General features: G+C 40.4%; 4 protein-coding genes across 5 annotated transcripts; 2 read left to right on the top strand and 2 right to left on the bottom strand.

Moving 5' to 3' along the window:
• Window positions 1-1,535: 1,535 nt before the first annotated feature.
• rftn2 (raftlin family member 2) lies at window positions 1,536-51,380 on the top strand. The gene is made up of 10 exons (XM_048535308.1): window positions 1,536-1,633; window positions 2,055-2,204; window positions 14,798-14,981; window positions 19,401-19,512; window positions 20,352-20,703; window positions 22,601-22,804; window positions 30,136-30,254; window positions 34,173-34,276; window positions 37,103-37,187; window positions 46,498-51,380. Exons 2-10 carry the CDS (start codon window positions 2,063-2,065, stop codon window positions 46,744-46,746), a joined length of 1,551 nt encoding a protein of 516 aa, XP_048391265.1. The 5' UTR covers window positions 1,536-1,633; window positions 2,055-2,062; the 3' UTR covers window positions 46,747-51,380.
• Window positions 51,381-64,703: 13,323 nt separating this feature from the next.
• On the bottom strand, window positions 64,704-66,506 carry hspe1 (heat shock 10 protein 1). Its single transcript, XM_048534765.2, has 4 exons — window positions 66,373-66,506; window positions 65,378-65,542; window positions 64,964-65,053; window positions 64,704-64,878 (listed from the first exon to the last, which is right to left on the bottom strand). Exons 1-4 carry the CDS (start codon window positions 66,373-66,375, stop codon window positions 64,828-64,830), a joined length of 309 nt encoding a protein of 102 aa, XP_048390722.1. The 5' UTR covers window positions 66,376-66,506; the 3' UTR covers window positions 64,704-64,827.
• Window positions 66,507-66,914: 408 nt separating this feature from the next.
• Window positions 66,915-85,632, top strand: hspd1 (heat shock 60 protein 1). Its single transcript, XM_048533963.1, has 12 exons — window positions 66,915-67,038; window positions 67,425-67,601; window positions 73,024-73,276; window positions 77,343-77,425; window positions 78,284-78,379; window positions 78,477-78,570; window positions 80,108-80,276; window positions 80,752-80,851; window positions 82,244-82,489; window positions 82,994-83,168; window positions 84,007-84,185; window positions 85,037-85,632. The coding sequence occupies exons 2-12, from the start codon at window positions 67,428-67,430 to the stop codon at window positions 85,190-85,192; spliced, it is 1,725 nt and encodes a 574-aa protein (XP_048389920.1). The 5' UTR covers window positions 66,915-67,038; window positions 67,425-67,427; the 3' UTR covers window positions 85,193-85,632.
• Window positions 85,633-86,500: 868 nt separating this feature from the next.
• coq10b (coenzyme Q10B) lies at window positions 86,501-102,962 on the bottom strand. 2 transcript variants are annotated; one of them, XM_048533965.1, is made up of 5 exons: window positions 102,872-102,962; window positions 94,786-94,932; window positions 94,507-94,699; window positions 91,563-91,664; window positions 86,501-87,802 (listed from the first exon to the last, which is right to left on the bottom strand). In XM_048533965.1, the coding sequence occupies exons 2-5, from the start codon at window positions 94,905-94,907 to the stop codon at window positions 87,635-87,637; spliced, it is 585 nt and encodes a 194-aa protein (XP_048389922.1). In that variant the 5' UTR covers window positions 94,908-94,932; window positions 102,872-102,962; the 3' UTR covers window positions 86,501-87,634. The 2 variants fall into 2 exon arrangements, with proteins under 2 accessions (XP_048389922.1, XP_048389921.1); XM_048533964.2 differs by having other exon boundaries at window positions 102,787-102,939.
• Between the last annotated feature and the right edge of the window lie 16,180 nt (window positions 102,963-119,142).

Here is a 119,142-nt window from a genome sequence, read left to right on the forward strand (position 1 = left end):
CACAAAGGTTGCAGCTCTTGGATTCCTTGCAGTCCTTAGTCAGATGGCCCTCCTATTTGCAGTTCCTGCAGGGGTCAATTTGCAGACCATTGCCATACGCCCTGCCCTCCCATACGTTCGGCACATTCTAGGCTGCTTCGCATACCCTCAGCTGCCTCCCATTGCAAAGCTGGAGTGCGAGTGGAAGATGTTCGTGCTGCCATCTACCTTCAGGGTCACCTTGACCTGCCACTTGCTGATTCAGATTCCAAGGAGGTCCACTACTTCAGTGCTGCCCCCTTCTAGCTGTACGTACCTTCCTAGGAAGATCAGGTCATCTGGGCTACTGCGACATGGGGGTTATCCAAGTGGATTGTCACAACCCTGCTCCTCCATACAGGGTGAATAATGGTGCTGCAAACAGGATGGATAAGGGTCTCTCTCCTCCTCCTTGAAAACTTTCTGGAAACACTCACATGGCTTCACACTCCTGAAGGTCATACAGAAGTAGCAATCCTGCAGACAGAAGACTTCTGCTGCTTGTAACCCACAGCAATCCAAGAGTGTGTCCGGTCAACTGGTAATCCTTCCTCCACCTTCTTCATAGTCTCCCTGACTATATTCTGGACTCCCTGGCCTAGGTCACAGGTGGTTTCTGAGGCCATAGTTCTAGTTTGGTTTTTCCCTGAATTGGTGTTCGGCCGAAGCCAGCATAAAGAGCCACCCATAGCAGGTTGGTTCAAACAATGGTCCACCAACGTCCACAGAGGTCCTAGTCTACTTAATACAGCCACGCACAGAAATTTCTTCCTAAGCTGCTTTGCTACAGTACTGACCACCAGCCAATCTTCCCAGACTGCATCACTGTGATGCTGACTTTGGAAAAATTCTTTCCAACTGCTTTACTGCAGTGATGCTTCAGGATACTTCCTGCAATAATAAATACTGATACTGACTGATTCCACATCTATGACAAATATTTTAAAAATGATGTGTTACACATAATGTTATTATAATTATTTGCATACACTGCTGATCATTTTAATTCCAGAGCTATTTTCAAAATCTTAACACTGATTGCAATGAATGACGCTAATAACTGATGAACTGCATCGACATGCAATTTTATTCACACTGTAATTTTCTAATTGATGAAAAGTGCAAAGATGAAATAAGTATTGTAAATTTCCAAGGTTATTTAAAAATTTTTCACCTCAACATCATCTCAGTATGTTTTATGAATGTTTACTTTAATCTGTCAAATTGACTTCTTAAGTTTAACCAGTGAGGTCTTTATGTGAAACCAGAATAAAATTCTTATAAATTATTTTTATGTTTTGATTGAGTTTTATTAGTTTATTCTTATCGTATACGTTAAATTTGTTTCCTGAAACAAACTCTTGGTTTGATGTAGTTTCCCAAGTATCAGGAACTGTGCTTCAAACATGCAAATGAATGGCTTCAGCATAATCTAAATCTCCCAGTGTGTTAACCATTCCTCTCAGATGCCAGCAACAGTTTCCTCTCAGGGATTTTACTTCCTTTCTGGAAATGATTTTAGTCTACAACCATTTTGGAACTTTCTACTTCAGAGTTTCCATCTGCTGTTTGGACAGCCATCTGACTGCGCCCAGAGCATTTCTTCACATCGCAGGTAATTTCATCCAAGTTTCATTCTTGCCTTTTGTTTACTTGCTAATTACCCAGTTTAAGTCTGGAGAGGGACAGAAAGCTTGTGTCCATTATTATATTAGTAAGGGCCTTAGTGTAGACTGACGTGGCATTAACGGCTGTGATAAATTGGAACTCTGTATGTGCAACATTAGTGGTTGTTGCTGACTTCTAACTCCATGCTGCATGCAGGCTTTATGTTTCAAATGCAGGAGAAAAGCAAATGAATGGCATATGGTTTTAAAACCATATGTAAAATAACAGCTCTCCTGTTTTTGTGAGTTTAGGGGCCCAGTTTGACTTTTAACTGACTTCAGGATTTATGGAGGCCAGAAGGCATAACAGAAATTATAACTGCCTTTTGTTGAAATCAGTCACAGACTCATGAATAGCTCTATTTGCAGATTCTGCCATGGGTTGTGGGCTACGAAAGCTGGAAGAACCTGATGATAGTAGCCCTGGCAAAATATTTTCTACCCTAAAGAGACCACAAGTGGAAACAAAGATTGATATTTCATATGAATACCTTTTGCTGGATTTTACTTTAGATATTGGTGAGTTTCATTTGCCTCCTTGTTGTTTCAACAAAATCGTCTTGTTGTTTAGTAGCACAGTTAAAAGGTCTGGTCATACTCACTTTGATTAAAAAGCAGTGAATTGTTTAACCAGTTGTTTATACACATCACAGACAGTAGTCTTCAAATTAGCCAACTGAATAGTTGTGCACCAGTAACACTTCCAGAAGTGTGAGAAAAGCAGTTGGGATTGAAATTGTTTTGATTACACAAAGTAACTTCAGAAGTGGTTCCAACAGCAACCATGTAGTGCATTTTTAAAAGTGAGATTTCACACATGTCATAAATTTAACGTTTGTGCTGTGTATGCCATTACTTTTCTGTTCACTTTACTGCAGACCTTTCTCCGGCAAGCAAACTTTAAAGTTAGCATTCTCAGCTTAAGTTGGCTGTTTGCTGTCCCCAAAGCAAATAAACAACCCCAGCTGGCAGTATTCTGGAAACAGAGCTTCCAGTGTTCATTTTGTTCAAATTCTGATAAGAAGTTGAAATAGTAAACTCATAATTCTTTGAAAACTTTACAGTCAGTCAACAATAAAACCACTTAGATGTATGTGATCAGACTCTTGTTATTTTGGTTAAAGTAATATATTGTTTTATTCGCCAGCTCTTCTGTATTAAATTCTAGAATGAGAGTTGAGTTTTTGGGCATTTTTGACAACTTTAAATATATTCCCAATCTCCTCCCCTCCCCTACTACCCCTTTCTAAACATGTTCCTTCTGTGCTGATCTGTTGTTTCATAGAGGCCAGGTGTCATATTGACTATATTTTACCAGTGAACTTATGCAGTGACTGACAGCATTCCTTTAACCCTTAACATCAAACTAATTTTACAGGGCATCCATATATAAAAGCAGTTTGTGGCACAGGGCCACCATAAATAGGAGCAAAACTCCTGAATTGATTTCCCTCTAAAGAACACTGTAAGCAATTATTCCATCCCACTGAATTCCTGGCTGTTGAAATTGGGACCAGTAAATGAGAAAAGCCAGAAACTGTACTTAGAGCCAAAATGACTCAGAGATGAATGTTTTACTGCTGTACACTTAATGGAACAAAGTTTATGCAGCAGAGGAGTCAAGCTTCTCATCCCAACATCCGTGTTCAGTGCAGGCTGTTCACAGCTTTCTTACGGATTAATCCCCTTCGCTGTTGAGGTTTCTGTGGCAGTGAGGAAGAGTTGTGTTGTAGGGTGGCCATGCCAAAAGCCCTGAACATGGGCTGATGAGTGGGCAGAGCTGGAAGCCCTGAGTGTAGTCAAAAGAGATATGGAGCCAGAAACCATGAGGAACAGCACAGCAACAGAGAGAAGGAACAAGACCCCAAAAAGGCCAGCCTGAAGCCATCAGTTGGGGCATTCTGAACAGCCCTCGACCAACCTGAGTCGACGAAATCCCAAAGTGCAGCAGATACACTTTGTAGGCTAGATGACAAGCTAACCAGTCTTGTACATTTGAGAAAACTAGCAGGGAAAGTGCTACAAGTCCATCAGCTTTCAACTTTTTTCCTTCGCTGCATCTCAAATTCAAATGTACCCTAAAACCTTGTTGTGAAGAGCAGGAACTGTAAAAAAAAGAGAAAGGTTTGAGATAACTAACCGTTGCCCCAGCTGAAAGCATGGCATTTCTGTTCCCATGGCTCAATAGCCATGTCTGTTCTATGATTTATTTGAGACCAGGAGTTGACTTCTCGACAGTTTCCTCTTGTATGTCTGGAATGTTAGATCACTGTTGTTCATTGTGAAACGTTTATTTCTGCAACTAAGACTTGAAAATACTGAAAGGTTAGAAGCCAGTGAAATAAAGGAGTGCAGGAGCTTTCAGGTGTTCTGTACATTTTAATCTTGTGGTACATTTTGGTGTTTGGGAGTGAAATTCCACAGCACAGGTACCAAGAAATTTTCTTGAATTTGGCTGGTCAGATCCAGGCCATTACAGACATTGCTCAGCCTCCTATATATCGCTTAGTGTTTGAATTACCGTGGATGGGTTAAAGAAGTGTTTGATGGAGCAGACCTTGAAGGAGCTGAACCTGGCTATCTCCATGAGGGGTGCCAAGGTATTGCCAATCTCCAGGAGCTCAGGTAACAGAGAAGGAAATCTGGATAGATTTGGAGGGAATATAGAAATATTAAATGACCCCTTTGGCCAAAGACTGGATCAAGGATGTACAGGTGGTCATGGCAGAGAGGGAGCTGGTAATGTTGTTAATGGAGCATACATTCAGTAAAGCATATGGAGAAGTCTGGGAGGAGATGTTGATGCCTGAAGGAGGCCCTGACAAGGGATTTGAGTCAGCAGTAGTTTGTCACAGCTGCAGCAGAAGTCCTATGGGAATAAACATTCTAAAGGTAAGGATGTGGTCTCTGTCCTTTGAGTTGGTGAATCTGTTTGACTAATTCTCATTCTCGTAGATCTCTTTCAGACAATTAGGAACACACAGTTTAAAAGTCTCCGATCTGAATCAGTGAGGGATGAAAACATCCTGATAGATTTGAATTCACCTAATACTGATCAGCCCTGACTGTTTCTTCACGTGAATGATCAGATTACAAGGATCATGGTAGACCAGGAGGAAGAACGCTATCAGGGAGATGTCTGTCAGTGTTGATGGGGCAATTTGCACACCGTGCTGAAGAGACAGGTAGAAGCAAATTGCAGCACAATAAGATCCAGTCTTATCAGCAAAGCAGGCCTCAAGTTGATTACATCTAAGGCACACTTCCAGGTGGTGCTGGTATTTAAGAAGTGTTGATCATTTGTGTGAGGCTGCGTCCAACAATCTCAGAACCCACACCCAGCAGGAATTGATACTCCCATCAAAGCCCTCCCACATGAAATAAGAGACAGACCCAATAAAAGTCATGGAAATACTGATACATCAGCTAAAAGACTGAAGATGAAAGGGATTACCTCGTGGTATTCCAGGCAGCAGAGGCTACATCTGCCACTTGCAAAATCACAGCTGATGTGAGAAGCAGCCCCTAATTGACTGCATATGTAGCTTAGTTGCATTCTCGGCAGACCATCCATGACTCTCCCACTGCTGGTAGCGTAGTGTGGTAGCAAGATCTCGCTCCTTCCCACACCATTTTACCAATCTTTCCATTTCCAGTTCATTCTCAAAGGTCCCATAAATCTCTAAGCAAAGTCAGTGTTCAGTTACACATTCCAGTAGTACATTCCGCACTCTAACATTCTCTGTGCAAAATAGTTTCTCTTGGACTGAATCCTGTCTCTCATATTTAATCTGATGTCTACGGACAGAATCTTGTATTTTCATCAGCTGTCTCACTCACTTGCCCAAGAGGTGACAAGACGTCCCCACTGATTCTTCTGATGAAAGCCGACTGTATCTTCTCCCAGTCAAGCAATTTAGACAGTGTCTGCACCCATCTGAAACCAAGACCTTGAAGCTGAAGTCCAGCATGACAAGGGTTGCTGGCCATTGAAAGATCAGCAGCTGTCCCGCTTGGCAATGCCATGGAGATATCTGCTGCAGGAAGGGCAATCAAGTTTGCAAAGACAAATGCTTTGTGGGAGGGAGAGGCTTATGGATTTGGGGGTTGCAAAGAGAGGAGGCCAAGGGAGTCAGAAGTAAGGACAGAGCCTGGTAGTCAACAAGCAGCCAACAGCATGATGTCCATGCACTTAATCAAACTGTTTACGTGCTTTTGAAAAGGCCCTGATCATCTCGCCCCCACCCCATCCCAAGTGATTATTAATTGACCACAGGGTCTCAAACGGCATTAGAGTGGGAAGTTCAAGTTGGAACTTCCCATGCACAATTTAATTACAATGGAGGCAGGCAGATGGCGGCCTTTTGATAAGGTTCTACCCTGGCTAATTAAATTGCATTCCCGTCGCTTGGAACAAAAGGTTCTTCCCTATGTATCTCATTCTAAACCTTATAATCACTGACAAGTTGGTGTCAAATTACTCATGTCTATTTCTTCATAAATTTGAATAATCTGTTAATCTCTATGTTATCAAAAGAAACTCCAACTTTTTATCTCACTTCGTATTTTTATCTTTTCACACCAGGCTGTATTTGCAGAGATGTCCTGGAAGTATTGTATGGAGGTTAATAAATGATAAGAGAACATAGACAGGTTTGTGGAATATTCAGACAAATTGCAGATTAAGTTTAATTCAGACAAGTGTGAAATGATTCAGTTTCATAGGGAAAATATTAAGGCACAAACAGTATAATTCTAAACGGGCTTGAGCAGAGCGAGCTAGAGTTATATGTGACAAATCAATGAAGGTGGGATGTCAGATTGAGAGAACAATCGATAACACATATGAAGTCCTTGGCTTTATAAAAAGAAGCAGAGAGTACAAAGGCGAGGAAACTACAATGAACCTGTATTACACATTGGCTCAATAGGGTACTCTGCCCAGTTTCTGGCGCCATGCTTTAGAAAGGATATGGAGTTATCAGAGAGCATTACAAGGGATTCACAATATGATTCCAAGAATGACTAATTTCAGATGCATGGTGAAGCTGGATCTGATTTTTTTACGCAGGAAAAGGTTACCAGGAGATCTAATAGCATTGCTCAAAATTATGAGAAGTCTGGAAGAAGATAAGGAAAAACTTTTGGAAGAATCCAGATTTAGAGGACACCAGTCTAAGGTGATTGATAAAAGAAGCCACAGCAAAATAAGGATAAACATCCTGATGCAATGAAGGTCTAGAATGCACTGCTTGAGAGTGTATTGGAGAGAGACTCAAACAAGGCTTTCAGGATCTAATTGGGTAGTTACCTGAAAAGAAAGAAATGTAACACTTCGGAGAAAAGGGAGGGGAATGCAATGAGCTGAGTTGCTTTTGCAGAAAGCTAGTGTGAATGTAACAGACTGAATGGCCTCTTTCTGTCCTCAACCATTTTATTATTCAATGTTTATTGGGTATTTTATCCTGAGTAAATAATCTCATAATTCTTGAATCTTCTTGACATGAGACTGGCCAAGTTTGAATGTGAATTAGGAGGAACCAATATGTATTTCCATAAGACCATAAGACATAGGAGTGGAGGTAAGGCCATTCGGCCCATCAAATTCACTCCGCCATTTAAATCATGGCTGATGGGCATTTCAACTCCACTTCCCTGCACTCTCCCCGTAGCCCTTGATTCCTCGTGAGATCAAGAATTTGTTGATCTCTGCCTTGAAGGCATCTAAAGTGAATCTACCAAACTAGAAGCTTTTAAATACAAGTTAATCTTTAAGAACAAACTATTCTTTAAGTACAATTTAAAAGCATTCTTTCCTGAACCTTGATGTTTCAGTGAGACAAATTCAGTTTAAAACTGCTTCAGTTGACAGTGGTTAACACTTGCCATTTATTTGCTTTTAACTGTCTTTTCTAATCTTCTCTAGTTCCTTTCCTTTTTTGGTCCCTTGAAATGTTCCTGAGCCTTAATCAGTTCTAAAGAGGTATTTGGAAGGAAGAAAGAGGAGAACCAATATAACTAAATAGTTTAGTTTTAACAAATAATCCTGTTGGTTTACATACATAAATCTTAATGGTGTATGGATAAGCCAATCAATTTATTAAAAATGCATGCAAGGTAGAGTTTTAAAATATAGGAAAAAAATATAAGACAAGGACAAGGATGTAATATAAAGCTTGCCATGGGGTCAGTGCTGTAGCTTAATCTCTTAATAATTTATATAAATGACTTTGATAAAAGAGGTGAAAGTATTATTAAATTTACTGATGGTACAATGATAGGTAGGAAACTAAATTGTGACAAGGACATTAGGAAGGTACAAAGGGATATAAAGAGGTTAAGTGAATCAGCAAAAATCTGATGAGTGGAGTAGAATGTGGAAAATATGAAATTTTCTATGAAAAATAAGTATATGATCTAAATATTAGGAGACTCCAAAGCTCTGAGATACAGAGCGATCTGGATGTCCTAGTGCATGAATCACATAATGTTAGTTTACAGATTCAACAAGTAATCAGGAAAATGTTATGATACTAGCTGATGGTAATGCTAATCAAAGCAGAGCCCAGAATGAAGCCTGGCTTGCTAGACCATAAGCTTTATTTAATTCAATTTAGTCAAGTAGTGTTCAGATACTGAACAGATTCACAAGAATCTGCCAATGTACTTTTAATAAAAGAACATCAAAGTTTATCGCTCACGAAAAGAAAATAATGTCATAAACATCAGACAATAAAGCTTGACCTTATTGTTAACTATAAATAGAAATGTTCAACCCTTTTCCCCAGCAATATTCTTTACAGATATTCAGCACCCATGAAGTATCACAACTGTTCTTCACACTAAAATCTACAAAGGGTATGAAGGTTAGTTTGATCCTAGAGTAGGATAATAGGTCAGCACAACATTGTGGGCCGAAGGGCCTTTACTGTGCTATACTGTTCTATGTTCTATTACTCAGTTGACGAAATGTCGAATATTTCCTTTCAGCATGTTTTTGTGCATTCGCCAGATGTTATTCTCTCCATCCGTCCTTGAAACGCATAGACTGGTAACAGCACATCTGTTAATATGGATCTTTTCTAAACTGAGCCTGCTTCTGGCTTCTCCATTTGTATTTTTCTGAGTTGTAAATTTTAATTTAGCTAATAATTCATTCTTTATCTCACCAGGTAGCTGGACTACTTCTTTAGCTTAGATCTCGTGATTTGTTGGAAATACTGTTTCTTCCAACTACTAAAAAAAGCTATCTGACCTTCACACAACTGAAAACCAAAAATTCATTCACATCTACTTTAGAATTCAGGTTCCTCATTCATAATGATATATTATAAACCTTTATAAAATCTCCCTGCAGAAAAGAAATGAAAGGTCTATTTAAGAAGCACATTCAATATAACATTGTTTCTCCCTGACACATCAATAAAGAGTTATTGGATTACAAAATTCAAAATGTTGTAGAGCCAACACCAGGCTCCGTGTCTCTTTCCTCACTGTTGAATATTTCTGTTGAGAAAAGTTAAGAGTGACAGTTAACTGTCTTGCTGTATCTCCATGCCAACATTAGCCCAATCAACCAGCACCCTCTTCTCATGCTATATATTTTGATGTCTCTTTTTTCAAGTCTGCTTCTTGTGTCCCAGTCTGAGTCCCAGAAGTACTCATTACCAGCTATCTACTGAAAGTCCAGCATCTCTTGCCTCCACACTATCTTTAATAGGCAGTTGCGCACTTGGATAAGCACTGGCTTTCTGATGTTGCCCTGCTTGGTCAAGGGTGTTTCCAGAAGATGCCAGAGAAGTGGAAGATGATGCTGCAAATCTCTGACAGGAACCTGGAGGACCTTATCAAGGGGATGAGGCAAAGGAGAGGAGTCCTCTTCCTAGTGGACTGACAGAAAAGGTCATGCAACCTTCATGCAGACCCTGACAGTCTGGTTCAGCCGTCACCCAAGTCAGTGCCTTCTTTACAGTGTGGTGGAACAGCTAACGATGCCATAAGAAAGTCAGTGACCTTCTCCACTCTGCAAGCGTAAGTCCTACACTCTTCTCTTTGTTATCTTGTGCTTACTGTATCTTTCCTGCTGTACCCACCTCCCACCAAGGTTCATGCTTTGCCACTCTCACTATTGTATTCAATATCATTCCCACATCTGTTGTCATGCATTTGCCCATCTCTTGCCCTCCCAGAGTTGCCATACCACTAATCCTGCATGGCCTCAGCACAGCCTATTTTGTCACTCAGGACACCTCACCACCTTTCCACCACCTATGCCTACCAGCTGTGCAACCCACTTTCATCTCACTTAGTTCCTCCCTTTCTCTCATTATAGGAAATAACAGTCCATAACAGAGTCGAAAAAGCCTGGACAGTAGAGGGTTAACAACATTAGGATCCTCACCCCATACAAGAAGAGAATCCTAGCCTTTGCTGGAGCAGACTGGAACCGCTCCTGGCGGGAAGCCGAAACATGCATGTCTTGCCAACTAAGTTAAGTACCATTGTTTATTCCACTGGAAATGGCACAGCAACCCTGCTGTCAGTGTCATTCATTGCACACCATTGGCCAGAACACCCTCTCTTTTGTCTTGCAGGTATAACCAGCATATCCACCACCTCCAGCTGGCTATATAAGTTGCCTCCTTCATCTTTGACAACAAGAATACCATGGCCTCAGAAAAAGCATCTGCAAGGCTGCCTCCTGCACCCCACCAGCTCAGATACAGATTCTTTTATAGGAATGTTTTGCTGGAATGGATAAGTACGCTGCCAAAATCTAGTGAGCAAGTCTCTGCGACAGCTCCACAGCTGGCCAAGGAAGAAATGCTCCATTCTGCTGGCACTCAGTGGACTGCCAGAGACCAGGCACCTGCTTACACCAAGGGTGGGAGGAGCATGTGATGTCATCAATCAAGGATTTTGTGGCAGACAAAAATGTGGAATGCATTGAACCTTATTGGACAGAAGCTGCAGCAATGTGATGAGGCACACAAATATCTGGATACCACTGTGGACTGGCTGGCAGCTGCCATGAACAGCCTCAGGGACTACTGAAGAGGCACACACACACCTGAACTCCATTGTCCCACTGTTTGTTCCTCAGAACAAAAGACATATCAAAGAATGATGAGGAATCTAGTGAGCTCTCCAGGTGGCTCTTATTCATCAAGAGACGGGTCAGTGCCAGATGCCATCCGGCCAGAGAAGGAACCACACACACAATCTCCTCAGAAGTCTCCTCTCTGGACATTACAGAAGTTGCTGGTTCCTCCAACTCCACCCTGCTTGCCCTTCTCTTGACCTTTGGAGGTTCAATTCGAAGAGAAACCATTTGTATCTGGAAAAAAGACCCTCAGCATGTCCAGCTCATTCAGGCACGAGTGCCCAGCAAGTTGCCGAAACAAAACTTCAGTTCTAAGGGTCTCCACTGTCGACCAGGCTCTCTCTTCCCCAGATTGAATTAGGAAGTACACTAAGATGTAGTGGGAGGGGAAGGAAGAAGAAAACTTAATGAGAGCACTGAGTTTTAACACACTGTACATTATTTGGCACTTCTTTGTAAATGGCATTGCTTGGCTCTGCTTGGACCCAAATGCTGTTGTTCCAGCACAAGACAGAACTTCATAGCCTCACAGGATGTAACACAGATAGGACATGTCCCAGCTCCTTGAATAACTTAACAAAACAGCCTCAGCTGAGAAATGCCCAGATTCCTGTTTGGTGGCTTGACATCTCAGCAACTGCATTAGCTCTACTCCCCCAGTTGGCTGCGGTGGAAGCACAGGACTGATTGTGATCCATTCCCCCAGCTGCAAAGACATGGATCCTGTCTGGAGGCCTAACTGTGGCCAATCCATTCAAGGTGTTTCAGAGGCTGCCCTTGACTTATTGTGCTGGAGCCCCTGGCTATTGGGTGTCTCTGTGGACCAGGGAGAACCAGTCTGTAAAGGCTGAGATATGTTTGCTTGCATGCTGCAGATGCAATGTGTTTACCTTGTAAGCTGCTGACACATTGTGCAGATGTGAGATTGACATAACACACTGGTGTAAAGCAAGATGAATGCTACCTTGACTGAAGACTGCCGACTAGCAAAGCAAGCTGCCCGGTTGTTTGCATTATTTAGTATGGCAAGGCAAGGATGGTGTGATCATCCATATAGGTTTTAAGTGAGAGAGAGAAAGAATAGCTCTGAGATGCAGCCTTATCTAGTCTGTCACCTGGGTCCCTGCCTGTGCACATAATGTGTCTCCGGTGCAGTCTTCAGTGTTAGTTGCTGATGTGCCCTACAATGGAGGTCTATACTTCATGCGAGGAACAGAGATATGCCATGATAGTCATGAACAATTGGCAAATGCCCAATGCCATTGCCTGTGGACAGAGAGTATGTACAATTGGTATAGGTGGATCATGCTCTGAGGTGCTGTTTGGTCCCACACATCATGAGGCCCTTCAGAACAGGAAATGAGCTGAATTTGCCAGATACCCAAACTGATTTCCATATTGAGTTTTCTTGACATTTAGCTTGTTTGGCATGTTTCTTAAGACATGAAGCTGAATATTAGAAAGACAAGTTGGGCTGTTAACAAGGTGTTTAACAAGAAATAATCCCCAATATGTTGCTGCATAGCAAGAATCTCACTACACTACTTATCAGAAGCATAAAAGGTGGAGTGAGATGCTGCCAACATCGAGATCAGCGTCACATCTGATTCTGCCACAAATCTTGGCAGACCCACATTGCTCAGTACCCTAGAAGATTCCATCTAGTGTTTTTGGTCCCTTCTGAAATGATTTCAGTCCATGAATATCCCAGATATTAAATCAGCTAAAAGAATTCAAAGATCAGTAATCCATATTTTATATCATCATGACAAGTGCTACCCTTATCATTGTTGTAGGAACAGGGGTAGGCTGTTTAGCCCCTTAAGCCTGTTCCACCATTCAGTGAGATCATGGCTGATCTGTGGCCTAACTCATGTATGTGCCTTTGGCCCATACCCCTCAATACCTTTGTTTAACAAAAACTATCTATCTCAGACTTAAAATTAGCAACTGATCCAGCATCAGCTGCAACTTGTGGAAGAGAGTTCCAAATCTTTGCCATCCTTTTTGTGTAGAAATACTTCTGGCATCTTCCCTGAATGATCTGGACCTATGTTTTAGACTTTCTGCCCTCGTTCTCAAACCTCCAACCAGTTGAAATCATTTATCTACCCTGTTTATTCATGTTAATATCTTGAAGACTTCAATCAGACCATTGCTTAATCTTCTAAACTCTCCAGCTGCAGTTTACACAATCTACAAGATACACTGTAATGCCTCCTCAACAGCACTTTGCAAATCTACAGCACTTTCTATAGCAAATCTATAGAAGGCAGACAGCGGACAGATTGGAATGCCACCATCGGCAAGATTCCTTTCAAGTAACGCACTGTCCTACCTTGGAACTATATCACCATTCCTTTATTGTTGTTGGATCAAAATCCCAGAGGTCCTTCCCTAAGTTAACAGTGGGTATGTCTACATCACTAGTCTGTAGCAGTTCAAGGAAACAACTCACCACTACCATCTCAAGGGCAATTAGGAATGGCAATAACATTCCACAAAGGAACTGCCACTGCCACTCAGTAGGAATTTCTATTACTGAATCATTAGATCTGAACACCCCCATAGCAGAAAACATTTCTATAGAGTAAAGTAACACCTTGCTGTAAACAGTAAGGCCCAATGGAAATCTCATTATCCGCTTGAATTGGTTACCTATCAACACTAGAAAGATATGGGCAGCCAACCAATGAAATTCAGAGACCCAACCCACCAAACAGTTTAAGCTTCTTGCTGTGGTGACACCAAATGAGTGTATTCATTGCCAAATCAATCCTTGACCTCAATGAGATTTTTCTCCAGAATATCAATTGTTTGACATGAATACTCATGAATAGCGTATCGGTCAACCTGTAAAAATGTTCTCAATATCAGTGTCTATTCATCGCACTCACTAACCACTTCTTTTATGTTTATGAATTTGTTTTGAATGGTTTGTCACATGCATCCCATCTGGTGATCAACCAAAGTAACTGAATTTACTGAATAAGAAAACTCTTTTAACTTTTACTAAACAATAAAAACCAAAAGCAACATAAATCTGAACTAACAAACAAATTCACGTCAATATAAACTATAAATTACACATCAAATAGCAAATGCAGTATGAGTAGATCTCAAGGATTCACAAGGCAGCCTGTTCAGAATTGTGACACCAATTTTAGCCAAAAAATCCTTCAAGCCTCTCACCTTCCTCTCACCAGTTTCTTCAAAGATTTAGCCACCAAATTTCATCCGACAATAGCTCCCAATTAAACCTTATTCTACTTGCACTGACTTCACCAAAATGGTTCAGTTCTACAGAACCACCTCAACTTTGCTCATGACAGGAACAAAAACAAAGTTGCCGGAACAGCTCAGCAGGTCTGGCAGCATCTGTGGAGGAGAAAACAGAGTTAACATTTCGGGTCCGGTGACCTTCTCTCAGAACTTTGTTCACGACAGTCTTGACGTGAATTCACCACTATTACCGATAACCCAGCCCTCTTGTGCAATGTCAGGCCAAGTCTAGTCAGTCAATAGCTTTAAGTAATAAAACCAACTGCGGGAGCTTTGTAGTTTCTTGTTACTAGACCCTGGATCCATAACCTTCATTTTCTGAAGTCCACTGTACTGTACTGCACAGTGATGCAAATTCGGTTATCTTCCTGTCTTTTATCTGATTTCAGCCAGTTTCAGTTTCGTCAGAAACCTGTAGTTTCCCTTTTGGTTCGGATACAAACTTTGAAACAAGTGTCAATGTACTTAGGAGAATATACAATAATTTTTTTGTTCAGAAAACTCTTGCGCATATTCCCCCAAAGGTACTGCAGATGACTGGTTCCATCACAACTGCAACAGTAACTTTGTGGTGATATAATTGTCATATTTTAAATAAATATAATGGCATATTTTTACCATATGGAAAATCATGGAGCATATAGAAATTAGGATGCAAACCAAAACCAGACTTTGTTCATCGTTGATGAGTGTTCATTTTCTGATTTTTTTGTTTTTAATATTATAGGTTCATCAAACCCAGATGTTATTAAGATCTCCTCTCTTCTGGATCTTAATTCCAAATTGGAAGCATACTACAAGAGAGGATACGTTGTTGCCACTATCCACCCTACAATTCTTTCTATTGGTCAAAGAAAACGATCTCCACTGAGTTATATTTATAGAGTTATATTAACTAAAGTAAGATCAGGGTGAGTTAAATTCATAGCATTTAATATTTTACTTCCTATCATGAAGTCTGAAGTGCAAGTATAAGTTATAGATCAGAAAATGTAGCAGCTTCATGTTAGAAAGTACTAATTAGTGCCACATTTTGTTTGAAGTAGCTAGTAATATCAAATTCTAAGTTCGTTTAACGGAAGACATTTAACAATGTGACTGCATGAGAATAATAGAATTCAATTACAATTGACAATTTCTTTTAAAGCATGAGATTGCCAGGTACACGTTTTAAGTGTAAGTTTTAAGTATTTTTTACAGTGCGGTCTTCTCAATCATTAAGTTGGAAGAAGGTGGTTTTATAATTCCTTTATTTCACAACAAATGTGTTCGAAAATCATTTGACCAAAACATTTTTATGCTATCTGCATTTCTTTTGTAATACAACAACCCTCACTTTTAATTATGCTTAATAGTGTTGTATGTACTATGCGTATACAATGTTGTAATTCTACATACAGCCAATAAGTGGGACTGGTATGGTGACGCAATGATTGCCATTGCTGCCTCACAGCACCAGGGATCCAGGTCACAATCCAAAGATGTGCAGGTTAGGTGGATTGGCCGTGCAAAATTGCCCATAGTGTCTAGGTGGATTAGCTGTATGGGAACTGCAGGGTTGCAGGGATAGTGTAGGGTTGGGTATGGGTGGAATCCTCTTCTGAGGGTATGTGTGGACTTGATGGGCTGAATGGCCTGCTTCTACACAATAGGGATTTTATGATTCAGTCTGGCTGGAGTATGCAGGCTGCATACACACAAACAGGTGCTCTATGTAATGTTGTTTTATAGCTTACAATGTGTTTTGCTGTCTTGAATAAACAAAAGCCACGAATGATTGATTATCAAGACCAATATCATTAACCTGACAAGGTGCCAGAAATTGATACTGTCAGCTGTTTCAAAGCTTTAAATAATATTGTGACGAGTGCTTGAAATTTCTGAAGAGAAATAGCAAAACAAAATTATGTGGAGCCATCAGTATAACGTTTATTGAATATGTCTTTAAGAAAACAGGACCAGAAAAAAAATGTTTAAACTGAAGACTGGAAGTAATAGCTGCAGAATTAGAGCTGTAAGAAGGCTATTCCAAAAGTTAATACAAACCAGACAGACCAGTTTTGAGGCCTGAAAATTTTGAAAAATTAGGAATCTTTTTGTTAATTGGAAAGCTCGTGGCTGCCATTTTAAAAGTAGAAAAGGCATACATGTTTATTTTGCACCAATTAAAGAGAAACTACAAAGGATGTTCCCCTACTGTCTTAAGAACACTACGAAAATCTAAAATCTTTGAAACGGTTACGACGGGTTCAAGACCATTGTTAATTGGAACAGTATTGCTACAAACAAATAAAAAACGCAGCAGCTTTGCCAAGAAGAAAGCTATAAAAAGGCAACAGCAGGTGAAATCAGTGCAGCGTCAAGTTAAAATACAAATTGAGGATCGAGCTAGAAGGAGCAGTTGGAATCATTAAAAGACTGCAAGCACATAGACTGATGTAGCTAAATAACATGCATCATAAAGAGGACAGATCTTTGAGAATATGCCTTGATCCGCAATGTCTATTTGCTGCCTTGGAGTGGTGCCGTAACAAAATACCCACTTTAGAAGAGCTAAATCCATATTTTACAGTGAAAAAATTTTTTTTGGAGCTTGATACCGAACATGCTGACTGGTCAGTACATCTTGCAGAGCAATCCAAAGAGCGCACTCTCTTCCATACTCTATTTCAACTGTACTATTTCTTATAATGTCTCTTTGGGCTCAATAATAAACAAGATTTTTTTTCAAGCTCACATTTGGACTGCTTACACCCACAAGAGCCATTCTGATTCTAAACGTTAATTCTCTCTCTGTCCACAGATGCTGCTAGACCTGCTGAGTTTCTAGAGCATTCTCTGCTTCAGATTTCCAGCATCAGCAGTAATTTGCCTTTATGGATAACTCTTCTCTCTTTAAGACAATCTTCATTCAACAAAGGCTGACACAGTGGAAAGGCTGAGAATGGTCCTCGCTCATATGAAAAAACTGTTGAAAAGAAAAAAGATTTCTGTAATAAAGGGGGTTGACAGAAAGTTACCAATTGTCATACAGGTTTACCAAGAGATATTATGTGCTCCCAGAACTTCTACAGCAGTCATATGTTTTAACATGGGTCTCAGTTGCAAATGGTCATAACTGACATCAGGTCTAATCATAACTAGTTTAACGGACCAGTCAAACATCTAATAAGAAATATAAGATGTCCTTGAAGTGGGACGTCTTGTGTTTTGAAAAAATCATGGAACATTGAAATAAGATCATGAAATATTGTGTTTCAACAACGTGGTTAACAATTATTTCTACATGTCGAAAAAATAATTTTAAAGAAAATGTTCATGTGATAAGTTAATGTTGACTATTATAATGTGGACATAAGTAAAAAGGTACATTTTATTTTGAGATAATAAAATGTGAGGCTGGATGAACACAGCAGGCCAAACAGCATCTCAAGAGCACAAAATTAGTTTTGGAAAGATTGTTACCAAAAGTTCAAATTTAAAGAGGAATCTGTTAATACCTAGTTAGTCACTGATGTCAGGATTTGTTAATTCTTTATTTAAAACTAAGAGAAACAACTGGTAGCTATTAATTGTTACAGAGATTGTAGGAACTGCTGATGCTGGAGAATCTGAGGTGACACGGTGTGAAGCTGGATGAACACAGCAGGCCAAGCAGCATCAGAGGAGCAGGAAAGTTGATGTTTCGGGTTGAGACACTTCTTCAGAAATATGGTAGCTATTAATTAACTGACACAATACAAGGGCTCTTGTAACACAATGGTGGTGTCCCTACCCTGGACCGAGAGGTCTGGGTTCAAGTCCCACTGCTTCCAGAGGTGTTCAGTTATCCATAGGAGGAATTCTGGATATAAAGAAACAAAAGGGCTCTTAGGCGGTTGTGATGCAGTGGTGGTCTGTACTACCTCTGAGCCAGGAATTCCGGTTTGGGGTCCCATCTGCTCCGAAAGGGAGTTATAAATCCCTGGACAGATTGATTTTAAAAAAAGAAAATACAGTTAAAGGAGTACTGACCCTTGTGGTGAAGTGGTAGCATCCCGACATTTGGACCATGGTTCAAGTCCAACCTGCCCTAGAGGTGTGCAACAACATCTCTGAACAGGTTGTTTGGGAAAATACCTAAATGTGAATGCAAGATGGTTTGGTGGCAGAGTCGTAGGGACAAATCCCACCTTTACCAGAGTGTGTGTGATAACATCTCTGAACAGGCTAATTAGAAAATACTTTAATGTGAACCCCAACATTCCTTTACAAAATTTTAAGAAACAGTAAAAGGGCCGTTGTGGCACAGTGGGAGCATCCCTATTTCTAGACCACAATTCAAGTCCCACATGCTCCAAAGATGTTTTATAACTTCTCTGAACAAGTTGATTAAAAAATATCTCTGTGATCTGTAAGTAGGAAAAAGCTTTGACATCGGTTGGGGTGAGGGATATGATTAACAAAGTTTGTATGAGAGAAAATGCAAATTTGTCTCAGTTCAAATCTCAGTAACTGGCTTGGGTTCTATTAACATAGGAGTGTCATTTTCTTGTAATATCATTTTCAAATTGCATCAAGTTTAAAATCAAGTTTTAAGATTAGTTTATGATATTTCAGCTTCAATCTTAACCACCATGTACATGTCCAAACTTTTATTTTGCTGTTTGGAAAATGGTTGAAAAAATGAAATATAATGTGCAAGTTAGGTGGATTGGCATGCTAAAATTGCCCATAGTGTTCAGGGATGTGTAGATTAAGAGGATGGGTTCTGGGTGGGATGCTCTGAGGGTTGGTGTGGCCTTGTTCAGCTGAAGACCCTGTTTCCACACTTTGGGGATTCTATATAAAAAAAAACTACTTGCTTTTCTGTGAATTCTTCATTTTGACTGCCTAATCAATTTCCTTGATTGCATCACTATTGTTGGATGGCATTAGATCTCCAGTAGATGGCACCAGATTTAAAGACCTGTTGGAATAGAGGTAATCAGACTCCAGAGTCTGCTGAATCTTTGCCGGTAACATTTTCAGAGTCAGCTGAAAACACTATCTCTCCATCACCATTATTTGATTCACATATTTGTCTAATCTCATGTTAAAACATGTCCACCAACAAAGGCTGAAATTCTGCAGTGCTTCCCCCAGCCCAATACTAGAGTTATGGCTAGAGACTGTTAAAATTTCATCCCTCTAACTTTACTTTGCTTTTATTCCTCTTGAATATTTGTATATATTAACACTGAAGCTTTAAGGCTGACAAGTATGAGTTTATTGTAGGTGAACTAGGTGAAAGGAAATGATGCCTTTCTTATTCATTTCTCACATGTTCTGTTTATTTTACTTGAATACAGTATAAAGACATCAGAACAAGGAGAACCAAGACACTTAAAGCTAGTTGTTGAAGAATGGTCTGTGAGCAATCAAACACTTACCATTGATGTTGTAAAAGGACTGTTAGAAAAGGTACTCTTTCTTGATGCCTACTGAGTTGATCTTTTTGAATCACTGTTAGATTTCAGAAAAGGCAAAAAATTGTTGTTTCAATGAATGAGGCCTTCTGACAGCACTTACACGTATGTTGTGCCTGCTTGTACAGAATAGTTAATCTTTGGTGTGTGCAGTGGACTATGTGGCTCATATTGTGGTCGTAAATGTATGTGCTGCATACATATCAGTAACCAATACTGTTAAGGAGAAATAATTTTCAAAGTTGTGACCAGAGTGGATCTGTTTCACGTGTGTTAATTGAATTCGACATTTCCTCATTTGTTTAGGAGTAAGTAGGATGTATGGTTGAGAGATTGTAAAGTTTACTAGAATCAAGCTCCAAGATATACACTCAATTCCAATGCACGTAGAGTCTGGCAAAGGATATGTCCATCTTTAATCTCTCCAACACCAATTCCCACCACCTTGCTTCTGTGTCATATGTCCTTTAGGAAATGAAAGAGCCAAAGAAAATACCAAGGAAGAAATCAATCAAAATGTAGCTTTTGCTATATTTCTACAAATAATGCTGTTACTTTAGGGATGTATCAGAAGAGGGCTCCTTAAGGCAGGAGTGAATCATTAAGGTACTATTGAAGGTCCGCTTCCTGGAAAAGGCAGCACATTAGGAAAATGAAGCCCTTGCCAGAAATTCCATAACGGTGACCTGTCATTGCCCTCCTCCCACAACAATAACCTTTTGCATATGCCCCCAAACAACTTCGTGTCTAACAGTTTTTCTTTCAAATGAGAATGTTTACTTGTTTTTACATAGACAGCAGTACAGTTTTTACTTCTGTGTTCTTGACTTTTAGGTGAATGACTTCACTAAGAAAGGAATGAAGTTTGTCGGATTTTTAAATCCACTCAGTACCCATTCAAAGGCCTGCAATGGTATAAAATTATCAAGAGAACTAGATGCAGATGTGGGACAGGATGTTGACTTTAAATTGCCAGATCAACAAAAGCAAAACCTCGATAACCATGTAAGGTGCGGTGAGGAGACTTTTATGAAAAAGCCAATGGAATTTGCAACAGAAAGAGAACACTGTTGCAATAAAATCACTGATGTTTTAGAGAATAGACCAGATCCAGAGGAGAATCTTTTGCATGGAAGAGAGAACAGGATTGGAAACGAAACCTGTCCTTGCAGTGAACCAAAGGAAGGTTAGTCTTATTCATATTTTTCTGAAAACCATTACTCTTGTACTTACCTATTCTTGGTTATGTTGTTTATTTGCAAGATTACATACTCATGTGTTGAAATTTCTATGTTTAGCCCAGTTTCACAATGATGAAATATCTTTTATAGTGCATGTCACTGAACAAAGTGAAATAATAAAAAAGCTGCTCTTAATCTAGATTTTTATATCAGTTCTTGTCTTGTTAAATTGAAGAAGATCATTTTCTTTTGATTTTAGGTGCACGGTACCTGTGATACAGGCAAGATTATAGCACATTATGGTTTAATCTGATCGTGTGGGAACCCTTTTAGAATCACAGAAGTGTTACAATGCAGAAGGAGGCCGTTCAGTCCATCATGCCTGAACTAGCTCATTAAATGGGCAACATTACTTAGTGTTGATCGCTTGATTTTTTTCCATTGAGTTGCACATTATTTTTATCCAAAAAGCATTTAATGCTTTCTTGAATGCCTCAGTAGAACCTGCCTCCACTACACTTCTAGGCAGTGTATTCCATTCCTACACTGGTTGCTGAGTGAAAACGTTTTTACTCATTTCTCTCTCACTTCTTTGTGGTTCACTTAAATCTAGCATTTGTATGGTGCCAAATCTACTTGTCACTTGCAGCCCGAATCTTCCAGATCTTGTTACATTTGAACGTGGATAGCTTCAGTATCTGAGAAGTTGCAAATGGTGCTGAACATTGTGCAATTATCAGTGATCATCCCCACTTCTAACTTTATGCTGGAGGGAAGGTCATTAACAAAGCAACTGATGATGGTTGGGCCTATGGCACCACCCTGAGGAACTCCCATAGAGATGTACTAGAGCTGAGATGACTGAGCTCCAATAACCACAACCATCTTTGTATGTGCCAGATTTGACTCCAACCAGCAGAGCAATCAAATTGCATCTGGAACACAATGCCTTATACTTAACCTTTAACTTCAGAAAATTTAGGGTCTAGGAAGTCTTTTTAATATATTTTGCGGGGGTTTGGTCCATAATGTTCACTTCAACATTAAAACTTTCTAAAGTTTGGCTGTACCATTAATGCACATGAGTTTGCTTGTTTATCAAACAGGTTTCCAAATGAAGCACAATATAGATGAGGAAACTCTCTCCAGGGTTAGTTACATTTCAGCTGTTACTTAGCCAACTGACTTTTTTTTTGAACTAGCCAGAGTAGGACAGTGACATGCTTTGGAGCACCAATATCTTTGAATCTGGGTTCCACTAATTGAGTAATCCATGTAAGCGAATTAATGTAGTGTGAAGCAATGTTGATCAGAGACCACTGGAAGAAAATGGGGAGTGATTCCTCGTTCTGTCTTAAATGTTGCATTTTGTTTCAGCTTAGGTCAAATGCAAGTAATCTGGATGTCTTCTGATGCTTTAGAACATACACAGCATGGCAACTAATTTTATTTTTAGCATAATAAAAGTTGCAAAAAGAAATGAGAAGGTTGGGAAAATAATTCATCATTCTGTACGCATCCGTTTTCTGGGAAAAAGCGTTTTTAAATTGAGTTATTTTGGCCTGATTCAACCAGTGGAAAACTTAAATCAGCTAGTCATTGTATCCCTCCCAAAGCAGGGATGAAGTTTGCTGTTTTCGCTGGCACCCCATTGTTGGGAGTTTATCAGTTTGCCAATCCAAACTTCAGTTACTATCAGGCAATTGAGTTGCAGAGCAAATGTTGGTGTAATGCTGTCAACTTCTCAGAAGCAAGTTAAATCAAAGTTATCTACTCTACACTGCTGAATTGCCTTTCACATTTATACCTGTGCATGGAGAATGTACTTGATCTGCTACTTTGCTATGTTTATTTTTTGTGAGCCTTTTATAGAAGTCTGACAGCATATTAATTTCATCCTAGATTTCAAACTGTTTGCTGTGTTCAATGTGTCGGATGAAGACTTCAGTGAACGGTCCTACCATGAAGGCAATATATCACTCAGAGTAACAAGGAAGGGCCAAACCATTTGCACCCTGGAAGCAGATTGGTTGGAAATCACAACATCTTATTATAAAAATGGGATGTCGTTGGTTGATTCATTCATAGTTTGGGAAACAATGAAAGGTGAATATCATTTTCCATTGTATTATATGATGATTTATTGCCAGTACTGTGTGGAGTGGTGACAATTGACTTTGGTGCAATAAGTAGCAAACTGCTGAATAAATTTAATACATTCCAAACAATGGACTAAGGTTATAAAGTGGCTGAGTGTGATCTGTGATAACAAAGTGTGGAACTGGATGAACACAGCAGGCCAAGCAAAATCTTAGGAGCACTAAAGCTGGCGTTTTGGGCCTAGATCCAGGGGGTAGGTCAGACCAGGGAGGATGGACAGGTTGAGGGGGCGGGATGAGGCTAGGGGGTAGGAAATGGAGGTGCAGCTTGAAGTGGGAGGAGGGGATAGGTGAGAGGAAGAACAGGTTAGGGAGGCGGCGACGAGCTGGGCTGGTTTTGGGATGCAGTGGGGGGAGGGGAGATTTTGAAGCTTGTGAAATCCACATTGTTACCATTGGGCTGCAGGGTTCCTAAGCGGAATGTTCCTGCAACCTTCAGGTGGCATCGTTGTGGCACTGCAGGAGACCCAGGATGGACGTCGCCTAAGGAATACGAGGGGGTTTGAAATGGTTCGCGACTGGAAAGTGCAGTTGTTTATTGGAAACTGAGCATAGGTGTTCTGCAAAGCGGTACCCAAGCCTCCGCTTGGTTTCCCCAATGTAGAGGAAGCCACAACAGGAACAGCGGATGCAGTATACCACATCGTCAGATGTGCAGGTGAACATCTGCTTGATGTGGAAAGTCATCTTGGGGCCTAGGATGTGGGTGAGGGGGGAGTTGTGGGGGCAAGTGTAGCACTTCCTGCGGTTGCAGGGGAAAGTGCTGGGTGTGGTGAGGTTGGAGGGGAGTGAGGAGCAGACAAGGGAGTCCCAGAGAGGGTGGTCTTTTCAGAAGGCAGACAAGGGTGGGGATGGAAAAATGTCTTTGGTAGTGGGATCGGATTACAGATGGCGGAAGTGCAGGAGGATGATGCGTTGTATCCGGAGATTGGTGGGGTGGTATGTGAGGACGAGGGGGATTCTCTTTTGGCTGTTATTGCGGGGTGTGAGGGATGAGTTGCGGGAAATGTGGGTGACACGGTCGAGGGCATTCTCGACCACTGTGAGGGGGATGTTGCAGACCTTGAAGAATGAGGACATCTGGGATGTACGGGAGTAGAATGCCTTATCCTGGGAGCAGATGCCGAGGAGGTGAAGGAATTAGGAATAGGGGATGGAATTTTTGCAGGAACGTGGGTGGGAGGAGGTTTATTCTAGGTAGCTGTGCGAATCGGTGGGCTTGAAATGGATATCGGTTTCTTGGTAGTTGCCTGAGATGGAGACAGAGAGGTCCAGGAACGTGAGGGATGTGTTGGAGATGGTACAGGTGAACTTGAGGTTGGGGTGGAAAGTGTTGGTGAAGTGAATGAACTGTTCGAGCTCCTCTTGGGAGCAAGAGGCGGCGCCGATACAGTCATCAATGTAACGGAGGAAGAGGTGGGGTTTAAGGCCAGTGTAGATACGGAAGAGGGACTGTTCCATGTAACCTACAAAGAGGCAGGCATTTCAAATTATTCTAATTGAATGCCAAATGCAGCGATTGTTGGGGATTCCTGCGGGATTGTCCAAGCACCGTGGTGGACCCAAACTGACTACTGAACCTAGTTTACAGACAACAGCCAAAGAGGCCATCGGAGCTTCAGATTTCTCGCCCATAAGAAAGGGATGAAAAGCCACACCTTAAGATATGATCAATATTTAGGAAGTTGTTTCCATTAGGTGGGGAGACTAGGACCTGTGGCACAGCCTTAGAATTAGTGGGGATAAATTTAAAACAGAAATGAGGAGAGTGGTGGGCTAGTGGAATTCATTGCCCCAGAGTGCAGTGGAGGCCAGGATGTTAGATGCCTTCAAGGCAGAGATCGATAAATTCTTGATCTCACAAGGAATCGAGGGCTATGGGGAGAGTGCAGGGAAGTGGAGTTGAAATGCCCATCAGCCATGATTTAAATGGCGGAGTGGACTCGATGGGCCAAATGGCCTTACTTCCACTCCTTTGTCTTCTGATCTTATGATCTTATTTACCCTCAATTTTAATGGTCCTACCAGCTTTGGGCCTCATTTTTAGTCTTAGCATTTCATGCACATTTTCTCCATTTTGAGGCACATTCGCAGTTACTTTAACCCTTCTTCCCCAGTGAAGTTCCAGCTGTCCACAGCTGCAGACCTTCTGATTGGTCCTGAGTCTACAGAAACCTGCTCACTTAATTGGACAGCAAACATGGAGGTAGCCAGTTAACCAAGCTTAAACTGCTATTTTTTCTGTGACCAGGTTTACTTCAGAAATTTTAACATGTGTGCTTTTCCGTGACAGTAACAAGTGTAGCTTTGAACAGGGCACTAGCAGTTGGGTAAGTAGGAAATTTAGGGAGGAGAGGAAGAAGATTCTCTTTTGCACAGTTCTCATTAGTCCCTGTATAATTGTGACAAAACTTCCCTAATTTTAAATTCCATCTCACATAATAAAGATCAAAATTCCATTTGCTGTCTTACTTGCTGTACCTTCATGCTAACTCTTTTTTTGTTTCATGCTGAAGAACACCCAGGTCCCTGCATTCTGCACTTTTTTGAGTCTTTATTTATGTAATATTCTAACTTTTGGATTCTTCGTACCAATGTGCTTGACCTCTCATTTTCTGACGTTGAACTCCATCTACCAAGTTTTTACCCCCTTACACAACCTGTTTCAATCACCTTGCAGATTCCTTTTGTCTTCATCACAACATTCACTCTACTAGTTTTTGTAGGTAAACAAATTACTGCCCCTTCCACTCCAAGTTATTAATGCATATAGTAAATAATTAACGTGCTTAAACTGATCCTTGTGGCACTAATTACACCTTTCTGATCTCAAAAAGGATGATTAATTTTGACACAATGGAGGAGCAAATTACTGCAAATGCTGGAATCTGTACTGAAAACAACAAATACTGGAGTTCACAATATTTAACGTTTTCATTAATCTTGACTGTTTTCTGTGTTGACCAAACCTCAGTCCATGCTCAGGCATTACTCTCAATACCATGGACTCCTATCTTGCACAATAACCTTTTTCTATGACAACTTATCAAATGCTTTCTAGAAATCCAAACGTACCTTGTCTACAGGTTTCCCTTTATGAACTCTCATGATTATATCCTCAACGAATTCTGGAAAAGTTATCAAACTTAATTTCCCTTTCACAAAACTACATTGACTGTGGCTGTGTTTTGGAATACAAGGTTCAAATACTATCGTGAATAAGTGGGATCTGGTTCATGGGGCACAGGTACTTATTCTGGGGAAAGTGCAATCTGTACCATTGGGACTATGCAAACCTGAATCATTCTGGAATTGAAGTTCTAGCAAGCCAAATAATGAGGGAAGTAGAGCAGAGGAAGAATGAAAACAAAATAGGGTAAGGGATCAAATTTAGAATGATATGGATGTAAAGTGGCATGGAAATCAAAGAGTAAAGACACAACAAGAAAAAAGATTTCAAGGAAAAATTGGCAATTTTTCACCACTTTTTGTAAAAATACATGTGACAATAAATTACTATTCTATTCTAAATGATAAACGATGCAGGGAGGAGTAGAGACCACACATCTAGAAGTACATAACTGATAAGGATAGAGTTTACAAAAATAACACAAGGATTAAACTAATGATTGTATCTGAATACATATTGCTCTTGAATCAAAAATAAACAAAAAACACTAAAATCTGAGCCACGGCTGCAGGATGACATGGTTAAGCATCTGAATATTAAATTTCCCGTACCTTTTGTAAAAGACAAGAAACTGGGAAAAGGAGGAGGGATAACTCTGTTAATTAATGGTATATATTGCACCGAGAAGGTTGACCTAAGTTTTAGAAACCAGGATCTACAGTTTGTTTAGGGAGAAATGAGAAATGATGATGGTAAGAAGTCATTTGTGGTAGTAATGTTACACATGATATGGCAGAGCATGAAGGGAGAAATAGTGGGAGCTTGTCAGAAGGTACAGTGATAATTATTGGGGATTTCAATTTGTGCATGGATTAGAAAAATCAGATGGTCAAAGGTAGCCTCGATGAAAAGTTAATAGAATATTTTCAAGATCATTTTTTAAAACATCATATTCTGGAGTTCACCAAAGAGCAAGCCATATCAGACATGATATTGTACAACAATGTAGGATTAAATAATGGTCAAATAGTGAAGGTGATTCAAAGTAGCAGTAACCATATGGTTAAATTTTGCATTCCATTTCAGGAACAGAAGAGTATTCTGCTACTAAATGAAGTCAGAAAATAGGATATGAACGCAAAGCCATCTAAAGCAAGTAGGCAAATTGGGTTAAGGAATACATCAATTGAGAAGCAGTTGTGGACATTCAAGTGGATATTTCATGGTACACAGAACTGATACATTACAACCAGGAAGAAGATTTTCAATGGGAGGACCCACTTTTAGTAATTAAAATGTTAAAGATAGTATTAAACATAAAAGAAAAACAAAAATGGGTGACAGTTCTGAAGAATGGACCAAAAGTAGAAAACAGCAAAGAGTGACTAAAACAGCAAAAAATTTAAGAGTATGAGAGAAAGCTAGCTATAAATATAAAAGCAGTTTCTATAGATGTTTTAAAGAAAATAGTTAAACTCCTGACAAATAGTCTTAGAGAATGAGTCTGGGGAATTAACAATAGAAAATAATAAGATGGCAGATGAATTCAACAAGTACTTTACATCAGTCTTCACTTTAGAGGGTCCAGATCATATTTCAGATATAGCTGTAAATAGAAAGGAGGGAGGAAAGTGCAAACAACAGGGAAATTGCATTGAATAAGTTGTTGGAGCTACAGGTTGAAAGGTTTTGGGTCCTGATGGACTTCTTCCTAGGTTCTTAAATATCTCTATAGCCACTTCTTTTGAGGCTCATTTTTAGTGTTCCAAAATTTCCTAGATTTAGGGATAGTACTATTAGATTAGAAAATAGCAAATTCATTTATTAAAAAGGGAGGGAGATAGAAAGCTGGAAATTTCAAGTCGGTTAACTTAATGTCTGTCATTGAGAAAATGTTTAAAGTTATATTTTAAAATATTTTAGAGGGGCACTTACAAAAATTGAGGGCAATCTGGAAAAGTCAACATGTCTTTTGTTTAACCAATTTATTTTACCTTCTTTGAACAAGTAATGCATGCTGCAGATAAAAGGGAACAGGTGGATGTGCTGAGATTTCCAGAGACATGTGATTAGGTGCCATATGAACATTTTTGTGGAAAACAAGAAGGCATAATTTGCGATAATATTGATATGCATAAACAATTAGCTAGCTGACAGGAAATAACAAGCAGACGTAAATGGGTCATTTTCTTTTGATAAGATGTATTGAGTCATGTGCCACAAGAAATTGCACTGGGCCTTTACTTTCTACATGTTATAAGCTACATGGATGAAATCACTGAAGATATGGTTCTTCAATCTGCTGACCACACATGCAGAAAAGTAAGTTGTGACGAGGACTTAAGGAGGCTACAAAGGTATATAGATAGATTAAATGAGATGTCAAACTGATTATGAAGTAGGAACATGTGAAACTGTCCATATTGGCAGGAAAAATAGGAACGATGTTCTCACCTATTTAGATAATATGCTTCTATCTGACATGTGGGAAAATCTGGATGTCCTAGGGCATGAATTTCAAAATATTCATTTGCAAATCACAAGGGAACTAGGGAATCTAATTGATTGTTATTGTTTACTATTTTAAGACGACTTGAATACGAAAGTAGGGAGATTATGCCATAGTTATGCAGAATAGTGGCGAGATTGCATCTGGAATACTGTGAATTGGTCTGTTTTTTTAATTCAAGGAAAACTATAAAGTCAATGGATAACGGTTCAGTTAAGGTTTACTAGACCAAATTCAGAATTGGTGAGTTATTCATGAGAGTTTGAACAGGCCATATTGCTATAAACTGGAGTTTAGAAGGATAAGAAGAAACGCGATGGTAACACTAGATCCTGAGAGGTCTTTGGCAGTGGGTGTGTTCAAAGTTTTCTTCAAAGAAGTGTGTAGAACTAGGGGACCATTGTTTAAAAATAAGGAGACTGTTTAAGACTGTGATCAGGCAAACATTTTTCAAAGTCCTGAGTTTTTGGAACCCCCTTTCTGAAAAGTTAGAGAAGTGGAGTCTTTGAATATTTTTAAAGCAGATCTACCTAGGAATAGGATTAGGCCATTCAGCCCATTGAGCCACCTCCACAATTCAATTTAATTATGACTGATTATTTACCTCAATTCCACTTTCCTGCACTTTTTCTATATCCATTGATATTATTAGTCTTCAGCAATCTAATTCTGTGTTAAGCACGCTCAATGATTGAGAGAGTTCACTGGGGTAGAGAGTTTCAAAGATCCAACACCTTGCCTACTCATCTAACTTATCTATATACCTCAGATCTTGATCTCAGTGCTTATGCAGCATTTGCCATCCCAATTGCTTGCTGCACCCGAACCATTAATGGCTTTGGACTCTTATATCAATAAAGAGATATTCAGCCCTTGCTTTTTTTTATTCCCACTAAAGTGAATAATTTCAAACTTATTCACATTATAAGGCATCTGCCATTTTCTAGTCCATTCACTTACCCTGTCCAAGTACTCTTAACACCACCTTGTGGCATGTGTTCCCATCCACTTTGGTGTTGGACACAGATTTAGAACTAATACAGTTCTCCATTCTTCATCTTCCCCAGTTCCTCCTTTCTTAAATGGTGGGGTTAAAGTTACTACTTTCCAGTCTGCAGAAACATTTCCTGAATCCATAGAATTCTTAAAGATAACCACCAATGCATCCACTGCCTCTCTAGTCACCTGCTTCAAAGCCCTGGTTCAGGAAATTAATCATCCTTCAGTACGGTTAGGATTTGGAATGCAGTTCCAGAAAATGTAGTGGAGGTATGTTCAAAAATTGAGGCATTCGAGGGTCACTGGCTAATTTTTTGCATAGCAACATTGTGCAGGGATGTAGGAAAAGGGCAGAAGATGAGCAGTAATAGAACCAACATAGGTATGAATGGCTGAATGACCTTCTGCACTGTAACAATTCCCTGACCGTTCACTATCTTCCACACTCTGTCCACCGTTCTGACCTGCACTAATCTTTGTTCAACATTTTGTTTTTCTTTAAGTTTTACACTACCTTTAACGTTTTTGTTAACTTTCCTGGTAGGAATGCCATCTCAGCTCTGGTATCATTCTAGCAAGACTTTTCTGCACCATCTCCAATGCTTCTATATCCTGCTTATACAATATTTTTCAATTCTAGGAGACTACTTGTCCAAGTCTGTGGATGGAATATTTATATATGAGGAACATCCGGGTGCTTTTGAGTCAAGCAAGATACCAAATGATGCAATTGTTGTTGAACAGTGGACTGTCATTGAGGTAAGTGGTCTCCTATTCTGTTCAGAGTTTAACATTTCAAAATATTTTTACAAGATATTTCGGATGCAAAAAGTTATATTTGGTCATTTGTTTGTTGAGCTTGTGTTGGAAGTGCATCTCATTTGGTTACTTTATACAGCAGTATTATTCTTTATAAATGGAAAAGTGTCTATTACCTGAAGTACATCACTCTGCTCTTGCCCATTTCCTAAATAATCATGTGGAAAGCAAAATGTCAGCTTCGTAATCAGGTTGAAGTAATGAATTAAGGTGGCCAACACATTTGAGAGCAGATTAAATTTTCCTAGCAGCATGTAGTGGGAACCTATTTATAATGCTTTACTTTGCATGTCATTGCCTAACCATTTGCAATTAACTCGTCAAAGAACAAGAAACAGGTCTTCAGATTTATGATTGGTTAAAGCTGACATATGACAGGACATGTAGTTTTCCTTATGAATTTTGACTGAGTAGGATCTATTTATCTTGTAGGGAACTATGTTGAACTATGGAGAGGAGACATTGATGTATTGGGATAGTGTGATGGTTGTTAAGGGAGATTGGGCATGATTTATGAAGGATAGCCAATGGTAGGTATGCAAGGAGATTAGACTGTGACTAACCAAGGAAAAAAAGAGGTGGTTTTGGCAGTTCTACTAGGGCTTAAAAAGGACAGGACGGAAGCTGCAAAGGAGGTCACTATATACTGATAGTAAGTCAGGCTAAATTGTTGCGAATTCAAAGGTCTTTTATCAAGTTTAAATCATCCTTAAATTCCTGGGAGGTAAGAGAATAGATGCTATGTCAAGGTTGGGGGTGGAGGGAAGTTTGACTAAGAAGTTTGGTCTATCAAGAATAACAAGAGCTGTTGCCAAAGCAATTGAGCAAGGATGATAGTGGGTGGCTCAGTGGTCACCTAGCAGAGTGAGGGTCAAGAATGATCAAATCACTTCAAACACAGGCCAGTACCAAAGCAAAACATTCCCACTTGGTTAGGAATGGGATTCCAATACTTTTTAATACTACACATGCTATCCCTAATTCGGTTTGGCCACTTATGGTTGCAATACCTCTTGGGTCTGTTGTACATTGGCATAGTCGCCAATGCTCTCTCTTTTTGGCTCCTCCTCTGGGCCTTCGCTCGCTCGCCCGCCCACTCACTCGCTCGCTCGCTCGCCCACCCACCTCTGGCCCCTACCTTAGACGATGCCAAGGGAGCAGTCTGCAGGTGAACTCTGTTTCTATACAGTTTAGATGGTTTTCTGGAACTTTCCGTAGTTCTGACCAATCAGGGAGATACACTTAATGGTTTGAAACAAGAGTCAATCATTTAGATGGCATGTGACTGTCAAGTTTCTTTGTGGAGTATGACCTGGTGCCTTTCTGTCTGGGCTGCCCTTTATGTATTGGATAAGTTGTTGGGAGTATCTGCGCAGACTAACCGTTGCCTTCTACTTTATGTGTTTGCATATGGACAAACAGGAGGCTGGAACAACACAACAAGCCAGGCAGCATCTGGAAGAAAGGGGCAGTCAACGTTTTGGGTATTGCCTTTCTTCAGGACGTAAGGGAGGCAGGGATACTGCAGATGAAGAGAGCAAGGAGACGTGGAGGCAGAATGGTTTTGATAGGTGGAAACTGGTAGTAGGTACAACCTGGTTGGTCGAAGGGAAAGATGAATCTGGTTGGGAGGGTCAGAAAGTGAATTGTAAGGGAGGAGGTGGGACTGGAAGGGGAGCTGGCGGGATGGGCGGAAAGGTTATTTGAAATTGGAGAACTATGTTGAGTCCTGTGGGCTGTAGGGTGCCAAGGCAGAAGGTAAGATGTAATTCTTCAAATTTGCACTGTGTCTGGTGTGTGGGTTTTATGATTTCAGAGTTTCACTTAGCCAATGTACCTTGCTGTTCAGCCAAGTTGGTTATCTGTGTTTTAGCAGCCAGGAGGCTGCTACAGTTGGAATAACAGGGCAGGAAGAACCAGTGAAGGATGGAGTTGCCCACATGGAGGTGGGCAGAGACCAGGGTGTGGCTGATGCAAAGTACAGAGCTCCTAAACAGATTGGAGGAGAACCTGCAGGAAGGCCTTTTCTGAACTGTGGAGTGACTTGTATCTGTTTTTCATGAAGTGAGAGTAGTTATCAGGATCAACAGGTGGGAAGGCTGTTCTAGCAGACCCTGGGATGTGAGGAGTTAGTTAAGTGGGAGAAAGGAGGCAGCACCTCAGTGAAGAAAGATTCATGATTGATAACAAGAAGGATAATGCTTGCTTGCAGTGAAGGAAAGCCCTCCCTGATGCCGTTTGAATTTTATCTGGACCTTCAATCTTGTGAGGTAACAGTACCTGCCATGCAATTGTCTGTTCCCCAAAACAGTGATTAGCTAATTGACTGAACATTGCATAATTGGCCATGGCTACTCATTCTGTCTCCAAGCAGAAAGTCTGCACACTTCTGTAACCGCCACCAGGTTTTCAGGCAGTGACCTACACATCATGTCTATATGATCTATCATTAATTAAGCACCTCACTTAAAGGGAGAGAAAATTAACTTGTGTGAATGTTGCACTGCATCTGACAGCCATTTACTGAAAATAAATTTGGACCCTGTAAGTCGTAACCAATCACTCTAAATTTCTATAGATGTTGATTGGCCATGGTCGAGTTCCCTATCTTAAACTTAAGGTATAAAGAGCAGCAAGAGATTAATTGCTGCAACTAGGGTTTTGAGATAATATTCACAGAAGTTTTCATTGGAAAAAAGATTAATAAGAGACATGATCCTGATTTTAAAATGTTGAGGGCTGCAGAAGAGATTTACCTGAATGATTCTGGGAATTGGATATTTTTGCTACAAAGTTAGGTTAGGAGCACTGGGGTTGTTTCCTTTGAAGCAAAGGAGATTGAGGCAAAATTTGATAGAAGTTAGTAAAATAATGACAGGTTTAATTAGCAACTTTGGACCAATGGCGCAAGGATTGGAAGAAAAAGTTTTAACGTTGTGGGCAAGAAGAGGAAGAAGGCATAATGACCTGGAACTCGCTGCCCATGAAGGTAGTGAAAGGATCGACAATAAATGATTTCAAAAGGAAGTTGAATAGTCACATGAAGAAAACAAACTGGAAAGATTCAGAGAATATAGCAAAGGAATGAGAGTGACTGAATTACTGCACAGTGAACTAGTGTAGACCCAGTAAGCCACACTGCCCCTCCTGTGCTGTAAATGACACTGACATGATCATTTAATACAATGTGTTAAACTGCATGTTAGTCTGCATGTTGAGGACTGAACTGCACGACATGGTGACACATCTGAGGAGCATGCTTTAACTGGACAGTGGTTAGAGTTCGGACATAACTTGGAGAGCTCCTTTGCAAATGATTGAATTGATGTGATCTACTTTTGTTGTTACAAAAAAACTAGATTTTATATTTCTCATCGCCATTAGTCAAGTTTTGGTCTATGTAAGAATGATAGATTTGGAAGAGGCACCTTAGTCTTTCCAGACACTTTTCATGAAACAGAGGAACTGGAGTAGTCATTCATGGATGCACATTAATGGGTATGTGTAAATTCAGAAAGTTCAGTAACCTGAAGGCAGATTTTAAGATAATTAGCAAAACAACCAAAGAGAAGATCGAAAGATTTTAATTTCAACAATGTAGCAAGTTATTATGCTGTTTTCTGCCATCAAGGAAGATAGGAGTAGGTTCAATATTAATTTTAAGAAGAAAACTAGATTTATAATTTGAAAGAATAGGTTTACAAAAGGAACAGAACAGGGAGATTGGACTTAAAGAATTGGAGCAGGTTTGATGGGCTATTGGCTACCATCTGTGCTTTTAAGATTCTATATGATTTCAACTTACCTTAGAATTATTTTGAACATTGATCATCTGTCATAATTTTATTGCTTCTACAGGGTTGTGAAGTAAAGACTGATTATGGTCCTTTGCTGCATACACTGGCAGAGTTTGGATGGCTGGTTACTTGTGTGCTAGCTACACCCATCATTCGCCATGACAGGTAATATCGATTGATGAGCAATGTTCCTTCTAAGCTGTGTGACCATACAGGTACTGGGAAGTTCCACGCACATCAATCAGCATGGTTTCCAATTGCAGAAATTGTTACTCGACATAGATCTCAGAGATCTGTGCTGTGGCAAAAAGAACTACAGGGAATATCTATCTTGAGGTTTTTTTTCAAGGACTTCAGGGGTTCTAGTGATCAATAGATCAGTGGATATCTGAAAACCAGAACGTGTTCAACTTCTGCAGATACCTCATCCATCACTAATTGTGGCTGTTGCCTTTATCAGTAACCTTGAAACTGAATTGGTAGTTTTGAAGTGAGTATGTCCTTATCCTATCATATGCATCATTATCAAAGGGAGTGAGATCTTTGAACCTTTTTGAGATCTGGAGTCAAACAAGGTTTTGTTCTGGCACTGACATTCTTTGACACATACTTTGCTGCTGTCATATGCTTTCTGGCCTCTGGGTTTACTTACTTACGTGTCAGCGCTGATGGAAAGCAAATATAAATAAAACCTGGAAAATAGGGGCAGGAGTAGGTTTTACCTGTCATCCAAGATAAAGGTGTACCAGATCTTCATGAATGAGTTGTTGTATGCTAATCATGCACTATGAGAGGCATAGATAGGGTGGATGAGAGGCATGGACTGGGTGGATAGTCAGAGGCTTTCTCCCCAGAGTGGAACATTCAACTACAAAAGAGCACAGGTTCAAGATAAAGGGAGGAAGTTTAAGGGAGAAGTGCTGGGAAAGTTTTTCACACAGAGGGTAGTGGATGCCTGGAATGCATTGATAGTGGAGGTGGTGGAAGCAGGCACGTTAGCAACATTTAAAGTGCATCTCGATAGACACGTGAATGGGAGGCAAACAGCGGGATAGAAATCGTGCATGGGCAATAAGTACCAGGTCTAAATAAGGATAAGGAATTGGCACAAACTTGCTGGGCTGAATGGGTTGTTCCTGTGCTGTATGATATTGTATTGGAATATTGAGGAACACCTCCAGCAGATAATGGAAATAATCTTTCCATTTATTTTGACTGTCAGCATCAGGAGGTCAAAATCCATTGTTTTTGGTGTTGCCATATCTATCAGCATTGACAATATGAAGCTGGACATTGTTGATAGCTTCAAATATACGCTCCACAATCACCAAATATCTGTTATTTCACGCTGAGACCAACAAGTACATTGCAAAATCTTCAACTGTTCTTCCCAAACTGTGTAAGGGATTGGAACAACAGCAACCTAATTAAGAAAACCATGCATATCTCATGTGCTGTCAATGTAGTTCTTAACAGTGATGAGACCTGAACAACATATGCCAGGCAAAAGACAAGTCTGAACATTTTGTACCATTGTTGTCTCAGACATATCCTGGGGCTCTCTTAACAGGATGAGGTCACCAGCTCGGAACTGTTGGGGCAAGCAGTGAAGGAAAGTTCAGCTGTTCAAAAAGAGGACCAAGAGAAAAAAAATTTGTAAATCCTACATCTTTTACTGCAGAGAAAAACAGTAGGTTGAAATAAGGCAGAGATTACCATGCTGGAGTGGGTCTTCTTGACCACTGTAGTGCAAACCATTGTCATATAAGACAGAAGGCTGCTGTAATGTTCTGAGACCAACCATTCCTGTATCCATTTCACTGCCATATTCCTGACCATTAGAAAATCTGGCTGACAAATGTCAAGTTGAAATCAAGCTACCAAATGCAATCCAGGGATCTTTTTCCATGTATTTAAAAGGTTTCCCTGCATTCCTAGATGGGACACACATACACCAGAAAACCTGTTGCTGTAATCTACAGTCAGTCATGTCAAGCAAAGTCACTTGCACTTTCTTTAGGATTTGATTCACAAATGTTATCAACCCGATGTGGGTCAGTTAAAAAAAAACCTGAAAGAACTGTGGATGCTGGAAATCACAAACAAAAACATAGCTGAAGAAGAGTCACTGGATCCAAAGCATTAACCCTGACCTCTCTCCACAGATGCTGCCACACCTGCTGAGATTTTCCTGCAATTTCTGCCGTTGTTGTTGTTGCAGTTAATATTGAGGCAGTAGTTTTATTGGAAAAAGGTTCTACTGCTGCTGATGTAAATATGCTTGGATTAATACTCACAAGAACCATACAAATACCAACTTTGCCATTATTACAACGTTCCAAAGACAGCAGTCATTTTACCCTTTTTAACCTCAGTCTTCTTAATTTGTCTATGTGAAAATAATATTTCAGGATTGTAATTCTCTCAGATTAATTGAATCCATACAACCAGAGATACGGTACATACACTGGGATGTACTTTGAATGGATGAATCATCTCTGAGGAGATACCAAAGGTTCAGCTTGAGAGAGGATGATTGGCCTGAGATATTGTTACTGACAAAGAAAGCAGTAATTCTGCACAAATGTCAAGTTGAAATCAAGCTACCAAATGCAATCCAGGAATCTTTTTCCACATAATTAAAAGGTTTCGCTGCATTCCTAGATGGGACACACATACACCAGAAAACCTGTGGTGTATCATTTTTTTCAACAAACTGTTCCCAGATCTCTGCTATAGCACTGGTTCAGAAAATCTTTGGTGAACTAAAATGGTAGTTAGCTTTTGGACTGAATGCAGCCTATCTCAGGACCTTTCTTTTTACATCTAATGGGATGAAATCAAACTGCTATATTTTTGACCCATTAACTCAAAATAACAAAATATTTCTATGAAAATATTTTAATCCAATATGCCTATTGGTAAATTAATTGCTTTTGTTTACAATAGTTCAGATCTTAATTCAATTGCATGTATGTTTCATGTTTACAGTGAAGGAAATTTAGCAACAAAACAAGTGATATTCTTGCAGAGACCTGCCGTAACCAACAATGATCTGAATCTAAAACCATTAGAGGTAGGTTAAATTGCCTTCAGGATTGCAACATTTTACATGTAGAATATTACTTTCTTGTGAGTATGATCTGCGTAGAAATATTTGATCAGGATACACGTGCTGTACCTTGCCAGTGGCAACAAAACAAGAAAGTTTTCATGTCCATTCTACACTGCTGCAATCTCAGATGAACAGTCTGAGTTTATATGTGCTAGCCAAACACTGAAATGTACTTGGGGCTAGGGATGAGATGCAGAAGTTGAGTGGTATCATGTAATGTAGTCATGTTCTCTGTTTGCCAGAATATTAATAGGACTCCAAATGTTAAGTTATGAAGTGAAATTACAAAAACTCGAATCATTTTTCATAAAATAAAGAAAGTGAAGGTGCAATTTAAGTAAGATTTTACAGTTTTGCAAGGAATTAGTAAGGCAATAAGCGATTAATTGTTTTCTGCTGGTCAGGGAGCCTTAACAAAGTTGATAGAATTATAGAATACCTACATTGTGGAAGCAGGCCATTTGGCCTATTACATCCACACTGCCTCCCTGAGGAGCATCCCATCCAGATCCACCACCTCCCCCCGCCATCTCACCCCCATACTGTAATCCTGCATTTCCCATGACTAATCCACCTATCCAACACATCTCTGGACACTATGAGCAATTTAGAATGGCCAGTCTAACTAACCTGCACATCTTTGGACTACAGGAGGAGACCAGACCACCTGGATGAAGCTCGCACAGACACGGGGAGAATGTCCAAACTCCACACAGTCTACTGAGGGTGGAGTCAAACCCAGGTCCCTGGTGCCTTGAGGCAGCAGTGCTAACGACTGTACCACACATATTTAAGTAGAATCAGGCCATTAAAGAGAGGTTAACCTATACAGCTACAAACAAATGGTGGTATAGGTGTATATCGAGCTTGAGAGCCTGAGTGGCCTGTTGCTATGTTCCTGTTTTCTGGTTTTAGGTAGCTTTTGAGGATACAATCCAGGCAGAATTATCCACTTACCAGTGTGTTATTTACCTAATACTCACTTAATATCATAAAAACAAATTCTTCTAATTATCTACTTTTTTGTGGAAGTTTGGTATGCACAGATTTGCAGGGTTTTTTTGTTACAGCCTTGACTGCACTTTAATGGTATTTAATTGGCAGTAAATCACTTTTTGATCATCTGAGGTCGTGTGGCGTGCTGTATTAAACTCAAGAGTGTTCTTGTGGTACTATTCCTACCTCTGGGCCAGAAGGCTTGAGTTTAAGTTCTATCTGCTGCAAAGGTGTATTGTAATGAATCAGAACAGGTTGATTAAAATATCTATCAATTCAAATTATTTTCTTTTTTTCTCTAAATAATATGAGGAATTCTATTTTGATGTGAGACTAAATTATGTAGTATGACAGTCTATTCCTATTTTTCCCTTTTAGCAACAGAAATCGGAAGTTTATTTTTGGTAATTACAAAACACTTAAACTATTCAACCATGAGAAGTATATTAAGAATCAAGGAGCCTTTGTTGAAATATATCTTCTGTGATTCTGTACACAGTGCTTCATTCTAATAGTACAAAGATTCATACCCCTTAGAGATCATATTCAATGTTTTACTGATTTGCTTATTTTCTTGTTAGCTTTGATTAGTTGAAGAAGACAATTATATAAAGCGCAATGAATTTCTAGTTCAAATGTTGTACTAAATGTTTGTAGAACCACCGAATCTCTCGTCATACCAAACACTATTTTGAAAACAGACAACTATAATGTAGAGCATTAAATAATGATTAGGTTCCAACTTCCAAGCCTGCAAATAATGCCACCAGAAATCAATATGAGGTAATTTAGGAATAATGGAGTACTAAGTACTTACTCAAGTGGGCCCAGCAGTGAATTATAAAAATAAGCGACGAAAGTGGCAGGTCAAAAGATATCATTGGAAGCCCATCACCAAATATAGACAGTGCAGAAAGAAGAAAAATTGTGCCTCCCCCGTTGAACATGTTTCTTTTGCTCATTCTATGGTAGATAGTTATAGCAAGACAACAAATATGGTATGTAGCAATTATGTTAGAGTGTTTTTGAAATCCCTGAAGCTGTGGTGAAATTTCCAGAATTTGATATGTAAAGAGTGAAGAAATCCCTCCTATCCAATAAGTGCGTCTCTAACTGAGTGTAGAATCATGAACCACGGAATTCCTGTGCAAGAAGCATGGATCTCCAGCTTGGAAGCTACTTCTATTCTGCTTAGTTTTTCTTTTTGCTGTAACCTTTTCCTCTTCGCTGTTTGTCACATCCACAATGGTTATCATCTTACATACCACAGTTATTCGCTAGCACCCTCTTGCCCTGTTGACCAGCTGTACCATACTTTTATGCCCTGACTTTTATTTGCCTGAATTCCCATCAGTCAACATCCTACCGAAAGAAGCCGTTTGACACCTCAGGCCCTGCTTTTTATTTGGTAAGACCTTGGCTGAACTGTTTGTGTTTTGAGTTTCGTTTTTTCAACTACCACGATAACCTTTGATTCCCTGTCTAATAAGAATCTATCTAACTCTGCCATAGAAGTAATGCTGGCTTCAGAGGCAGGGTGTTCCAAAGTCACACAACTCTTACAAAAAAAATTCTTCCCACCTTGGTCCCAAAAGGGCAACATAATTTTAAAACCACGTTCCCTAGCTTTGATAACAAAGTGTGAAGCTGGATGAACACAGCAGGCCAAGCAGCATCTCAGGAGCACAAAAGCTGATGTTTCGGGCCTTGACCCTTCATCAGAGACCCTTCATCCCCTAGCTTTGAACTGACTTTCAAGAGGAAACATTCTTTCCACATCTGCCTTGTCAAGAATTTTCGGATGACGTATGCCACAATAAAATCACCCTCACTCTTCTAAACTCCAGTGGAAACAAGCCTCGACTGTTCAACCTATTCACATACAATAACCCACTCATTCCAGACATACATCTAGTAAACCTCCTCTGAATCTCCTCCTGTGCATTTACATCCCTCCTTAAATAAGGAAACTAAAACTAGACAGATCGGATCTCACTATTGCCCTGTATAAGTGAAGGGTAATATCATTACTTGTATGATCAATTCCTGTTATAATAGCAGTTTCTCTTGTAATAGGATAACATCCAATAGTCTTCTCAATTAGATTCTTGACACATATTAATATTTTATGATATATACTGTGGAGCAGCTAGATCCCTCTGCATCTTAGGATTCTGCAGTTGTTCTCTCTTTGAGCAATACTCTACTTTTTTATTCTTGCTGCCAATGTGAACAGTTTCACATTTTCAGAAATTATACTCCACCTGCCCAATTTTTTGCCCATTGATATATTTCATCCACATCTTTATGCAATTATTATGTGTCACCTTCACAATTGCTCTCTTACCTATCTTTGTGTCATCTGCATATGCTTTCGCTCCCTTCATTTAAGTGATGTAAATTATAAAATACCTGTGGGATCCCACTCATCACATCCTGCAAATTAGAAAGGGCCTACTTACCCCACTTTCAGCCTAAACCATGAGTTTGTATTTTCCGCATAACCTTTGATGCGGCACCTTATCAAATGCCTTTGGGAAATCCATGTACAATATGTCTGCAGGCTCTCCTTTACCCACAGTATCTGTTACTCCTTCATAGAAGTCTAATAAGTTGGTTAAACATGATTTCTCTTACACAAAAACATGCTGACTGTTCCCAATTGACTTGAGTTTTTCTAGTAGGTAACTATCACCTCTTTATTAATCAATTCTAACACCTTTCTCACAATGTCAAGCTAACTGACCGATTAGTTTTCTGTTTTCTGCCTCCTACCCTTCTTGATAGTAGAGGTTATATTTGCTACTTTCCAATCTGATGGAACGTTCCCTGAATCCAGAGACCTTTGGATTATTTAAGCCAAGCATCTACTACCTCATTAGCCACCTCCTTTAAGACAATGGGATGACATCCATGTTGACCTGAAGACTTGTCTACCCACAGCTCCATTAGTTGCTTAATGATCTAATTTTAGTGAGCTATCCTCATGACTAATTTCAGCAAGCTCCTCTCTCCCTTCCACCTCTAGATTTACAGCTATTAGTAAAGGTATTTTGTATCCTCTGTAATGAAGAAAGAAGTTAAAATATTTCACCATTTCCTTACTATCTACTATTAATTCCCCGTTCTCAGTCACTAGAGGACCAAGACTACTTCTTAAAAAAGCGTTTTTAAATACTAAACAGAAATATTTGCTATCTATTTTTATATTTCTGGCTAACTTTATCTCATTCTCTAAGCCCTTTCTCCTGATTTATCTTTTCGACATTTTCTGCAGTCCCTTATAGTCAACTGACCTGCCACTCATCTTGCACTGTTAAATGCTTTTTCCTTAATTTTGATGCTTTCCCTAACTTCTTTATTATCCCATGGTTGTGGATCTTTCCTTTAGAATTTTCTTTATTGTAAGAGTATACCTAACCAGAGAATTCTGAAATATCCTCTTAAACAACTGCCATTGTGTCTCTATTGATCTATCCCCTGGCCTGGTATGCCATTCACTTGGGCTGGCTCAGCTTTCTCGCCCACATAAATGTCCTAATTCAGGTTTAAAATACTAAATCTTACACCTGTTCTTCTCCCTTTCAAATTGGATGTAAAATTCAATCATATTATGATCACTGCCATGTAGGGCTGTTTTGGCCATTGATCATACCAGAATGGAGTCTAATCACTCTCCAAAAAGGGTATATTTGCTGCAAGTTATCAGTAAGTTGGTGTTCAGTGTTGAAAAGTAATCCATTGAACTGCTTTATACATTTCCACACTAAACATACCATTGTGGCTGAATGAATCTCACTGATATTAAACATTAAACACGTCTACTTCCTTTATTATAGGAGTGACTTCTTCCCACCTTCCTTATTGTCACAATATGACACATATCATATTCAAATAAGGGCTCTTCTATTACTCTAGATGTCCACAGTGTTGCATCCTGTACAGAAACTCAAATCCCAATGGATGCCCTTGGGAACTTCTCAAATTGCAAAAATTAAATCAGGCAGCAAAGTATTCCAGTTCCTGAGATAATAGGAACTGCAGATGCTGGAGAATCTGAGATAACAAAGTGTGGAGCAGGATGAACACAACAGGCCAAGCAGCACCTTAAGATGCTGCTTGGCCTGCTGTATTCCAGTTCCTGATTTCTTTCTCTACCTTCTTTAGAATACTTTTCAAAGCTTAATTGTGCCACTTACCAATGCACTGGGGATAATTAATCTTGGCTTATGGAGTTTTGATCTTCAGCAATGCACAAGTCTCATATTAGGTGCAAGTACTGGGAGGTGCAGTCATTTATCATGAACTGAGCATAGGTGTTCCACAAAGCAATCTCCAAACCTCCGTTTGGTTTCCCCAATTTAGAGGAGGCCACATCAGGAATAGCAGATACAGGACCGCATTGTGCAACACCTACGCTTGATTCATGCCAAACAACTGCACCTCCCAGTCACCAACCACTTCAACTCCCCCTCCCATTCCTTGGATGACATGTCCATCCTAGGCCTCCTCCAGGGCAACAACGATGCCACCCGAAGGCTGCAGGAACAGTACCTCATATTTTACTCGGGAACCCTGCAGCCCAATGGTCTCAATGCGAACTTCACAAGTTTCAAAATCTCCCCATCCTCGATCTCATCTCAAAACCAGCCCAGCAAGTCCCCGCCTCCTTGACCTGTCCGTCTTTTCTCCCACCTATTCACTCCTCCCACCTCACTGACCAATCCTCACCCCTACTTCCTACCTACTAGCCTCATCCCTGCCTCCTTTACCTGTCCTTTCCCTCAATTGACCAATCCCCATCACATCTCTCTACCTACACTCACCTTTTACTGGTTCCATCCCTGCCTCCTTGACCTGTCCGTCTTCTCTCCACCTTTCTGCTCCTTTATCCACCTTCCATCATTGCCTCCCCACCTCTCTCTATTTATTTCAGAGTCCCCTTCCCCTCCCCTATTTCTGAATATGGGTCCAGACCTGAAACATCAGCTTTCCTGCTCCTCTGACGCTGCCTGACCCATCCAGCTTCGCACCGTGTTATCTTAGATTCTCCAGCATCGGCAGTTCCTACTATCACTAATTAGTCATAATCTCTTTTGAAATTCCTCCTTTGGGAAACCCTGTATCAGATTTGATGATAATATTTTTAATGCTATACTCCATAAGGAAATAGTATCTGATAGTGAGAGCATACTGGTATCCCTTACCAAATCTGTGGCAATTATTTCAAAAGGGACATTATTTAAGATCCAATGGAGTACCAACAAAGCAAAGAGATTTGGTATTTAGGTCCTGTTAATTCACATTCAAAACAGGAATTACAATGTCCATTGAACTTCTGTATAAACCCCTGGCCAAATAAACAAATAGAATAGTTTTGTTATCTACCCCACAATGCCTGTGCAGTAAATGTTTATGGACCAGATATAAGACTAGCTGCTGAAAGTTTGGAACGAATATTTGTTTTACTCCTGTCTTGCCTGTGCTCACTGAATACACTGGACAAAAATCATTCCCAATTTTAAAGGGCAGCCCAGTTGCTTTTTTCAGTCACCCTCTTATATTGTCCATTAACAATTCCATCTCTGTTATCAAGCTATGAAAAGCAGGACATTGATTTAAATCTGAGATAATCATGTGAAAATCCTCTAGGGACATTTTTTTCCCACAGGAATTTTTCCACTGGGTCTAACTCTCCTCAAATAATGAAAGGTGTCTTACTTTGAGTTATTGAAAAATAAGAATTTTTTTTCTTCAGTTGCTTAAGTTTTATACCGTCTCTGGTCTCCTTTAGATTTTGGTGCTTATCAAGTCTCTGAAATATGTGAGATCTAAAAGAAGTAATCATCAGCATCCATGTCTGATATGTACCTATCTGAAACAGCTTCAAATTCCAGTACACTCCCTACCAGAATCTCTGTTTAAGGGAGACCTGAAGCTACATCTTTAGGTGTGACATTCTTGTCATGTTCTGGTAATGGGGTAATACCACATTTCCTCTGCACAAACTGTATTCCTCCTGCACATATTGTGTTCTAGTTTTGGACTTACAAAGTATCTGGCAATGTTGGGCCAGACTGATAGCTACCAGGATCAGGCAACACTGTGACCTCTTTACTTTTTATCTTTATTAACTTTTTTTAAAAATAGGTTGCTTTCTGTATGGATTTCAGTTTACTCTATGCCTATCACATTATCGTCCTCAGGTTCTGAGTTTTAGTTTCTGAGATGACAGCCCACAGGTTTGCAATTGTTAGAGCATCAGGTTGCAATAATTGCATCGCTTTTACGGAGATAACATTTTAAGAGTTTACTAGATTTAACATTTGAGCAGTATTAGCAAAAATGATACAATATTACTTCTCAGTTTTTAGCACACTTCAGTGCCATTTATCCCCAGTGGAATTTTACCAAAATCAACTCCGTTCTTCGGGCTACTAGAATGTCTGTCAGTTATGAGCCTGTTCTTCCTCTGCTAAATGTTTCTTTATCCTATCTACAAACTCATGAAGCTCCAGCTGCTCCCCCTTGTCTGACCCAACTCCTGATATTCAGGGTAAAACTTAGATGAATCAGACTAGATATTCTCAATCAAACTGTTTTTCATTCATTCACAGGATGAGGGCATCGCCGGCTAGGTCAACATTTATTGCCCGTCACTGAGGGTAGTTAAGAGTCAGCCACATTGCTGATGGTCTGGAGTCATGAGTGGTACAGATGTGCAGTTTCCTTCCCTAAAGTGAGCCAGATGGGGTTTTCCAATAATTGAATTCAAATTCCACCATTTGCCATGATGAGATTTGAACCGGATCCCCCAGACCATTACCTGGGTCTCTAGATTAACAGTCCAGCGATAATACCACTAAACCATCACCTCCCCACTTAGAGATGTTGTAGCACATCTCTGGAGGAGATTGGACTTTAACCCAGGTCTCCTGGCTCTGAGGTAAGGATATTGCCACTGTGCCGCATGATCTCTAATTAATAGTCATTTTTGCTGCTATCACAGTGAAACGCTTAACTCTGCACTCTTACTGCACATTTGCAGTTTGGACCTCTTGTGTTGCAGTGGTCGTATCTCAGTGTCCTTACGTCTGAGCCAGGAGGCCTGGGTCCAAATCCCACCTGCTCCAAATGTGTATAATAACATCTCTGAGCGGGCTGATTAAAAAGTATCCCAAGAGATATTTTCAATCAACCTGTTCAGACTTACCCCCCAGAACAGGTGGGACTTGACCCAGGTCTTCTGGCTCAAAGATAAGGACACTACCACTGTGCCACAAGAACTCATAAAAATATCTACAGCTGGCTCAGTGATTTTCACCTGGTTATTTGTCTTGGGCTGCAGTCATTCCTAAGTCAGGTGTTTCAGGTCATGAATGTGTACTGTCAGATGTTTTCTCACTTCATTAGTCCAGACTCAAAACTACTATGCTTTCAGTATGGGATCTGCTCCACTGAAGGCTTGGATTTCCTCCATCAGTGTTGGTACTCAGTTGTATCTATTGGTTCCAATCAAAGTTTGCCTTTTGGGCATCTCCAACCAAAAAAACCTCCGACTGAGATAGCAAGAACTGCAGATGCCAGAGTCAGAGATAACAAAGTGTGGAGCTGGAGGAACACAGCAGGCCAGACAGCATCAGGGGAACAGGAAAACTGACGCTTTGGGTCGGGACCCTTCTTCTGGGTCCCAAAGAAATTGCCAACTTTTCTGTTCTTCGAACTCGAGTCCCCAGAACATTAACTGGGTTTTTGGATTAATAGTCTAGCAACAATACCACTAGGCCATTGTCTACTCCTATAACCTGTAGATTGTTGTATTTACCCTTTTAATTCCAAATTAAATGCTAATATGGACTCCACACATATATGATATGGATGATAGTGTAAGATAGGGGTGGAGGTTAGATAGACCTTAGGTTCAGGGCAAAAGTTGGCACAACATTGTGGGCCGAAGGGCCTGTACTGTGCTGTACAGTTCTACGTTCTATGTACGCAACTCGCAACCAGATCAAGCTAAATATCAGCAGAAGTTAGCAAACTGATCACTTGTCCACCCTTCTGAATTGGATACTGTAAGGGAAGAAATACCATTAACAAAGGATGAGAAGAGAAAATGCTTAAAATGTTTAGATTGAAAATTTACCTGTAAAGATCAGTTTTGAGATTTACCCAAACTTTCCATGAGAATTCAGTCTCCCATGATTTAAATCTTACAATAGAACATTTTCCATGTTTGTTTGTATAAATCACTGTATTGAGACCTATCTTACAGAAAAGATCTACTCGGCAAGCAAAAGCCAGTGAAAGAACCAAAAATTGGAACAGAAATGTGGGTGTGACCACCAGTAAAAACAAGCATTCAGAAACAAAGTCTCCTGAAGATTCTTACACCACTTCAGAAATCAATTCACATCAATATGGAGGCATTTCAGGCATGAGTCATATTGATAACATTTCCAGAGACTTGGATGATGGGCAGCAGGATCAAGAGGAAGAAACAACTCAGGTTACCTGCATATAATATTGCAGAATTCAGTCCTGTATTGAAGACAACAGTTTAAAGAAAGTAAAGCAGACTTTCCAGAGTAAAATATGATTGATAATAGCTAATGGCTTTGCAAGATGTGGCTTTTGTTTTTGTTCTGTATGAAAGTGTGCATTTTTTTAAACATTTTCTATAATCCTACAGGGAATTAAAGCATTAACAAATATTTCAGTTCTCAGGATTTATGCAAACAGATCCGGGCTTCTTTAGTAAAGTAGAACTGTTGATTTCAATTTGCTATGATGATATAAAATGATCATAAAACCGGACGATTTAAAATTACATTCAACAAATTTAGGAAAGCGTATCTACAGATGTTTATATTTACTTTTAAATTCTCAAGTAATATTTTTGTTATTTTTTCTATTTGTATGTGCTAATTTTTAAAAGTCATTTGTTACTTCTTTACTGTCATTTCTCTTTGCACATTCTCGGGATCATGTTTTGCAATCCACTTGTTCAAGAATACGCTCACGCAAAACAGTGCTGTCTCTGCAAGATCGAAAGGAGTCATTTTTGAGGGTTGTTCAGTCAAGGTAACGTTACTTGTCCTGCTAAGTAATATATGTATGGCAATGAACTGTAGGAAAATATAACCATTACATCCACTCCTTTGGCATCAGCTATTTTTATTCTTCATGGGATGTGGACTTTGGAGGCACTCCCTGCATTTATTGTCCATCTCTAATTAGCCTGGAGAAAGTGGTGACTTGTTGACTTCTTGAACTGCCACAGTATATGTGGTGAATGTCTTCTCATTGTTTTTTGGTAGAGAGTTCCAGGACATTGACCTGACAGTAGTGAGAAAAGGGCAGTAAATTTACAGATGGTACTGTTCACAGGTCCTATTGCCTTTATCCATCGAAATGGTTAAGGTCAGTCTCAAAGTATCCTTGAGAAGTTGCTGCAGTGTAACTACAAACATGATGTACACGTTATGAAGGCACTACCAATCACATCGGCTGCTTTGTCCCAGATAGAGCCAAACTGCTTGAACATTTTTGGAACTGCATTCATTTGGGAAGAGAAGAATATTTCATGGCATTCCTGATTTGTGCTTGATGAAAGGGTATTTAAAGTCAACCAGAGAGTCAATCTCGCTGCTATAGTATTTATGTGGCTGCTCCATTTTGGTTTCTGGTGAATGGTGACTCCCAAGTGGAGTTTTGATGGTGATGATGCTAGTGAATCTCAAGGGTAGCTAGTTAAGACTTCCTCTTGTTGGTAATGGCCATTGCCTGGCACTTGTGTCACACAGATGTTACTTTCCATTTAGCAGGCCAAGTGTAAATGTTGGCCAGTTGTCCTGAATGCAGGCATGAATTGTTTCATTATGGAGGAGTTGGGAATGGAACTAAACACTGAAGCTAAACTTAGTGTTGGGATTGGTAACTTGTAATAATACACTGAAAGCTCTTTAATGAGAATCAGTCTGACTCTAGTGTCAATCCTGAACTCTCTAACATTTATTTCTTCAGCTCATTAAGAGAATAAGTTAAACTCATGGTTGAAAGGAATGATGCCCTTTTGCATCAACTTATGCACAGAGTACAGTTTAATTTAAGGTACCCGACGTATAGTGCCCTCATTGTAGATTACAAAGGAGCTTTTCACTCAGTTCCACATAATGTTTCTTATCATAAACTAATTTTAAAAAAAGAAATAGGATTCATTGCATCAGCCAGGACAATAATTTCAGTGTCACTTCTGGTATACCACATAGTTTAGTACCATGTCTAAACTAATTACATGATTCTTAAGTAGGAGCCATCCTCATGTTGCATTTCCGCCAGTTAATTAACTTTTTAAAATAATTGAATGAAAAATATTCTTAGATCACTCAGCGTTCTGAAACCTTTTTGCTTATGAAAGCCCCTTCCAATGGTATTAAAACAACTCACTGATCCCCTTTAATGCAAATATTTTTGTATAAAGATTAGTTCCAAATTATACATTTGAATTTATGAATTTTGTTTTAATTGATTAATGCAACTTTTTTCATTGGAGCTTGTTTTCAGATTTGTCTTGGACCTCCCTCTGCTCGACGCCCTTCCATTCTCACCCACCATATATCTTCAGCTTCCTCCAGTCTATTCAATCTGCAAGGTCTCTGCACCTCACCAATTCTGGCCTCTTGCACATGCTGGATTTTCAGCACTCCACCATGATTTCCACAACTTTGGCTAGTTAGTCCCAAAGCTCTGGAATTCCCTCTCTGAGCCTAACCAAATCTTTTGCCCTTCTCTCTTCCCTTAAAGTGCTCTTTAATACCAACCATTTTGATTAATTCTTTTGTTACCTTTACCAATATCTCCTTTTATGATTCGGTATTAAATTTTGTTTGATACCACTAATGTGTGCACCTTGGACATTTTGAAGGTGATGTGTAGATGCAAGTCATTGTTACTGAGACTATGAGTGTTTCTGTGATTTCTGCGGACTTGGCAAGAGAAAATTTAGTTTTGTTACAGTAACTGTACCGTCCCAAATAGACAAAATGATCCATCTGAGATAACGTTGAATCATTAGTTATTTTGTTAATGTATAAAGTTTCTCTCTAATTGACAATATTGCAAAACCTACCATAAGAAATGCCAGCTCCTCTTTTTGTTCCACTTGTTTCTGAAACTGAAACGTGTTCCTCAGCATATTACAAATTCACTTGAATTTCTCCACAATTTTCCTGTTTTTGAAATCTTTCCCACTTGTTCCCTGAGATTGCTGATTCTCACTGCTTTCTTTCTGTGTGAGATTTGGGTGACTAACTTCAAACTTTTGCCAGCTCACAGATGGAGGGCTGGGATGCAGGTGTAGGGTCTGCTAACCTACAGGTAGCCATGTCAGGATAGCTCTCCAATTAAACACTGTTCCTGGAAATAGCTATGTTTTTCCAGTGGCCACCAGCTTAATGCAGATGGATCCCATGTAAGCAGCTGGAACAAGGAGGAAGCTAAGCTACTGGCCCCATGACTCAGAGGAGGCTGTGAGCACTAAAGGCATTCTCTGCAACTCCCAACAAATCTCCCAGGTTGGTTTGCTCCCTGAGACACTTGTATTTTAAAATTTTTCATTCACTTGGAGGCTCAAGATCTGTTGCTTCCATCAGCAGTGACTACTTCTCCTGATAACACTTCAGTGTTGCCAGCTGTCAGTATCACAGCATCAGGAGCCTCCTTCTGTTCATAATCAGATGAAAAACCTATAGGTGGTGAATTAAGTGGCCACCTGTAGTAAAATTACCCAAACCAGTTCTACATCCATAAAGTACATGCTCATGCCCTGCTTTGCACTGACATTGTGGTGTTCTGAAGTGTGTGATAAAATTCAACCCAAAGTTACTTGTAATTCTGACCAATCTAATCCTTAGGAGCACCTTAACAGAAGTCTATTCCCACAACTTTGTATGACTGGAAGTTCTAGTAAATCATCTTCCCCAGCAGTTCCTCAAGAGAATCCAGTTCTGTCAGTCAGAGTGACAGGCTATGTGATTAACGTACTTCCACTGGAAATCCTTAATGAGTTGGAAATTGGCCAGTGAAAGCAGCTGGAAGACAGGGTTTACGGCGATTATTTAAGTTGAAAGAAGCTCACATTCAAAAATAGCTTATTTAATTTTTTTCTAACTTTGCTCTCCTTCTGACAAGGTGATTTTTTTGATAGACCCCTTGAAACTTTCAGGCTAACTGTCTATGTACCCCGACTGAGTCGTCTTCTTGGGAATATAGGTTGGCCACAGACTGACTGGCAGTCGCTGTGCGGCAACTTTACATAAGGCCAGGCAGAAGACACAAAAATGGAGAAATATACCATTGTGTTCTGATGTAAGTAATTTTTTTTAAAAAGTTGTAATGTTTGGAACACTCATTGCAATCATTTTTAGTTGTTTTAGCTATGTACTTATGTAGGTATGCAGAAAATGTTAATTAGCACTGTTAAATCGTTGTCAGATTTTAGCTGTTACTCTTCAGAAATGAGGTTAAATGGGTCTTACAAATAATAATGCTGATCAGTTTATTTGTTAAAAGACTGTAAAGGACGATAACAGATGTATTTGATACATTTAATGTTGTATTGTTTGTTTAGTGTTACAGAGGAAATCATGTACTAAGACATGTAGTATAAATTACGGGTAGTTGAGAACAGGTGGTAAAGCTGGAGTTTGGTCTCAGCATTCAAATGATATGATTGAAACCTTAAAAATGAAATCACAGCCTGACATTATTTTGAATATATATACATTATGATTTTAATGGAATTACAATAATATACTGCAGTACTTAGACTCAGTAATAATTCTGATATCATCACTACAGAGTGACATCCTCAAGCAATGATTGTCAGAAGTATTCAATGGAAAAGTCACTTTGCAGTTGATGAACAAAATTATAATGTTATGACTGTAGTTATTAGGTCCATGTATTCTAAACATTATCTGAAGACTTTTTAATTATTGTATGCTGTAGTACAGTGCTTAAGGTTGTATTATTTGCCCTGCTCTGGTATTTCTTAATGTAACTTGTTTTCCATTATAATTTTTAATAATTTTTATAATGTGTTCTGTTTGCATATTCAAAGCTGCAAAAATGTAAATGTAATATGTCCAAGTAAATATTCTGACACTTCTTAAAATCTTCAGGTAGAAATAATAAAGAATAAAAGTTCGAACTCTATAAAGCCATGTGAAACATTGCAGTGACTAGGTACTACTCAATATACCTTTTACGATTATTACATGAGAAAAAACAGAAATCCACAAAATAACACTGAATATGTACATGCTAACCTTGCTGAATAATTTCAAAATAGACAATTTATATTTTCTTTCACACTGCAAGCATAAAAATAATGCAACAGAGACTCAACTTCCGAAATAAAAATCAAAAAATGCTGGAAACACAAAAGAGAGAGAGAGAGAAACAGAGTTAATTAGCAGAAGGTTTTAAGGGGCCTGAACAACTGAGGCTATGGTGAGAGATGTAGCAGAAACTTGTATGAAGTCGTACAAGGCCTTTCTCGACATCAACAACATCTCACTGTATCTTTTATGCATCTACCAGGCAGCAGGAAGAGTTCCTTGATAGACAGTGGCAAGATGCCAATTAGGCAGCATTACAGCTTGTCAAACACCCAATTAATGGCTGTCTTACCTGATTAATATTCAGTTTCCTATCTTACAAAAAATGCAAAATATTGAGACGTCAAGAATTCTCGACATGGACATCAGAGCGCCACTGCCAGCGAATAACCACCGTGTTGCTCAGCACCAACAGCATCTCAAGGCACAATCCACAGGGACTAACCGAAGTGTCCCTTGTCCATGGACATTCGCAACGAACATTTGGCATGGTTTCTCTTTGCATTTTTCAGAGCCACTTGCTGGAAACTCATGCGCACAAACCCACATCGCAGAGCGCCCTAGGAGTTTGGACTGAAAGGCTTTGTGAAAATGAACAGGCATCCAGCTCATTGATTCCTAGCTGCATGTATCCATATCTTGCATTGCTTTCCCTGTTAGCACTTTGATGCATCAGCCAGAGCTGAAGCCTATTGGTGCTGCCATTTTATTTTGCGCAAACAGGCAGCTTGACATGCCTGTCATTTGGGATCTATTCAGGGTTGAGTACACTGAAGTGTCAGTCTAACACTTAAAATATATGGCACCTGCTTGGGTGGCAAACTCACAACATAACTTCATTCAAATTACTATGTTGGAAAGTGGGTGTGGACTAGTCCTCAGCCAAGCCATGGGTACGGCAGGTGGAGCACTGTCTTTGTCAGGGGCTTCTAGTACCGTCATTTGGGTCAGAATCTGCACAGAGTCCAGGGGTTTGGCCAGAGTCAGTTGTCTGCTAAAGCAAGGCATGGTCAGCAGATATATCTGACTACAGACTGGGGAGAGGGCAACGGATAGCCCTGTAATGCCATCACATGCTGTTAAGGAAGTGTGTAATATTCATCAGAAGGCTGTAAGCACAGTGGTCAGGATGTGATCAGTCATACCTAGCAACTGTTCATCAAAAGACATTAATCTATGATCTGGGTCAAATACAGTTTTTGGGGTGCTTATATTGATCTTTTGTGGGTGTGTGGAATGGCGTCCTGGCGTGGTGAAGGGATTGGGGTTGGGCTGGAAGGAAGAGATGGAGACAGGCGTTGTGACAAAGGAAACGCTACATGTATGGGTTTGGCAGAACAGCATTGGAGGAAATGGTAGGCTATGGTAGGGTTATGTAATGGGCAATTACAACTACTGTGGCCTCCACAGAACGTGCATAGAGGATTAGCATGGTTATAATTATTGTCACAGTTGAGAGTAAAGGGAGGACAGTTTGTACTTTGCCTTGATATGGGTTTGAAAGCAAGTTTTGGCCAATACTTTATCAAACAGGAGGACGGAGGTAGAAATCAGTGAAGGTGAACAAGTGAAAGATTAAAATGGAAATCCCATCTGAGAGAAGAGCAGAACTTCTTTAAGGTTGGCAAATGTGGAGAAGTGGCAGTAAATTAAACACTTAAATATAAGCAAAATACTGCAGATTCTGGAAATCTGAAATTAAAACAAGAAGTGCTGGAGAAACTCAACAGATCTGCCAGCATCAGTGGAGAGAGAAGCAAAAGTAACGTTTCAAGTCCAATACGATCTTTAGAACCAAAAAGAGTTGGAAAATGCTGGGGTGGGGCAAGGAGGATGGAAGAAAAATAGGGGGCAGAGGTGTCATAATCTGAATGTGTGGAATTCAGTATTGAGCCCCAGACATTATTATGTACCCAAGTGGAAAATAAGTTGTTGTTCCTTAAGTTTGCATTGAACTTCATTGGATAATGTAGTATGCGCAAGATCTGAGGGAGTTTGGACAGACACCTGAGAGAGTACAGAAGACGAACAGAGAAAAAGAAATTGAAGTTGAAAAAAGAGTAATGTTGAGCAGAAGGAGGCTTGAAAAGGGAGGAATAAATAAGACAAGGGCCTGAGAAAGAAGAGTACTTGGTGTGTAGTGAAAACCTTCAGAGGAAGGGCAATAAGGGGGACAGAAAAGAATGTGAGTAACTAGCAAGAGGAAGAGAAATAGTGTGGGGAATGGTGGAGGGAAAACAAAGAGAGCTTTAGAGTTGGATGATGAGAAGAGGGAAAACCTATACAGAGTGGACTTAGAGGTACAGAGAGAAAGCTTTACGCCAGTCAGATTTGCAAAGAAAGGTTATTGAGGATGACAGAAGAATTTATGATAGAAGGCAGATCCATTCAGTTCCACTAAACCGAATAATGGAGGGCTCTTGTGGCACAGTTGTGGTGTCCCTATCTCTGGGTCAGAAGACCTAGATTCAGGATCCACCAGCTCCAAAGGTGTGTCATAACATCTCTGAAGAAGTTGGTTTAAAAATACAATGATATTACAAGTGCTCATATGAATTGGTGCACATATACTCTTCCCATCCCACCACCTATTTGTATCTTCGACTGACCTTGTATTAAAGGAATAGACAAAGATAGTGATGGAGAAAATCCAAATTCAGAAAGAGAGATTAAGAGATCGACAAAGAAACAGTAAAAGCAAAACAGAAAGAGCTGAAAATAATTAAAGCCCAGTCTGCTTTGAAAGTGATTAGGGATAGTCCGCATAGTTTTGTTTGAGCGAAATCATGCTTCACAAACTCAATTGAGTTTTTTGAGGAAGTATCCAAAAAGCTTGGTGAGGTTGGTGGAGTAGATGGTGTTTACTTGTACTTTAGTAAAGCATTTGATAAGGTTCCACATGGTCAGCTAATTAATAAAGTTAGATCACATGGGATTCAGGGTGGGTTGCCAATTGGATACAATATTGGCTTTATGATAGGAGACAGAGGGTGGTGGTCTTGGAAGCTTGTTTTTCACACTGTAGGCCTGTGACAAGAGGTGTTTCATTGGGATTGGTACTGGCTCCACTTTTGCCTGTAATTTAATAATTTGGATGAAATATAGGAAGTACGGGTAGTAAGTTTGCAGATGACACCAAAATAGGTGGCTTAGTAGTCAATGAAGAAGGTTATCTAAGATTACAAAGAGATCTTAATCAGTTGTGTTAATGAGCTGAGGAGTGGCAAATGAAATTTAATTTTGCATTTTGGTAAAACAAACAAGGGCAGGACTTATACAATTAATGGTAGTGCCCTGGGCAGTGTTGTAGAACACCTCGAGATTCAGGTATATATTTCTTTGAAATATATGTCACAGGTCAGCAGGGCAGTTAAGAAAGTGTTTAGCAGACTTGCCTTCATTGCTCAGATCTTTGAGTGTAGCAGTTGTGACGTCATATTGCGGTTTTACAGGTCATTGGTGAGATCTGCTTTGGTGTATGACGTGCCTACTAAGGTCGCCCTGTTATAAGGAGGATATTATTAAACAGGAGAGGATTCAGAAAAGATTCACTAGCATGTTGCGGGGATTAGAGGATTTGAGTTATAACATAGGCTGGGACTTCTTTCACTGGAGTATAGGAGGTTGAGGGGTGACTTATGGAGGTTTATAAAATCATGAAGGGTATAGATAAGGTGAATAGCAAAGATCTTTTCTGTAAGGTGGGGGTGTTCAAAAGTAGGGGACATATTTTTAAGGTGGAAGGACAGAGATTTGAAAAGGACAATGGTCAACTTTTTTATAGAAGAGAATCATTAGTGTGTGGAATGAATTGCCAGAGAAAGTGGTGGATGCAGGTACAGTTACAACGTTTAAAGACATTTAGATAAGTACATGAATCAGAAAGGTTTGGAGGAATACGGGCCAAATGCAGGCAAGTGAGACTAATTTAGTTTGGGAACATGGTCTGCATGGGCTATTTGGACCAAAAGGTCTGTTTCCATGCTATGACTATGACTCTATGAATTAGAATGAATTTGAAGAGACTACTCAATTGGAATGTACAAATTAACTGTGAAGCTTTTGTGCAGAAATGGTACAAACAATTTAAGGCAGAAAGCAGATTTACTATTAAAACCACATCCAAAACTTCCTTTCTGAGCTGGGCCACTCTACTATTATTTTTGCAAGAATAATATTTTGTTAAGTCCCTCATGATTGACACACATTGAATATCATAAGGTGAATTTAATTGCACAGTAGTTATGTACTGGTTGTCACAGAATGCCAATTCTTGTTTATTATGTGCAAGTATCATTTTAACAATACAATAAGTGTAAATTATCAACAATTAACTCTATGGCACTGAATTTTAGCTAATACTATTTCATTCCATAAGATATTAACTATTGGACATTCAAAAAAGTAAGAAAAATGCATTTCCTTTCTGTCCTTTTGGCTTTTTCTTCCCAATTCATCATTGAATTTGCACCTTCTATACTTCCGTCCCATTATTTCTGCTGTCTATTTCTCAATTCTTCAATTTGATTGGTTAAGGAGATGCGTCTTTCCATGGTCCATTCACTCAGCTCCAAGGTGATTGATCCATTTCCTGTGCTCTGCTGTTGTCAGTAGATTCAGCAGCTTGTCGCACAAAAAAATGTTTAAATTTAAACCGATTTCTCAAAGTTGGAGAAGGCCATTTTGCCCTTTAAACCTGCTTGCTATTCAACACAATCATGGGTGATCTTCAAGCCCAACTCAACTTTCCTGCACTGTCCTTGTACCCCTTCACTGCACATCTCCCTGCTGGGATATTGGTGCCTGTCCAGTTCAGGTGCAATCCATCCTTCTTATACACCTGCCCTGAAAGACATCCCAATGACCCACATACCTGAAGCCCTCCCTCCTACAGTAGCTCTTTAACCACATATTTAGCTGTACTATCTTCCTGTTCCTAACCTCACTGGCATGTGGCACAGTAAGTAATTCTGAGGTTACAACCTAGAGGTCATGCTTTTCAACTTCCTATCCAACTCCCTGAATTCCTTTTGCAGGACCTCATCTCTGCACCTGTTTTTGCTACCAATATGGACCACAGCCTTTGGCTGCTCACCCTTCCCCTTCAGAATTTCCTGTGCCCACTCAGAAACATCTTTGACCCAGGCACTGGGGAGCAACTCACCATCCTAAAATCCCGCAACCACAGAAATGTCTACTGTGCACTTGACTCTAGAGTCCCTATCATTACTGCTTGCTGAGACTTCAACTCTCCCTGCTGTACAACTGTACCAGTTGTGGTGCCACTGATAATGGGAACTGCAGATGCTGGAGAATCCAAGATAATAAAGTGTGAAGCTGGATGAACACAGCAGGCCAAGCAGCATCCCAGGAGCACAAAAGCTGACTTTTCGGGCCTAGACCCTTCATCAGAGAGGGGGATGCGGAGAGGGTTCTGGAATAAATAGGGAGAGAGGGGGAGGTGGACCGAAGATGGAGAGAAAAGAAGATAGGTGGAGAGGTAGTGAGGGGATAGGTCAGTCCAGGGAAGACGGACAGGTCAAGGAGGTGGATTGAGGTTAGTAGGTAGGAGATGGAGGTGCGGCTCGGGGTGGGAGGAAGGGATGGGTGAGAGGAAGAACAGGTTAGGGAGGCAGAGACAGGCTGGGCTGGTTTTGGGATGCAGTGGGGGGAGGGGACAAACTGGGCTGGTTTTGGGATGCGGTGGGGGAAGGGGAGATTTTGAAGCTGGGGAAGTCCACATTGATACCATTGGGCTGCAGGGTTCCCAAGCGGAATATGAGTTGCTGTTCCTGCAACCTTCGGGTGGCATCATTGTGGCACTATAGGAGGTCCATGATGGACATGTCATCTAAAGAATGGGAGGGGGAGTTAAAATGGTTCACGACTGGGAGGTGCAGTTGTTTATTGCGAACCGAGTGGAGGTGTTCTGCAAAGCGGTCCCCAAGCCTCCGCTTGGTTTCCCCAATGTAGAAGAAGCCACACTGGGTACAATGGATACAGTATACCACATTGGCAGATGTGCAGGTGAACCTCTACTTAATATGGAAAGTCATCTTGGGGCCTGGGATAGGGGTGAGGGAGGAGGTGTGGAGGCAAGTGTGGCATTTCCTGCAGTTGCAGGGGAAGGTGCCGGGTGTGGTTCCCCCCACAGTGGTCGAGAACGCCCTTGACCGTGTCTCCCGCATTTCCCGCAACACATCCCTCACACACCGCCCCCACCACAACCGCCCCAAGAGGATCCCCTTCGTTCCCACACACCACCCCACCAACCTCCGGATACAACGCATCATCCTCCGACACTTCCGCCATCTACAATCCGAGCCCACCACCCAAGACATTTTTCCATCCCCACCCCTGTCTGCTTTCCGGAGAGACCACTCTCTCCGTGACTTCCTTGTTCGCTCCACACTGCCCTCCAACCCCACCACACCCAGCACCTTCCCCTGCAACCACAGGAAATGCCACACTTGCCCCCACACCTCCTCCCTCACCCCTATCCCAGGCCCCAAGATGACTTTCCATAATAAGCAGAGGTTCACCTGCACATCTGCCAATGTGGTATACTGTATCCATTGTACCCGGTGTGGCCTCCTCTACATTGGGGAAACCAAGCGGAGGCTTGGGGACCGCTTTGCAGAACACCTCTGCTCAGTTCGCAATAAACAACTGCACCTGCCAGTCGCGAACCATTTCAACTCCCCCTCCCATTCTTTAGATGACATGTCCATCATGGGCCTCCTACAGTGCCACAATGATGCCACCCGAAGGTTGCAGGAACAGCAACTCATATTCCGCTTGGGAACCCTGCAGCCCAATGGTATCAATGTGGACTTCACCAGCTTCAAAATCTCCCCTTCCCCCACTGCAATTCAAAACCAGCCCAGTTCGTCCCCTCCCCCCACTGCACCACACAACCAGCCCAGCTCTTCCCCTTCCCCCACCGCATCCCAAAACCAGCCCAGTTCGTCCCCTCCCCCCACTGCATCACACAACCAGCCCAGCTCTTCCCCTCCCCCCACTGCATCCCAAAACCAGCCCAGCCCGTCTCTGCCTCCCTAACCTGTTCTTCCTCTCACCCATCCCTTCCTCCCACCCCAAGCCGCACCTCCATTTCCTACCTACTAACCTCATCCCACCTCCTTGACCTGTTCGTCTTCCCTGGACTGACCTATCCCCTCCCTACCTCCCCACCTATACTCTCCTCTCCACCTATCTTCTTTTCTCTCCATCTTCGGTCCGCCTCCCCCTCTCTCCCTATTTATTTCAGAACCCTCACCCCATCCCCCTCTCTGATGAAGGGTCTAGGCCCGAAACATCAGCTTTTGTGCTCCTGAGATGCTGCTTGGCCTGCTGTGTTCATCCAGCTTCACACTTTATTATCGTGGTGCCACTGATCTGGCTGCTATTGCTGCTTTCATCTGAAAGGCCATCCCTCCCCCTCCCCAACCTCTAACAGTATCCAAAACAGTTTACCTGTTTGAGCAGGGGCTCCTACAGTGTCTGCCCATGCTTACTTGTCTTCCTGGTGGTCACCCAACTCTTCTCTGTCTGTCTAGCCCTTACAGATGATGTGACCAACTTGCTAAATGTGCTATCCATGACATTCTCAGCCTCATGGATGCTCCATTGTGAATCCATCCTCAGCTCTAGCCTCTCCATGCAAATCAGGAGCTGCAGATGAACACATTTCCTGAACATGTGGTCACCATGGACACCGGATGTGACCCTGATTTCTCACATACTGCAAGAGGAGCATTCCATGGGCCTGAGTTCTCCTGCCATTTTGAGCCTTACCAACTAAAATCAACCTTATCAACTATAGCAACAGTCCAGAAACTGATTACACAACCTAATCCAATAGTCACCAAACTCAGGTCTTTCACTCCTAACAGACTACAACTACAAAAAGTAAGTCCTCATCTCATTAAGATTCTGCTTGTCCCTGAGCAGCCAAGCCTACGTCACTTTTTGAGTCATGATATCGGCTCCAGAGTTCCACCCCTAGATTCAGCTCCATGTTTACTCTGATGACTGGCACAGTGTGAAAGAGGTAGTTTGCCCCATTAAGTGTGCACCAATCCACAGACAGATTCCCCCCCCAGACCCAGCCTTCCATCCTATTCCTGTATTTACCATGGCCAATCCATCTAACATGCACGTTTTTTGGACTGTGGGAGGAAATCGGATCACTGAGCAGAAGCAGGGAGAACGTGCAAACTCCACACACACTGTCAGCCAAAGCTGGAATTAAACCTGGTGCTGTGAGGCAGCAGTACTGACTGCTGAGCCACCTTGCCACTCACAGCACTAGGTTCTCTCTTTCAAGTCATGCTTCAGCAAGACATAGCCAGTTTATCTTTTCAATCAATGTAGCAAAAGTCAATGGGAAATCATGTTCTTTCAAATTCTGGAAAATTGCAGCAACTCTTATCAGTCTGTGACGTCAAAGTCCCACAAGAGCCAAGTAGCAGATTACACAAAATTTGTAAAATGAAGTAAATAGCTAAAAGCTTGTAATAAACTTTGAGAAAGCTTTGAAAAGTTGCTGCAAGGTGGATACTGTGGCATGTTTGTGCACTGGTCTTTGAAGGTGGCAGACCAGATTAACAAAGCAGATATAAATAGAGGCCAAAAGCCAGGAAGTTATATGTAAAATTTGTATCAAACAATTATTTAGAATATTGGGCAGAATTTGCTCATCTTAAATTAGTGTTTAGTTAAGATTCAAGGTTTAAAGCAACTTTTCTTGCCAAAAATTGTAAATGCCACCATCAGACCATTTATTACCTTTGGAATTGTGCCCTGTACCCCTAAATCCAAGTATTAGAAGTTCAAGTGATCGTACTACTGAGTGGCATAAGAGGATATGCAGGAACTATTCTAGCCATTGTCATAATCTTTCCTCATGGTCAAATTATTCAATTAGTGCTATAAAACAACAGAAGTAGAAATTGTATAAAGATCTAACTACTTATTTGTCTGTGCAAATTACTCACGTGTTCTTCAGATCTGAAATTTCAGTTGATCTGCATAAATTCATGATAAACTCAGTTCAAGGATTTAACTTCACAGTGACATATGATCTCCAAGCCAAGGGGGAGAAAAGTCACATTTTCATTATCAGTACTATAACATATCACTCTTAGCACAATACAGTTACTACCTTACATTGTAAGGTCAATACCACTTGAATAAATCAAATATGCAGTTGAGTAATCCCAATTATAGAACCACTAAACTGTGACACTTCCCTTTCACCCCCACTTCATCTCTGGCCAAAAGCTTTATATTCACATTAATCTATTTATATCGGTGGGGCAGCGTGGTGGCTCAGTGTTAGCACTGCTGTCTCACAGCGCCAGGGAGCCGAGTTTGTCTCCAGCCTCAGGTGACTCTCTGTGTGGAGTTTGCACATTCTCCTTGTGTCTGTGTGGGTTTCCTCCCACAGTCCAAAGATGTAAGTGAATTGGCTATGCTCAATTGCCCATAGTGCCCAAGGATGTTTAGGTTAGGTGGGTTAGACATGGGAAATGTAGGAGAATTGATCTGCGTGGGATGCTCTTCGGAGGGGCAGTGTGAGGTCATTGGGCCAAATGACCTGTTGCCACACTGTAAGGATTCTATGATTCTATGAAGTATCAGTTTAAGAATATTAGCAACAACGAAGGAGTATGTTAACGGCAGTTTGGACTGAAATTACAAGTAACTGTAGTTAAGGCATAAACTTGATTGACTAGATTCAAAAACACAAATTGCATTCATGAACCAACTCTCATGACTTCAGATAACAGAAGATTTGGAAGAGATGAACAGTATGCAGTGACAGCAATATAATATCAGCTATGATAGACGCAGGAGAAGGATATAGTGTGGTCAGCAGTCCATACCGTAGAGAAGGTAAACTCAGAGAGAACATGAGGACACAGGAAAGAAAGATGCTGATTCAGACAATGAACATAGGTAACCTTGATTTGGTTGCTAAAGGCAGGGACAGATAGCCAGATAGTGACAAAGTCCATGCGCACTCACACTTGTCCATCTAAACTTATGTTCTCTCTCCTCTGATATTTACTGCCCTTTTATTGTCAGTCCTTCCATGTGACACTCTAACCCAGTTTGATGGTCACGCCCTTGACCTTGTCATTTTCATGCTGTCCTACTAGTCCTATCATATCAATTGCAGATAGGCTATCTCTGATCTCTTGCTTGCACCACTCACCATTCACATTCCCTCCATACCTCAAAACCAACTTCCTTCCATATCTGTCTCTAGAAAAATCTATCCTGCAATTTTACTTACAGCTGCAATTTCAAAATCTGAAACATCAAGCCTTTAGCTCTCTATTAACATTTCTGCAACTACTGATTTACTCAACTGCACCCTCATCTCCACCTTGGTGTCCTAGTCACTGTTAAACCATATGCCCTTCCACTGTGGCTGGTTCCTCAAAATGAACCACATCTCCAACTCCAAGGAACACAACTAAAACAGCAGATAACTGCTTTAGCCATCACTGCCAAATCTGATTGAATCACTAGTGGTCCTGCTGTTGCCAGTTAAACTTTGTCACTATTCCTGGATCATACTGAGAAGCCAGATTTCAGCTTCTTTTCTGTACTGCAGACTGTATTTCTAAGCCCTTCTTCCTGTTCACTCCTATCTTCGCTTTGAATGAGAATTATAATACTCTTGTCACAGATGACACAATCTAACCAGCTTGTTCTGCAATGTTTTCCACTTCCATTTCCACTAGCCCACCTGACTAAATTCCTTAAATGTTTCCCTGTGCCCGAGCACTGCACTCTCATTTTTCTATTTTCTGCCATTATCTCCTAAAGCCTTCAACTGAATTCATTTTGTCCATGAGATCTACCTTCTGGTCAAACTGATTACCCCTGCTGGCACCCACATCTGCTAATATTATGAATATCAGTTCTCTCTTTCTTCAGGTGTTGTTCTTTCCTCCTTTAAGTCTGCTTTAAATTACTCTGACTTCAAAAAAAAACTTGCCAACTATCAATTCATCTCCAACCTGCTTTCCTTTCTGAAGTCCTCGAAGACCAAATTCATTCCAAATTTTTTGATTGCTCCAATTAGGTTTCCACTCCTTCTGCAACCTCTGACATTACCATCCTCCAACATCTCTGCACTGTTACTCAGCAGATTGAAACTGTTCTCTAATGATTCTATTCTTATCTAAACATAACCAGAGAATCATTCAAAATGGAAAACCGAAAGAACTGTGAATGCTGGAGTCAGAAGCAAGACCTGAAATTGCTGGAAAAATTCACCTGGTCTGGCATCTTTGTAGAGAAAGCAGAGTTAACTCTTGAGTCCAGTGACCCTTCTTCAGAAATGAAACAAGTTCTGAAGGAGGATCACTGGATCCCTGGAACTGAAATGTTAACTGCTTTCTCTTCACTGATGCTGCCAGGCTTGCCTTGTTTTTTCCCGCAATTTCTGGTTTTGCTTATCATTTGGAATGGCTTCTCTTCCTGCTCCAACAACATTATCTCTCATTTTTTCTAGGATCGATCTTTGACAATGCCTTCCCATTTCTCGTCTACATGCTGCTTTTTTCAACATCAGTTAAAGACAATGCAATTTTTTTTACATGTAGCCTGATAACACCCAGTTCTATTAGCACACTTCAATCGTTGCCTTATTATCAGACTCATTATTTATCATCCATTCATGAAAGAAGAGTTACAGAGTGACAGGACCTAATGCAAATTTAGACATACGTAGCAAAGAGACAGCAGTGATGTCATTGGACAAGTAATCCAGACTCTCCAAGTTAATCTTCTGGGAAACATGGGTTAAAATCCCACCATGGCAGTGGTGAAATTTGAATTCACAAAGGGCTGTTACGGTAGCACCGTCTCTGGTCCAACATAGCTGGCTTCTCGTCCCATCTGCCCCAGTCACATCATGAACATGTCCAAAAAGGTCAAGTAAATTAAGTACACCTCTCCACTTCTCTACCTCACTTGCCTTTTTTGAGACACTCCTCAAAGCCTCCCACTTTGATCAATTGTTCATTTAATTTCATGTAGCTCTGTGTCCTGTTTTTCTTAAAATAATGCACTGTCCCAACACCTTTAATGTTTCATTACATTAAAAAGGGCTCCAGATATTGTTTCAGGTATAGCTTTAAGAAAGCTGTTGATGAATAAACAACTATATATCCTTGTTTTTCCAGGATGATCCTGGTGTATGGAGCAATTTTAGTAGAAGTGAGCAAGATCCAATAATGTTTCATATGATTACATCTAGCCTGACTGTGAATGGCCAAACCAGTTGTGCACCACATGTACTAAATACCCCTTGAACTGAAGTAAAGCTGGGGCTAAATAACCAGAGAGAAAGGACATTATGGAGGTGAAAATAATCAATCAACAGGGGAGGCGACAGAGCAAGTGCACAGATCAAAAGATGAAGTAGCGCGGCTAACAGAAGGCCAATGAGCAGCTGAAAATAGCATTTTAATTGGAGTTTCTTCCAGGTTATACCTGGAAGGAACTGAGGGTAGGAGAGAGCTGAGAGCAATTAGAAAAAGCAGCAAACAGATGTTGTCATATATATTAAATGATGGAAACAGGTCACAAGACAACACAAAGGACTGCCTTTAAACAGAATTATAGGAAGAGGAGGAGAAAAAGCAGTGAGATTGTGATTGTTGGTGTTTTCAATGAGGCAAAGCTGAAGGATGTAAAGAATGAGCATCTTATAATTAGGGTAGTCTTGGACGGACAGTACAGAATGAGGATTTTAAAAATGAGCAACGATAAAGAAAATTCCTCACTTAGAATGTATTGAAATACTTGTGTGTTTCATGCAAAATGAACTAGTACTTCTGCAGATCACTGTAGTCATATTGACAGTCTTAGATGCATTTTCCAGATGTCCATGGCACATTTACCAAGTGATTTTACTGCCACCCTTTCAAAAGTTGGAGTTTTCAAAGTGAAATGAATCACTTCTGAAACAAGTTGACTAGTTTAGATTCATAATTTTATGTTTATTATTGGAAAATTCAACTAGCAATGAGATCAATCACAGTAAAACAGAAACTTGTGTGTTTGACATTGAATTTATTGTACCAAAGCTGGAAAAAGTGGTATTTACAGACTAAGACAAAAAGACAGCAACTTCATGGAATGGCCAGTTTCTTAAAACTGAAAGAAACATCCAACATTCATGCTGTGTATTTTCCAAGAATATCTCCATCTCTAAACAAGTAGTAATCCTGAGGAAGAAAATAAAAATCATCAAGGAGAAAGAAATCAATTTCTAAATACAGTCAAAAGAACTACTAAGACAATAGTACCAACCTTATCATCCAAGACAACTTTAGTCCCTCCATATTCTGGGAGTAGAACTGTTTCACCAACTTTTACATTAACGGGGTGAATATCACCATTCTGAAATGAAAATGCAAATGATCCACAAATTAATGTTTGTGAACAGTGCTCTAGCCAAAGTTTATAATGCACCGTACAGAAATTTGCACTTTTTGCTTATCTGTGAATTTGCAGCAAGTTACAAGTAGTAGTACTTGTAACTTGCTGCAAATTCACAGATAAGCTTTCTAATTATACCTAAGAGAAATTATACCTAAACTTAATAAAACAAAACAGCAGGCCACTTTGGAACACAGTATAAAAATATAATCTATTGGATCAGACTTTGTTAATGTAATAATCACAAGCATTTAGTTGATTAGGATTTTGTTTTCAGAAAACTACCTTTACTCGGCTGCCAGGTCCAACTGCTACAACTGTTGCTTGAAGTACTTTACCCTGGGATTTTTCTGGAAGCATGATGCCACCTTTTGTTACCTTCTCTGCTGCCACCCTTTCCACCAAAACACGGTCAAAAAGGGGCAGAAACTTTTTAAATGCCTGTCCTGCCTGTTAAAATAAAACGTTTCAGTTACCTATTAACCAACAGGTTACAGACCACATATTGAAAGCTTTACCACTTCTGAGATCTACAAATAAAAAGGTCAACCCAAAATGAATCTTGAGAGAAAAAGTGATAGCTGAATTTTTTTGTTATAAAGAACTAGATAACCTGTCCTTAGACTGTTAGCTTAGTTTTCACAGCTATTATGAATATATATAAAATAAACTCCTAAATGTAACATCATTAGAAATAAAAAACCATGATCCAAATGCTGAAAATGTAACATATTACCTTAAGAAGGGCGTAAAACAGCAGCTGAAGATATTAATATGGAAAAAAATTATTTCTCAACATAAATGTTGAGGACATTTAAAAATCAAGCTCATTTGACCTTGAAACTGTCCCCAACATCAAATCTAAAATCGTTAAATAAGTTGCACGTAACAGATCATCATTTTTATCCAAATGTCGGTGTGGTTACATAGTAACAAACGTAGTTCTTCAATCCATTACTTTTGTTACAAACTGATCTGTAGTAGCGAGACAGGTCACAAGCACATTTGTCCTTTCATTCATCAGGATTGTAACCAGTCGGTGGCCTGGCGAATCATTTCCCTGCTAGAGTAGGAATATTTCAAAAGGATCATATTCCCTGTTTGAACTGAGCTATCAAACACGATAAATTATTTTGTATCCAGCACATGCTCAACTGGATTTAAAACAACGCAACTTACCATTTCAACATCAGGAAGTCACAAAAATACTTATCAAGAACAATACGTAAATCGGTTTATTCTTCTCATTCAGTATATCACAAACAAAAACGTAAGCTTACCATGCCTGCTACCACTTCCAGAAAGCACTAGAAATAAGACACCTCCCTGCAGCAGCAATTATGGCAGTCTCTCCACGTGAGGAAATACCTTCGAACCCGAAGACATGACCTCGAACGTCAGAGGAATGTTACATTTCAGAGGCATTTTCTAAACTGAAATCCACACCTGAGCAAAACTTTGGCAGCATTTTACACTCATAAACACCCAAAGTAAATTTTGTTGCAATTTTAGAGAAGAAATCAAGAAATAAAATTATTGCGCAATAGAACTGTGCACTTTGACCCAACCTACGTTAAGCGTCTGGAAGTTTCTGGAACTCGAACCCCTGAAGCTGTATATGAACTGCTTCGCGTGCCTGCTTTTAGTTACAAGTTGGTACTAAATCCTATGAGTCTGGTGCTGGGATATCCATTGGTGGTAGTGAGTAGGTGGCTATTTGCTTGTCGAAATGTTTTGGCAGCTGTGTACCTGGAAGTGTTGGTGGTGTTAGAGTATCCAGAGTAAGGGGCGGGCGGAGACTTCTCCCCGCTGCAAACCCACGTGTTCTCCGAGTGAGACTTGGGCTCAGTCCTGGCGGTTGTGTAGTTTGCGTAGCTGTGGAATTTGGTTGAAGCTAGGGCTATTACTGTCTTGTTTACTACTTGTTTTTCTAAATAAACATTTTAGTAAGTGGTATTATGCAGAAATCGGTTTGGTTCGTATATTTTTGAAAAATTTTGCAAGCTACAGGCGTTTCCTTCTATGCCAATGGATTGAGACAATGAATGAAGACGAGGAATCAGAGTTCCAATGCTGGATGTTAGACAGACTAGCAGTTACATGTTATCTTTACAGACCTGAAGTCTCTCTTAGTCTAATTTGAGGCATATTAGTTACTTTTGTTTTGCATTCCTCGTTATTTTGCGGATTGTTGAAGTACTTTAATTTGACCTTGTGACGTGTGTCCCCTAGCGACGTGTGGGGAGGCCCATGTTACTGACACCATACGCTTTTAAAAAATTTAACGTGTAGTTAAAAGGTTGATCGGTATTATTTCTCTTCTCCACTGCAGATAATGCTCCGTTTGCCAACCGTTCTACGCCAGGTAAGGCCTGTAACTCGTCTACTTGCACCTCATCATGCACGAGCTTACGCCAAAGATGTAAAATTCGGATCCGAAGCTCGGGCTATGATGCTGAAAGGAGTTGATCTTCTCGCCGATGCAGTGGCTGTAACCATGGGACCAAAGGTGGGTCAGCGTCTACTGTGGGCTTAGAACTCAATATGCAGTTTGATATTATGGAAACATTCCAAAATATTTATGCTCCTCAAAACTAGAATAAGTACTCATTGCGTTAGATAATGCCGACATCAATAGAAATAGTAAAACTGTTGATGATGCAGGATTGGCTTTGGACATGTACTTTATCTTTTTTGACAAAAACAGTTAGGATTATTAATACTTAATAGTAGAATGGCCACAGTTATTTGAGAACCTTCAAAAATATTCATAGCCACAATTTGAAGCTGCAACATTGTCATAATCTTCAGTATACCACATTAGCATGAGCTGCCCATCACAAGACAGGTGGATAGTGATTTATATTTTGATAACAATAACTGAGGCTGCAACTGGGACTTGATGCAGTGAATTTTGAGTCTGCTGTTTGGTGACGTGCATGAAAAATTCATGTCTGAACCAAGCCACCAAGAACGATGTATGCCAAATTTAAAAATTTATCAAGAGATATTAAATTAATTGAGCAATGGACAAACTTTCCTCATTCTTTGAGAAAAAGGAACTCTCATTTTTTTGCAGATCTAACCCTAACTTTGTCATCAAGCCTGCCGATAAGGGTGGCGCTGTTGTCTGGTGTACTGACCTCTGCCTTGCAGAAACTGAGCACCAGCTCTCCAATACCACCACTTAACTTCCCCTGGACCATGACCCTACCATGGCGCATCAGGCCGTTGTATCCACTGTGGTTACGGATCTCATTTCATCTGGTGATCTCTCTTCTCTTCTCTTCTCCCCCCCCCCCCCCCAAATCAGCTCCAAAGCTAATAGTCCCCCAAACCCGCACAGCTGATTTCTACCTGCTGTCAGAAATCCACAAATGGGACTGTTCAGATAGACCCATTGTTTCAGCCTGCTCATGCCCCACGGAACTCATCTCTTCCTACCTTGACTCAGCTCCCCTTGTTAGTCACCTAACAGTCCCCATTAACAACTATTCGCCCTCCCAGCCTGATTGCTAGCAACTCCTTTGTCTGTCAACTGTCTTTCTCTCTCTTCGGGCTCTATCCTATCATTTACTCCTATCCACCCACCTCCCTATTTTCTGCATATAAACTGATGTTTTCTCAGCCATCATCAGTTCTGAGGAAGGGTCCTTGGACTCGGAACGTTAACTCTGTTTTCTCCTCCACAGATGCTGCTAGACCTGCTGAGCTTTTCCAGCAACTTTGTTTTTGTCTGTTTTTTTCTTTGCAGTTAGTTTTCCTTTAGAATAAAATCCAGAAAAATGGTGTGTATGTCCCATAGCATGGATCTTCTTATTAGAAGCTTGATTTGAGCTCTTAAACAAAAACTAAATTAGTGTCAGTTTTAATTACCCTTAAATGTTTATACATTCTTGAAAAAAGTCACTACCTCTGTTCAAGCCCCTGAGAAAAATGAATTGTGATGAATTGATTTTTATATTGTGGTCCCAGCACATCAAGTAATGCTTGCTATGTTAACTTGTAACACTGAAGAAACCACTAGTTTCTGCAAAGTCATTCTTTGGTTTTCTTTCAGCTAGAAACTAGAATTTCACTCTTAAAAATACAAATTCCTCATTCCACATCTTCTAAAAGGCAACTGCAATAGGAGTCTGAGATTGCATGTCACAGTACTGTTCTAATAAACTATTAGCATTCGTCACTCTACCTGCTTGAAAAATTCACTGTCAACGTTGCTCTCACTTGTTTCATTATTAACCATAATACAAAGTCTAATCAATTTCTTACAAAGGATTAACTTAATTGAGATAACAAGGTGTGGAGCTGGATGAACTCAGCAGTCCAGGCAGCTTCAGAGGAGCAGAAAGCTGATGTTTTGAGTCTGGACCCTTCTTCAGAAATTGGAGAGGGGAAGGGGGCTCTGAAATAAACAGAAAGAGGGGATGATGATAGAAAGTGGATAGTGGATCACTTAGGTGGGAGAGAAGATGGACAGGTCAAGGAGGCAGGGATGAGGGGGGTGCTGTTCTTAGGACGTGGTCGGGAGTGGGGAGATTTTGAAGCTGAAAGTCCACGTTGAGACCATTGAGTTGGAGGGTTTCAAGGTGGAATATAAGGTTGTTGTTTTTCCAGTTTCTGGGTGGCATCGTTGTGATGCAGGAGGAGGCCCAGGATAGGCGTGTCTTCCAGAGAGTGGGAGGGGGTATTGAAGTGGTTCGCGACTGGAAGGTGTTATTTGTTGCGAACCGATCGTAGGTGCTCCACACAAGTCTCCAAGCCTCTGCTTGGTCTCGCCTATGTAACGAGAGGCCACATCGAGAACCGTGAATCCAATAGACCACATTAGTGGATCTGCAGGTGAACATCTGTTTAATGTGGAGGGATTTTTGGGCCCTGGGATGGGGGTGTAGGGGCATGTGGTAGCGCTTCCTATGGTTGCAGGGAGAGGTGGTGGGGCTAGTGGTGAGTGTGGAGTGGACGATGGAGTCGCAGAGGGAGTGGTCACTCCGGAAGACAGATAAGAGTGGGGAAGGAAGTCTATCCTTCATAGTGGGGTCAGATTGCAGGTGGCAGAGAATGATCTGTTGAATCTGGAGGTTAGTGGGGTGATATGTGAGGATAAGGGGAATACTATCTTTGTCTCTATCGGAGGGGGGGTAAGGACTGAGGTGAGGGAAAGACTAGAAATGTGGTCGAGGGCATTTTCAACCACTTTTGGTTGGGGGGGTGTGGTGATAGCAGTGCTTGAAAAACGAGGACATCTGGGATGTTTGGGAGTGGAACGCCTCATTTTGGAGAGGTGGAGGCGGAGGAATTGGGTATAGGGGATTGCATTCTTGCAGGAAGGTAGGTGAGAGGAGTTATAATCTAGGTAGTTGTGGGAGTCAGTGGGCTTGAAATGGATATTGGTTTCAAGGTGATTACCAGAGATGGAGACAGAGGGGTCCAGGCAGGAGAGAGATGTATCAGAGATGGTCCAGGTGAACTTAAGGTTGTGGTGAAAGGTGTTAGTAAAGTTGATGAACTGTTTGCACTCCTTGTAGGAGCATGGGTTGGCACTGATACAGTCATCGATGTAATTGTGGAAGAGGTGGGGCTTGGTGCCAGTGTAGCTGCAGGAGAGGGATTGATCCATGTATCCTACAAAGAGGCAGGCACAGCTTGGGCCCCTGCAGTTACCCATGGCCACTCCTTTCGTCTGTAGGAAGTGGAAGGAGTCAAAGTTGTTAAGGGTAAGGACAAGTTCAGTTAGGCAGATAAGGGTGTCGGTGGAGGGAGACTGGTTGGGCCTGTGAGAGAGGACGAAGCGGAGGGCCTTTAGGCCCTCTGCATGGGGAATGCGAGTGTACAGGGATTAGATGTCCATGGTGAAGATGAAGTATTAGAGGCCAGGGAATCTGAAATTTTGGAGGAGGTGGAGAGCATTGGTGGCATCCCAGACGTAAGTAGGGGGGGGTTCCTGGACCGGGGTTGGGGGGGGGGGTGCGGTGAGAATAGTCATGATAAATTTGGGGCAGGAGCAGGGGAAGGCAATGGGTCGGCCAGGGCAGTCGGATTAATTGAGATTTTCTGTCGTCTAGTTGTATACCCATTAAGATGGTATCTACTATGCTCATTAGTTTTGGTGCACCTTCATTATACTAGCCTTTAGAAGGTCCGTATGGATTTACTGTACACTAAAATAGTCCTTCATTGGTAGTAGCATGCAATAATTCTTGTAAACATTTGATGCCAGCCAAGTCAGTGAAAAGGTGATTTAGGATCCTAACCAGCCTTTGACCATTCCATTTGCCATAATATTTCTCCTTTCTGATTTATTGATTTATTCAATTGCACACTCAAACTCTTTCATATGTTACTGTCTAAAGTAGAATGTTTGTTTTTATTAAAGTTATTGATTCTGTTCAGTTTTTAAATTGCATGTTGAATTGATTCTGGAAGTGTAAATTTGTGTGCATTCCAGTCTCCAATTAATCTCTAGCTCTCATCCAGGCTTTTCCCTGGATAAGACCTGCCACCACAAGATCTGGCTGGATAAAAACTGTTAACTGCTATAGTGAACACTTATCATTTTCATCGTAGAATACAAAGATAACATCCTGTGCCTTTTCTCTTGCACACCACTTGCATCTGTCTTTCCCCTGTCTCCATCTCTCATCCGAGTGTGAGAAGTTTGTGGACTTCTTTACCAATAAGATTGGCAGAACTTCATCAGCTGCTTTTGTCATGTCCCTTCCCTCAGTTGGCTGGATGTTAATTTGCATTGCAGAGTGCCAACAGTATGTGTTCAATTCTTCAATGGCCAAGGTTAGCACGAAGGACTCATCAATTTCTCCCCTTGCCTGAGGCATTGTGACCCTTGGGTTAAACTCTTCAGTCATCCCTGTCTGTCATGAGAGCAGCCCTGTGATCTAGTTAAGATTATGGTGATTTTACCTTGACATCTGATAAACGTCCTTCCATGTTTCCTCTGTCCTAGCCCTGAGTGGTTTTTCCAGTTGCCCTGTTTGTTTATGACATTTTGTAAATGAGACCTATCTTCTTTATAATCTGAATCCTATTTCTAAAAACTGATCTCCGACTTTTCTCTCCAGGCCTCTGATATTAGCTAATATTGTAATATTTTCCTTTGAGTATTGTCCTCTGAAATCACTCTCTCACCCTTCGACATCACCACCTTTTGTAAAATACTGCTGTATCTCTTGGTTACAATTGCTTGACCAGTGGTTGTGCCTTGTTACCTCAGTCCCCAAAATCATGAATTCTCTTCCTCAACCCCTCTGCTTCTCTACTTCACTTTCCACCTTTTTAGGATTATTATTAAAACCTATATTTTCAATTGAGCCTTTGGACATCTGACATAATATCTCCTTCTGTGGCTCATCTTTGTTTGGCAACATGCCTGTGAAATGCCTTAAAAATATTTAATTTACCTTGAAGACAAATCACTTGTCACCTCTCATGTTAATCGCTTTTTCATCTGACCATGACCAATGAGATTGCCTTGAGCAGCTAACCTTTTTTTTAAGGTGAGTTTATAGTCCAATCTCATTGGGTTTTTTAAAATGGCCAGGGTATCCCGAGCTATGATGGGTTTCAGCACCATGTTTATCTGAAAGCATTCCATTACTTAGAAACTAGTGTGTTCGTAAGGGGCTTTATTGATTGTATAGAGATCAGACTTTTGTTTCCGGAGTGAGTGCGTACTTTTCTCCACAATTGCTTTCAACCAGTTAGTGATTTGCTCATTGGGAAGCATGCACTTCAAAGTTGCTTCTGGTTAAGACCTGCTCATTTTTGCAAGGCCTGGGAAGGCTGAAGGTGTCTGAAACCTTACAGTGCAACTGCAGATGTTGCTGCCTCTATGGTATTAGGACAACAAAATAAGGATAAATTCAAGTATGTGTATAACAAACAGCAATGTCTCAATGTTTGTTTTTATCTAGGGTCGAACAGTTATTCTAGAACAGAGTTGGGGGAGTCCTAAAGTGACAAAAGATGGAGTAACAGTAGCTAAAGCAATAGATTTGAAAGATAAGTACCAAAATATTGGTGCTAAGCTAGTACAAGATGTTGCCAACAACACAAATGAAGAGGCAGGCGATGGAACAACCACAGCAACAGTTCTTGCAAGAGCCATTGCTAAAGAAGGATTTGAAAAGATCAGTAAAGGAGCTAATCCAGTGGAGATAAGACGAGGTTAGTTCTTGATTTTTGTATTAAATACCAATGTTACAATAACAAAGACTTTAGCAAAGTATGCATTTGCCAAATGGTAGATTGCCATTACTTGTGTATAAATATTATCTACTAATGTTGCAGCGTAAAATTTGTATTTAAAATGACCATTTCTCTCTGAATTGCTGTGTTTAATTCAACAACATATCCTAAAATCTAGTGACACAATTCTTTGTTTCATTTTTTTGGCATTTAGTTAAGTCAGTGTGGCAGAGGCAAGATGTATTGTTGCTAGTCCCCAACCTGGATTAATTAAAGTTTAGTGACAGGAAAATTATACAGCTATTTGAAAACCACGCACTAAATGTATATGTGGTTGAAGGTGATTAACTGGCATTATTGGAACCCCATACAACTCAAAATATGGAAGAAAAGAGAAAGGAAAGAAGATAGCATAAGTCGAGCAATTGAGAGGAATTGCTGTTGTTAATACAATACCATAGGCATTTTAACTTTCACCATCGGGGCTTCTAGGTGACATTAGTGTTCCTGTAAGTTGAATGAGCATGTAGCCATACTCTAAAAGATCAATATAGCTTTAGAAATCCATTTGTTCAGGATAAAATGTCTGCATTCCTTTTGTTCCTCCTTCATCCCACCTCAAACACCCAACTGCCATCTCAATAATCTTATAGTTCAGAGACCATACATGTTCTTCACAATTTTTCCTGTAAATTGAACCTTTTGACACTGGGATTCAACTTAGTGGCTCTTTGTGCCATCTCCCATGGCTTGAAGGCTATTATTGAGTAGCTGCTCAATTTGACCTAAGAATCGCACAGAATACTGTGCCACTTTCATGTGATATCTCTTTATTTAGTGATCCTCCACTGCAATTAAACTTAGCACATTTGATTTTAATTGCTGATTTACAATGATTTGGTATTAGGTGTTGAAACTAAGGCTAGATTCTTCCTCTTCTGAGTGAGCTGCACCAATCAGAAGAAATATGCTGCAAACATTCTGTTAGCATCATAGCACCAGGGACCCAGGTTTGATTCCAGCTTGAGACAACGGTCCACCGACACTCTCATCCGCCTAGCTGAACTCGTCCTCACACTCAACAACTTCTCTTTTGACTCCTCCCACTTCCTACAGACTAAGGGGGTGGCCATGGGCACCCGCATGGGCCCCAGCTATGCCTGCCTCTTTGTAGGTTACGTGGAACAGTCCCTCTTCCGCACCTACACAGGCCCCAAACCCCACCTCTTCCTCCGGTACATTGATGACTGTATCGGCGCCGCCTCTTGCTCCCCAGAGAAGCTCGAACAGTTCATCCACTTCACCAACACCTTCCACCCCAACCTTCAGTTCACCTGGGCCATCTCCAGCACATCCCTCACCTTCCTGGACACCTCAGTCTCCATCTCAGGCAACCAGCTTGTAACTGATGTCCATTTCAAGCCCACCGACTCCCACAGCTACCTAGAATACACCTCCTGCAAAAATTCCATCCCCTATTCCCAATTCCTCCGCCGCATCTGCTCCCACGATAAGACATTCCACTCCCGGACATCCCAGATGTCCAAGTTCTTTAAGGACCGCAACTTTCCCCCCACAGTGATCGAGAACGCCCTTGACCGCGTCTCCCGTATTTCCCGCAACACATCCCTCACACCCTGCCCCCGCCACAACCGCCCTAAGAGGATCTCCCTCGTTCTCTCACACCACCCTACCAACCTCCAGATACAACGCATCATCCTCCGACACTTCAGCCATTTACAATCCGACCCCACCACCCAAGACATTTTTCCATCCCCACCCCTGTCTGCTTTCCGGAGAGACCACTCTCTCCGTGACTCCCTTGTTCGCTCCACACTGCCCTCCAACCCCACCACACCCGGCACCTTCCCCTGCAACCGCAGGAAATGCTACACTTGTCCCCACACCACCTCTCTCACCCCTATCCCAGGCCCCAAGATGACATTCCACATTAAGCAGGCGTTCACCTGCACATCTGCCAATGTGGTATACTGCATCCACTGTACCCGGTGCGGCTCCCTCTACATTGGGGAAACCAAGCGGAGGCTTGGGGACCGCTTTGCAGAACACCTCCGTTCAGTTCGCAACAAACAACTGCACCTCCCATTTCCACTCCCCCTCCCGTTCTGTAGATGACATGTCCATCATGGGCCTCCTACAGTGCCACAATGATGCCACCCGAAGGTTGCAGGAACAGCAACTCATATTCCGCCTGGGAACCCTGCAGCCCAATGGTATCAATGTGGACTTCACCAGTTTCAAAATCTCCCCTTCCCCTACTGCATCCCTAAACCAGCCCAGTTCGTCCCCTCCCACCACTGCACCACACAACCAGCCCAGCTCTTCCCTCCCCACCCACTGCATCCCAAAACCAGTCCAACCTGTCTCTGCCTCCCTAACCTGTTCTTCCTCTCACCCATCCCTTCCTCCCACCCCAAGCCGCACCCCCATCTACCTACTAACCTCATCCCACCTCCTTGACCTGTCCATCTTCCCTGGACTGACCTATCCCCTCCCTACCTGACCACCTATACTCTCTCCACCTATCTTCTTTACTCTCCATCTTCTGTCCGCCTCCCCCTCTCTCCCTGTTTATTCCAGTTCCCTCTCCCCATCCCTCTCTCTGATGAAGGGTCTAGGCCCGAAACGTCAGCTTTTTAGCTCCTGAGATGCTGCTTGGCCTGCTGTGTTCATCCAGCCTCACATTTTATTATCTTGGAATTCTCCAGCATCTGCAGTTCCCATTATCTCTGAGACAACGGTCATGTTGAGTTTGCATGTTCTCCCTATGTTAGCGTGGGTTTCTGCTGTGCTCTGGTTTTCTCCCCACAGTTGAAAGATGTGCGAGCTAAGTGAATTGGCTGTGCTAAATTGCTCCATTACTGTCCCGGTTATGTGGATTAGCCATGGGAATGCAGCGTTAGATAGGTCAGGTGGATCTGGGTGGGATGCTGTTCAGGGGATTGGTGCAGACTTGGTGGACTGAATTCTTTCCCACTGTAGGGATTCTATTATTTGGAGTTTATTTGGAATCTTTGTCAAAACTTACTAATGTTTAAATCAATTGTATTTACTTGCCGGGTTGAGCATTCACTACCTCCAAAATGTTTTAGATCTAACTAAGCTACAGTATATGCAGGGGATATTTTTCTGTAAAATCTTGAATGAATCAAAATGTTTTGGGTTTTATTTTAACCATATTAAACAAATTTGAGTAGAAATTAGTCATGTTGGGAGAAAGAAATTTCTTTGTGCAGCACCATCAAGTGACCAAAATGGGATACTGCAAAATTCCATGCACTTCCTCTTGGAACAGCTTGGAATTTTTTTAATACTTTAAAAATCAGCTTTACAATGGTCTTCATGCCAAGATTTATACATAAACATGTTGCAATAAAGGCAAGTATCTTTTGATTTAGGCTTCGTAAATCATGATATTTAAAACTAGAAATTCACATAACAACTCAATTTGAGTGTAAAGAATAAAATAAGTAAACATTTTTAATTGCAGAAAATTTAAAACTGGCTAAAGTATGATCCACCTTTCCAACAGGATATTTTCTGAAATGTCACTATTTGACAACAAATAAGTGGATTTTTGATAAACTGCAACTGTGTAAGGTCATACCCAGGCTGTCATGGTTAATTAAGACTTGTAGGAGGTGCTGAAATCCCAAAAAAGTCTGCTTTTTTTTCCTTTGGTATGAAAAATAGTAATGGGTTCTCAGTTATTTAAACATAAACAGTTTGTATAATTTGATCAGTCTTGTTGCACGCTAATCCTCTATTGGTTATCATGTTACTTTTAAATGATTTAATAGGCAACTTTCCCCTAGTCTATTTTAATGTCCAGTGTCACTTTTTTTTAAAAGCCAAGTCCTAGGTAAAACTACAGATTGAACCATGGAGTGTACATTAGCAGATTTGCAATTTTATTGTAAAACTTTCCAACATACTTGTGAACTAGTTGTTATTTTAATTAAATGTAAATACATTGTAAAATCACATTAATATACCTGTCAAAATTAACTTCCTTTTTTTGTAGGTGTCATGCTGGCCGTTGATACAGTAATTGGTGAGCTGAAGAAAATGTCCAAACCAGTTACAACCCCTGAAGAAATTGCTCAGGTACTTGTGCTATAAAACACAATTCAAAAAGTACTGTCCACAAGAACTAAGATGTAATTGTTTTGGTTGTTCTATAAGTCAATGGTGTCTTCAATATCTAAACATTCTGCTTGGATATATAGATAACTGTTTCATCTGTTAGAGACATCCAAACAGAAGAAGGCATTCAGAAAAATTGCAACATGGCACAGATGATTGAAGTGAAATTGTCTACTTGTCGGTGATCTACTGTGATCATTTCAAATTGAGAGTGAAAGAGGGGTGTCAGGAAAGACCTCTGACAGTATGGGACAGAATATGAGGGGAAAACTGATAGCCGTTGTTTGGTACAGCTGAACCCCAAAATTTCAGCTCGTAACTGCAGTTGAGATCCAAAACCATGACTTCGCATTTGGAGTTTTTGCAATCATTGGGTGTTTGGATGTTTTATAACTATTGTCGTACATCTGATGTTGGTCACTGCAGTGTAAGAAATGGCCAACATATGTACAGTACCAACAAATGAACAATGATCAAGACCAGATAATTTGTTCGTATTGATGTGCATGATCAATATTGGCTATTCAATATAATTCCTAGGCTCTGGTTGTAGTATCCTATGCAATAGGTGTTATTCACAATTGTAAAATAATAGCCATAGCCATGACATGGAATGGCAAAGTCTTAAAGCAGATTATTTTGTATAAAACAGAGGATTTTAAGTTGATGTATATTAATGTTACCAGAAAGTTTCCCTTTCTCCTTCTTATACTTGTAGCCATTGATAGCTGTTGTACAGCATGACTGTGTCACTTGAATCCTTCTGTAACTGATCTAGCCTAGTCTTCTTAGGAATAATTGATTTTTCTTTTGTTTCAGGTAGCAACTATTTCAGCCAATGGAGATAAAGAAATTGGTGAGCTCATTTCTGATGCAATGAAAAAGGTTGGACGGAATGGTGTCATCACAGTCAAGGTAAGTACAAAGGATAAAAGCTGAATTTCTTTGCTTCCTCCTCTTTGCACAATACGCTTATCAACAATGGTTTTCTTGTTACATTTTGTGTAAAAAGGATGGCAAAACACTCCATGATGAGCTTGAAATCATTGAAGGCATGAAGTTTGATAGAGGTTACATCTCACCATATTTCATCAACACAGCGAAAGGTATGTATCGTTACAAACTGGCAGTGATGCAGCTTAAAACTGATTTTCTTACTTATGTCTCAAGGGCCTTGTGTTTTAAGAACAGTCCCCAGTACAATACCACAACTTCCTCTATTTCCCTATCCCCTATCAATATTGACAACTGGCAAATGACACTTGTGCCACACAAATGCCAGGCTATGACCATCTCAAATAGGAGACAATCTAACCACCACCCCTTAACATGCAACGGTGTTACCATCACTGAATTCCCCCACTATCAATATCCTGGGCATTACCATTGACCAGAAACTCAGCTGGACTCACCACACCAACAGAGCTGGCCTGCTCTTGTAGCCAAAGCTGGGAATACTGCAGCGAGTAACTTGTCTCCTAACTCCTCAAAGTCTGTCCACCAGCTACAAGGCACAAGTCAGGAGTGTGAAGGAATACTCCCCACTTGCCTGGATGAGTGCAGCCCCAACAACACTCAAGAAACTTGACACCATCCAGGACAAAGCAGCACATTTGATTGAGACTGCATTCACTCCCTCCACCATTGACACTGAGTAGCAGTGTGTACTATTTACAAGATGCACTGCAGAAATTCACTAAAGATCCTCAGACAGCACCTTCCGATCCCACAACCACTTCCATCTAGAAGGACAAGGGCAGCAGATACATGGAAGCACCACTACCTTCGTGTTCCCCTCCAAGTCACTCACCACCCTGACTGGGAAATAGAGCACCGTTCCTTCACTCTGGCTGGGTCAAAAACCTGGAATTCTGTCCCTAATAGCATTGTGGGTCAACCCACAGCAGGAGGACTGCAACGGTCAAGAAGGCAGCTCACCACCACCTTCTCAAGGGCAACTAGGGATGGGTGAGAAATGCTGGCCAGCCAGTGACACCCATATCCACAAAATGAATGGGGGGGGGGGCACGCGGAAATTGCTGTTAGGATACAGAACTGCATCACCTCCTAGAGACACAGTACCTTGGTTGGGAACGTAAAAACCATGTATCTTGCTGGGTTGAACTCCTCGCTAACAGTGACCATACTGCCACCATGTGAAAACTACAGAAACTCCAAAAGGATTTTTTAAAGGTCATCTCCAGGTGTCGTGCCAATGGTCCTGTCTTTGTGTATGGTCAAGAAATGAGTCCTGAACAACCATTTCAGCCTCGAGAGTACCTAGTCTTTAGCAGGCCTTTGTTCACTTGTGGTCTGCACTTCAAACTGGATACTGTTCACATAGGTAGGCTTTACAATATGAATGAAACATATAGTAAAGAAAGTAGTCTAATATGTTTATGAGCAACCATTCATGCTAACCTTTGCTTTGGCTTGGCTGATTATTCTGGGCTGCCATTTCCATCTTTGCACCCCACTAAAGCAGAGGTTAAGAACAGTTCTTGTTAATATTTGAACTCTGTCAATTCTTTATATCAGAACTTGAGTCTCTGGCATTTTCACTTCTGGATTCACCAATAGTTTGGATAATATGTTAATAATTTTTCAGAACGTTACTTATTCCTAGTTCACTTTTTTTAATAGGTCAGAAATGTGAATTCCAGGATGCTTACCTTCTGCTTAGTGAAAAGAAAATCTCAAATGTACAGTCCATTGTACCTGCCTTAGAGATTGCCAATGCACATCGTAAACCTGTAGTTATTGTTGCTGAAGACATCGATGGAGAAGCACTCAGCACCTTGGTTTTGAATAGGTTTGTTTTAATGTCTTCAGTCAATTAAAAACCTACAAACTAAAATTTAAACATACTCCTGTAAATATGTGCTCACATTATCTTTGGGTTAAAAATTAGAGCTAATGTTCGCATAAAACAATTAGCAAGGTTCGATGAATTGTGGAGAGTTGACGTTTCGTGTAGGGGCCCTTCTTCAGAAATTCGACCTGAAACGTCAACTTCGCTGCTGCTGGGCCTGCTGTGTTCATCTACCTCTGCACTGTGTAACTCTGACTCCAGCATCGGCAGTTCTTGCTATCTCTGAGATGAATTGTGTGTGGAATTATGAGAATGACAAGCACGTGCTTTCTAGCTAAACAAAATTTCAAGTTTGCTAAATGTCTTAAAGCATTCGGTGTTTCTGGTTTAATGATTTTCTGTCCTAATTGCATTTATTTGTTTTCAAATGTTTGTTTCTAAACTATTAATTGTGTATATACAATTTCTCCTTCAGATTAAAGGTCGGTTTGCAGGTTGTGGCTGTTAAAGCACCTGGATTTGGTGATAACAGGAAGAACCAACTGAAGGACATGGCCATTGCTACTGGTGGTACAGTGAGTAGTATCAAATGTAAATAAACAAACATGTAGGAAAAGCACTGGGCTAGGTTTTTAGTGGTGTTGCAATGGCCTTTGCTGTAGAGCATGAGCGTAAAGGATTGGATTAAATTAAATTGAAGTTTGTTCCAGAAGGTAGCTCCATAATTTGATTTTAAAATTGCTGGAAGTTACTTGGCAGCGTAATTGGGAACTAAAGTCTGATTTCAATTATGTGAAGATTATGCAAACCGATGTTTCAGTTTTGAGGAAGTATGATGCGAATTGGCCTCCGCTCCCATTTTGAAACTGTGTGCAATAATAGTGGATCAATAATTAGCCCATCCAATCTGTTTGTTCGAGCAATAGTTCATTTCCCTTGATCACATACCTTTTCATAAATGTTTGGAGTCTCAATCGCTAATTATGTAATACACGCTGCTATACCTCAGTCCTGTCGTTCCCCTCTTTTCCTAAATTAAAGATCAGTGTGGAATATTTTGTTCCCTTATTCTCATCTCCTTTTTAAACATTAAGACAATTTCTGTAAAGATCCATTCGATAATAATTTTAATCTTAAAATTCTATCAAATCACATCCATCGTTCCTCAGTTCTAAATGAAACAGCCCCATTGTACAAATTCATCGTATTTTTTAACCAAAAATGGAACTATAAAGAACTGCAGAGAGGGATGAAAATGAGGGTGTAACCCTGTATTTTAAAGTGGGAAAGTTATGGTAGATTATAATTCATTGTGTAGTGTGTTTCTTTCACCCACCACTAAACCAGTGTGCTATGGTCATATTTTGATAGTATGTAATAAATACACTAACTTTTTGTAGTTAAAAAGTGGTACTCTCTCTTATTTACAATATTGATCAGTGTTGCTGAGGTTTGTGGACAAATGTGTTGTCTGTCTGGTTTGGTCCCTGATTTTTTTTTTGTTGGAAAGTGAACGTGTGGGCAAATAATGAATTGGGCTTTTAAGTTCTCTATGGCCGATTTTTGTATAATTATCTCTATCATCTGGAAAATCACAAAGGATAACCAGTAAGAGAACTGAACTTCAGAAGAGAATGAAATAATAGTGTAGAGTGTATTGACTGTTTGTTTTTGTTCCAGGAAAGTGAAATTTATACATTGTTTCCATGTCCAAGTAATAGATCTATAATTAACATTAAGTGCTTTTTACATTTGTGTATTGGTGCACATCTAAATTGAACAGTCAATAAATTGAGGAAATGATGATAAACTTGTCTATTTTTTGAGGAGTTCAATAAACTGACACAATAAAATAGAATAAAAGATTTACTTTGGAATTAGAATTTTTCTTTCTGCCAGTACAGTGTAGTAAATTCATGATTAGACCTCTGGTTTAATACAATGTCTGTCTGTGCAAACATTTGTAGGTATTTGGGGATGAAGCGCTTGGACTGAATGTGGAGGATATCCAGGCCCATGATTTTGGTAAAGTTGGTGAAGTCGTAGTCACCAAAGATGACACCATGCTGTTGAAAGGCAAGGGTGACAAGAGTGCCATTGAACAGCGCATTCAAGAAATTACAGAAACATTAGAAGTTACGACAAGTGACTATGAGAAGGAAAAGCTAAATGAAAGGCTGGCCAAATTATCAGATGGTGTGGCAGTATTAAAGGTGACTAATTTGTAGACGTACTAGTGGTGTGGTCATATATGTGTGTATATGCTTTAATGTATTTAGTTTGAACTAAGCTGGCTTAATATTGCTTAGTGCAGCTAATACCAAAAATGGCATTAATCAACTGTGCTTCTAAACCAAGGTTTAATGAAAATATTAAGGAAGTGGTTATATTATTGCGGCTTGAATACCAACTTGAAAGCTGCATATTTAATCTAATAAGACATACTTTTCTAAAAGTAATATTGTTTCCAACCCTGAATTTAAATGACACTTGACGGTTAACTATCTTTCTGAAGTTTTTCTTAATTCTGGTTACATTGAAGCTTCCAAGAGAAGAGTACTCAAAGCCTTTACTGTCAACTGATAGCTTCACATAAACGTGGCACTTTCTCTTATGCCATTTTCTAGACCTGTGGAGTCATCAGTCTTAAATTTAATGGATGAGACTTATTTTATGGTTGAAAGTGTATTGAACTAACCATTGAATTGTGGATCTAGATTGGAGGTACTAGTGATGTGGAGGTGAATGAGAAGAAAGACAGAGTGACTGATGCACTTAATGCTACTCGAGCTGCTGTGGAGGAGGGTATTGTTGTTGGTGGCGGATGTGCTCTACTGCGGTGCATTCCAGCATTGGGTGATCTTCAACCAGTCAATGAAGACCAAAAAGTTGGTAAGTAGTTCAGTATTTAGCTCTTGTTCATTCATCTTCAGCTACAAGAAACATGTCTTTAAAATTCCTAATTAGGAACATGCTGCAGGAGTAGCCAATTCAGTCCTTAAGGGCTGAGCTGCCATTCAATCAGATTATGGGTGATTGTAGTCTTAGTTCCATTTTGCCTGTCTACTTCCCTTAAGTCCATTGTCTATCAAGAATCTACCTGACTCTGATTTAAAGACTTCGTCTCTCCTGTTTTCTGAAGATTTCCACATTTTATGGTCCTCTGATCACTTCAGACCTCAACTTTTTTGTTCTTAAATTGTGCCCCTAGTTTGAGTTTCTCATAAGAGGAAACATCCTCCTAGTATCCTTTTTGATAAGTTAAGAATGGAAGGTGATCTTATCAAAGATAAGACCATCCTGTTCAGTCTTTTAAGAGAAGTCCTTTGACCCTACATTGGAGTCAAGTGTTCACCTATTTTGAGGTGAATACAATAATCAAGTTTACAATTTGATCCGATTTTGAGCTTGTCACCTCCAGTCTTGGGGGGCTTTGGTAAATGGTGATATTAGCATAACTGTCTCCAAAAGGAGATGTCAGTTTTTGTTCAACCTGTAAAATCCACGACCTAAATTGAGTATTATTAAATGTTCCCTCACTTATTTACTGTAGTTTGTCCTGTCATTTTCCATTAAGATTGACTGTGACTTTGTAGCTGTGCATGTGTACAACTTAGCACAAGTTTGAAGTCTTAACCTAGAACTGAGCAAGTTGGATGTGACTTGATATTTGTGGAGGAAAATGATAAAACAGTATGCACTTTTAATGGATTTGTTTCCATTTCCATAGGAATTGACATTGTTAGCAAAGCTCTGAAGGTACCTGCTATTACAATAGTCAAAAATGCTGGAGTTGAAGGAAGCCTAATTGTGGAGAAGATTCTACAGAGTCCACCAGAGATTGGCTATGACGCAATGGCTGGGGAATTCGTAAAGATGGTAGAAAAAGGAATTATTGATCCCACAAAGGTACCCCTCATTTATGTATATATTTCTGTAGCTTCTGGATTTTCACTTTATTCCATTTCTTTTATGGCCCATCTAAGAATACTCCGTTTCACTAAGTCTCTGTGGATACGCAGACCCTTGGTTTGCTGCGGGTCATTAGCAGCAGAGTGCAAAGGGCAAAGAATTAGTGTCTGCTATAATCCATATTCAGGAAAATGGGATAAAGAAATGATTTGGATAAACCTGGGAAATATTTAAGATAGATCCCACTTAGATTGGTATACAGGTCCTTTAATCACATGACAAAAGGATTGGAAATTTTTCAAAGGTAGAAAGGTGAGTTCAAGATTCTTATTTTTAAAAACTCGAATAAGAGCAGTTTTGCGGTCATGAAAGCTGTCTGAAGTGAATTTAAAATTTTTAACATTAAGGCATAAGCTTTTTTTAAAAAGCTGCAGAGAAGTAATTACAGTTAGAGCACTAAACCATATGATTCTTTTTAAAACTTAGACTAGTGGTAGATTGAACAGAATTTTTAAGTATAAAGAGTGCTGGAGAAACTCTGATCTAGTGTTGGGAAGTGCTTTTGACAACATTTAAGCTAATTTGTTTAACTTCCATTACTGCTTCTATCCTAGAACTCCCTCCTTAACTTTGGTATCCCCACTATTGCACTGGTTCAAGGTAGCTCACCATAATCCTGAAGAGTTCTAAATGCTGACCTGGCCAACTGCTGCTTGCATTCCATGAAAAAACAATTTCCTATACTTAATACCCACCCTACACTGTTTGGGACTAAATTACCTCCTTTATCCGCACTGAATATCTGCAGTTTTCTGAATGGAACATAAATGGATTACTTTGTTTTGCAGGTTGTGAGGACTGCCTTGCTGGATGCAGCTGGTGTCGCCTCTCTCTTGGCAACAGCAGAAACCGTAGTCACAGAACTCCCAAAGGATGACAAAGCACAAGCAATGGGGGGTATGGGTGGCATGGGTGGTGCAGGTATGGGTGGTGATATGTTTTAATTCCTTGGTCTCTTTTCATAGGAAAAGAGTTAGACATGTTAAATATGGTCAATTGAATGGCTGCTTCCACTGAGATTACCAGATGAATGAATATAAACTAGGCTGAACAGACATAGCTCTATTGAAATATTTCTAATTAAGTTAATGCAGCCATGTTGGACTGTGCTGGATCTCAAGCAATTTGTTTACTGCCCTCAGTCAGTACTATTGTAATTTATTTTATATTGAATTAAAAATCCACATTTGTACATTCCTTGAAGTACTGAAAGTGTAAACCACCTGAAAGGCATTGGTTATGGTAACAGTGCTGTGCTGATATTAAGTAACAAATTAAATGATCAAGGCAGGTTTTCTGTGAAAAACAAGACTGATCTGTACTCTTTCCAGTGCAGTATGAGTATATCATGTAATATTGCCATAAATAAAGCAGATGGCTCACATTTTGACTTGTGGGGTAGTTTAATAGTTAAGTGTTTTTTTTTCCTAAAAGATCATGATTGCTATTAAAATGATCAGATTGAGCATAGACAATTTAATTGTGCATTCCTGAATGCTCTATATACACTCAGATGTCAGTTTGGAAACCTTATGGAACTTTAGAACATTTAATGGGTTTTGAAATTTGTTTGGGAAATCTTAGGCACCTGGGTGGGTATGAGTGGGGAGGTTAGCAGGGTGATACTGTCTAGTGTTGTAATTACCACCTCCACTTCCTCTAGTAGCTCCTTCAATGCATGCATTATTTTATTTAGAGAGGTCCCTTTAAAATCTCCCTGTTTAAACACATACCCTGTAGTTTTGCACATTCAATCTGCAAAAAGGACTTAGCTCTATACCCCACCTGATTATGAACAAAGGTCACCCCTCTAGAATGGAACCTAGTAGGCCTAACTGGTGTCTTTTATACAGCTAGAATGTGACATCTCAAATTCTTATACTCAATGCATTGAGCAGTAAAGGCAAGTGTACCAAATGCTGCCTTTTACTATTTTATACACCTATGGATTTTCTTCAAAGGAACTAGACACCTACATATGGGCATAACCCATGATACTACCATTAAGGGTAGACAATTCCTGCAGCACCTCACATTTGTCTAAATTAAACTGCACATGCCACATCTCAGCCTCCTTCACTGTCCACTACAGTAGCACTTTGTCATCTGCAACCCTTTTTTATTCACCCACTTTTTCCTAAAAATGCTGATTAAACCATTAATAAAGTTTACAATAATAATGCTCATTATTAAATCTAGTATTTCATCTTTTTGGAAGTAGCTTACAACAAAATCATGAGGCACAAATAACATTTTAAAATCATAAATACACCATAATTTTATTGTCCCAGTTAAAAACTGGAGCTAGTTTCTATGGAATACAGGGGCAATTAAATTATAACTGCCCAAAGATGACTTAATACTTCACAGTACTTACATGTGCACACTTTCATCCATGATTAAGTGAATGAGTGTTCCCTGTTTTGACCCAACACACACACAGGTGTAACCAGTACAAAAAAGGTTTAACTCATGCAAATAGAAACTTATGCTACTTCTAACGTGGCCTATTTAAAAGGAGAGGACAACATGTTCAAAGATTTCAATATCATACAAGGGGCTCAAGTTCAGAAGATTAATTTTAGTTCTTTGTGGAGGGGAGCAAGAATTAAGGAAACAAACTCACGTTGTACTTGCACGTTATTGGCAAAGACTGGAGAACATGACAAGCTGCCATGCAAGACTGGCAAAGGAGAAAGGCTGAAATCTTACTTGTATTGGATAATTCATTTGTTAATCTACATTTAAAACAAGGTTTTAAGAGTTCTTGGTGCTTGAATGGAGCACTAAATTGAGACTAGCTATGAATTTTGTTTCCATAGATTAACACAAAATATTAAGCTGTTATGACAATTGGACTTGTAGATGCATTCATCTTAGGGGAGACAGACTTAAGAAAATAGTTAAGGCATACAGCTTAAAATGACATGAAAATCTGTCAGCCTTTGAATGTATAAAGTGTGACTTTCTGGAATTAGTGTTTGACACTAAAATTTAACTGCTCATGTTACCTGAACAGCCCAAAATATCTCTTCATAAATAGAAGGTTGACTGCCTTCTCCATCTGCACAGGTTACAAGTTATTGCAGCCAGTCCAGCTTAATGCTGCACAACATGTGGACAAATTACATTTAGTTACAGCTGAAATATCTGCACTTTATATACATGTATACTTGCATCTATATAATGCATTTTCTATATATGTAACACTTTGCCAGAGGGGCTTTCCAAGATGATTACAGTGTCATATTATAAAATCAAGTTATACATGTAGGTAAAGAAAAAATCGCTCCCACATTTGCAGATGTGGAAAAGCACCACACTAATAAATAAATTATACAACTTTTTTTTAAAGGGGACCTACAACGGCTCCTTCCAACCTTTATTTACGTCTGATGCACCTCGTGAAGCATAAGTTCTCGTGGGATGTTGGTTTCTGGACCATACATTTTCTTTGCTCTTCTTTCAAAGGCTGCTACCATCTGCTTAACAACTTCATCAAAAAAAACAGTGGCAAGTTGAGAGTGCAGCAAAGAACGGAATTCAAAAGAAATCTGTAGGTTTAAAAAAAAACACAACATTAAACAGAGTTCTCTTTTACACCTCAGAACAGTACAGAAAACTAACTTGTTTAACTTAATACAAATTTAAAATCCAAAAGGCAATTACATCATCTGTGATCTAACCAAAGTTATGAGAACTTTTCCACATGTTCCTGGACTTGTCAGTTTACACCAATTTTTTGCTTCCAGAATTAGGTCTCTGCTTTAATCACCACGGTCTTGGTCATCTTCCCATTCATTCTTAATCCATGTTGGTATGGTCAAGTTGGACCAAAGGGTCTGTTTCCATGCTGTACATCCCTTATGACTATATAAATTCCTGAGGGGAGGTGCTCAGATCTTAACAGTAGTTCGAGGAGGATATAAGCAGGGTTTGTATAACTGCAGCATAACTTCTGTATCCTTGTATTCCAGTCCTCTTGGTATAAAAGGCGAGCATTCATTAGCTTTCTTGGTTATTTTCTACACCTGCTAGTGACATTTGAAAGATCTACACACATGAACTCCCAAGTAACTTTGGACATATGTATTCAACTTTATACCATCTAGAAAGTACCCTGATCTATCCTTAGATAAGGTGGTGTAGAGCTGGATGAACACAGCAGGCCAAGCAGCATCAGAGGAGCAGGAAGGCTGACATTTCAGACCTAGACCCTTCTTCAGAAATGACTTCAGAAGAAGGGTCTAAGCTCGAAACGTTGGCCTTCTTGCTCCTCTGATGCTGCTTGGCCTGCTGTGCTCCTCCAGCTCTGCACCTGGTTATCTCGGATTCTCCAGCATCTGCAGTTCCTACTATCTCTGATCTATCCTTAGATCCTATAACTATTTGATCACATCATAAGCAGAGAGAACAGACAGAATTATCAAAGATCAACCAAAACCACAACAGGAAACAATAGAGAAAAAAAATGACTGTTACAATGGCCTGGATGCAACTGACCTATGAGAAAATATGGAAGGTCAGCACAAGACAGGTGAATATCCACAGCTGTCAACCTTCAGAGAACATAACACCAATGCACAAACATCATTTACAGATCTTAAAACAATTTGAGGTATAGCTGAAAGGAACCTTTACAGTACAGTCACTGTTGCGATGCAAGAACCTGGAGGACATCTAAAAATTTCCTTTTATCCCTGATTTGCGCTAAATTATGTTTATACATCACCCCTAAGCTCATTGACTTACAATGGCTCCAAGACCACAAATAATTCAAATTTTAAAAATTGTCAACCTTATTTAAAAATCTCTCTAGGGTTTCACCCTCTCCCTAGTCTACAATGCCGGAAGATTTGCGTTTCAAAGTTCTCTACCTAGCCAATTCTGGCTTTTTTTGTGTTTCTTAATCACTACAACTTTGATCGTCGTGTTCAGCAGTCTTGCCCCAAACGTATGAATCCCCTAACCTGGCCTCTGATATTCAGGCCACTCTTTGCACATTTATCCTATATCTCAACTGCAGCAAGGTGGTAGAAATCAGAAGCAAAAGAATCAGTATCTTTGAAGAAAGTCAAATGTTTCATAAAGCCTAAAAACATTAAGTAAACACAAATGTAAAAAAACAAAAAACCTGGATGCTGGAAATCTGGCAAAAACAGAAGTTGGTGGACATATTTACAGAGCTAATATTTCACATCCACTTGTTATCTCAGATTCTCCAACATCTGCAGTTCCCATTATCTCTGATTTCAAATCCAGTGATTCTTTTGCCGGACACAAAGTTCTATAGAAGGGTCACTGGACTCAACGTTAACTCTGCTTTCTCTCCATGGATGCTGCCAGATTGCCGAGTTTATCCAGGAGTTTCTGTTTTTCGTTGTACAAGTGCAATTAATTGTTTTGTAAAAGGCAAATACATTTCAAATAATACTGATCAAAGAATAAGCATTGACTATGACACCAAAAAATATTGCCAAGGAATTAGAAAGAGCATTATGGGTTTTGTGTTTATATTAAGTGTTCACTAGAACAAATCTGTTTAATTTTGGAGCCAAAGACTACACTTCACCCAGAGCACAGCAGACCCTCATTACTGCTGTAATTAGCCTCAACTGTGCACTCAAATTTCTACAGTGGAACATGAATCCACAATCTTCTGACTCAGACAAGAATATCACCATCGAGCCACAGCTGACACTTAGATCAGGCGTTCCTTCTCCTGTGAGGGATTATTCTTCCTCATCTTTTCCATTAACAGAAATAGGCACCAATGCAAGTTGAAGAGCTTTTATGACAAAGATAACCTTGTTACCACCTATTTCCAAATTGAGAGAATACACAGTTATAAGTCTGCACAAAACTATTAGATGAGTACTCAACCAATGACAGGACACTGTAAAACTCATAGGAGCAGAGGGATCTTGGGGTGCTTGTCCACAGATTCCTAAATGTGGCAGGACAGATTAATAGGGTAGTTTAGGCAACATACAGGACACTTGTAATCTATGTGAAGACTGATAAAAGCAAGTAGGGGAGGTCATGTTGGAGCTGTACAAAAAAAAACTTCGAAGGCCACAGCTGAAGTGTGCCTGGAATTTTGGTCAACGGACTATAGGAAGGATGAGATTACACTGGAAGAGGTGCAGAGGAGATTGATCAGGATCAGCAGCCATTCCCCTTAGATGAAGGATCAACAACAAAAGGGGCATAATGAAAGACAGGTGGTAAAGAGGATTTGAGAAAGATTCTCCCTCTCCCCCAGCATCCAGAGGGTGGTAAAAAAACCTGGAATGCACAGCCCCGGAGGGCAGTTGAGGCAGGAAACCTCAACTTTTAATAAAGTACTTGGATGAGTAACCAAAAAGGTTGTCACATTCAAGTGCTGAGAAATGGAACTAATGTAGATTTAGAGTATTTTTTGTCAGTCCACACCGGAAAAGCATCTTCTATATTGTAGCATTCTACGGAATATCTACAAAAGAAGTTAGAGGATATCCAACATTAAACTTCAGGGATGGAGCAACAGCAAAAAAAGTTAGGCACTACAGTCTCGTGAAAAATTAACTAGAATATGGCAAGGGAGTTGCAAAATAAAATTAAAGAGAAACTATCCATGATGAATAAGCAACGGCTGCATATGATTTGCTGTTTGCCAAAGTGAGCACTTAGCAGCTCCTGAGCTCCTTGTGCAAGGGATTTTCAACAAACTCTTAAGCATTCCTAAAAGTTAACGTCCTGAATTGGGAGATGACCCATTATGAATGCAAGTTTTTTTCCAAGAGAATATGGCATTAAACTCCAAGAAGAGAAACACAATAACAAAATGCAATGAAAGCACTTGCGCAAGGATTGCAGGGGAGCATGAGGGCACTATATGATAATTTTTGAAGGTGATTTCTGTGAAGCGTGCCAAGGTCCTGGTACTTGATTAACAGTCTGTAGTTCGCAATGCGTTTTTGCCTCTGGATGTTGCCTTCCAACAATTATATGGTTAGAACATGGGGGAATTGAAATGTAAACTGCACTTTTGGCTTGATAAATTTGATGACATTTTCTCGTTCTTCTCTTAAGTTAATGCATTAAGTCAACTTTTGATTTGCCCAAACAAGACTAATAGGAGAATAAGGAAAAGTATCCTTAATAAATAAGTGTGGACAATACAACAGGTTAGAAAATACTAAACTCAACAATTGGTGTTAAGTCAGCTGTTCTACTGACTACAGGAATGAATAGATTCTTTCCAGTCAGTAAAAGTTACAGTCAGTCAATCTAAAACAAAATGAAGTCTGAGGCAAGTCTCACATAACCTACCGAAAAGTCAACAGTGCAGGTCCTTGGATATCCAGGAACCCCAGGGCTGAATCGCCAATTTGTCTCCAAATGATTAAATAGTCTCCCATCAGTACAAGAAGCCTGAAATTCATGTTTAACAATGTTAGTTATGTGATAAAATAAGCACCACAATTCAGTAATTCTTCATTTTAAAAATGAAATACTTCAACATATGCAAATTGTAGTCACATTATCCAAGTAAATATGCCAGGCTTCAAAGTTTCAGAATTTAATCATACTAGAGGTTCTTAGCTGGTCAGCCCAGTGCTGCAATCATTAAACAACTGAAACCTGCTTTACGAAAATGGAAATAACTGACCGACTCATTCTGGTCACATCTGCATATGAAACAGGATATGTTTAGAAAAGAAATTGATAAGATTTCTAGAGACTATAGGCATTAAGTGCTATAGAAAGAGAGCAGGAGTATGGCATTGAGATAGAGGGCTGTCTATGATTGTATTGACTGGCAGAGTGGGCTTGATGGTCTACATAGCATGCTCCTGCTCCAATTTTCCACATTTTTCAATGAAACAAGTGACAGGCCCTACCCAGGTCAACAGGTCATCAATCCACATGGTTTTTATCCCAGCCAAAATTACTTTAAAAATATTTGTGGGGAAAAAAAAACATTCCTGTCCACTAAGCTGCATAAATAGAAGATTAGAGAGATGGGGTTTGGTAGGAGGCAAAATGGTGATCAGCAAGCAAGATGCACCGTACACAACTTTATTTTTACAATAGGATATGGCTATCATTGGTTCAGCCACCATTAATGGTCAATTGTTTCAGAGAAATTGGTAACGAACTGCCTTCTTAAACTGCTGCTGCATTTAGGTATTTGGACAGTTACTGTTCTGATAAGAAAGAAGTTCCACAATTTTAGCCAGATGACAATAACAGAATGACAATATTCCATGTATCTGCTACCCTTGTCATTCGAGGTGACAGACTGCAGTTTTGCAAGTTGCTGTTCCATATGCAGTCATTTGCTAGGGCAGGCAGTTGAAAAGGAAGACTTGCTGGTGATTATGACTTGGAGTTAGTGCACGATCAAGGACTGTGAATAAGGCTGATTTAGGCTAGGTGCTAGACACTGACCAATATCTAGAATGACAAAATGGTTACAGCACTGCAAGAGGCCATTCAATTCAACATGCCCAAGGAACCTTCATGAGAAATTGCAGTACAGTTTATAGATGGCATACACTTCTGCCATTGCACATCAGTGGTGAAGGGAAATCAGGTCTCAGGGTGTCAATCAAGGTTCCAACTCTACCTTTAATGGTATTAAGCTTCTTCACAGCATATTTGGAACAAGCAGCCATCTAAGCCAATGGAAAGTCTCCCACCACACGCTGGATTTGTGCCTTTTCAATGGTGTACAGGTTATGAGGAGACAGGAGGACAGTTACTTGCTGCCGAATACCTAGCTTCTGTACTTATTCTTGTAGCCACAGTATTTATTTGGCTGGTCGAGTTCAGTTTCTGGTCCATGTCCCCAGGGTGTTGGTAAGTGGGGTTTTGGCAATGTTCACGTCATTGAAAGTCAGGGGATGACGATTAAATCTCACTCACTGGAAATGGAAAATTTCTGCCATTCTTGCCTGGCAACGTTACTTACCAATGATTAGTCCAGGCCTTGTTGCTGTCCAGGTTTTGCTGCACATGAACAATTACTGCAGCATGATTGGACAGTTTACAATTATGCTTTCTCAAAAGGGAAATGTCAACTGTGTCACCAAGGTGGAACGGATCTGACCAGAGTATTCCTCACAAGCAGGCAAGGAGGAAAATTAACAGTAAACAAGACAAGACACAAGATTTATTTTGCTGCTTCTGTGCATGACAGAAACCTTGGATCTAGTCCCAACTCATCACTGCAGTCAGTGTTATCAATGGAGGAGGAAGGAAAGTGTAAAGTTAGGGTTAAATTTAAATTTCTTCTTTCTGGTACATGTCTAAGTTCAACAATTAAGCTAGAAGAGAAGGAGATACTAAGCCATACAAGAAAGGTGGCTTCAAGTTGCATTTCTGATTTAGCTGATTTTACACAGGCATACAATTAGTACAATTGACTGTACAAATCTTTGTTGGAACAGGGAAGAGATGTCTAGGTTTTATTCTTGATGATTATCTAATGATTTCTTTCTGACAGTTGAGTATAGACAGCATCAAGTTTAGTTGTAAAAACCAGCATATACTGTCAAATACATATGGAACCTTGTATGGCACTGGAGGGTGGAACTCAGCAGTAAGAGCTCAAGAATGAGCGCTAGGAAAAATAAAAGAATAAAAATCTGCCAAAGATAGAGGATAGCAGTGCCTACCACCTATAGTCCACGCTTAGATTTCTAAGCGGAGTATCAGCTTAAACTCCTTTAACTATACACTGGATGCTTCAACTTTCTGAAGGTCACCCATTTTAGAAAAAAAAGGGGTGAATTTAGGTAATGTGACATACAAGTAAACATCAGCTCATTGCTCAAATTAAGACACTTTTGATTGAATTTTTTTTAAAAAAATACATGTGAAAATTTAAGCTTCCCCAATGGTTCAGTGTTTTAATTCAGTGGGGAACTGAATTATGCATACTAGTGATGTTCTGGATTTGATTGCCAGTCTGTGCTGATACAGTTGGGAAGTGATAAAAGTATAACAACAAGTCTCCATTCTCCTGCATCAGCAAGGAGCATCAGGGTGGATGTACTTGATCTTAGCTCCTGCTTCCACATGCAGTCATTTGCTAGAGCAGCCAGTTGAAAAGAAAGTTGCTGGTGATTGTGACTTGAGTTACTGCTCTAATCAAAGATTGCGAATAGGGTTTCAAGGAAAACCCATGAAAATAAGATTTCCAAATTGTGTAAAAATATCCAACTCAATTTTTAAATACACAAGTGAATTCTTAACATTGAAACATTACCTTAACTAAATGTGGTCGCACCAAAGTCACAACCGAGGTGTACCGTTCAACTATTGGTGGAAATCCTATTTCTAGCTGAGCTTTGGCGTACCCAGAGCGTTTAGATATGATGTCTGATTTCTTGCACCATGGTACAAAATGCTTGTAGTCAGCAACACCAGACACTACATTGTACATTTCCAGCATTGAAAACCTAAAACAAATTAAGATTCAAATTTACTATCAAAATGGACATACAAATGACGAAATAAATCTTAAAACGACATCAAAACCACGAACCCCATTACTCGTCTCTCAGAATACTCTTTCTTCTTGTTTATTAGCGGCCCAGCAAGGTTGAAAAAGTTTGTTTGTTGTATAGGGCAATGTCTTGGTGTCTTGAGTAATGGAGTTCTGTTCATTAGAATGCCACAAGATGACAGATACCTGTTGTTGGAAATATTAGAGTTACTAACGACATTAAAGCTGTATTCTGTTGTACATAAATCACCGAATTTAGCGCACAGTTTGTTACCTATAACAAACAAAATTGTCAATTTCCTTCCCCCACACTTAACCACTTTACCTATTTCATTTTGGACCCAGAGCGCAAAATGATTTGAAATTGAACAAAATGAAACTTCACCTTTTGTCATTGCCTCTAACATGGACAGAAATTCATTTCACAGATTGGTTTCTTAGGTTGGTAAACTTAGATACATCAATTTAACTCCATTCTAAAGCCAATCCATCTGACAACTCAGCTGACACTGGCATGCTGACAGTACTGAGCCACGAATAGAGTGCCAGTTGTCTTCAATACTCAACTGCTCATCAAGCCAGCTAAAACTGGATCAACATTCAGTTGATTTTGCATAAGATGAGAAAATAATGATGAAGTTATGAAGGGGAAAATAAAATGCAAAACCACTGTCATTTGGCACAGGACTGAACCATAAACATCATAAAAGCCTAAAGTTCAAGCTTGCTGGCATTTTGTCAGAAGATGATGATATCTGGGATACAAGGTTTTCGCTCAGTTCTTGGTTATGCAAGAACAAAAAGCAAAACAAAAACATAGATATCAGTTAGGAACTGGAAAACTACGAAATCAATATCCAGTGCCAAAAGGATGTGGTTCGTCTGATGGATTCCACTACAAAATCTCTTCAAATCAATGTCTAAGGTAGGATGCAAGTACCCTTTGAATTAATGGCATCATTCATTGCATAGGGAGGTAGAAAAGTTCAAATGCAACAACTCAAAACAATTCAAAACATATGGATATTCTGTGCAACGTAGACTCAAAGGACCGGGGAGGACAATCTCCAGGTTCTTCTGTAAACATCCTCCCTTTTTTGGATAACCCCATATCTTTTAATCTTTGCTTTTCAAGAAAGGTATGATATAGACAATACCCTTAAGTGAGAGAATCACAAAATTATTTCAGCGTAGGAAACAACCATTTGGCCCACCATGAGCAAGACACTCAAGTACCATTCATTATAACCTTTCCCATTGTTCCTTTTTGGGTAAGTGAATTCCATCTTAACACCAAGCTGAACCTACCTCCACCACCTCGCAGGCTGTGTATTCTAGATCTTAACCACCCACTCCATGGAAAAAAGTTTCCCTTCATAACTCCATTGCTTCTCGGAATAAAATGTATTTGGGGCAAAATACTGAGCTACAAATTTATAATCAGAAGAAAGAACAGCTGCAATGTGAATTATAACCACATCACACAGATCCTGGCCTGTTGGAAAAGTAGTGCCAAATTGAAGCAATGTTAACCATTATACAAAAATAAACAAAGAGATGGTAGAAGCATAAAATTCATGCTGGGAATATTCAAGTCAGTCATGTGACAACTGTACAAATAAACAGAATGGGGCAGGAAGAACAAAAAGGGAAGGGACATGTCACACAGGAAGCAAAATCAAGTAATACAAGGGACAATGGTATAAAAGCAAACAAGCGTGGTTAAAGGCAAGAAAAGAAAGAGAGTCAAGAGGAGGTATAAATGGAATTTTCACAACCACCACAAACATTTGTAATCTGAAAAAAAAGGAGCCTGTTGATGTGACAGTTGCATTAAATGTGGATTCCAGAAGGTTACAAAGCATCTAAATGAAAAGGTCAGGTGCTGTTATTAATCTTACAATGAGCTTCATTGCAACAGCATAAGAGAACAGAAACAGAGGGGTCAGAGTGGGATCGAATTGAAGAACAAACATGACAGGCAACCAAAAGCTCAAGGCCACATTTGCTGGCTGATCTCAAATATTGATGAGCCCGCATCGTAAGCAACAATTAAGCTTACAATATTAGAATCACTAGTAAATTACTTTCTCACCTGGAAGGAATGTTTGGCCCTCTGGATGCCAGAAAGAGAGGTGGTTAAAGGGCAAAAGTTACATCGTCTGCTATTTAATTTCTGCCCTCCCATGTCCAAAGCCCAAGGACATGAAATTCCTCTGCACAGCTGTCTCTCACTAAGGCAGCCCAAAGATGATCAGTTTGTGTATTGAAGCAGAGCTCAACCTGTGTCCATTCATTACATTCTTAAACTGAACAACTTTTCTTTTAACTCTATTCATTTCCTCCAAAAATGTTTTTAAGTGATATTTGGAACACTTAAATCTGACTCAGGCCTAACTTTCTCCCGCTACAATAGTTTTGTTACTGTATCCAGCTTTTACCCTCAACTGGATAAAAGTTTGTCAACCTAATTTGCACTAACAGCCAACTTGTCTCACTGCCTGTGGGGAATCCTTTCTTTTCTCAGTTCCTCAGTGTCATCTGTACAGAAAATATAGCCTTCCATATCAGTAATTTTGTGGTGCTTTTCCTTCTTCACGACCCAATACCACTTCACCCTTCATAAAAACGAAATGCTGAATATAGACAGCAGGCTTGACAACATTTGTTGAGGTGGAAGAAGAGATTTGCTCAAGAAAAACATCTTACCATTGTTCACTAATGCATTCATTCAAAAATGCGTAAGGTTGGAACATATTCCTTTTGTTTGAAGGGAACAGGTTCCTGTGTACAACATTATACTTGCGAGAAGCAACAAAGCTACATGATGAACTTGATAGATTACTTTAAATTGGCACTTAGCATAACAATACTCTGGATCATTCAGCAAGCGCTACCCAATCACAGAATCACATCAAATATGAAGTTTTATTCAGAGTTTTAAAAGTTTAGATCAATAGAGTATAGTCTATAGTCTGCCTATGACAAAGAAAAAACACATTCCTGAATAACCTTGAATGCCTTTTGAACCACTAAGCTGTACTGGAAGCCTATAGTTTCCTGTTTATCCATGATAATACCTCACCGGACAAATTGTCAAAGACAATCAAGACAATCATTTTATTGTGTGCTACAACTTGAGATTTTGCATTTTTAAAATTTGTCCTGATGAATACAAGCTAAAAGCTTCAGTAACATGCAAGTTTTGTACTACCAAGGGACCACATATACTAAAAACAAAGATACTGTTTCAGGTCTATGATGTTTCAGCTTTCTCAGAACCCTGGACCATGCCCATTGCATTTGTAAAACTTGTGTTCCAATGCATTCCCCAACCACCTAAAAAAAATTATATGGCCACCCCAAACTCCACACTCAAAAGGATCAACTTCAATCCTTTTTGCCAATGCCAAACACTTTTCGTCCCATCTTCCTCAGTAATCTAAAGAGATATAGTTTTCTCCTGCTCCACTTAATTGCCTTACAAAATTTTCCCTTCTTGCAGCACCTTCCCATGGACAGAATGCAACACCTACCCTTTTATCTCCTTTCAAATGAAGCAAATATGTAATACACTTTCAATTTAACATAACGTATCCACTCCTCACAAAACTGTTGTAGCTCTAGGGTTTTCTAATTTCACAATGTCATCTACCTCAAACTATAACAGTCTCTCTCCTCCCCCCCCCTCCCCAAAAAAACAAAAAAGTGCTGGCTGACAAGCTGAGTATTCTGCTTTTATTTCAGTGTTATGTTCGTTTACCAAGTACAACATGCATCAAGGTTATCATTTGTCTCTATTGAGTCACCAACTGATCAGCTTGCACAACATTCCCAGAAAATCAGACATCCCTCCCTCTGACGTCTATTGTCCCTTGTAATACAGAAACACAATCCAGAACAAACTAAAGGAGTCAATTCTTTAAGAGAACAGAAGGGTGCTATTGTTAGTAAGGCACTAGAAAATCAGTTCGAGGTAAAGAGTGCTTTTCAATTTGTTAACACAAAATTCCAAAGAATTTGAGGAGATTTTACAAAAAGTGCACAAGTAATTTGAGTTATGTAATAGGAAATGTAGTTTTCCTTCTAAATTAAGAGCACCCTTGGCTCGTCAGCTGCAATATTATTTTTGCAATAGAGGTAATATTCAAAAAGTAAAAGTGTATTGGAAAAAAACTACTTCCAGTTACAATATAACAGAATAATCTCATCATAAATACATCAGGATCCAAATGTACTCTTGCAACATCCAATATGGCTTTGTCATCATTTGCCTTGATTTTTATCAGATTCTCATCTGATATTCAGTCCCACAGAAGCAGAAGCTTCTTCCTCCTAAATGTCAGGGAGCCCAAAGCCATGGAGTTAAATCTGGTTCTAAAAGCAATTTCCTACCCATTCCTCCTGAGCCATTGTCTCAAGCTAACAACCTCAGCGTTGTGTGGGATGCCATGCCACTGACCCCATGTGCCCCTCCATTCATTTGATGTTTAAAACTTTCATCCACAGTTTACTTTCCTCTAAATTTAACTGTTCCCATTCTTTGCCAACAAGCATCCTACGTTCCATGAACTTAAGCATATCAAAAATTGTATAGCTTGTATCCTCCCACTAAGACCTGTTTATCTATCACCACTGTGCTTTGTGAATAATACCTTGATGAATTTCTGCACCTTCAAATGCCTCCTACCCATTATCTCTCCAAACTTACAACATTTCTAGAACTCAGCATCCTTGTAGCTCTGACCTTTATACATCCCCATTTTCCTTCATTTCACCATTGGAGAAAGTGACTTTAACCATTTAGTTCCCGAGTTCAAAATTCCCTTCCTAGCCCTACCTCTTCCTGAAAAGTAACTACACTGATCAAATGCTAGTGCTGGAATATGGACCATTTTCTGTGGCGGCATCTAGCACTCCAAGTCAGATATAGCACAAAGTGCATAGTACAATTCCACCTATGTCACTATATACTTCCACTACTTCAATACAACTCCATCTCCACACCAGTTGTTCACACTTCATTTTAAAAGTTTCAAATTCTCTTTTGCAACTGCATTTTTCAATCTCTCTTTAGCCTTCTCTTCCATTTCTCTATTCTGTGTCCTCAGTACAGTGCTCTGAAGTGCCTTATCAAAAATTACAGAAACCTAACACTGATATTAGTTCTTTGCCCGTCAGATGGAGCTACCACACAAAATCATTAACATGTCACTTAACACTGTCAAATTGGAGCAAATTATAGAAAACATACGGAAGAATAGTTAAATAAACCTGCAAATTTTAATCAGCTTACAGTCTTAATATTTTAAGCAGGACAATATTTTAACAATTACTTCAACTCTTGAAGCTGCACATGCCAGTTCTTAAGATGCTCATATACAGAATATATATTTTTTGTTCAATTTTTGCAGTTATATTTATTTCCAGCTTTTAAGTGATAGGTTATACTCTCAAGAATTTGCTTATGTAGCCAACCTCCACTTTTCAGCCTGGAGATGCAGGAAATGCAATTGGCAATACATGAAGGTAACAGTGTTTTGTTGTTATGGTTGCCCTGGAGCATCCTCCTGCAAGAGGCAGGGATCCCATGTATCTCCATCCCAACTCCGTCACAGGTGTCAGCATCGGAAGACGAACCAGGACCCCATTAGTCGACGTCTAGCAGAGGAAGTGCAGGACTCACATGGCATGACCGTCTCCAGTTCAGAGGTGACAGACATGGAAGCGAAGGATGGAAGCAGAAAAGGAACACAATGTCCCTAGCGTCCTGGCAATGTTAGATAGTGGCGACTGGAGGAGCAGAGGTGGTGTAGATCGAGATGGAAAGTTGAACTTTAAAAGCTAATTCAGTTTTAGTAATATCAATTTAATATTAATTCATTATTTTACCACTTATACAATTTATTCAATAATTTATTCTGTAATCCAAGACAGCACCAGAATGTGGTGACATTATCTACTTTTCACTGTACCTAGGTGTAAGTGACAAGATTAGGTTAATCTAAGAGAGCAAGACAGCATGCCAAGAACAGCACTAGGCATACCTGGAAATTAGGTGCCAACTTACTAAAGCACAAAACAGGGCTACTTGCACATCAAACAACAAAAAGAGAGACAGAGCTAGGCGATTCCACAAACAACACATCAGATCGGAGTTCTGAAGTCCTGCCACATTTAGTTGCAAATGTTAGTGGACAATTAAACATAGAATCTTAGACTCAACATCTTTAACTAATTCAATCACATCACCTCCATGTTAGGTCAGAAGCAGGGATGTTCAGCCATGATGCCACACGTTCAGCACATCCACAACTTCTCAGCTAATACAGCCCATGCCCAAATACAGCAAGACCCAGACAATAGGCAGGCTTCGGCTGAAAAGTGGCAAGTAACAATCAGACCACACAAATGCCAGGCAACGATCATTTCAACAAAAGACAGCATAACTATCATCCTTTGATATTCAATTGCATTACTATCAACATCCTTGGGGGCTACCATTGACCAGAAACAGAACTAGACTAATTGTAAATACAGTAGCTACAAAAGCAAGTCAGTCAGAGACAAGGAATCCTACAAACTAAATCAATTCCTGACTCCCAAAGGCTGTCCTCCATCTGCAAGTTCCAAGTCAGGATGTGATGGAGTATTGCCCAGTTCCCTGCATGGGCACAGCTCTAATACAAGAAGCTCAGCATGATCCAGGTCAAGGCAGTCCACATGACTGGCACCACATCCAGAAAATTCCACATTCTGCACCACTGATGCTCAGTGGTAGTAGTACATAGATGCTCTGCAGAAATTTCACCAAGGCTTTAAGAAAGCAAATTCCAGATCCATGACCATTACCATCCAGAAGGTCAAGGGTAGCAGACACTTGGCAACAGCACACCTGCAAGTACCTCTCCAAGCCACTTGCTATTCCAAGTTGAAAATAGTCTCCTATTTCTTCAGTGTTGCTGTTCAAAATCCCAGAACTCCTTAACTGCACCGTGGGTCTATCTACTGCATATGATAGACAGCAGTTCACCACCACCATAAGGGCAACCAGGGATGGGCAATGTTGGCCTGGTCAGCAATACCCACATCCCACAAGTGAATTTAAAAAAAGAAAATAAAAATCAAACATTTTATTCAATAAGCTAATGAAAGGAATAGCTATGCTTCAATTTGAACTAAAAATACTATATTTCAGTATCAGAAGTGAAAACATATGGCAATGGCCATGAAAGTACATTTAATGCAACCACTGTAAGTGACAACCAAAAGAATTGCGGATGCTGCAAATCAGGAACAAAAAAAAACGAAGTTGCTGGAAAAGCTCGGCAAGTCTGGCAGCATCTCAGGAATGGTCATCAGTTAGTATTGTCTTAAAATAGGCCCATCATTATTAGCAAGATTTCGGCTTCCACTGGCAGTTAATGAAAAAGGATAAATAACAGTTAACCTTGACAAAGATAAAGATAAAGATAAAGATTCAAAACTTTTAAAATATTCAACACCACAACGTACGTCACTTACTTTCCCCGTCAACGGAATTATACCCACATGCTGTTAGTTTCACCATTGTTTTCAGTTCGATAACTGAAATTATTTAGTAATTCAGATAGAATACTCTATAAAACAGAAACACCCGCTGTGCGATTTTAAAAACGGTAACGAGGATTGTGTGTAACGTGAAGCAGACCTTCCTGCAGTTTAACGACCCAGAGCGCCGGGGTGCAATCCAGTGATATGAACCCTGACTAGTTGCTGCAATTTAAAAGTCGCGCTGGCCCAGCCACACCGCCGGTCACACACAAAAAAAACATCAAAAATTGCGATCTAAAGTTGCAGGGAGTAGTACTGATGTCGGTCGCTTCGCCCGGTCAGCGGTGAATTCTATCCGCACCCTGACAAACGGAAATAGGCGAGCCGCCGGCCTTTGGGACCGAAAACCGAAACTGATCCCCGAAACTTTCCAAGGTCGGCAGCCCGGGAGGGTTGGTTACGCCTTGGCAAGGCCAGACAGCAAACCAACAGTGCCAGAAAAGTTACCTGACGACGTGTTTAGACTGTCTCTCCCGGGCAAAGTGGGCCGGAAACTCGAAAACATCGCAAAAAACCCGCCGTAGAGGCCTACCGCTCCTCGCCATTTCACCCTTTGTGAAGGCCGCCCGGCGCCCGCTCGCTCGCTGACGTCAACGGAGGCCCCGCCCATCCGTGCCGGCCGGTCCGCCCACAACTCTCCCGCAGGTCTCACGCCCCCGCCGGACTCTGCTTCCTGATTGGCCGCGACCTTCCCCGCCCCGGCGGAGGGGTGTGCCTGGTCGCCAGGCAACGTGGGACGTCAGGTCGTGCGACGTCATAATGTTTCCACTGGCAGGTTATGTCAAGGTTTGTCACGGGATTCGGCGGCGCTGCCAGTGGTTGGATTCACTTCGAGACTAACATGTCTTAGACATATATGGTAACTGCTTTTAAAAATACCCTGCAAATGTGTCCAACATAATATTCAGATAGCCAGAATTAAACTATTGCCCCATTACACATCAGATCCAATTTTGCTGTTCACACAGGTATTCCTTTCCACTTCCCATGAAGGGGAAATAAACTTTTTTTCTCAAATTTATTGAATAATCAGGGATTTAAAGTGTGAAAGGTCCAATTCTCGTCGAAATAAACAAACATGCCGAAAGTAGCAATTTGGGGAAATAAGTGTGCCGTGCTTTTGGAAATACATTTTATTTTCTTGACCACCTGCTGTGCGAGGGGTTGGGATGTTGTGTGTAATCCAAATCGAAGATTCCCTAACAATTCTAACCAAGAGGGTGCTAATAAGAATTGGGGATGTAGTTAGCTCAAGGAGGCTAATTTTCAGGCGCCCCTGATATGCTTCAACGGTATAAAACAGTGAATTGTTTTAGATTATTCCTTACAATTTATTCTTACCGCTATCATCATTATTAGAGCTTTATTGTGCACTTTGACACCCATGTGATAGTTTAAAATATTATGCTGTGCATATTGAAATCATAGCGGAGTCTTTTGAGAGGTCCATCAGTGTGGGGGTACACTTAAGTTGGTCCCATTCCGCAGGTGCTTGCTTACACAGTATCCATCATTCAAGAAAGTAAAGCAAATAGACCTCACCCTAACGGCTTCCTCAGCAAAGTATCGGGGACTTGCATTCTTATAACGCTTTTGCCTCCTGGACGTCTTCAACCACTTTACAGCCAATGAAGTACTTTTCTGAAGTATAGTCACTGGTGTAATGGAAGACAAGTGGCAGCCAATTTGCATTGCAAATTCTCACAAATGGCAATGAGAAAGACTAATTGATCAATTTTTATGCTAATTATGATCCACTATTGGACAACAGTTTTTTCAACTGTACCATGGGATCTTTCACATCCATCTGAGCATAATGCCTGGTCTGATGAGGAGACATGCATACTAAAATAATCAGATGCGGATTCTCATCTGATTTTCTAATTCCTCATCAGAGTTTGATGTGTTGTGAAGGTATCCCCTACAAGTAAGATAATAGATGTGGATAACATATTTACCCCCACACCAGTTCCAAAACTGCAAGATCTGAGAATCTTTATATATTGACATGTTTAGAACATATATCAGGCATAATAGTTCTTGGCAAAGCCAATTTTGAATCACAGGTTCCCATCTTTTTAGGCTTATAGATTGAAAAGGATCAGGAAAGTTGAAATTTGAAAAAGCAGTTTGCTCCCTGAAATCACAAGGTGAAGAGCTGGATGAACACAGCAGGCCAGGCAGCATCAGAGGAGCAGGAAGGCTGACGTTTCAGGCCTCGGCCATTCTTCTGAAGAAGGGTCTAGGCCCAAAACGACAGCCATCCTGCTCCTCTGATGCTGCTTGGCCTGCTGTGTTCATCCAGTTCTACACCTTGTTATCTCCAATTCTCCAGCATCTGCCGTTCTTGCTATCTCTGATCCATGAAATCCTCTATTTCTCCTAACCGCAATGTTTACTGTCTATTTAACCAAAGAGTGCATTCTATTCCACTTTGACTACGTTCAACTTCATTTGGTTGTTAAATAACTCTCTGAACAATTAATTTGCTTTGTGGATGATCAGAGTCATAACACATAGAAAGAAAAGTTGTCTGACCAAATGTTAATTACTTAATTACTAGTCAAGATGAATTAATACGCGATACGACATTATTGGTCCATCATGTTTTGCAAATGATAGCCTGTACACTCTACACAGTATCGTAAAGCAAAACAAAATGTATAAAGTGCAGAACTAAGTAAAATGCTTAGGAATGAATTGTACAAATGAAAAGGAAAAGACATGCATTGTTAAAACACATTTCATGATCACTTTGTATCCAAAAGTACTTTAGAACCAATAGAACATAGAACTGTACAGCACAGTACAGGCCCTTCAGCCTAGGATGTTGTGCTGAACTTTTACCCGAAACCTAAGGTCTATCTAACCTCCACCCCTACCTTATACTATCATCCATATGCCTATCTAATAGCCGCTTAAATGCCCCTAATGAGGCCAACTCCACTACCTTCTCCAGCAATGCTTTCCACGCCCCTACCTTCTCTGAGTAAGGGATCTACCTCTGACATCTCCCCTATATCTACCCCCACTCACTTTAAAACTATGTGCCCTCGTAATAGCTACATCCATCCTCAGAAAAAGTCTCTGGCTGTCCACTCTATCTATACCTTGGAGGAGTGTCATAACCTGGCTGAACAGGTAGTTAAAAAATAACCATAAACTTAATTGATGGGCTATGTGGTGCATTAGTACTGTCCATACCTCTGGGCCTAGAAGCCTGGGTTCAAGTCCCAACTACAGCAGAGGTGTATTATAACATGTCTGGATAGGTTGATTTTTTTAAAATAATGGGCAGGACACATTGAAATAAATAGGAAAATTGCTTAAAATTGAGCATATGATCCATCATGCATATGATGGCTCTTTAAGAGATCTCATACATACAAACAGATGATACAGCACAGAAACAGACCCTTCAATCCAACTTGTCCATGCCAACTAGATATCCTAAATTAATCTACTCCCATTTGCCAGTATTTGGCCCAAATCCATCTAGTATTGTGTAATGAGGCAGAGTTAATTATTAATATCATAGAAAGGTGTCCACTAGGAAGTAGTGGTCATAATACAATTGCCCCTTGTAATTGTCCCTTAAATCCTTTTAATCTTTCCCCTGTCACCTTAACACTATGACCTTTAGTTTTGAACACCCCCCACCCACCATAGGGAAAAGACCTTGGCTATTCACCCTATCCATGCACCACATAATTTTATAAACTTTTATAAGGTCACCCCTCAGCTTTGGCTCCAGAGAAAATAGCTCCAGCCTATTCAGCCTCTCCTATAGCATAGATGCTCCAACCCTGACAACACCCTTGTAAATCTTTTTTGAACACTTTGAAGTTTTACAAATTCTTTCCTATGGCAAGGAGGCCTTTTTAAATTTCTAAAATAGCCCCGAGTCTCACAAATTTACTATTATACTTTGCAATACTATACACCTCTTGATTTAATTTATTACCATCTTTAAATTCCTTCGTGAAGCATTCATGGATCTTTCCCACAAATTTTTGGTTGAGTATTTTGAATTGTTTCTTTTATGGATTCCCACTGATTTTTTGTAACCATACCTTTTAGTCTATTTACCTAACCAACTAGAGCCAGTTTTCTCTCCACATGTTCATGATTGATTTTGTCTAAATTTAAGATTATTACAGTGATTAGTGTACGCCATTTCAAACTTTGGAACTCAGTTGTATTATGACCACTACTTACCAGTCGACCTCTTACTATGACATTAATAATTAACTCTGCCTCATTGTACAATACTAGATCTAAAATAACTTTACCCTTAATTGATTCCATAATACATTGGTCTGGGGAACTGTCACAAAAATATTCTAAAACCTCATCTCCCAAACCTTCTTTGAAATTTGATTTGTCTAGACTATCTGTTTAAAGTTCCCCATAACTATTATATTTGCTATGTTACAAGCTACAATAATTTATTGTTTAATGTTCTGTTAAATGATAAATAGTGTTAGGGAGCCTATTAACTACTCCCATGAATGTTTTCTGGCTCTTGATATTCCCAGACTCTACCCACAGAGGAAGTGAATCATAGAATCCGTACAGTGTGGAAACAGGCCATTCAACCCAACAAGTCCACAGTAGTTTTCTGAGCAGCATACCATCCAGACTTGCCATTCCCACCTTTTCCCTGCAATCCCCAGGCTAATCCACCTAACCTACACATCCCTGGACACTATGGGTAGTTTAGCATGGCCAATGTATCTAATCTGCACATCTTTGTATTGTGGAAGGAAACCAGAACACCTGGAAGAGACCCAAACAGACACAGGAAGAATGTACAAATTTTATTTCCTGATTTTTGGAGCAAAGGTCCTTCTATGCAATTAGTTCTATTTCCTTGTTCTTTCCCCATTGTCGTGCCAATTTTTATCCTTCAAATATTTATATTTCTCTTGAAAGCTCTTATTGAATTAGCTCCCAACATCCTTTCAAGAAAAGCATTCCAGTTCTGCAATGAATCAGAGAGCTATATAGCACTGAAGCAGACCCTTTAGCCCCATGCCAACCCCATATCCTGACTAAATCTAGTTCCATCTGCCAGCATTTTGCCCATGTCCCTCTAAAGCTTTCTTATTCATTTACATATCCTGATGCTATTTAAATGTTGTAAATGTACCAGCCTCCACCATGGGGGTGGCACAACATTAGCACTGCTGCTTCACAGTGCCAGGGACCCAGATTCAATCCCAGACTTGGATGACTGTTTCCTTCCGCAGTCTAAAGACATGCAAGTTAGGTAGATTGGCCTTGCTAAATTGCCCATAGTATCTGGGGATGTGTAGATTAGGTGGATTAGCCATGGGAACTACAGTGATAGGGAGTGGGGTGAGTCTGGATGGGATGCTTCTCTGTAAATTGGATGTGGACTTGTTGGTCTTAATGGCCTGTTTCCGCACTGTTGCAATTCTGTGATTCACTTCTTCTGGCAGCTCTTTCCATCACCCTCTGCATGAAAAAGTTGCCCCATAGGTCCCTTTTAAATCTTGCCCCTGTCACCTTAAACCTATGATCTCTAGCTTTGGATTCCCCCAGCCTGGGGAAAAGACCTTGGCTATTCATTCTATCCATGCCCCTCATGATTTTATAAACCTCGATAAGGACACCCCTCAGCATCCAATATTCCAGGGAAAATAGCCCCAGCCTGTTCAGACTGTCCTGAAAGCTCAGACCCTCCAACCCTGGCAACATCCTTGTAAAAACCAAAAGAACTGAAGTTGCTGTAAATCGGGAAAAAAAAACAGAAGTAACTGGACCGGAAACATCAACTCTTATTTTCCTTTATGGATGCTGCCAGGCCTGCTGAGCTTTTCCAGCTACTTCTTTACTGAACTATTTCAATTTTCACGACATCCTTCCTAGAGCAGGGAGATAAGAATTGCACACAGTATTCCAAAAGTATCTGAACCAATGTCCAATACAGCTGCAGCATGACCTCCCAACTCCTGTACACAATGCACTCACCAATAAAGGCAAACGTACCAAATGCCTTCTTCACTATCCTGCCTATCTGTGACTGCACTTTCGAGAAACTATGAACCTGCACTCCAAGGCCTCTTGGTTCAGCAACACTCCACAGGCTCTACCATAAAATGTATAAATTGCATCCTGATTTGCTTTTCCAAAATGCAACACCTCATAATGATCTAAATTAAGTCCATCTGCCACTCTTCAGCCCATTGGCCAATCTGATTAAGATCTTCTTGTGCTCTGAGGTAACCTTCTTTGCTGTCCACTATGCCTCCAATTTTGGTGTCACCTGTAAACTTCCTACCTCTTATATTCACATCCAAATCATTTATATAAATGTTGAAAAGCAGTGAACCCAGCACTGATCTTTGTGGCACACTGCTGGTCACACGTCTCCAGTCTGAAAAGCAACTCTCCACCACCACCCTCTGTCTTCTAACTTTGAACCAGTTCTGTGGCCAAATGTCTAGTTCTCCCTGTGTTCCATGCGATCTAAGCAGTCTACCATAAGGAACTGTGTTGAATGCCTTACTCAAATCCATACAAATCACATCCACTGCTCTGCCCTCATCAATCCTCTTTGTTACTTCTTCAAAAAAACTCAGTTAAGCTAGTGAGACACGATTTCCTGCCACAAAGCCATGTTGACTATCCCTAATCAGTCCTTGCCATTCCACCTACATGTGAACCCTGTCCCTCAGGATTCCCTTCAACAACTTGCCCACCACCAATATTAGGTTTACTGGCCTATAGTTCCCTTGCTTTTCCTTACTGCCTTTCCTAGACTGTGGCATCATATTAGCCAACCTCCAGTCTTCTGCCACCTTGCCTGTGGCTATCAACGATACAAATATCTTAGCAAAGGGCCAGCAATCACAGCACAATTTCATTACCTGCACCAGCTGAGGTCACTGTGAAAATGCCTCATCTCAAACTCTCCCCTCTCCTTAGGTAATGACAGATTAAACCCCACCAGAGTTCTAGGGTACACCTGATCAGGTGGCAGAGATTAATTCACCATTTTGTGTTTTCAGACATCCAGCACCTCCTCTGCTGTAATATGGACAATTTTCGAGATATCGCTATGGGGATGGGGATGGGGATGTTCTCTATCTTTCATATCCTGCTCCACAGTAAATGCTACGCAAAATACTTGTTTAGTATCTCCCCCATCTCTTACAGTTCCACATGTAGGCAACCTGCTAATCCTTAAGGGGCCCTATTTTCTCCCTAGTTTACTTTTTTGGCCTTTATGTGTCTGTGGAATCCCTTTGGATTCTCCTTAGCCCTATTTGCCAAAGCTATCTCATGGCCTCTTTTTGCCTTCCCGATTTCCCACTTAAGTATACTTCTACTGTCTTTCCACTCTTCCAGGCGTTCACTCAATCTCTGCTCTCTATACCTAACATATGCTTCCTTCTTATTCTTGACCAAAACATCCACTTCTCTAGTCATTCAGCATTACCCACACCTACCAGCCTTGGCATTCGCCCTAAAAGGAAAATACTGTCTCTGGACTCACGTCATCTCATTTTTGAAGGTTTCCCATTTTCCAGCCATTTCTTTACCTTCGAAAATCTGCCCTCCAATCAACTTTTGAAAGTTCTTGCCTAATACTGTCAAAATTGGCCTCCTCCAATTTAGAACTTTAACTTTTAGATCTGGTCTGTCCTTTTCCACCATTGTTTTAAAACGAATAGAATTATGATCACTGGCCTCAAAGTGCTCCCCCACTGACACCTCAGTCATCTGCCCTGCCTTATTTCCCAAGAGAAGTCAAGTTTTGCTCCTTTAGTAGTAAGTACATTCACATACTGATTCAGAAAATTTTCTTGTACACATTTAACAAAGTCCTCTCCATCCAAGCCCTTAACACTATGGCAGTCTCAGTCTGTCTTTGGAAATTTGAAATGCCCTACCATAACCATCCTATTATTCTTATAGGTAACTGGGATCACGTTACAAATTTGTTTCTCAATTTCCCGCTGACTGTTAGGAGAGTCTATAGTACAATACCAGGAAGGTGATCATCCCTTTCTTATTTCTCAGTTCCACCAAATAACTTCCCTGGACGCCTAAGTACAGCTGCAGTGCTTTCCTTAATAAAAAAAGTCACTCACCCTCCTCTCTTGCTCCCCTTTCTATAGCTTCTCTCCCTTGGAACAATAGGCCACTAGTCCTGTCCATCCCTGAGCCACATCTCTGGAATAGCTATTCCATCCCAGTCCTATATTCCCAACCATGCCCTAAGTTCATCTGCCTTACCTGTAAAGTAAATTATTCGAATCTTGCCTCCTGTTCTTTTATAAGTTACCTTAATTGTATATCCTGCGATTACCAACTCTCTGCCACTAGAAACTATTCCTTATAATTAATTTGAACAAAATGCTTCATAATTTTGAATAAGCCTATCTAACCTCCTCTTAATTTTCTGAGTTTTAAAGGAAACAACCCAGGTTCACATGTAACTGAAGTCTCACATTTCCAGTACTATTCTCCCAAATGTCCTCCAACCCTCCCTGAGATAGACATTGTTAAAGTATGGTGCCCACAGTTGGACATAATACTCCAGCTGATGCCTATCCAATGTTTTATGTATGTTTAGCACAACTTCCTTGTTTTTGCTCATTAAGTCCCAGCTTTTTTAAAGAGAAGGATCATATGTGTTTTTTGAACCTATCTTGCCAAACTCAAATATTGATTCAAAGATAGTAGAAACTGCAGATGCTGGAGAATCTGAAATAACAAGGTGTAGAGCTAGATGAACGCAGCAGGCCAAACAGCATCAGTGGAGCAGGAAAGCTGACGTTTTGGGTCTGGATTTCTGAAGAAGGATCCAGACAGGAAATAGTATCAGAGATAATGGGAACTGCAGATGCTGGAGATTCCAAGATAATAAAATGTGAGGCTGGATGAACACAGCAGGCCAAGCAGCATCTCAGGAGCACAAAAGCTGACGTTTCGGGCCTAGACCCTTCATCAGAGAGCTCTGATGAAGGGTCTAGGCCCGAAACGTCAGCTTTTGTGCTCCTGAGATGCTGCTTGGCCTGCTGTGTTCATCCAGCCTCACATTTTATTATCCAGACAGGAAATGTCAGTTTTCCTGTTCCTCTGTTGCTGCTTGGCCTGCTCTGTTCATCCAGCTCTAAACCTTGTTATCTCAAACTCAAAGATTGTATGTCTACCCACAGGTTTCTCTGTTCCTGTATTCTTATCTCCCAACAGTCTTTAAGAGAAGTAAATTTAAATGGTAGAGACCAGTTGCACAAATGTAATACAAAGTATAACTTTAAAATAGCATTGCATCATAATTTTAAATAATACTTTGACTTGATACATATAGTTTAGCAAAACATGACAACTTAACAGATGAATAGATTTTTTTAACTCATAAGATGGCTAAACAATCGAAGGTGCTAGGAAATACAAGATTAAATTGCTCAGAGATAGTAAGAACTGTCGACTAAATTGCTACTGTGTCAGAAATTTTATATTCTGTCAAGTTTAAATGGGAAGTTTAATCATTTGAGTTTAAGATGCTCAAGATTTTGGTTATCTGTCATATGATCTTTTTATATGGTTACGTCAAATTTTGTTTGTTTCTTTAATTCCTTTGGGGGGCTAGGCCAGAATTTATTGCTCATCTGTAATTACCCAGAGGACAGTTATGAGAGAAGCACGTTGTTGTGGTCTGGAATCATATATGTAAGCCAGACCAGATAAAGATGGCAGATTTCTTCCCCTACAGGGCATGAGTAAACCAGAAGGGTCTTCAACGACAGTCAAGAAACAAAGATTTCAATTGAGCTAGTTTGTTCATTGAATTCAAATTTCCCCATCTGCGATGGTGAAATTGTGAACTCACATCCCCAGAACATTAATCTGGGGTTCTGTATTACTAGTCCAGTAACATTAACACTACACCACAGTGTCCCCCTTGTAAGCATCTTAGAGTCATAAAATGCTTGCAGTGCAGAAAGAAGTCATTAGGATATTTTACTATGCGAAAGGTTCTCTTGAAAATTTAATAGAAAAATAAATTCTGCACAACAAGAATTATTATCTTCTGCAATGAACAAAACAAAGATTCATAACAGTTCCTAACTGTATCTTCAAGGTAATGTAATCACAAGATAATAATGGTTTAGGCAGACCCTTTGATCAATTTTAATTGATCCATTCAGAAACAACCTACAGTCACTCCATTGTAGTATCCAATTTGTTTCTGAAATACATCCACCTCCAGCATTGTACCGAGGAGTCCATTCCAGACATAGCTGATGAAAGAGTCTTGAAACAATAGGCACAAAGAATATTCCAGGCCTTACCAAACTTAAGACCATAAGACATAGGAGTGGAAGTGAGGCCATTCGTCCCATCAAGTCCACTCCGCCATTTAAATCATGGCTGATGGGCGTTTCAACTCCACTTCCCTGCACTCTCCCCGTAGCCCTTGATTCCTCCTGAGATCAAGAATTTGTCGATCTCTGCCTTGAAGGCATCCAACGTCCTGGCCTCTGCTGCACTCCGTGGCAATGAATTCCACAAGCTCACCACTCTCTGGCTGAAGAAATATTGTCTCATTTCAGCTTTAAAATTACCCCCTCTAATTTTAAGGCTGTGCCCATGGGTCCTAGTCTCCCCGCCTAATGGAAACAACTTCCGAGCGTCCACCCCTTCTAAACCATACATTATCTTATAAGTTTCTATTAATCGCCCCTCAACCTTCTAAACTTTAATGAGTACAATCCCAGGACCCTTAGCCGTTCATCATATGTTAAACCTACCATTCCAGGGATCATCCGTGTGAATCTCCGCTGGACATGGTCCAGGGCTAGTATGTCCTTCCTGAGGTGTGGGGCCCAAAATTGGACACAGTATTCTAAATGGGGCCTAACTAGAGCTTTATAAAGCCTCAGAAGCACATCGCTGCTTTTATATTCCAACCCTGTTGAGATAAACGACAACATTACATTTGCTTTCTCAATTATTGACTCTACCTGCCAGTTAACCTTTAGTGACTCCTGGACCAACACTCCCAGATCCCTTTGTACTTCTGCTTTACGAATTTTCTCACCATTTAGAAAATAGTACATGCCTGTATTCTTTTTGCCAAAGTGCAAAACCTCATATTTACTCACATTGAATTTCATCAGCCATTTCTTGGACCACTCTCCTAAACTGTCTAAATCTTTCTGCAGCTTCCCCACCTCCTCAGTACTACCTGCCTGTCCACCTATCTTTGTATCATCGGCAAACTTTGCCAGAATGCCCCCAGTCCCTTCATGCAGATCATTAACATATAAGGTAGCAGCTGCGGCCCCAACACTGAACCTTGCGGGACACCACTTGTCACCGGTTGTCATTCCGAAAAACAGCCTTTTATCCCAACTCTCTGCCTTCTGTCAGACAGCCAGTCCTCAATTCAAGCCAGTAGCTCACCTCGAACACCATGGGCCCTCACCTTGTTCAGCAGCCTCCCATGAGGCACCTTATCAAAGGCCTTTTGGAAGTCGAGATGGATAACATCTACTGGGTTTCCCTGGTCTAACATACTTGTTACCTCTTCAAAGAATTCTAACAGGTTTGTCAGGCACGACATCCCCTTACTAAATCCATGCTGACTTGTTCTGATCTGACCGTGCACTTCCACGAATTTAGAAATCTCATCCTTGGCAATGGATTCCAGAATTTTACCAATTACCAAGTTTAGGCTAATTGGCCTATAACTTTCCATCTTTTGCCTTGATCCTTTCTTAAACAAGGGAATTACAACAGCAATTTTCCAATCATCTGGGACTTTCCCTGACTCCAGTGACTTTTGAAAGATCACGACCAAAGCCTCCGCTATTTCCTCAGCCACTTCCCTCAGAACTCTAGGATGTAGCCCATCGGGGCCAGGAGATTTATCAATTTTTAGACCTTTTAGCTTTTCTAGCACTTTCTGTTTTCTAATGCCTACCATACTCAACTCTGCCCCTGGCTCTCCCTAATTGTTGGCATACTACTCATGTCTTCCACTGTGAAGACTGACGCAAAGTACTTATTAGGTTCTTCAGCCATTTCCTTATCTCCCATCACTAGCCTTCCAGCATCAATTTGGAGCAGCCCAATATCTACTTTTGCCTCTCATTTGTTTCTTATGTATTAAAAGATGCTTTTACTATCATTTCTAATATTACTAGCTAGCCTACCTTCATATTTGATCCTCTCCTTCCTTATTGCTCTCTTTGTTATCCTCTGTTTGTTTCCGTAGCCTTCCCAATCTTCTGATTTCCCAATGCTCTTGGCCACTTTATGGGCTGTCTCTTTTTCTTTGATATATTTCCTGACTTCCTTTGTCAGACATGGCTGTCCAATCCCAGCCCAGATAATCTTTCTTATCTTTGGGATGAGCCTCTGAATTGTGTCCTCAATTACACCCAGAAACTCCTGCCATTGTTGGTCTACTGTCTTCCCCAAACTTCCAACATGATTCTCTCCCCTCCTGATCCATGAACTCAGAAAGTCTGCCCCCTTGAAACAATCATTTTAAGTGTCAAATTATTTTGATCCAGTGGAGAAAAGGAAACTATGACGCTATCAGGCAGGAGTTGGGAAGTACAGATTGGGAGCAATTGTTCCACAGAAAGGGCACAACAGACATGTGGAGACTGTTTAAGGAGCAGTTGTTGCGAGTGATGCATAAATTTGTTCCTCTGAGACAGGTAAGAAGGGGTAAGATTAAGGAGTCTTGGAAGACGGGAACAGAGGTGCTTCTCATCATAAAGAAAAAGGCAGCTTACGTAAGGTGGAGGAAGCAAGGGTCTAGCACAGCTTTAGATGATTACAGGCTTGCTCAGAAGGAGCTCAGAAGTGGACTGAGGAGGGCCAGGAGGGCGCACAAAAAAGGCTTGGCAGGAAGGATTAGGGAGAACCCGAAGGCAGTTTACTCATACGTGAGGAATAAGAGAATGATCAGGAAGAAGTTAGGGCCAATCAGGGATAGCATAGGGAGCTTGTGCGTGGAGTCTGAGCAGATAGGGGAAGCCCTAAATGAGTTTTTGTTTCGGTTTTCACTAAGGAAAGGGACCTTGTTGTGAATGAGAACTTTGAGGAGCAGGAAAACAGGCTTGAACAGATCGAGATTGAGGAAGTTGATCTGCTGGAAATTTTAGGCAAACATTAAGATTGATAAGTCCCCAGGGCCAGACCAGATTTATCCTAGGTTACTCCAGGAAGTGAGAAAGGAGGTTGCTAAGCCGCTGGCGAAGATCTTTGCTTCCTCACTCTCCATGGGACTCGTACCGGAAGATTCGAGAAAGGCAAATGTCGTTGCTCTTTTCAAGGGAGGGAATAGGGAAATCCCTGGAAATTACAGACTAGTCAGTCTTAAGTCTGTGGTCAGCAAGGTTTTGGAAAGAATTCTGAGGGATAGGATTTATGACTGTTTGGAAAAGCATAGCGTGATTAAAGGGAGTCAGCATGGCTTTGTGAGGGGCAGGTCATGCCTCACAAATCTTATTGAGTTCTTTGATGAAGTCATGAGACAGGTTGACGAGGGTCGAGCAGTGGATGTGGTGTACATGGACTTCAGCAAGGCATTTGATAAGGCTCCCCACAGCAGGCTCATTCATAAAGTCAGGAGGTATGGGATACAGGGTGATTTGGCTGCCTGGATTCAGAATTGGTTGGCTGACAGGAGGCAGAGAATGGTTGTAGATGGTGAGTATTCTGCCTGGATGTCAGTGCTGAGTGGTGTCCCACAGGGCTCTGTTCTTGGGCCTCTGCTCTTTGTAGTTTTTATAAATGACTTGGATGAGGAGGGTGAGGGGTGGGTTAGTATGTTTGCTGATGACACAAAGGTTGGAGGTGCCGTTGATAGTATCGAGGGCTATTGCAGGCTTCAACGAGACATTGACAGTATGCAGAGCTGGACTGAGAAATGGCAGATGGATTTCAACCTGGATAAATGCAAAGTGATGCATTTTGGAAGGTCGAACTTAAATGCTGAATATAGGATTAAAGGCAGGATTCTCGGCACTGTGGAGGAACAGCGGGATCTTGGTGTTCAAGTGCATAGCTCCCTCAAAGTTGCAACCAAGGTGGATAAGGTTGTTATGAAAGCATATGGTGTTTTGGCTTTCAGTAACAGGGGGATCGAGTTTAAGAGCAGCGAGGTTATGCTGCAGCTCTACAAAAGCCTGGTGAGACCACACTTGGAAGATTGTGTCCAGTTCTGGTTGCCCTATTATAGGAAAGATTTGGAGGCTTTGGAGAGGGTGCAAAGGAGGTTTACCAGGATGCTGCCTGGACTGGAGGGCTTGTCTTACGAGGAGAGGTTGACTGAGCTCGGACTTTTCTCTCTGGAGAGAAGGAGGAAGAGAGGTGACCTGATCGAGGTGTACAAGGTAATGAGAGGCATGGATAGAGTCGATAGCCAGAGACTTTTCCCCAGGGCAGGATTTACATGCCAGGAGGGGTCATAGTTTTAAGGTGTTAGGAGGAAGGTATAGAGGAGGCGTCAGAGGGAGGTGCTTCACCCAGAGAGTTGTGAGCGCATGGAATACTTTGCCAGTGGTAGTCGTGGAAGCGGAGTCATTAGTGACATTTAAGCGACTGCTGGACATGCACATGGACAGCAGTGAATTGAGTGGAATGTAGGTGAGGTTATTTTATTTTTGGATTAGGATTATTCCACGGCACAACATGGTGGGCTGTAGGGCCTGTACTGTGCTGTACTTTTTTATGTTCTAATTATATGCCGTTATTCAGCATAATGGCGAACATTAAAAGCGTTCTTTATTTGGCTGTGATTCTTGGTAAAGAGATGAATATGTCTAAATATTAATTGGCCCCTGATTTCAAATGTTGATCATTCCTTGTGTGAGACTTTCCTCATATCAGTCCTAAATTTACCATTCACTTGATGTAACTTTCACCTGTCTCCTTGTTTTACCTTATAATTTAACTGCAAACAATATTTTATATTGATATTTTATTTGCTTTTCCATTCATCTCTGTTAGTTCACCTTTTTGCATACTTTTTATGAATGACATCACAAACACAACATGGAAACCAATCATTCTGATCTGCTAGTTTGCGTTGAGGTTTTCCTTGCTCAAAAATTAATCCTGATTTTGTACCCATTCTGTTGCAATATTCCTTTCACTCCCTTTTTATTCAACCATTTGTTTAAACTTTGACATCAGGAATCCACCTCATAGTTTGTATTTGCATTATCTCAAGTGTTGTTAGTGGGTAAGGTAGTTTCACAGTCATCTGACCCAAGGACTGTAGAGTTCAAACCTGGCTTCCCTTGATTTGTATTCAACTTCTTTGGCTAGATCAATATTCTAACTGTTCAAATTGGTGAAACTTAATCCTCAATAATGAAATATCATCAATCTGAAAACATAAGCCTGTTCCTTTGTTCACAAATAGAATGTTGGGTATTTCCAGGATTTGTTGTGTTAATTTCAAATTTACAACATCCACACTTTTTCTTTGTATTTGTGATTGAATTACAAAGATAATGGGACAAATAACAAAAGATGGATCTAGAAGAGAAATAAATGGTTACACAGAATAGCAGAGGCAGAGGAGGATGGAAAATATCTCAAAAAAAAGTTCTCCTGGGTCTAGTAATGCGAAGAAGAAAACAGGGTTGCAGACCACCCTGCCAGTAAAGGAGATTTTTACCTCAGGCACCAACCTCCTTTACTCCCTGTGATTCTTGTGTATTACCAGCATCTGCTGTCCATAAATAAATTGAGATGATGGTTAAAATCCAAAGTCATTAATGTTGATTTTAATAATAGAGAATGTGGCAGCATGAGTAGACTTTTAGACACCTCAAACTTGCTCCACCATGCAATGAGATCATTGTTGATCCAATTGTAGCCTTATCTCCATTTCTTTCCTGTTCACCAGAGCCCATGATTTGCATGTGGATCAACAGATACCTTTTGAAAAATGAGCTGTTGTTCTTCATGTTTGTGTTGAGCATCATTGAAATTTGTAGAGACCTCTAAACAAAATGGCCAGTGTCAGAAAGGGATGGATGATTAAAGTAGCAAGTGACCTGAAACTAAAGGTCACACAGTAATTTGATTGGATGTTGATTGATTATAAAGTACCTTGGGAAGTGCTCAGTTTTGGAAGACATTACATAATCACACGTTCTTCTTTTCAGCAAAATGATCACTAAACCTGTGCTTAGGCTTCCTGATGTAGGGGACACTACATTACAACTGCTAAGTACAATATACCAAGTTGAAAAAAGTACAAGTAACTCCAATTTTCACCTGACAAAAATGAAATCATGGGTCACGGCCAAGAGAGGATGACCTCCTAAGTGTTGCACCTTCTGTGCTCTCATGGGAAGGTACTGGGGATTGTTGCAGAGGAAACAATTCCTTTCAGAATACTGAAAGAGAAGGGGAAGATGTGTTTGTGGTGGAGTTTTCAGACATTATCTGTTGATTGTGGAGGCCAGCACAGTGAAAAGTGAGAACAAGGGGAACTCTGTTATGGTTTTGGTTGAAATGGAAAGCGTGTAAGAAATGGGATAGATATGGTTCAGGACCCTATCAACCACAAAGGAGGAGAATCTTTTGTTGCTAAAAAATATTCATAAGCTGTGGTTACACCTCCCAGTTTACCATATTGTGTAGAGTTTCTGTTTAATGGTTTGTGCTTTACATTTGTGTGCATTAAATTTCATGTGCCATTCATCCACTTTATGATTACAGAAACATTAGAAAACTTCAAACTTGTGTTACGAAGTCACAGGTAGAATGGGTTTCAACACCATGCTC

Source organism: Stegostoma tigrinum, chromosome 7 (assembly GCF_030684315.1).
Source record: "Stegostoma tigrinum isolate sSteTig4 chromosome 7, sSteTig4.hap1, whole genome shotgun sequence".
Lineage (NCBI taxonomy): Eukaryota > Metazoa > Chordata > Chondrichthyes > Orectolobiformes > Stegostomatidae > Stegostoma > Stegostoma tigrinum.

Bases quoted from the DNA above. Each gene is read 5' to 3' on its own strand.
- rftn2 (XM_048535308.1), top strand. From the start codon at position 2,063: ATGGGTTGTGGGCTACGAAAGCTGGAAGAACCTGATGATAGTAGCCCT. The intron at 19,513-20,351 runs GTACTCTTTCTT...CTTGACTTTTAG, and splicing joins TAAAAGGACTGTTAGAAAAG to GTGAATGACTTCACTAAGAA. The intron at 37,188-46,497 runs GTAGGTTAAATT...CCTATCTTACAG, and splicing joins TGAATCTAAAACCATTAGAG to AAAAGATCTACTCGGCAAGC.
- hspe1 (XM_048534765.2), bottom strand. The intron at 65,054-65,377 runs GTAGTTTTCTGA...TTTTCATTTCAG, and splicing joins GACCTGGCAGCCGAGTAAAG to AATGGTGATATTCACCCCGT. The intron at 64,879-64,963 runs GTTGGTACTATT...TTTCTTCCTCAG, and splicing joins AAGTTGTCTTGGATGATAAG to GATTACTACTTGTTTAGAGA.
- coq10b (XM_048533964.2), bottom strand. From the start codon at position 102,884: ATGGCGAGGAGCGGTAGGCCTCTACGGCGGGTTTTTTGCGATGTTTTC. The intron at 94,933-102,786 runs GTAACTTTTCTG...TTCCAACAACAG, and splicing joins CAGTCTAAACACGTCGTCAG to GTATCTGTCATCTTGTGGCA. The intron at 91,665-94,506 runs GTAATGTTTCAA...CATGAATTTCAG, and splicing joins TGCGACCACATTTAGTTAAG to GCTTCTTGTACTGATGGGAG.
- hspd1 (XM_048533963.1), top strand. From the start codon at position 67,428: ATGCTCCGTTTGCCAACCGTTCTACGCCAGGTAAGGCCTGTAACTCGT. The intron at 77,426-78,283 runs GTACTTGTGCTA...CTTTTGTTTCAG, and splicing joins CCCCTGAAGAAATTGCTCAG to GTAGCAACTATTTCAGCCAA. The intron at 78,571-80,107 runs GTATGTATCGTT...TTTTTTTAATAG, and splicing joins TTTCATCAACACAGCGAAAG to GTCAGAAATGTGAATTCCAG.